At 42.2% G+C, this 144,179-nt stretch overlaps 2 protein-coding genes across 3 annotated transcripts in view; one reads left to right on the top strand and one right to left on the bottom strand.

Moving 5' to 3' along the window:
- The window catches only part of pola1 (polymerase (DNA directed), alpha 1), a 282,829-nt gene extending 269,621 nt beyond the window's left edge, over positions 1-13,208 (bottom strand). For both annotated transcript variants that reach the window (XM_043700756.2, XM_087992882.1), the window contains exons 1-2: positions 13,116-13,208; positions 432-556 (exon numbers count right to left, since the gene is read on the bottom strand). In XM_043700756.2, the coding sequence (XP_043556691.1) occupies positions 432-556; positions 13,116-13,158 (168 nt within the window). In that variant the 5' untranslated portion in view covers positions 13,159-13,208. The remainder of the gene's footprint in view (positions 1-431; positions 557-13,115) is intronic.
- A 40,808-nt stretch (positions 13,209-54,016) lies between these two features.
- pcyt1ba (phosphate cytidylyltransferase 1B, choline a) lies at positions 54,017-120,233 on the top strand. Its single transcript, XM_043700757.2, has 8 exons — positions 54,017-54,340; positions 84,935-85,034; positions 90,166-90,282; positions 91,744-91,895; positions 99,444-99,522; positions 104,457-104,599; positions 113,695-113,883; positions 119,494-120,233. The coding sequence occupies exons 1-8, from the start codon at positions 54,224-54,226 to the stop codon at positions 119,692-119,694; spliced, it is 1,098 nt and encodes a 365-aa protein (XP_043556692.1). The 5' UTR covers positions 54,017-54,223; the 3' UTR covers positions 119,695-120,233.
- Positions 120,234-144,179: the final 23,946 nt, after the last annotated feature.

Genomic DNA, 144,179 nt, shown 5'->3' with positions numbered 1-144,179 from the left:
TCAGATTACTGTCTTGCTGATTTTATTTCAGCTTGGTTGTAATTCCTTGAACTTTACTTGCATGGGATCAAATCTAGCTTTGGTAGATGACCAGTGATAACCTATTCTCCTATTTGAGAACATTTATAAAGTCCTGAGCACTGTGAAGCAATGTAATATTCAGGATTTTAGATCAAATCTACAACAGAGATGGTCAACCCTTGGCTATAGAATCTTCTACAGTCACTCTGGATAATGTTTCCCCAACAAGAAACCAGTCAATTGACATCAATCACATGAATTTGATTTCCTTATTGCCACAAATAACTAAATGTAAAATATTACTATGGAAACCTTATGGTTCAGATTCTGAGTTAAGTTACTTATCCTTCGCCAGAAACACAACTTCTCCCATCAAATTTGTCTTTAAAAATTGAAATTAACAACTTTACCTCATATTTTATCTTCTCACCAGCCTTGGCCTTCTTCAGGCGTTCCAGTGCTGCTACTCGCCCTGCTTTATCTTTGCGACTACGTTTTGAGCGTGTAACCGCCAAGCCACATGAGTCGGCATCATCTGAAAAATTAAATTTGAAATTAGACCATATTTCATTAGCTCATATATCATATCATTAACTCTCACTGACGTGGGCAGTAGATTTCTCTTTAAAAGTGCCAATATAAATTCAATGGACCAAGCAGAAATGTATGTTATGGAAGAAGGTTATAATTCCGTGAGCTTCACTTTATACTCTGCGAACAGCTGGTTCAGAGTTTGTGTGTTATACGTTTTGGTTGTTCGAGAAAAAGAGATAAATGCAATTAAAGCAAGTTTGAAGTCTATTACACTGAAATGATTGGGGGCACATTAGCTTGAAAGGTTAATAGCTAGAAAGGCAAGAGCTGTGAAACAGTGAAAGTACAAAAGATGTGATGCTTGCAATCTTTATAGGAATGGGAATCCATAGAATCACAGAATTCCTACAGTGCAGAACAAGACCACACTGACCCTCCAAACAGCATCCAATATAGACCCATCACCTAACCCCACATTTAGCATGTGTCAGTGCACCTAATCTGCACATCTTTAGTCTGTGGGAGGAAACCGGAGCATCCGGTGGAAACCCATAAGAACACAGGGAGAATGTGCAAACTCCACACAGATAGTCACCCAAGGGTGGAATTGAACCCAGGTTCCTGGCACTGTGAAGCAGCAGTGATAACCCCTGAGCCACCGTGTTGTCCAGATTTGTTTTGGATACTAGAGCAATATTAGATTAAAAGCATTTGATGTACCAGAAAAGTTGTAAAACCCATTTATTTCATCCTATCCTAAAAAAATTGTAGATGTGGGATTATTAATTTAAAGGTCAGTTTGAACAAAGCCCAGAGCAAGCTACATCATTATGGATATGAGTAGAGATTAGGAAGATTATTTAGTTTAAATTTATATGAATAATTACTGAGAGCGCTATTGTGGTTTGGACTTTGCTCATTTTGCAGCTTGCCAAGACATAGTCAAAGGAAATGTTGAGTTAGTTAGATCTGTCTTGTAAGAAAAGCAAAAATACTTCATCATTTACCATGTGGAATGCAGGCAACTCTTCATCGATACTTTACGTAAACAAAAGCTAGCAGGAGAATTAAGAAGGGTCACTGGACTCAAAATATTAACTCTGTTTTCTCTGCACAGATGCCACCAGAGCTGCTGAATTTCTCCAGCAATTTCTGTTATTGTTTCGGATCTTCAGCACCTGCTTCATTTAAAGAAGAATCTGGTGATTCCCACAGATCCTTGCGCCAAAAGGAAGCAGCAATCAGATTAGTTCGGCAGCACTGGAAATGTAACCAGAACAAGCAACTGACACATCCACTATTGAGATATAGTAAATATCAGTGTGACCTCTGAGAATTCTCTAGGGGACTGTGGTATACTTAAAGGTGATCTCTACAGAATTAAGTAACATTAAGATTGATGTAGCTGACTGTAGTTTTAAGCCACATTGTTCGTTGTTTTATTTAATTATTTTTAAGATACATAGCATAGTTAGTTTAGTTCAAAAAGTAGTAAGATCTTGCTGCATAGCTCTATATGTTAAAATGAGGTATTCTTACTTCTCTTTAAGCATTAATGATCCCCACCTAAAGCATAACAATATTTAGCAGCTATAGAATGCTTAGCTCTCAAATGAGAGCATGTTCAATGATTGAGCTGCAGACACAGGTCTCATCTGAAAATGTTGATTTAATCATGAAGAATTCAAGGAGTTGCTGTGTTGAACTGTTCTACTTTCTACATAAACTATTTAATAAAACTCTGATTTAAAAAGCTAGTCTCAGTAATGGCAATTTGCAGATTAGCATAAAAATCAGTCCAATATACAAGTGCTTTTAGAAAAGAAATCTGTTGTCATTATCTGTTCTGACTACATATTCCTTCAGACTAATAATGTGTTGACTCTTAACCATGCCCGAAAATTGTCTAGCTAGTCAATCAGTTGTATCAATCCACTAGTAGAAACAGAACTGAACTGGACAGATACCCAGTACTTACCAATGCCTATGAATTGACAGAGGCAGACTGCAGGCCATTCTACCTTGCAAAGTCCTCCACACTAACATCTGGAGACTTGTGACAGAATTAGGAGAGCATACCACAAGTCTGTCAAACAAAGACTGACATACAGTTTTGCTATTTTCATCATTCACTGACTGTAATGTCCCAAACAGCTCCAGCACGATCCCTGGATATGTCTGAACAGATCAAAGCATGATTGTAGTCTGTACACAGTGGTGAAGGAGTGCCTTGGACATTTATCCTTGACATCATGTGTCTTATGGCACTGGGTCAAACATGGACAAGGAAACGTCCGGCTGTTAGCACATACTACCAACCCTCAGCTGATGAATTTGTACTGTTATGAAGTTGGTGTGTGAAAATGGTAAAATTCTAAAAAGACCCCTCAAAGATACCATAGTATTTCCAGCTCAAAATCATCACAGACGAATCATCAGAAGAAAGGTCTTTGTGATGCGAGATCAACTTTATTGGAGATAAAGTGAAGATGACAGACTGTGTAATATTGGAGAGATTAGGTTTTAATTTATTGTTCTTATTAAATGGGTTTATATAAATGAGACTTGTGCTTATTTGAACAGCATTCATTCCAGTAGAATTTAGTTCAGTTAGTACATAAGACAAAATTGTCCCATTTCATAGTAACTGTTAAATTGTTTACTGTTAGAGTTGAATAAATAAATTCTTACTTGTTAAGTGTAAAGTGAGTGAAAGGATTTCATTTCATTTAACCATTCCTTTATAATAGTTTGGGGGTTGAGAGGTAGGTTATACCCCTTGTCATTTATCAGATTATGAGGTAAGGCAATCTTCTCTAGGTGTTTCAGGTTTAATTATCAGAGGAGTGTCAACCTCCACTTCGTAATAGTACATCTCAATATTGTGTTAAAAATCACACAACACCTGCTTATAGTCCAACAGGTTTAATTGAAAGCGCTAGTTTTCAGAGGGCCGCTCCTTCATCAGGTCGTTGTCCTGACGCAACGACCTGATGAAGGAGCGTCGCTCCGAAAGCTAGTGCTTCCAATTAAACCTGTTGGACCATAACCTGGTGTTGTGTGATTTTTAACTTTGTGCACCCCAGTTCAACACCGGCATCTCCAAATCTCAATATTGAATACTACTTGGAACAGGCACTTAGGTTAACAGGGTAGAATGCACGAGAGAGTGGGGGACTTCAATGATCTTCAGCAAAAGGGACTACAGACTAAGCTGGCCAAGATCTGAATATCAATAAGACGGAAAAACCTACTTGAGCTTGTGCTCACCAATCTAACTTGCAGAGACATCAGTGGTGTCAGTATGTTTTAGAATGACAATCACTCAGTCCTTGTAGAGACAAAGTTCCATCTTCACAAGTGCTCATGCCTCCATGTTGAGTGACACTCGCATTATGTTGAATGAGATAAGTTCAGAATAAAGTTAGGAGCTCAAAACTGAGCATTCCTGCGATGCTGTTGGCCAGCGCAGTTGCAGAATTGCATTCCATCACAATCCGTAATCTCACTGCACAGTACACCACTCAGTCCAGCATTACGATCAATGCCAGGGGAGTAACTCTACTTCTACAGGGAATTGTTGAAATGTATGCCACGTGCATACCCATATATAAAATGTGGGAAAAGGACAACACAGGATGAGATGCATGCTAAGTAGTGGAAGTAGCATCAAATAGACAAGCTGAGCAATCCGGTAGGTAAAATCAATGACTGCAGATGCTGGAAACCACATTCTGGAGTAAAGTGGTGCTGGAAAAGCACAGCAGTTCAGGCAGCATCCGAGGATCAGAAAAGTCGACCTTTCGTGCAAAAGCCCTCAACGACCTGTATTCCTGATGAAGGGCTTTTGCTGCTCCTTGGATGCTGCCTGAACTGCTTTTCTAGCACCACTCTACTCCAGAAGCTAAGCAATCCCACAATCTACAAATCTGTTGTGGTTCTGTTCGCCGAGCTGGAAGTTTTTGTTGCAAAAGTTTCGTCCCCTAGCTAGGCGACATCATCAGTGCTTGGGAGCCTCCTACGAAGCGCTTCTTTGATGTTTCCTCCAGTGTTTATAGTGGTCTGTCCCTGCCGCTTCCGGTTGTCAGTTTCAGCTGTCCCCTGTAGTGGTTGGTATATTGGGTCCAGGTCGATGTGTTTGTTGATGGAGTTTGTGGATTTTTTGTCCGGTGTGTTTTTTCTATTTCCGCGTTTTTAATGATTACGAACGTGTCATCGACATATCTGACCCAGAGTTTGGGTTGAATTTGTGGTAGGACTGTTTGTTCTAACCTTTGCATAACTGCCTCTGCTATGAGTCCCGAGATTGGTGATCCCATGGGTGTTCCGTTGATTTGTTCGTATATCTGGTTGTTGAATGTGAAGTGTGTTGTGAGGCACAAGTCCAGTAGTTTAAGTATGCCGTCTTTGTTGATAGGTTCAGCGTCCTGTTTTCAGTTCTGTATGTCCAGTAGGTTGGCTATTGTTTCTCTGGCTAGGGCTTTGTCAATCGAAGTGAACAGTGCAGTCACGTCGAATGATATCATGGTTTCTTCTTTGTCAATGTAAATATAGAAAAAACACACCGGATCATCAACGCCACACTCACAGGAATCTGATTCACGAGAGAAGAAGAAAAGGATAGCCAACTCCCATTCCTAGACGTGATGGTACAGAGAACACCAAACGGAGAATTCACCACAAGGGTATACAGGAAAGCCACACACACAGACCAAGTCCTAAACTATGAAAGTAACCACCCCAACACACAAACGAAGCTGCATCAGGACACTATTCAAAAGGGCCACAACACCCTGCAGTACACCAGAACTGCAAAAAGAAGAAGAGGAACACCTATACAAGGTATTCCCAAAAAACGGATACCCGCGCAACTTCATCAACAGATGCCTAAGAGAAAGACCACGGAACGAGGACATACCACAACCAAAAGGACTAGCCACACTACCATACATCAGGAGCATCTCGGAACTGACAGCCAGACTACTGCGACCCCTAGGACTCATAACGGCACACAAACCAACAGCCACGCTCAGACAACAACTCACCAGAACGAAGGACCCGATACCCAACATGAGCAAGACGAATGTAGTGTACAAAATACCATGCAAGGACTGCACTAATCACTATATAGGACAAACAGGAAGACAGCTAACAATCCGCATACATGAACATCAACTAGCCACGAAACGACACGACCAGCTATCCTTAGTAGCCACACACGCAGACAACAAGCAACATGAATTCAACTGGGACAACACTACTATCATAGGGCAAGCCAGACAGAGAACAGCCAGGGAATTCCTAGAGGCGTGGCATTCATCCACAAACTCCATCAACAACACATCGACCTGGACCCAATATACCAACCACTACAGCGGACAGCTGACACTGACAACCGGAAGCGGCAGGGACAGACCACTATCAACACCGGAGGAAACATCAAAGAAGCGCTTCGCAGGAGGCTCCAAGCACTGATGATGTCGCCTAGCCAGGGGACGAAACTTTTGCAACAAAAACTTCCAGCTCGGCGAACAGAACCACAACAACAAGCACCCGAGCTACAAATCTTCACACAAACTTTGAATCTACAAATCTATTCAAAGACATGACACATTCAGTCTTAAAAGATGTTCTGATGGTCAATAAATGCTGGTCCAGCCAGCAACACTTAAGAATGAATTTAAAAATGTGTTGAAGTTCATCACTTAAGTGGAAAAGATAACGCTTTAAAACCAGAAGTACTGAGTGAATGATCCACGTCAGCCTCCTCTTGAGGACTCCAACAACATATAAGAAAAAGACACCATCTTTAGCAAATACAATTCATTGCATGTTATCTCCAGAAATGTCTGACTGCATTGTCAACAGAAGAAAGCGAGGAATGCAGATGCTGGACATCAGAGTTGAAAAGCGTGGTGCTGGAAAAGCACAGCAGGTCAGACAGCATCTGAGGAAGAGCAGAACTGATGTTTCAGGCATAAACCCTTCATCAGGAATATGGGTGTATGTGGTGAGTGTGAGTGTGTGAGCGGCTCGGTGGCAGGTAGCTGGGAAGGTGTTGGTGGATGCAGGTGGCAGGTGATGGTGACAGGTCAAAGCGTTGTCAACAGCAAAGGCTACAGGCCCTAACCACATTCCAGTTATTGTAGCCATATGCTCCAGACCTAACTGCACCTTTAACCAACCTTTTCCAACACAGTTACAATACCTAGAAAATTGTCCAGGCACAACTAGAATAAATACAGATCACTGAAACCAAAATGTTAACTTTGCTTTCTCTCCACAGATGCTGTCAGACCTGCTGAGTTTTTTCAGCACTTTCTAACTTTATTTCTGATTTCCAGCTTTGCAATTCTTTGGTTATAGTTTATTGACCAATTCAATCTATTTTCAATCATCAGCAAAGAGATAGAAGGCGTTAATGACTATGCTATCAAGCTGCATTTGCTCTGCTGTCCTGTAGGTTTGGATTCCATCACTGTCATTTGGCTCATTACAAAAATGGTCCCAAAAAAAGGTCGAAGAAGCTGAATTCCAGAGATGTGGTGAGAATGACTGTCCATAACATCCAGGCAGCATTCGGCAGAGTGTTGAATCAAGGAGCCCTAGGAAAATTGAACTCCCTATTGGTTGGGGTCACACCCAACAGAAAGGAGGATGGTCACAGATTCTCAGCAGTGGTTGAGCACATGGCATTTTCCATCAATAGGATACCATCATTAGAGATTATACATATCACAGTACAGCAAAGTCATGTTTGAGTTTTAGTGCTAACATTAGGGAGTTTGGATAATTAAATGAAAAGTGCATGTTCCTCAGTTGTTGGTATTAGGTAAACTATAGGTCGAACTGAACCAGCTCAAACTTCCAAACCCCACAATGTCCACTGTTTAGTGTGATCCAGCAATTGGACAGCACTTGCTGAACAATCCTGAGAAAGTAATTAGCTCCACTAACAATTCAAAATAATCGTTAACTTCCTAAAGTAAATGCAAAATACTGCAGATGCTGGAGATCTGAAATAAAAGCAGACAACGCAAGAGAAACTCAGTTGGTCTGGCAGCATATTTGGAGAGAGGAACAGAGGTAAGGTTGAGTCCAAAGATACTTCTTCAGAACTGATTGTTGGACTCAAAAGATTAACTGCTTCTCTCCCCACAGATGCTGCCACACCTGAGTTTCTCTAATTTTCTGTTGTTCTTTCATACCTCCCAAAGTAACCAATTTCAGTTGCTAGAACTGGCATACATTCAAACATTCACTCCAAATCTGTAAATGAGGAGAACAAGTTAGAACATAGAACAGAGAACAATACAGTGCAGAACAAGCCCTTCGGCCCTCGATGTTGCGCCGACCTGTGAACTATTCTCAGCTCGCCCCCTACACTATCCCATCCTCATCCATGTGCTTATCCAAGGATTGTTTAAATCTCCCTAATGTGGCTGAATTAACTACATCAGCAGGTAGGGCATTCCACGCCCTTACCACTCTCTGTCTTAAATCTATCGCCCCTCAATTTGTAGTTATGCCCCCTCGTACAAGCTAACGTCGTCATCCCAGGAAAAAGACTTTCACTGTCTACCCTATCTAATCCTCTGATCATCTTGTATGTCTCTATCAAATCCCCTCTTAGCCTTCTTCTTTCCAATGAGAACAGACCCAAGTCTCTCAGCTTTTCCTCATAAGACCTTCCCTCCAGACTAGGCAACATCCTGGGAAATCTCCTCTGCACCTTTTCCAATGCTTTCACATCCTTCCTGAAATATGGTGACCAGAACTGTACACAATATTCCAAATGCGGCTGCACGAGCGTTTTGTATAGTTGCAGCATGTTATTATGGCTCCGGAGCTCAATCCCTCTACCAATGGAACCTAACACACCGTATGCCTTCTTAACAGCACTATCAACCTGGGTGGCAACATTCAGGGATCTATGTACATCGACTCCAAGATCCCTTTGCATATCCACACTACCAAGAATCTTTCCATTGAACCAGTACTCTGCCTTCCTGTTATTCTTCACAAAGTGCATCACCTCACAGTTAGCTGCATTGAACTCCATTTGCCACCTCTCAGCCCAATTCTGCAGTCTATCCAAGACCCCTGCAACCTGCAACATTCTTCCACACTGTCCACTACTCCACCAACTTGAGTGTCATCTACAAATTTACTAATCGTCTAAGTCTTTTATAAAAATGACAAACAGCAGTGGTCCCAAAAAGATCTTTGTGGCACACCACTAGTAACCGGACTCTAGGCTGAATATTTTCCATCAACCACCACTCGATGCCTTCTTTCAGAAAGCCAGTTTCTAATCTAAACTGCTAAATCACCCTTAATCCCATGCATCTGCATTTTCTCCAACAGCCTACCATGTGGAACCTTATCAGAGGCTTTACTGAAGTCCAAGTATACCACGTCAACTGCCCTACATTCATCTACATGCTTGGTCACCTTCTTCAAAGTAATTCAATAAAATTTGTGAGGCACGACCTGCCCTTGACGAAACCATGCTGACTATCTGAAATCAAATTATTGCTTGCTAGATGATTATAAATCTTATCTCTTATAATCCTTTCCAAAACCTTTCCTACAACAGAAGTGAGGCTCACTGCTCTATAATTACCTGGGTCATCTCTACTGCCCTTCTTGAACAAGGGCACATTTGCAATCCTCCAGTCCTCTGGTACTAAACCTGTAGACAATGATGGCGCAAACATCAAAGCCAAAGGCTCTGCTATCTCCTCCCTAGCTTCCCAGAGAATCCTCGGATAAATCCCATCTAGCCCAGGGAACTTGTCCACTTTTGCTCCTTCTAGAATTGATAACACCTGTTCGTAACTAACCTCAAACCTTTCTAGTCTAATATCTCATTCTTCTCCTCTACAATATTCTCCTTTTCCTGAGTGAAAACTGATGAGAAATGTTCATTTAGCACCTCTCCGATCTCCACAGGGTCCACATTCAACTTCCCACTTCTGTCTTTGACTGGCCCTATTCCTACCCTAGTCATCCTTTTATTCTTCACATACCTATAGAAAACTTTAGGCTTCTCCTTTATTGTATTTGCTAAAGACTGCTCATGTCCTCTCTTTGCTCTTCTTAACTCTCTCTTTAAATCCTTCCTAGCTGATCTCTAACTCTCCATTGCCTCATCTGAACCATCTTGCCTCATCAACACATAAGTGACCTTCTTCTGCTTAACGAGAGATACAATTTCTGCAGTAAACCATCGTTCCCTTGCCTTATCACTTCCTCCCTGTCTGACAGGGACATACCTATTAAGGACACACAATATCTGTTCCTTAAACCAGCTCCACATTTCCATTGTCTGCATCCCCTGCATTTTGCTACCCCATTCTATGCATCCTAATTCTTGCCTAATCGCATTATAATTGCCCTTGCCCCATCGACAACTCTTGACCTGTGGCATGTACCTATCCCTTTCCATCGCTAAATTATGGTCACTCTCTCCAAAGTGCTCACCTACAACTGAATCAAACATCTGGCCTGGTCATTACCAAGCACCAGATCCAGTGTGGCCTCCCGTCTTGTCAGCCACGTCTGCACAATACTTCGACATACTGTGTCAGGAAACCCTCCTGCACACATTGGACAAATACTGATCCATCTGAGGTATTAGAGTTATAGCATTTCTACCCTGTTCCTTTCACTCCTATCCAGAATAATTTTGCCAATCCTCTCTTCCACCTCCCTGGAACTCTGCGGAGGCCTATAACAAACTCCAAGCAGTGTGACCTCTCCTCTCCTGTTTCTAACCTTGGTGCACATTATCTCAATAGATGAGTCCTTGTCAAAAATTCTTTCAGCCACTGTTACACTATCCTTGACTAACAAGGCCACGCCTCCCCCTCTTTTACTGCCTTGCCTGTTCTTAATGAAAGATCTAAACCCTGGAACCTGCAACATCCATTCCTCACCCTGCTCTATCCATGTCTCCGAAATGGCCACAACATCAAAGTCCCAGGTACCTATCCATGCTGCAAGCTCACCTACCCTATTTCGGATACTTCTGGCATTGAAGTAGACACACTTCAAACCAGTTTGCTGTCTGCCAGCACATTTCTGTGACCCTGAAATCCTGTCCCTGTCCTCCCTATTCTCATCCTCCTGTGAACTGCAACTACACCTCAGGTTCCCATCCCCCTGCTGAGCTAGTTAAACTCACCCGAATAGCACCAGCAAATTTCCCACCCAGGATATTAGTACCCCTCTGGTTCAAGTGAAGACCGTCCTGTTTGTACAGGTCCCACCTTCCCCAGAATGAGCCCCAATTATCCAAGTATTTGAAACCCTCCATCCTGCACCATCCTTGCAGCCACGTGTTCAGCTGATATCTCTCCCTATTCCTTGCCTCGCTATCACGTGGCACGGGTAACAAACCAGAGATAACAACTCAGTTTGTTCTAGCTCTCAGCTTCCACCCTAGCTCCCTGAAATCCTACCTTACACCCCTATCCCTCTTTCAACCTATGTCGTTGGTACCTACATGGACCACGATTTGAGGCTGATCACCCTCTCCCAAAGATACGATTCGCGATATCACGGACCCTGGCACCTGGGAGGCAACACACCAACCGTGAGTCTCATTCGTTCCCAACAAACTTTTCATCTGACCCTCTAACTATTGAGTCCCAATGACTTGCACTCTCCTTTCCCTCTTTCCCTTCTGTGCAACAGGGACAGGCTCTGTGCCAGAGACCTGGGCCCCACTGCATATCCCTTATGCTGTTTTAGCCTTAAGCTTGGGCAGCCTGATGTTCCACATTGCTTTACTCAGGGCAATGCCTTGGCTACAGTTGGCTTGCCAACATTCAGCACCTTTTTCTCTGAGAGTATAAATTTTTGTGATAGTTTGAAATTTGGTTTTCTTGCATTTTTCCTGATGAGAGCAAGGTGTAAAACTTCAGCAACATGCAAAAGAACTGATGACAAAGAATCAGACTTGTCTGTCACTCATTATATTGAGGCCTGATAAAATAATATTGTCCTTAGAAACAGAGAGCTGGTTATTAATGGAGAGAGTATTTGCAGTCTATACTGAGGAACTCAAAGTCAAGCACAGAGTTAAAGTGTGCAGTACTGTACTTTACTACTGAATCAGGTCACCTCTCATCATTGAAATCAATCAGAATCAATCTGGGGACAGCACGGTGGCTCAGTGGTTAGCACTCCTGCCTCACAGCGCCAGAGACCCGAGTTCAATTCCCCCCTCAGGCAACTGTCTGTGTGGAGTTTGCACATTCTCCCCGTGTCTGCGTGGGTTTCCTCTGGGTGCTCTGGTTTCCTCCCACAACCCAAAGATGTGCAGGTCAGGTGAATTAGCCATGTTAAATTGTCAGGGTGAATGTAGGGGAATGGGTCGGGGTGGGTTCCTCTTCGGAGGGTCGGTGTGGACTTGTTTCTACACTATAGGGAATCTAATCTAATACAATAGCTCATTTTACCAAGACTGACAACTTATTTAAATTAGAACAGTACAGCACAGGAACAGGTTCTTCAGCCCATTTGTGTCTGCACCAACACGATGCCAATCTAAACACATCTTGTCTCAGTGCATGTGGTCCATATCCCTCTATCCCTTGCCTGTTCCCATGTCCATCTAAATGTTTCTGAAACTTTAGTACAATATCTGCTTTTACCATCTCTCCTGACAATGCACTCCAGATAACTACCATGCTCTGTGTAAAAAATACTTGCCTCACACATCTCCTTTGAACTTTCCCCCCTCTCACCTTAAACCTATGCCCCCTAGTATTTGACATTTCCACCTAGGAACGTGGTTACTCTGAACTTCACCACCATGTTGTCAGTCCAGGATTATAGGAAAATTCCTGGATGCAGGTTTCCTAACAAATAATCATTTAAACGTACAATTGGAAAATACTTGCATAAGTTCATCAGATATATGGAATAGATTTTTAAGCATCTCTTTGAGGGGCTCCTTTTAAAATGGTGAAGACAAACACAAGTATTCTTAAATATGAAATAATGTCATTTCACAGTTCAGCTGTGATGCCAGGAGTTTCACCATCAGCAACACAACTGTCATTGCATTGCAAACCTCCAAATCATGTGCTAACTCAAAATTCCTGTTAATGTACGGTGTTAGCAAAAGTGCACTCCAGTTCAAAAACACCATCCAAGAAGCGAATCAAAGATTTTTTTTTGAAAATAGGATAAAGTGCAGGTATTTCCTACCACACTAGCTGTATATCCAGCAGTCAGGGCCCAGCCCTCGATCTGCACCACCTGGATATGCAACACAAGGAAGCAGAACAGAGTGCTGGCAGTAATACCAGAGACGTGCCTGGCTTTTGTACATCAGCTGTATCTGTAATCCCTGCCTGAGTAGCTGCAAACCGGAATACAAACCCTGTCATCTCTGCAATGCGCTCATCAGCCCCTATAAACTAAATGGATCAGCAATAAGCAGCAAGTGCACCTTGTACATACACTGTTTCTGTTCGACCTGCAATCAAACCCCAAACTCCCCAGCTCGTATCCCCCGCCTGTCCACGCTGCACCGCATTCATTACCTTGCTGTTCGGGCTCACTTCCAGCCTCCCTATCCGGACCCATTCTCTCCCGCTCCGGCCCACTATTGATTCACAGCAAAATCTGGCGCCAAATCCTCCGGAACTGAAATGAATGTAATTGATCGTTCGGAAGGACGTCATTCGGCACGGCGCGGGAGTGTGGGAGAGTGCAGAATAGAGCGCAGCCATCTTTCATCAAGGCACTCTGCAGTAGTTGTGGTTTTATGATTTGGAGATGCCAGTTTTGGACTGGGGTGGACAAAGTTAAAAATCACACTACACCAGATTATAGTCCAACAGATTTATTTGGAAGCACTAGCTTTCAGCGTGCTGTTCCTTCAACATGTTCATTCTAAAAGATGAGAGACTTAAACAATCCAGGACTTTTTCAATATATTATTTCAGTTACATTACAGGGTAAACTTTTGCTGTAAATTCTGTATCTTACGACCTTATACTCCACAACCAGATGAAGGAGCGGCGTCCTGAAAGCTAGTGCTTCCAAATAAACCTGTTGGACAATAACCTGGTGTTATGTGATTTTTAGCTGAAAATGTGTTGCTGGAAAGGCGCAGCAGGTCAGGCAGCATCCAAGGAGCAGGAGAATTGACGTTTCGGGCATGAGCCATTCTTCAGGAATGAGGAAAGTGTGTCCAGCAGGCTAAGATAAAAGGTAGGGAGGAGGGACTTGGGGGAGGGGCGTTGGAAATGCGATAGGTGGAAGGAGGTTACGTTGAGGGTGCTAGGCGGAGTGGTCAGGAAGAGGATTGCAGGTTAGGAAGGTGGTGCTGAGTTCGAGGGTTGGGACTGAGACAAGGTGGGGGAAGGGGAAATGAGGAAACTGGAGAAATTTGAGTTCATCCCTTGTGGTTGAAAGGTTCCTAGGTGGAAGATGAGGCGTTCTTCCTCCAACCGTCGCGTTGCTATGGTCTGGCAATGGAGGAGTCCAGGGACCTGCATGTCCTTGGTGGAGTGGGAGGGGGAGTTGAAGTGTTGAGCCAATGGGTGGTTGGGTTGGTTGGTCTGGGTGTCCCAGAGGTGTTCTCTGAAAAGTTCCACAATAGCCGGCCTGTCTCCCCAATGTAGAGGAGGCCACATCGGGTGCAGCGGATGCAATAAATGATGTGTGTGGAGGTGCAGGTGAATTTGTGGCGGATATGGAAGGATCCCTTGGGGCCTTGGAGGGAAGTAAGGGGGGAGGTGTGGGCGCAAGTTTTGCATTTCTTGTGGTTGCAGGGGAAGGTGCCGGGAGTGGAAGTTGGGTTGGTGGGGGGTGTGGACCTGACGAGGGAGTCACGGAGGGAGTGGTCTTTTCGGAACGCTGATAGGGGAGGGGAGGGAAATATATCCCTGGTGGTGGGGTCCGTTTGGAGGTGGCGGAAATGACGGCGGATGATATGGAGGTTGATGAGGTGGTAGGTGAGGACCAGTGGGGTTCTGTCCTGGTGGCGGTTGGAGGGGCGGGGCTCAAGGGCAGAGGAGCGGGAAGTGGAGGAGATGCGGTAGAGGGCATCGTCGATCACGTCTGGGGGGAAATTGCGGTCTTTGAAAAAGGAGGCCATCTGGGTTGTACGGTATTGGAACTGGTCCTCCTGGGAGCAGATGAGGCGGAGACAAAGGAATTGGGAATATGGGATAGCGTTTTTACAGGGGGGAGGGTGGGAGAAGGTGTAGTCTAGGTAGCTGTGGGAGTCGGTCGGTTTGTAGTAAATGTCCGTGTTGATTCGGTCGCCTGAGATAGAAATGGAAAGGTCTAGGAAGGGGAGGGAGGAGTCTGAGACGGTCCAGGTGAATTTGAGGTTGGGGTGGAAGGTGTTGGTAAAGTGGATGAACTGTTCAACCTCTTCGTGGGAGCACGAGGCAGCACCAATACAGTCATCAATGTAGCGGAGGAAAAGGTGGGGGATGGTGCCAGTGTAGCTGCGGACGATGGACTGTTCCACATATCCTACGAAGAGGCAGGCATAGCTGGGGCCCATGCGAGCCCATGGCTACTCCTTTGGTTTGGAGGAAGTGGGAGGATTGGAAAGAGAGGTTGTTCAGGGTGAGGACCAGTTCAGTCAGTCGGAGGAGGGTGTCAGTGGAAGGGTACTGGTTGGTACGGTGGGAAAGAAGAAGCGGAGGTCTTTGAGTCCTTCGTGATGGGGGATGGAGGTGTACAGGGACTGGATGTCCATGGTGAAGATAAGGCGTTGGGGACCGGGGAAGCGAAAATCATGGAGGAGGTGGAGGGTGTGGGTGGTGTCCCAAACGTAGGTGGGGAGTTCTTGGACTAAGGGGGACAGGACGGTGTCGAGGTATGCAAAGATGAGTTCGGTGGGGCAGGAGCAGACTGAGACAATGGGTCGGCTGGGGCAGTCAGGTTTGTGGATTTTGGGCAGGAGGTAGAAACGGGCGGTGCGGGTTTGTGGGACTATGAGGTTGGAAGCGGTGGATGGGAGATCCCCTGAGGTGATGAGGTTATGGATGGTCTGGGAGATGATGGTTTGGTGGTGGGAGGTGGGGTCTTGGTCAAGAGGGCAGTAGGAGGAGGTGTCCGCGAGCTGTGCTATGGTCTGGCGATGGAGGAGTCCAAGGACCTGCATGATTTCTCCAGTTTCCTCATTTCCCCTCCCCCCACCTTGTCTCAGTCCCAACCCTCGAACTCAGCACCGCCTTCCTAACCTGCAATCTTCTTCCTGACCTCTCCGCCCCCACCCCTACTCTGGCCTATCACCCTCACCTTGACCTCCTTCCACCTATCGCATTTCCAATGCCCCTCCCCCAAGTCCCTCCTCCCTACCTTTTATCTTAGCCTGCTGGACACACTTTCCTCATTCCTGAAGAAGGGTTCATGCCCAAAATGTCGATTCTCCTTTTCCTTGGATGCTGCCTGACCTGCTGCGCTTTTCAAGCGACACATTTTCAGCTCTGATCTCCAACATCTGCAGTCCTCACTTTCTCCTTATGTGATTTTTAACTTTGTCTTTTCATGAATCGGAAGGCAAGTGACTGGTGTAATGGCAATAGCATTAGCTATGCAACAATCTTTGACTCTAACACATTTAGATTAGATTAGATTAGATTAGATTACATTACAGTGTAGAAACAGGCCCTTCGGCCCAACAAGTCCACACCGACCCGCCGAAGCGAAACCCACCCATACCCCTACATTTACCCCTTACCTAACACTACGGGCAATTTAGCATGGCCAATTCACTTGACCCTGCACATCTTTTGGACTGTGGGAGGAAACCGGAGCACCCGGAGGAAACCCACGCAGACACGGGGAGAACGTGCAAACTCCACACAGTCAGTCGCCTGAGGCGGGAATTGAACCCGGGTCTCAGGCGCTGTGAGGCAGCAGTGCTAACCACTGTGCCACCGTGCCGCCCACTAAAGTATATTCTCATATTATTAAGAGCTTTACACATTATTGCAAATCTCCAAATTCTTCAAAATCTTAAATTGTAATGTGAGCCTGCACTTTAATGCAACATGTTGGCCTATTGTCCATTGATGCTTCATCCAGAACTGTTTTCTTGCAGTTTTTTGTTTGTCAATGCTTGTTGCCATTGCCATTTTCAAGAGCAGCGTGAGGAAGCAGATTTTGCAGCTCCCTTTGTTGGATTACATGCTCAGTCTTGGAATTTACGGTTCCTTTAAATCAACCTGCAAAATGTTTATTTACTCACATCAAGGACCTTTTCTATCTACCTATACTGAGGAAAGAAGTCAACACTTTGAGCCTGACTAAAAACTGGTGTAAAATAAAACAATGAATGGCAGATGCTAGAGATCTGAAACAGAGAAACATGAACTCTGCTTTATTCCCACAGATGCAACCAGACCAGCTGAGTTTTTCCAGCAATTTCTGTTGTTGTTAAAGACTGCTGTAATGCTTTTGAACACTTAATTCTCACTGAAGCCAGCAGCTTCACATTCTGTATTAATCTACACCTTGGAGGTCGTAGTTGTACGTATGTTCGCCGAGCTGGGAAGTAGATTTGCAGATGTTTCATCACCTGTCCAGGTAACATCTTCAGTGCTTTGGAGCCTCCTGTGAAGCGCTGCTGTACTGTGTCTGGAATTTATTTTATTCTGTTCCTGTTGCATCTGGTTACCAGTTCCGGTTGTTTGTTGTAGTGGCCGGTATATTGGGCATAGGTCTATCAGCTTGTAGATGGAGTCTGTGGATGAGTGCCATGCTTCTAGAAATTTTCTGGCTGTCTTCTGTTTGGCTTTTCCTATCATTGTTGTGTTCACCCAGTCAAATATGTGGTCCTTGTCATGTGTGTGTGTGTGGCTATTAGGGATAGCTGGTCATGGCATTTAGTGGCTGGTTGGTGTCCGTGGATGTGGATTGCTAGTTGTCTACCTGGTTGCCCTCTATAGTGTTTTGTACAGGCTTTACATGGAATCCTGTAAATTTATTTGTCTTGCACATGATGGGTATACGGTCTTTTGTCAAAAGGCTCCAAAGCACTGAAGATGTTACCCAGGCAGGGACGAAATGTCTGCAAATCAACTTCCCAGCTCGGTGAACATACCCACAATTATGATCTCCAAGGTGTGGATTAATCCAGAATGTGAAGCTGCTGGCCTCAGTGAGAATTAAGTATTCGAAAGCATTACATCAGTCTTTAACAACAACAGAAATTGCTGGAGAAACTCAGCTAGTCTGGCTGCATCTGTGAGAATAAATACTGCAGAGTCCACGTTTCTCTGTTTCAGATCTCTGTTTCAGATTTGTTGTTTTATTTTATGCCAATCTTTAGTCAGGCTCAATGTTTTGACTTCTTTCCTCAGTACAGGTAGATGGGAAGGGTCCTTGATGTGAGTGAGCAAACATTTTGCAGGTTGACTTGAAAGAACTGTAAAGGCTCAAGTCCAAAAGACACAGTACAGCAGCACTTCACAGGCTTCAAAGCACTGAAGATGTCACCTAGTTAGGGGACAAAAAATCTACAAATCAACTTCCCAGCTCGGCGAACATACCCAAAACCACAACATCTAGCACATGGGCTACAAATCTTTGTACAAACCTTGAACACCTTGGAGGTGGCATAGCCATCATCTATTTGCCTGATTTAGGTGACTTGCTGCCAGCCTCCATTTAAAATGGTTGCCAACTGCCTAAAAGTAATGTTGTAATTGACTATTAATATTGTGAATATGTAATTTGAAGCAACATGTCAAATCCCAGAAAAACCCTTATGTTCATACAGGTTAGATTCTAGAACATAATGACTCCCCTGCAGTATTCTCTATTTAAGACCATAAGTATAGGAGCAGAATCAGGCTATTTGGCCCATTGAAGTTGTTCCACCATTCAGTCATTGCTGGTACATTTCTCAATCCCATTCTCTTGCTGTCTCGAACATAACCCTTGATTCCCCCTCCTTCCCTTCTTAGGAGCCCTGGTCTACACTGCCAAACTATTCCAATGATTTCTTAGGACTGCAACACTCAAAGTAAACAATTGTCTACCTCTGTAAGTTATAGCTGTTCCCCTTCAGCCAAAGAGAAACAAGGTTCAGTTGTCTCAAACAAACTTTAAGGCTTTATTATTTACCTTACTGGATCGCAAAACAATCTGAAATAAGCAAAAACATTCATGATGGTCAGACAGAAAACCTGGAGGCACAGTGCACTGCAAGCTCCCTTATAGTCTGGTAGATAAAAGGGCTGTCCAGTTGAGCAGCTTAATGGTCTGAGCTTTGATTCCCTGCCATTACTGGGCAAGTTGAAAGTACATTTGCAGCTGATGAGCTATGAAGACCCATCTCTGCACACTTTGCTGGGGAAAAGAAATAATATCTGGAGTCCCTAATCCTAAATGCTATCCAGTAACATCTGGACAGATGGGAAAGAATGTGCACCTCATCCCAATACTTTCCTAAGCACTGACAACCTGCAATAATTTCAACAAATCAGCTTATTTTTCCTTACAAATTTAGTTTGAGGTTTTCTCATGTTCACAGTTTACAAAAGCGTCAGCATTCATATCAACCAGGGAAACAAAGAAAATGTGCAATAATACTGTACAAGAAAGGTTAACCTGGATTCTGTAACAATTAGCTCCATGTTGGACATTTTTTTGTGTCATAGTAATTTTGCCATCATTTTAAAAGTTAATTAGCTAACAAAGTATGAGGACAGTGTTTCAAAGTATTTTACTTTAATCAGGACAGCAGTTCCTCAAGAACAACCTTTTTTAAAAACAATTTGTTCATTTAAGTGGAAGTCTTCTGCAATCCTATTCAATCTGATGTAAGCAAATGATTTTTCATTTCCCATGTCACCTACATCGCTAAACAAATTTTTAAGTTAGTGAAAGAATTTCCTTCACTATTACCCATCCCACCCATTGAAATGTACCTTTCATTTTCTTTTGTTTCCTATTTTCTAATTTATTTCACCAATTTTCATCAGACTAGGTCCACAGGTAGGATGAGATAAGACAATCCAATTTTTCCTTCATCCCACAGCTAACTTGTTTTTCTTTCATTTCTTTATTTTATCCAATTAATGTCTCCCTTAACCTTGCAAAATCCTCCCTTTCCATCATTTCCCTTGCCTTCTAGCCTCTCACAGACTTTAATAGAAATGCAAAGTACTGTGCATGCTGGAAATATGAAATAAAAGCAAAAACTTTTAAATATACACATCAGGTCAAGGCAGCATTTGTGGACAGGCAAACAGGCAAACTTTCTGATCTAATGAAAGATTGTCAGCATGTATTCTGACCGAGATTTTCACAATAATGTGGAGAGCTTGTATCTTTGAAATATGGTGGAGTTGCCAAAATCTGGAAGTTGAGCCACTAAACACAGCACCTATCAATTTTGTTGGTGCAGCAATGGGGACACAATGTATTTAACACGTGACATTTACACAGGCAGCTGCCCACATAAATCAGCAGCCTCTCCACTTGTACTTAATTCTGGTTATCTAGGTGTGTGAAAATGAACATGCATAAAATAAATCTGGTAAAAACATGTCTAAATGTCACAGAATCATTTGGGAGGTGGGGGTGAGAGTGAGGAATCTTGCTGGAGAAATAGGTAACCTTTTGTATATGTTCTTGAGATTCCAATTACGAGAGGTCAAATGTTCTTTGGAAAGATAAGATGTCCTTTGGCGATGTCAAATGTAGACATGAATGTGCATTAAAAAGTGCATAAACCCATTAACTGTCAAGCTCATTGGAAATATCAACCGAGCAGTCAAAAGTGTTGAAGGGAACTCCCATAATCAACTGTCAAGCTGTAAAGTTGTTTTAAACTCCTGACCTTTAAATAATTGAAAGATCTCTCTAGATTAAACAAAAAAAAATTGTTTGCTCTTTTAGTCTGTCTTCAGACATGCAGCTGAAGCCTAGATGAGTGCAGCTTGACTGATTTCTTAATCTTCTATTTCATGGTAAAGAGCCATGGGTTGATATGTTTTGTTTCTATTTGGTTCAGGCGCTGGAAAGGGCCATTGGTGGTTAATCAAGGGGTAAAGTTTGGCATGGAGGTATTGGGTGCAGGGACATAGATGGCTGTGGACTGTATGATGGATCATGGGTTTGGCTGGGCATGATTTAGCATGGGTTGGCATGTATGCAGCATGGAGATGTAAGGGGTGCTATTTCATATTTCAATTTTAAAAATTCAACAGAGCACTGGAACCCCAGGGAAGGCTTTCTGGCCAACCTGCTTCTGTACTGTGCAGCTTCTGTACTTATTCTAAGGTCAGCCAGCTTGTCTTCCAGAAAACCCCTCCCAGATGACTGGACTCCTGGGACCACCTTCACATGGGTTATGTTTACAGACCTGGGAAATGTTCCAGCCCTGCGCTCTCAGTCTGGGAGCAAATATTCAAGCCTTGTTTTCGCCATTCAGGGATGCTGCCAGACCTGCTGAATATTTCCAGCATTTTTGATTGTTGTAAATTTGAAGTTGGTGGAGGTCAGAAAATTATATTTTCTTTTCCCTCCATTGTACTTTGCATTTTGTTAATTCATTTGTTAATTAACTATTCAATTCAAATCCTGACAAAAACCTAAAATAATTCCAGTATATGACAATTCCAGACACAACCAAATTGATTGTTGGAAACAGCAATAAGGCAAATCCTGGAACCCAGCAGTTGGGATTGTACCTAAATACTTGCCAGCTGAGCTGTGTTGATTTAAACTACATGAACTGAGTTACCATCATTTTGTCTCCTGGACACTTTAATTTAATACTTTAATAATTAAAAGGGAGAGTTTGTGTATAACATAATATCTATGGAGAAAACAATATTAGCACAAAAATCCCAATATCACTGAATAAAATCAAATGTATCTGTCTTCATAATGTGACTGATGATAAGGAATCAGCTGTGTCCTGAAGTAGCTCCATTTTTCAAATAAACCATGAAACTTTAAGGATGCCTAGAAGCCAGATTTACCATATAATCAGATGGAAGCATGTGTTGCAGATCAGCTTCTACACGAACTTGAAGCTGCTGTCCCTGTGCATGTTTTTACCTGATTAACTCGGGGAAAAAAATTAAAATGAAATGGCACTAAATTTCATTTAGTTTTTTTTAAAGGGAAAAACTACTTCTGTGATTATGTTTCTTTCCCATAAAAAAAGGGACCAAGTACTTTGAACTGAAGTTTACTGTGGAAAAGGATATGGAAGATATAGACTGGAGGGAAATAGATGGTGACATCTTGCAAAATGTCCAGATTATAGAGGAGGAAGTGCTGGATGTCTTGAAATGGTTAAAGGTGGATAAATCCCAGGACCTGGTCAGGTGTACCCGAGAACTCTGTGAGAAGCTAGAGAAGAGATTGCTGGGCCTCTTGCTGAGATATTTGTATCATTGATAGTCACAGGTGAGGTGCCGGAAGACTGGAGGTTGGCAAACATGGTGCCACTGTTTGAGAAAGGTGGTAAGGACAAGCCAGGGAACTATAGTCCAGTGAGCCTGACCTCGGTGGTGGGCAATTTGCTGGAGGAAATCCTGAGGGACAGGATGTACATTTATTTGGAAAGGCAAGGACTGATTCAGGATAGTCAACATGGCTTTGTGCGTGGGAAATCATGTCTCACAAACTTGATTGAGTTTTTTGAATAACTAACAAAGACGATTGATGAGGACAGAGCAGTAGATGTGATCTATATGGACTTCAGTAAGGCGTTCGACAAGGTTCCCCATGGGAGATTGATTAGCAAGGTTAGATCTCATGAAATACAGGGAGAACTAGCCATTTGGATGCAGAACTGGCTCAAAGGTAGAAGACAGAGGATGGTGGTGGAGGGTTGTTTTTCAGACTGGAGGCCTGTGACCAGTGGAGTGCCATAAGGATCGGTGCTGGGCCTTCTACTTTTTGTCAATTACATAAATGATTTTGATGTGAGCATAAGAGGTACAGTTGGTAAGTTTGCAGATGACACCAAAATTGGAGGTGTAGTGGACAGCAAAGAGGGTTACCTCAGATTAGAACAGGATCTGGACCAGATGGGCCAATGGGCTGAGGAGTGGCAGATGGAGTTTAATTCAGATAAATGTGAGGTGCTGCATTTTGGGAAAGCAAATCTTAACAGGATTTATACACTTAATGGTAAGGTCCTAGGGAGTGTTGCTGAACAAAGAGACCTTGGAGTGCAGGTTCATAGCTCCTTGAAAGTGGAGTCGCAGGTAGATAGGATAGTGAAGAAGGCGTTTGGTATGCTTTCCTTTATTGGTCAAAGTATTGAGTACAGGTGTTGGGAGGTCATGTTGTGGCTGTACAGGACATTGGTTAGGCCATTGTTGGAATATTGTGTGCAATTCTGGTCTCCTTCCTATCGGAAAGATGTTGTGAAACTTGAAAGGGTTCAGAAAAGATTTACAAGCATGTTGCCAGGGTTAGAGGATCTGTGCTACAGGGAGAGGCTGAACAGGTTGGGGCTGTTTTCTCTCGAGCGTCGGAGGCTGAGGGGTGACCTTATAGAGGTTTACAAAATTATGAGAGGCATGGATAGGATAAATAGACAAAGTCTTTTCCATGGGGTCAGGGAGTCCAGAACTAGAGGGCATAGGTTTAGGGTGAGGGGAGAAAGATATAAAAGAGACCTAAGGGGCAACCTTTTCACACAGAGGGTGGTATGTGTATGGAATGAGCTGCCAGAGGATGTGGTGGAGGCTGGTACAATTGCAACATTTAAGAGGCATTTGGATGGTTATATGAATAGGAAGGCTTTGGAGGGATATGGGCCGGTGGCTGGCAGGTGGGACCAGATTGGGTTGGGATAGCTGGTCGGCATGGACGGGTCGGACCGAAGGGTTTGTTTCCATGCTGTTCATTTCTATGACTCTATGACTCTACTCCTCTTGAGTGCACTCTTCCATTGTTAATGCGAGTCACATGCAAGCTTCAGAAACTAATGGCTTGCTTTAACATTTCAGTAATAGTAATTGCACATGGAATTTCTACAAACTATTTCTTCAAACTACTCCTAAATTGTCCCTTCCTAAACTCTGTGCCACTAAATCCTTCTCCAGTGAAGTTATTAACGAAAAATATCCCATTTTAATCTGTTAATTTTTCTAATTACAACATTTGTTCAATTAATCTATCAGTTATTAAATTATTCAATAGTTCCTTTTTATTATGATATTTAGACAGTGGGAAACAGTTGTTTTTATATTTTCTCATCTTCATAGCCGTTCAACCGAATGGCTTCATTGGTAAGCTCTGTTACTTTGCCAATGATTTCCATTCTCATTATCAAGTAAGATTAGTTATGGTAAGAACAAACTAGTATCATTGGTTCTTGTGGGAAAAGGTCTGCCCCCCTGCCTATCCATAGTAGACCCACACAGAACATAGGAACACAAACTTGAGGAGAAAGTGAGGACTGTAAATGCTGGAGATCAGAGCTGAAAATGTGATACTGGAAAAGCGCAGCAGGTCAGGCAGCATCCAAGGAGCAGGAGAATCGACGTTTCGGGCATGAGCCCTTCTTCAGGAATGAGGGAAGTGTGTCCAGCAGGCTAAGATAAAAGGTAGGGAGGAGGGACTTGGGGGAGGGGCGTTGGAAATGCGAGGGGCAGGGGTGGGAGGAGGTGTAACCCTAACCCTAACCCTACACCTTCTGCCACCCTGTCCCCTGTAAAAACGCCATCCCATATTCCCAATTCCTTCGTCTCCGCTGCATCTGCTCCCAGGAGGACCAGATGGCCTCCTTCTTCAAAGACCGCAATTTCCCCCCAGACGTAATCGACGATGCCCTCCACCACATCTCCTCCGCCCTTGAGCCCTGCCCCTCCAATCGCCACCAGGACAGAACCCCACTGGTCCTCACCTACCATCCCACCAACCACCATACACTTCATATCATCCGTCGTCATTTCGGCCACCTCCAAACGGACCCTGCCACCAGGCATATATTTCCCTCCCCTCCCCTATCAGTGTTCCAAAAAGACCACTCCCTCTGTGACTCCCTCGTCAGGTCCCCCCCCCCACCAACCCAACCTCCACTCCCCGCACCTTCCCCTGCAACCGCAAGAAATGTAAAACTTGCGCCCACACCTCCCCCCTTACTTCCCTCCAAGGCCCCAAGGGATCCTTCCATATCCGCCACAAATTCACCTGCACCTCCACACACATCATGTATTGCATCCGCTGCACCCGATGTGGCCTCCTCTATATTGGGGAGACAGGCCGCCTACTTGGGGAACGTTTCAGAGAACACCTCTGGGATACCCGGACCAACCAACCCAACCACCCATTGGCTCAACACTTTAACTCCCCCTCCCACTCCACCAAGTACATGCAGGTCCTTGGACTCCTCTATCGCCAGACCATAGCAACATGACGGCTGGAGGAAGAGTGCCTCATCTTCCGCCTAGGAACCCTCCAACCACAAGGGATGAACTCAGATTTCTCCAGTTTCCTCATTTCCCCTCCCCCCACCTTGTCTCAGTCCCAACCTTCGAACTCAGCACTGCCTTCCTAACCTGCAATCTTCTTCCTGACCTCTCCGCCCCCATCCCCACTCTGGCCTATTACCCTCACCTTGACCTCCTTCCACCTATCGCATTTCCAACGCCCCTTCCCCAAGTCCCTCCTCCCTACCTTTTATCTTAGCCTGCTGGACACACTTCCCTCATTCCTGAAGAAGGGCTCATGCCTGAAATGTCAATTCTCCTGCTCCTTGGATGCTGCCTGACCTGCTGCGCTTTTCCAGCATCACATTTTCAGAACACAAACTTGACCAAACTACACCAAAAACACCCAGAATGCCTCAGCAGGGACCAAGCAGGCTGACAAGTGAAACCAGACAACACTTGCAGGCAAGGGAATACTCTTCTCAAAACCCACTAACAATACCAGATCGACACAGCTGTCCCAAAGCCCCGAAGGCAGTCTCATGACACAGCAATACCAAAGCCACACAAAAGAAAGGTCAGACAGAGAGGCACCAAAGGACCCTGCTCCCAGGACAGGAACAATGGAAGCACCTTACCCACCTACCTGTGAAGAAGACTGGAATCTCTGGACTCATTGATAATGTCAGGATGTTGCATTGTATCGAAAATCAGGACATTCATCTGATAACTGTTTTCAATTATCATCATTGTAACTAGATTACTCCATTTCTAAATACATAGTATCTTTCCTCATTTTTAATTAACCTTATTTACAAGCTTCTTATAAAACTTGGCTTCATCTTCAGCTCAAGGAAGAGAACCCTTGATCTACCTGCATCGACTGTCAGTCTTGTGTCAGCCTGGTCAATTTCTCTTCCAGCGATATTGCTTGTAATAAACAAAGAGACCTTGGAGTGCATGTCCATTGCTCCTTGAAAGTGGAGTCACAGGTAGATAGGAAAGTGAAGAAGGCATTTGGTATGCTTTCCTTTATTGGTCAGAGTATTGAATACAGTAGTTGGGAGGTTATGTTGCAGCTGTACAGGACAATGGTTAGGCCACTGTTGGAATATTTTGTGCAATTCTGATCTCCTTCCTATCAGAAAGATATTGTGAAACTTGAAAGGGTTCAGAAAAGATTTACAAGAATGTTGCCAGGGTTGGAGGATTTGAGCTATAGGGAGAGGTTGAACAGGTTGGGGCTGTTTTCCCTGGAGCATCGGAGGCTAAGTGGTGACCATATAGAGGTTTATAAAATTATAAGGGGCATGGATAGAATAAGTAGACAAAGTCTTTTCCCTGGGGTGGGGGAGTCCAGAACTAGAGGTCATAGGTTTAGGTGAGAGGGAAAAGGTATAAAAGAGACCTAAGGGGCAACTTTTTCATACAGAGGGTGGTACATATAAGGAATGAGCTGCCAGAAAAACTGGAGGAGGCTGATACAATTGCAACATCTAAAAGGCATTTGGATGAGTACATGAATAGGAAGAGTTTGGAGGGAGAAGGGCTGGGTGCTGGCAGGTGGGACTAGGTTGGGTTGGGATACTGGTCGACATGGACAGATTGGACCGAAAGATCTGTTTACATGCTATACATCTCTATGATTCTATGGTTTGTGTGGACTCCGCTTTATTGGGCTAATTTCTCCAACAGTCCTGAAAGAAGATTGCAATGTAAAAATAAATTGGAGCAAAAGAGCCATCTAATCCCAACATCAGCTCAGAGCAGAGAGGAATAATACTTTGCGTGACTCAGCACATTTGCATGGTACGAGGATCAAACTTGGTATGACCTTTGCCTGATGAGTTGTTACAGAGGAAAGTACATGTGCTGTCTGCAGGGTTTGTATTTGTTGAAACAGCAAGACAGAGGAGAAGCCTTCAACACCATGAAAGAAGTGATGTCTGTAAGAAAGTGCAAACAACACAGCAAAGAGGCAGTGAGGGATAAGCCTGCAAACAAGACTCAATGGAAGGTAGGAAAGGATTTTATGTGGGATGATGCTGATAACTTCTAGTAACCTGGTCAAAATATCTACTCGTACAATTGTTAATGGTATGTAAATAGTTATTTAGAAATGTAAAAGAGTAATATAAAGACATGTAAGCATCATGTTTCATGATAATAAAAGCAGGAAATTCTGGAACTGTACAGGCAGTCATTTCCTTAAAGAGGAAGACAGAGGCTGATGTAGAAGTTGAGAGTTTTCTGGAAATCACTCTTCGTCAAATGAGAACTGATTTGTTACGTAACGCGTGCACTGTCAGTTTGTATTTAAGAATTTCATAAGTTAAGAGATTGTGTTTAGCTCCAATGTTATTCATTGCTTAAAGTTTTAACCAGGAGGGTGTTTCTCTGTGTGTATAAATTGAAATGACATTTCAGCAGTCAGTTTTATAGGTGGTGCTTTATCCAAAAATCCAGCTGATGTCATCAGCAACAAGAGCAAAGATCAGTGTGGACTTTTGAAAACTGAGAGAGCGGCATTCAATGACTTTTATTACTTTAATTGCATCAATACCAAAATTAGAAGATTAATAGTTTAGAAATAGATCAGCATATTGTTATGACTCAGTGACAAGGGGTAATTCAGCTCCCTAATTTTGATCCATCTCTCCATTGGTTGCAACAAACGCATTTTCAGCTTGCAGCTATTACACCTCCATTAAAATCGAGGTCACTAGAAAATGACAAAACAAATAAACCAGGTTTCTTTGAGTGAATGGAGAGAAATGTTATTACATACTAATTATCAAAAGGCAAAATATGCAGGTGTGACCAAATCTCCCCTGAAAAGTGACCAAATCGTGCCAGAAAATAGACCATAGACCATCAGATCATAAGCTATAGAAGCAGAATTAGACCATTTGGCCCATCAAGGCTATTCCACTTTTAAATCATGACTGATATGTTTCTCAGTGGAAAAAGCACAGCAGGTCAGGCAGCATTTGAGGAGCAACAAAGTTGACATTTCAGGCGTAAGCCTTCAAACATTCCTAATGAAGGGCTCATGCCCAAAACATCAACTCTCCTGCTCCTCAGATGCTACCTGACCAGCTGCGCTTTTCCAGCGCCACATCTTTCGACTGACTCTCCAACATCTGCAGTCCTCACTTTCTCCTGATATGTTTCTCAACCACATTCTCCTGCCTTCTTTCTGTAACCCTTAATCCTCTTGCTATTCAAGAACCTCTCTATCATTGTCTTAAATACCCTCAATTACTTGACCCTTCAAGGTCTTTCATGGTAATGAGTTCCACAGATTCAACACCCCCTGGCTGAAGTAATTCCTCCTCATCTCAGTTCTAAAGGTTTGTCCCTTTACCCTGGGGCTGTGTTCTTGGATCCTCGTCTCTCATATAAATGGAAACATCTTCTCTATTGTCCACTCTATACAGGCATCTCACTATTCTGGAAGTTTTAATCAGAATCCCCACATCCACCTTGGTCACAAAAACAGGAAGGCAGATTATTATCTGCATGGTGGCAGTTTAGGGAAAGGTGAGGTGCAACAAACCGAGGTGTCATGGCGGACCAGTAGCTGAAGATTGGTATGCAGATGCAGCAGGTGGTGAGAGGTATAATTACAGCATTTAAAAAGCATCTGGATGGGTAAATGAATAGGAAGGATTTAGAGGGATATGGGCCAAGTGCTGGCAAATGGGACTAGATTGGGTTAGGATATCTGGTCAGCATGGACAAATTGGACTGAAGGGTCTGCTTCTGTACTGTACATTTCTATGACTCTAAGAGCTAATGGCATGCTGGCCTTCATAGCGAAAGGATTTGAATATCAGAGTAAAGCTGTCTTGCTACATTTTTACAGGGCCTTAGTGAGGCCAGACCTTCAATATTGTGTGCAGATTTGATCTCCTAGCCTGAGGAAATTGCTATTGAATTGAATTGAATTGAATTGAATTGAATTGAATTGAATTGAATTTATTTTCATGTGTACCAAGCAACTGTGAAAAGCTTTGTCTTGTGAGCAATACAGGCAGATTACATAGTTAAATAGGGAGTCCAGCAAAGTTTCACCAGACTGATTCCTGGGATGGCAGGACTGACACATGAGGAAAGACTGAATCTTCTGGGCTTCTACTTGGAGGAATTTAGAAGAATGACAGGGATCTCTTGGGAACATATAAAATCCTGATGGAAATCGAGCTGTGGGAAGAATGTTCCCTATGTTGGGGAAGTCCAGAACTAGGGGTCACAGTCTAAGAATAATGGGTAAGCAATTCAGGACTGAGATGAGGAAGAATTTTTTCACTCAGAGAGTTGTGAACCTGTGAAACTCTCTCCCTCAGGAAGCTGCTGGGACCAGTTCATTAGACATATTCAGGAGGGAAGTGGATGTGGGCCTCACACTAAGGGGATCAAAGAGTGTGGAGAGAAAGTAAGAATGGGATACTGAGATTGCATGTTCGAATGTTGGTGCAGGCTCAAAGCGCTGAATGGCCTATTTCTGCACCTATGTTTTATGTTTCTATATTCCTATCCATTGCGTATAAACCCAGAGTCCTCAACCACTCTTCATATGACCAATCCTTCAACCCCAGAATCATTCTTGAAACCTCCTCTGGATCCCTTAAAAGGCCATCACATGCTTCCTTAGATACAGGGCCCAAAACTGCTCACAATATTGACCAGTTTCAGCATGACATCCGTGCTCTTGTATTCTAGCTGATATGAAATTAACGCTAATATTGCATTCACCTTTCTATTTGCCAATGGAACCTGCATGTTAACCTTAAGAGAAACCTGAACCAGGGCACCCAAATCATTTTGTGTTTCAGATTTCCAAAGCCTTTTCACATTTAGAAAATAGTTCATAGCACATTTCTTCCTACCAAAGTGCATAACCTCACATTTACCCACACTGTATTCCATCTGCCACTTCTTTGCCCACTCTGCTAGCCTGTCCAAGTCCTTCTGCAGTCTCCTTGCTTCCTCAACACCACCCATCATTCCATCTATCTTTGTGTCCTCTGTGAAGTTCACAACAATGCCCTTCCTTCAGCCAGATTGTTAATGTATAATGTGAATAGTTGTGTTCTCAAATGTAGTGATTGTACTGAAAAACAGAAAGAACTATGGATGCCAGAAATCAAAATAAAAACAGAAATTGTTGGAAAAATTCAGCAGGTCTGGCAGCATCTGTGGAGAGAAATCATAGTTAACGTTTTAAGTCCAGTGACCTTTCTTCAGAAAAAAGGTCAAAAGAAGGGTCACTGGATTGGAAATTTTAACTCTGCTTTCTCTCCACAGATGTTGCTACTTTGCTGAGATTTCTCAACAAACTCTGTGATTGCAATGAGGCCAGCCAGCTGGACATCATATAATATGTGTTACCTCATTGTGGCTATTAGTCTGGTTCAATCAGGGAGCCTTGTCTGACATAAAAAGCTTGAGTGTCAGTGATACTGACATTCTGGTGCCTGACTCTTTATGGGGCAGTACTGTGGTCAAGGACTGTTCATTCGCATAAAAAAGGATGAGTTGGTGATGAGATACCAGCCTCTATAGAGTTATTTCACTAACACTGACCACTGTAGAACTCTATAAGTCACCATGGATTCTCATCTTACTTATCAGCCACTGGTGTGGCACCTTGTCAAAGGCCTTCTGGAAATCCAAATAGATCATGTACACCAGCTCTGACTTTGTCTATCTTGCTTGTTAGCTCATTAAAGAATTCTAACAAATTTGTTAGTCATAACCTCCACTTATGGAGCTGGATTGACTCAGCCTTGTCTTACCATGCACTTCCAAGTACTTTGCAAGCTCATCCTTATTAATGGACTCTAAAATCTTACTAGCCGGCCTAACATTTCCCAACTTCCACCTTCCTCCCTTCTTAAACAGCGTGTTACCTGAGTCATTTTTTAGTCACCTGTGACCACCCCCACAACTTTAGTGATTCCTAAAAGGTTACCACAAATGCATTGACAATCACCTCAGCTATGTCCTTCAGATCTCTGGGGTGCAGTCCATCAGCTCTAGGTAATTTATTCACCTGCAGGTATTTCAGCTTCCCCAGCGCCTTCTCCTCAATGATGGCCATTACACTGACCGATGGCACCTGACTGTCTTGAAGTTCTGGTATGTTGCTGGTGCCTTCTACCTTAAAGATTGATGCAAAATATATATTTGGTTCCTCCACCCTTTCTTTGTTCCCCATTGTTACTTCTCCAGCCACATTTACCAGCAATCCAATATCCACTCTTACCTCTATCTTATCTTTTATATATCTAAAAATACTCTTGCAATCTTCCTTTAGATTACTTGCTAACGTCCCCACATTGCTTTTTTAGTTATCTTCTGCTGATTTTTAAAGGCTTCCCAATCTTCAAACTAATCTCATCATATGATATGCTTTTCCTTTTACCTTTCTGCAGTCCCTGATTTCCCCTATCAGCCACATTTGCCTCATCATCCCCTCATTATGTTTCTTTTTCCTTGAAATGAATTTCTGCTGTGCCTCCTGAGTTATCCCCAGAAACCCCTGCCATTGTTGTTCCACTTTCTTCCCTACTAGGCTTCCTTTTCAATCAATCAGTACTTACTGTGGAAAAGGACATGAAAGATATAGAATATAGGGAAATAAATGGTGACATCTTGAAAAATGTCCATATTACAGAGAAGGAAGTGCTGGATGTCTTGAAATGTATAAAAGTGGATAAATCCTCAGGATCTGATCAGGTATACCCTAGAACTCTGTGGGAAGCTAAGGAAGTGATTGCTGGGCCTCTTGCTGAGATATTTGTATCATCGATAGTCACAGGTGAGATGCCAGAAGACTGGTTGGCTAATGTGGTGCCATTGTTTAAGAAAGGTGGTAAGGACAAGCCAGGGAGCTATAGACTAGTGAGCCTGACATCGATGGTGGGGCAAGTTGTTGGAGGGAATCCCGAGAGACAGGATGTACATGTATTTGGAAAGGCAAGGACTGATTCGGGATAGTCAACATGGCTTGTGCCTGGGAAATCATGTCTCACAAACTTGATTGAGTTTTTGAAGAAATAACAAAGAGGATTGATGAGGGCAGAGTCGTAAATGTGATCTATATGTATTTCAGTAAGGCGTTCAACAAGGTTCCACATGGGAGACTGGTTTGCAATGTTAGATCTCATAGAATACAGGGGGAACTAGCCATTTAGATTCAGAACTGACTCAAAGGTAGAAGACAGAGGATGGTGGTGGAGGGTTGTTTTTCAGACTGGAGGCCTGAGACCAATGGAGAACCCCAATGATTGGTGCTGGGTCCATTACTTTTCTTTATTTATATAAATGATTTGGATGTGAGCATAACAGGTATAGTTAGCAAGTTTGCAGATGACACCAAAATTAGAGGTGTAGTGGACAGCAAAGAAGGTTACCACAGATTACAATGGGATCTTGATCAGATGGGCCAATGGGCTGAGAAGTGGCAGATGGAGTTTAATTCAGATAAATGCGAGGTGCTGCATTTTGGGAAAGCAAATCTTAGCAGGACTTATACACTTAATGGTAAGGTCCTAGGGAGTGTTGCTGAACAAAGAGACCTTGGAGTGCAAGTTCATAGATCCTTGAAAGTGGAGTTGCAGGTAGATAGAATAGTGAAGAAGGTGTTTGGTATGTTTTCCTTTATTGGTCAGAGTATTTACAGGAGTTGGGAGGTCATGTTGCGGCTGTACAGGACATTGGTTAGGCCACTTTTAGAATATTGTGTGCAATTCTGGTCTCCTTCCTATCGGAAAGATGTTGTGAAACTTGAAAGGGTTCAGAAAAGATTTACAAGGATGTTGCTAGGGTTGGAGAATTTGAGCTATGGGGAGAAGCTGAACAGGCTGGGGCTGTTTTAACAAAGCACCAAACTACTCAAGTTTGATGTAAAATGACTAACTATATATTTTTTTATTTCAAAAATATACTTTATTCATATATATTTAATCTATACAATTGGACATGTCATCATTCTGTAAACATTCCATTTCTTTGCGTATCGAAACAGGGTAATCATTCCTATTCACAGGTTAGTGCGATTACATTGAGCTGAGGCACCAGCGGAGCCCAAATGACTGCGTGGGCTCCCTGCTCTTCTTAGACAGGCAGATGTTAGATGTTAGACCACCCAGAGAGCGTCCTTCACCGAGTTGATGAGCCTCCAGGCACAGTTGATGTTCGTCTTGGTGTGCGTCCCGTGGAACAGGCCGTAGAGCACGGAGTCCCGCGTCACGGCGCTGCTCGGGACGAACCTCGACAAACACCACTGCATTCCTCTCCAGACTTCCTCTGCATAGGCACATTCCAGAAGGAGGTGTGTGACAGTCTCGTCCCCCCCGCAGCCGCTTCGAGGGCAGCGTGCGGTGCGGCAGAGAGTCGGGGCATGCATAAATGATCTCACAGGCAGAGCCCTTCTCACCACCAGCCAAGCCATGTCTTGGTGCTTGTTGGAAAGTTCTGGTGATGAGGCATTCTGCCAAATGGCTTTGACAGTCTGCTCAGGGAACCGCTCGATAGGATCTGCCCTCTCCTTTTCCCGAAGGGTCTCAAGGACACTACGTGCTGACCACTTCCTGATGGACTTGTGGTCAAAGGTGTTTTTCTTGATAAATTTCTCCACAAAGGACAGATGGTACGGAACAGTCCAACTACTCGGAGCGTTCCGCGGCAGCAAGGCCAGGCCCATCCTTCGCAACACCGGGGACAGGTAGAACCTCAGTACGTAGTGACACTTGGTGTTTGCGTACCGGGGATCCACGCACAGCTTGATGCAGCCACACACAAAGGTGGCCATCAGGGTGAGGGTTGCATTGGGTGTGTTTTTTCCCCCATTGCACCGGTCTTTGTACATTACATCTCTTCGGACCCGGTCCATCTTTGATCTCCACACGAAGTGGAAGATCGCCCGGGTGACTGCGGTGGCACAGGTTCTGGGGATAGGCCAGACCTGTGCCACGTATAACAATACTGAGAGCACCTCACACCTGATGACCAGGTTTTTACCCGCAATGGAGAGCGACCGTTGCTCCCATCTGCCCAGTTTCTGTCTCACCTTCCTGATCCGCTCCTCCCAGGTCTTGGCGCACGCCCCAGCCCCCCCGAACCAAATACCTAGCACCTTCAGGTGGTCAGTCCTGACGGTGAAGGGGATAGAGGATTGGTCGGCCCAGTTCCCGAAGAGCATGGCTTCGCTCTTGCCTCGGTTTACCTTGGCCCCCGAGGCCCGTTCGAACTGGTCACAGATGCACATGAGTCTGTGCACGGACAGCGGATCCGAGCAGAAAACGGCAACGTCATCCATGTACAGGGAGGCCTTAACCTGCAGACCCCCACTGCCAGTAATAGTCACCCCTCTCAGGCTCGCATCCCTCCTGATGGACTCGGCAAATGGCTCTATGCAACACACAAACAAGGCAGGAGAGTGAGGGCAGCCCTGCCTGACTCCAGATCTGACTGGGAAGCTATCTGATTCCCAACCATTGATTGAGACTGCACTGACAATGTTGGTGTAGAGCAGTCTTATCCAATTAGCGATTCCCTCCCCGAAGCCCATTTTGGAGAGAACATCCCTCATATATGTATGCGATATCCTGTCAAAGGCTTTCTCCTGGTCCAGGCTGATGAGGCAGATGTCCACCCCCCTGTCCTGCACGTAGGCAATCGTATCCCTGAGGAGTGCGAGACTCTCAGCGATCTTCCTGCCCGGTACAGCACAGGTTTGGTCAGGGTGAATCACCGATCCCAGAGCAGACCTGACCCGGTTGGCAATGACCTTTGACAAGATTTTGTAGTCTGTGTTTAACAGTGAGATCGGTCTCCAATTTCTAATTTCTTCCCTCTCCCCCTTCCGCTTGTAGATGAGGGTGATGATGCCTTTCCTCAAGGATTCACTCAGGGTACCTGCCCGAAGCATACTGACATACACCTCCAGCAGGTCCTGGCCAATCAAGTCCCAAAGAGCGGAATAGAGCTCGACCGGTAAGCCGTCGCTTCCGGGAGTTTTATTCTTTTCGAAGGACTCGAGGGCCTTGGTCAGCTCATCCAGAGATAGCGGCTGGTCCAGCCTCTCTCGTGTTCCGTTGTCTAGGACCTCCGTGATAGAGGACAGGAACGACTTGGAGGCCGCGCTGTCGGTTGGCTTTGAGTCATACAGATTGGCATAGAAGGATTTGCTGATCCTCATGATGTCAGCCTGAGATGACGTTACCGAGCCATCTTCTTCCTTCAGGCTGCTGAGCACAGAGCTCTCTTTGTGCACCTTCTGAAAGAAGAAACGTGAGCACGTCTCGTCCTGCTCCACCGAGCGGACCCTGGACCGGAAGATTATCTTGGAGGCCTCAGAGGCAAAGAGCGAGGCTTGCTGGCTCTTCACCTCCTTGAGGTCCTCCGTGACATCGACCCCCAACGTCTGCAGCAGGAGCAGGTTCTGCATACTTTCCTGGAGCTGGGACAGTTTTCCCCGTCTCTCTCTTGCCTCCTGAACACCTTTGAGGATGAAGAACCTCTTGATGTTCCCTTTTACTGTTTCCCACCAGTACGCTGGAGACTCAAAGAGGGGCTTCACGGTTCTCCAACCTGCGTAATCCCTCTTGAGCCCCTCGATGTTTCCCGGGGTCAACAGCTTGGTGTTTAGTTTCCACGTTCCCTTACCAGCCCGCTGCTCGTCCTGTAGGTGACAGTTGGCCAGCAGGAGGCAGTGGTCAGAGAAGAACATCGGCTTGATGTCGGTGGATCTGACCGAGAGCGTTCGGGACACAAACAGGTAATCTATCCTTGAGCGGATAGACCCGTCTGCCCGTGACCATGTATATCTACGCTGCGCTCCGTCTGCAGGGGTGCTGAAGACGTCGTGCAGCTTGGCGTCTTTGACCGTGTCCATCAGGGCTCTGGACGTGGCGTCCAGTTTACTGTCCCCCCCGCCGGATCGTCCGTCTGCATCGATGACACAGTTGAAATCTCCGGCCAGAATGACCGGCCTGGACGTAGCCAGCAACAGTGGAAGCTGTTGCAGGGCGGCCAACCGTTCACTCTTACCCGCTGGGGCGTACACATTGATTAGTCTCACGGGAGCGTTTCTGTAGGTAACATCAGCGACGAGGAGGCGCCCGCCCACCACCTCCTTAACCTCGGAGATGGTGAAGTTGCCTCCCCGTAACAGAATACCCAGGCCCGAGGAGCGGTTATCGTTACCCCCCAACCACACTGACAGCCCATGGGCCCACAAGCTCGACCATCTCCTGTAACTGCTGAGGTGCGGTATCCCACACTCCTGCAGAAACAGGACATTGGCTTTCACGTTGGCCAGGAAGGCCAGTGTTGAAACACATCGCGCAGCAGATTTTATGCTGCGCACATTGATAGTTGCAATTTTAAACCCATTTTGTTAACAGGTTGTAAAGTTACCCATGTCCGATTGTCGCTGGTCCTGCCCCTCTGGGGTAGCTGTCTGCATCCCCATGCAGCACGCAAACTGCTGGACCCTCACAGGGCTGAGGTAGCTGTCCAGTTCCTCACTCGGCCAATTTGCCCGCTTCGGTGTCATCGGGCCGAGACCAGGGTCCACACTGTCTGTTTCTATATCTGACAGCGGGGCTGTCAGAGGGTCGCTGCTCCCAGTGACCTGGAGCTGTGTGGCGGTGGGGCCCTCCTGGCTTTCACCTGGTAGGGGGTGGTGGTTTCCCATTTCCTCAGGAGGCTCGTCCCTTGGTTGGCAGTTGCTGCCCTCCTTTCTCCTCACAGCACTCTGCCTTTTCTTTTGGTGACGACCCTCCTTACGTTCGACCTCACCCTCCGAAGAGCTGTCCGTGTCTTCCACCTGCAGCTGCCTTTTCCCCTTTTTCTGGGAGGTCTTGGTGACTGGGTGGGTTTTCCTCTTCCTGTTTTTCACCACGGTCCATTCCTCTGCCTCCTTCTTTCCCTTCTCCGCCTCCTCCTCCTGTCCTGTCGGAGCTTCGCTCGGCAGCTGTACCTCTCCGGTAACTGTCATCTGCTCTGCTCCGGCCTGTCCTTCCTGTTGCATGCCCCCTGAAACCATTCTCTTGCCGGTTTGCGGTGCCTTGCCGTCCTTTTGTGGCCCGCCTCCGGCCATCTGCGCGTAGGTGGCGGCCCCTCGTCTTGGGCAGGCCCTGTACACGTGGCCCGCCTCCCCGCACAGATTGCAGTTCTTTTCCTCCTTGCACTCTTTGGTCGGGTGGCCCTCCTTCTTGCAATTGTGACAGATCGTGACCTTGCAGTCCGCCGCCATGTGGCCTGACCTCCCACAGGTTCGGCACACTTTCGGCTGCCCTGCATAAGTCAGGTACCCTCTGCTCCCTCCGATAGCAAAGCTGGAGGGTGGGTGGAGGATATTCCCGCTGGCATCCACCCTCAGGGTTACCTTGACCTGTCGTTTGCTGGTCCAGATCCCGAAAGGGTCAACCACATCGGTGCTTTGACCCTCGACCTGCACATATCTTCCCAGGAACGTCAGGACATCAGTTGCTGGCACGCAGGGGTTGTACATGTGGATTGTAACAACCCGGCTCCTCTGTGCAGGAAGCACACACAACGGGACCGCCGACAAGATGGAGAACAGCGGCTCCCCTTCCTTTTCTTTGAAGACCTTCAGGAGCTGCTCACATTGCTTCACGCTCCTGAAGGTGACATCGAAGTAGCCTGCCCCAGGGAAATCCTGCAGGCAGTACACGTCTGCTGCGGCGAATCCACAGCACTCGAACAACACCTTCTTGACGAACACCGTCCGATCGACTGGTGTACGCTCCTCCACCTTCTTGACAGACACCTGGACAGTGTTTCGAACCCCCTGCCCAGGGCTGCGCACAGCTGTTGAGGCCATAGCTCTGAGGTTGGCTGGTCCCTGAATTGGCGTTAGGCCGAAGCCAGCATGAAGATCCACCAATAGCAGGTCAGCACAACCAAACGATCCTCCAACGCCCAATCAGGATCCAGCGATGATCTCCACTAGCTCTGATGACTCGCAACTCGACCCCTGTCCTGATAAGAACAGATACTACACTTGATCTTAGCCAAAACTATATTGAATAAAAGTTATCTTGAGTGGTTTGGCAAGTGTGGTGGAGGTGGGCAGCCCACTTTGCCTAAGCCTTGGGCAGAGCACTACAGACTCAGACTTGCTGGGTCGCCACCATCTTGGATCTCCCCTCCATAAGTTTTAAACTGTCAGACTACTTCTCTAATACCAAAGGAGCAGAATGTTCTTCTTATTAAACCTTGGAATGATTGAAATCATTGTACTTGGTTCCTGCTCCAAACACTGTTCCTCAGTAACTGATGCCATTGGCTGGCATTTTGGGTCCTGCCAACATTAAGGGCATGAGTATATTGGGTTCAGACATGGTTAGGCCAGGAGCATGCTGGCGCCCCCACCCATGCCTATCTTAGACAATTTTGATGCTTGTCCATAGTCCTGGATGCTGCTCCTTCATGTGTGGTGGGCAGGCAGTTAAGGCCTTGTTAATCAGAGATGATTGAGATAAACTGCTATCTTCCTGGCAACTGTGGTTCCTGATGCGAAAGCAGGACATCACTCGCATTGCGTCCAAACAGTGGCAGGAGAGGTTGTCAGTACTCTGGATAGGCTTGTGGGGCTCCATCAAAAAGGTCAGATTACATTTTTAACTATGTTAAATATCAATTAGGTGGTACGGATTTTGTCGACTGTATGGATCTCACCAGAAGAGAGCACAACAAGGATAAATCGGTGGCTTCACATGCAAGAAAGATCAAATCAGACATGAAAAATAACTAACTGCAGACCTATCTGACATCAACACTAAGAAAAAGAAAGTTGGAATTATTAGAGGAATTGTAGTTGGTATCTTTAGGACAGAGAAGGTTAACGCTAAATATAACAAAGATGTTGAAAATGATGTGAGTACTTCATTGAGTAAATAAGACGAAAATGTGCCTTTGCTGTGTGGGTTGCTAATCAACTAACAGAGATTTAAGATAATAATAAAGGAATGATAAGATGTTTTTTTAAATATAGCAACTTCTTATGACTTGTAGCACACTGTCTAAAAGGCTGGTAAGATCAATGTCAATAGTAATATTGAAAGCTAACCGAATACAGGAGAACGTTTGGAAAGAGTAGGGGAGCAGGAAAACCAGACACCTCTCTGTAAGATTTGATACAGGAATGATGGACCAAATGGCCTTCTTCTACGATGTAAAAATTTCTCAGATTGATGTACAATCCCTTGAGTAAAGATGGACTTCATACACCTACTGGTATTAGCAGTGCAAGAACCAGGAGGTGCTGGAAATGGCATCTGACCTACGTCTAGCCAGTTGCATGCGACCCACTTCCTAACCTGATTTTTTTGCAACAGAACCTGACTGCAACTTGACCCTCTGGGAATATGGCACCCCTATTGTTTTATCCCCCAGGTTTTGGCTGCAGTGCACATATGTCTGTAGATAATTCACCACAAGCTGATCCTATCCCTGAGCCAGTGGCTGAGAGTAGATTTAAGTGACAGTGTTACTTCATTAGATGCCCTTCATGCTTAGATTGGACAACTGTCCAGCAGGTGGTGGTTCTTGGGTAGATGTAAACAGGAAAATGGAAAGAAAAGGTTGGGTAAGGGAAGATGAGTTAGTAGCAAAGCAAGAGGTTTAAAGTCACATTATTTGCCTGTATTTCATACCAGATATGAGCATAATGGTGACAGTGATTTTGGGAAGCTACACAAGATGGGAAGATACCTTCATACTGAAAGTTTACAGCAATGCTAGTTGCAATGAACTAGTCATAGAGTCATAGAGATGTACAGCATGGAAACAGACCCTTTGGTCCAACCTGTCCACGCTGACCAGATATCCCAACCCAATCTACTCCCACCTGCCAGCACCTGGCCCATATCCCTCCAAAGCCTTCCTATTCATATACCCATCCAAATGCCTCTTAAATGTTGCAATTGTACCAGCTTCCACCACATCCTCTGGCAGCTCATTCCATACATGTACCATCCACTGCGTGAAAAAGTTGCCCCTTAGGTCTCTTTTATATCTTTCCCCTCTCAGCACATTGATCTGGACCCAATATACCGGCCACTGCAGCGGACAGCTGGAACTGACAACCGGAAGCGGCAGATTCAAACCACTACAAATGCCGGAGGAAACATCACAGAAGCACTTCACAGGAGGCTCCCAAGCACTGAGGATGTCACCTAGACAGGGGACGAAACGTCTGCAACATAAATTCCCAGCTCGGCGAACAGAACCACAACAATGAGCACCCGAGCTACGAATCTTCTCATAAACTTTAATTTATTAGTCCTACCTTGTTCCCTGCCTGCCCTGACTGTTTGACTCACTTCTGTTCTCAACTGTACCAGTCTCAGATTGATCTTTTTCCTCACTACCTCCCTGCCCCGCCCCCCCGCAACTTACTAGTTTAAATCCTCCCAAGTAGTTCTAGAAAATTTATCTGCCAGTTTATTAGTCCCCTTCCAATTAAGGTGCAATCCATCTTTCTCGTACAGGTCACTTCTATCCCAAAAGAGATTCCAATGATCCAAAAATGTGAATCCTTCTCCCATACACCAGTTCTCAGCCATGCATTCGTCTGCTCTATCCTCCTATTCCTGCCCTCACTAGCTCATAGCACTGGGAGTAATCCAGATATTACTACCCTTGAGGACCTCCTTTTTAAATTTGTGCCTAACTCTCTGTAATCTCCCTTCAGAATCTCAACCTTTTCCCTTCCTATATCATTGGTTCCAATGTGGACAATGACCTCTTGCTGGCCCCTCTGCCCTGTGAGAACATTCTGCACCCTCTCTGCGACATCCTTGATCTTGGCATCAGGGAAACAACACACCATTCTGCCATTATACACTAGAAGATAACTGGATTTAAACTTTTAAGGAGAGCTTTATTTCGGTTCACCACACTCAATCAAACTCATACCCAACTGATTACTAGTTTTCCAACTCAATGAAAAAACAAACAAACTGCAGATACTGAAAATCATAAAGAAAGGCAGAAAATACTGGAAAATCACAGCAGGTCTGGCAGCACCTGTGGAGAGAATTCAGAGTCAATGTTTCAGGTCCAGTAACCCTTCCCTTCCAAATAAGGATCAATAGACCCAAAGCATGAACTCTGATTTCTCTCCAAAGATGTTGCCAGACCTGCTGAGATTTTACAGCAATTTCTGTTTTTGTTACAACCAACTCTCACCCAATTAACCCTTCATTATATAGGCATGAGTCCAGCCTGCCAGTGATCACTGTTGGCTGAGTGATGGTGTGTTGAGCAGTGTATATCTTTGTTAGTATGGATTGGTGTGCAGGAGGTGCCTTCACTGATCTTGATCACTGGTGCAAGATCTCTGAAATTTGACAGCACTGCAGCCAGGTCCTTGGGTCACAGCCTTTTCATTGGTCTCCCAGTGCTACCCTGTCCAATTCATTTTGCAGAGTTCACCTCGGAGGTGTTTTGGCCTCTTACCAGAACATGATGTCTCTCCTCTTTTCCACCCCTGGACTCCAGCACAATATCAGACAAACTCTATCGACATCCCTGCTATGCCATGTGGGTGCACAGTTATGCAGCAGTCTGCAAGATAGTATACAAGCTTTGCTCTGTGATACAAAACATGACTGTTCAAAAAAAAATTGACTGTTGAAAAATAAAGGCCACACATAACTAAATTTTAAAAGGAACATGTCTGGGTGCCTTTGCTTTGCTCTATTGGTATTTTTTATTGGTTGTCAGAAATAATTTTGGTGCCAGTTCCACTGTTGGCTGCAGATGGAATGTTTTTAATCATGTTCGATGGTTTCTGAGCATGTAGCTATCAGCAGTGCACAGTGTTGGGTTGTATGTTGCAATCAAAGTGCTGAACAAGCAGCCCAAATTTTGCAGATTTGTATCACCTCAATCGAGCGCAGGGTTCGAGTTTGTCTGAAGCAGCAGATTTGAAAAGTAGCCCTACCCAATGTTTAGCTCCATCCTGCTAATTTTTAAACCCAGAACTATCTTTCATTGGGAGGAATTTTCCTGTCCATAGAATCCCAACAGTCTGGAAACAGGTTATTTGGCCCAACAAGTCCACTCTGACCCTCTGACCCTCAGATTCACCTCCTCCCTACCAATCCCTGTCACCCTGCATTTTCCCCATCACTAATGCACCTAAGCCCAAGCATCCGTGGACACTATCAGCAATTTTAGCATGGCTAATGCCCCTAACCCGCACATCTTTGGATTATTGAGACCCATTCAGAGACAGAGAGAACATGCAAACTCCATAGAAAGTCGCTCAAGGGTGGAATTGAATCCAGGTTCCTGGCACTGTGCCATTGAGTTACTGTGCCACCTGTCAATTCTCCTTCTCGCACAAGCTCGGTAAATCTTCCAGCTCATTTCAAATCCTCAAGAATTTGGACTTTTAATTCAAGGGTACGTTCCCACCTGCATTCCTGGATAGTCACCCAGAGGGACTGTCAGCTTCTAGCTGCTTCCTCTGTTCCAAATCCTAGCAGAATTTTGACTGAGTTTCAGAGATATTTTGGAAATCTTTCCCCTCTCAAAGCCTGTTTCCAAGGGAATGTGAATTATATGTGTCTTGCAAGCAGGTAGAAATATTGATTATCTATTCTTGACACCACAAGTCTTATTTATCTTGAAAGTTGATGAGTGGCTTAAACCATAACTGTTTGCGACGCTGATGTTCTTAACCTCTTCCTGGAACTTTGGATTTAATCACTGTAAAACACAGATGTTGTTGACATTTTCTCCAAATGTGAACATCTTACACCTTCTTTGTAGTGAAAGGCCTTTAACAGCCAGGCTTGTTGTAAGGCAGATTTCAGAATAGATCACATGACCCCCTTCATTTTGCCATGCATTAAAGATACAGTCCTAAATAAAAACATATAAACTTCATAGTTGTGGTCCATATACAACTTATTCCATCATACAGTATATCCAACTCATTTAATCTTCCATACAAAGTTTCTCTCAACCCTCAACATGGAATCGGGACAATCCAGAAAATTTTAAGTTTTACAATATTTTTCTTTGTCTTACCATTAACAAATGCAAACTTACACACAAGCGTTCCATCATTAATACAGATCTTTGGTGAAATGGACTGTTGTGTTTAATATTTTGGGGAAAAAGTGACAAAAATAAATCAAATATATTAATGTCTTGCTCAATGTAGCAGTTCTTCAACCTTTTACCTGTATTATTAACATGTGAACAACTGGTATGCTTCAACTCGCCGTAACACCTCTGGATTTCTCAGGAATTTCAAAGAGGTTTCCCACTGCTGAAAAATGTGTTTATATGGTCCTTGTCGTGACCAGGTGTGAACAGAAACAACTCACCTAATTCTCCCATTCTTCATTTGATTGTAGCAGACTTTTGCGTTAGAAATTAGAGAAGGTATACTTTGCCAAATTTTATAAATATCCCACAATTTACATTGTAAACCTGTGAAAAATTTACTCACAGGTTTCCTCATAGATTAAACAACAAACAAGACAAATTAATTGAAACCATTTTTCCCAGGCTAAGTAATGCGACATCATCTATACAGCCACACACATTTGTCTGGGCCAGTACATACATAAATACAATTGGCAGGGTAAGAGGGCCAGCTGCAAGAATTCTTTTAGTTCTTGAAAGTTTAAACAAAGGAATATAAGGTTAGATGTCTCTTGATTTGCCTCGATGCAGTGAGTTCAATCTCATGGCCATTATTCCAGCTGTTCTCCTGCATGCAGTTGTATAAAGCAGATTTCCATATTTTAAAATATCATGGTGCGTAGTTGGCTTTCTCTTAGGGATGATTGCTTTTGCAAAGCTAGACATATCATTTCCAAAGAAAGAGAGAGACATCCTCAGTGCAGCATTGTTTTAACCTCTTCTCCTGCTTGATAAAGCCCTTGAAGTACTCTACTTACTTGTATACTCCAGAGAGATTCCACTAGTCCATTTCTATGGCAGTTATTGTTTCAAAATTGGTCATTGCATTTAATCTCAGCCAGGAAAAGAAAAAATAGAAAATGTAACTTTAAAAAAATGACTTCATAACAACTTTGAGTGAGAAAGGATCAGGATTGTTTCTGATTCACTCCTTGTCCAAATAGCCAACTGAGACTCTCTATCTAAACTCATATGAGCTTGCAATTTCCTTCACATTACCACTGCTCCACTGCTGCAGATTCTCAGCAAGAATTTGGTTATTAATGAAAAGAAAATACTGATAATGGAGGAAAAAAGAGTATTGATGGCCAAGAATGGTCTTTCAGGTAATGAAGAGTCTGCCTGCTTTCTGATCATGTGACCCCTGAGCCAATGTTTGCTTGCAAAATATTAACAAATTGCTTCATGCATGTGCTTTCTTAATATCGTCTAACATGCAGTGATTGCTTTTAGACAATATCAACATAGTCTACTTCAACTCTGCGCAGACTAAGTATGATCTTATTTGCACATTACAGCTTGGTCAGACAATTTCAATTCTTAACTAAATTATTTACCTTGCAAATGCTGACCTGTCAATTATTTTCTCAATTTGCAAATTTGATCTGAAATGTTGCAATTTTAAGCTTCATACAACATTTTCACAAAATTAACTTAATACACAATTTCAAAAACTTAACTTCTGCAAATGAATAATCACATATCAAACTGTGTGTAAATGAAACTATCAGGCTGTTCATTCTCTTATTGAATTATCAGAAACCTTCAAATAATTCTCCATTTAGTAGCTTCCAGATTTAGAACAGTGCCATAGTTTGATGTATCAGTTATTAAAAAATGAGGCCAGAAACAAATTGATGGTAAAAAAATGTAGACGATTTCCATGACATGTTAGGTAATGGCCCAGATATTCAATATGGTCAAATTTAGAAAGAGAAAATGCAGGAAACATTAAGATCAGGCAGCATCTGTGGGGAGAGAAACAGTTAGAATTACAGCTCAGTGACTTTTCCGAGTGAATGCTTATGCAATATGTTATTTACAGAGCAGTTTTGCTTGACAATACACAAGTGACATAATATAAGTTCACTCACTTGTATTTTTGAATCGCTGATTTCAATCTCTGGGATGATGTTGAGCATCTTTGAAAGGAGGTGAGGAAAAATTGAAGCAAGAGCCATCCTGGGCCATTACTGTATATTTTCTATTCGTCAACTCAAACAAGCAGTGGTATGCGTATTGGAAATTGTCTTCTGTGTGCATATAAGTAGTTTTCAGATAATACAGAGTTACCAGATCATGAAACTTTATAATTGTCTACCAGTGTGGACCACAATCAACCACCACCAGTAGAATAGTCTGCAATTGCTCTGTGACCTCCTTAATCTTGGCACCAGGGTTGCAACATACCATCCTGGAGTGGAGGAACATCTGTCTGTTTCCCTCAATAATAAATCTAATAGATTAAGATCAGGACTTGCAGTTCAAAACTGTGTACCTGTGCAGTAGTCAGCTACAGCAGAATTATATTCTGCCATAATTTAAAACCACATGAAAAGCATATTCTCAATTATCATCAAGCCAATTGATCAACGTGCATAATTGCCAATAAAGACTCCATAAATCAGCATGCCCATTCTCAACAATGGCTGAATCTAATTCATGGCTGCAAAAGACACGACTAACGTATTTGCAAATGTCCTCAGCTTAAAGTGTCAAATGGCTAATCTTTAGTAGCCTCCACCTTCTAAAGTTCTCTTCATCACATATGAGGGGAAGTAGGTGATAGAGTGGTAATGTCACTGGATTAAAATCCAAAGCCTCAGGGTAATGCTTTGGTGACATGGGTTTGAATCCCATCATTGTCGATGATGGAATTTGAATACAACTTATAAAAGCCTGAGATTTTTAAAAAAGAAATGTGATTTAATGATGCTGTGAAACCATTGTTGATTGGCCTACATGTGACTCTGGATTCACAGCAATGCGATCAATGCTGAAATAGTCTGATAAGCCACTTAGTTGTATCTGATCACTACAGTCTGAACAAAGCAATGAAATTAAACAGATCACTTTGTACTGATTAAATCATTGAAATGACAATGGCAAACACAGCCCTTCCAACTCTTCATTCTCCTTTACCAACATCTGGGAATTATGCCAAAATTGGTAGAGCTATCCCACAGACTACTGAAACAAGAGCCTGGCATAGACATTCACACAGAGTCAATCTCCCAAAAACCACCATCACTTTCCCCAGGTATGACCTGTCCCACAGTGGTATATAATCAGGATGGTGTTGCCCTGGGAATCCTCATCATTGATCCATACCCCAAGTCAACTCAGGTTAAACATGAGCAAAGGGGATCTCTTGTTGATTACCATGTACACCCCACATCGTGCACCTCCCCCTCCCCCCACCCCGCCGTCCCAAATGATGAATCACTGTTCTTCCATATTGAATGACAGATGGTGGATGGCAAAGGCACAGAATGGATGAGAAATTTAAATGTCCAATAATAAAAATAGCTCAGCAGTACCACTACTGGTTGAGTCCTGAAGGACATGGCTGCTAGACTGGGTCTGTGTCAATCAAAAGGGAATGAGGGAATTAACAAGAGGGAAAAACATACTTGATCTCATTCTCATTAATCTGCCTGCTGTAAATGCCTCAGTCCATGCTAGTAACAGTGCCCACTAAACAATCTTTGAAGTGCCAAAGTATCACATCCACACTAAGTATGCTCTCTGTCATGTCATTTAACAATACCATTGTAACGAATGGGATAGATTTTGAACAGATCTCACACTTAAACACTGACCATCTATGATGCGTTGTTGGGTATCATCAGCAGGAGAACTGTATTCAACCACAATCTGTAGCCTCATGATCAGTCATTTTCCTCCTCTAAAAATTACCACCAGGCCAGGAGATCAAATCTGCTTCAATGAAGAGTGCAAGAGGGTATTCCAGGAGTAGCATCAGATGTACCTAAAAACACAGTGCCAACCTGGTGAAGGCAGAACACAGAACTAGTGTGCCAAATAATGGAAACAGCATCAAATCGACAGGATTAAATGACCCCAAGTACACTGGATCAGATCTAAGCCCTGCATTCCTGCACATCCAGTCATGAATGTTGTTGAACAATTGAACAACTCACAAGAGGAGGTGGTTTAAAAAGTGTATATATCAGCAACACTGGGAAAGGCCAGCACATCAACGGAAAAGACAAGGTTGAAGTATTTGCATTCACTTTCAACGAGAAGTGCCGGGTGAAAGATCTATCTCTGCCTCCTCCTTGGGTCGTCAGCATCACAGATGATAGTCTACAACCAGTTTAATTCACTTCACAGGATATTAAGGGCCAGAGGCACTGCGAACTGCAAACACTGTGGATCCTGACAATATTCCAGCAATAAGACTGAAGACCTGTATTCCTGAACTACCTGTATCCCTAGCAAAGTTGTTCTAGTGCAGTGACAACACTGGTATCTAACCAACAATGTGGAAAATTGTTGAAGTTTGTCATTTACATAAAAGGCAAGACAAATTCAACCGGCCAATTCCCACTGCATCCGTCTCCTTTGATCATCAACAAAGTATTGGAAGATGTTACCAAGTGGCATTTACTAACTTAAACTTGCTCACAGATGCTCAGTTTGGATTCTACTGACATGCTCAGCTCTTGACCCATTACAGCCTTGGTATAAATATGGACAAAAGAGCCATAACCAAGAGGGAAAATGAAGGTTACTGTACTTGACTGAGAATAGCTTCAAATAGTCCCAGCAAAATTGAAGTCAGTGATTTCCAGTGGAAAACTCTTTGCTGGTTGGAGTCATACCTGACATGCTTGTTGGAGGTTATATCACCTCGGTTCGAGGTCATCACTGCAGTAGTTCCTCAGGGTAGTGTCCGAGGTGCAATCATCTTCAGCTGTTTCATCAATGCCCTTCCTGCCATCATATGGTCAGAAGTCGGAGTTTTCACTAATGATTCAGCAGTTTTTACCACTCCTCAGATGCTGAAGCAGTTCTTACTCAAATGCAAACAGATCTGGACAACATTCAGGCTTGAGCTAATAAATTTTCAACACAAAACTGTCAGGCAACTCATCTCCAATGAGAGAGAATCCAACCATTTCCTTTGACATTCAGTGAGTCCTGAATCCCCACTTGCAATATCCTGAGGGTTATCATTGGCTGGAGAAAGAGCTGGACAAGTCATATCAGTTCAGTGATTGGAAGAGCAGGGCAGAAGCTGGGGATTCTGCCAGATCTGTGAGATTTGCTGCTATTCCAAATTTGCTGCAAGTACAAGGACGAATTGTCAGTACACATAGATTTCCCTGAGCTCAACCAGCAGCTTTCATTAACAGAAAAGTTTTTCGCTGTCTGGACCTGCAGTTGGTCTGTGGTCACAAAGTAAATATCCTCAGGTATGTGTGAATTATTTCCACAAATATTTGCTCCACCTCATCAACTACAATAATGGTTCATTCAAGACAGAGGATACTCACAGAAGATCTAGCTAATAACACCAGTGTGGTTCCCACAAGGTGTTCCTTGGAGAGGTATCAGGTCATATGTCTCAAGAAAGACAACAATCAAGCGGACAGTAGGACAACTAGAGATGAGTCTAGATAGCTCAAGCCTAAATACTCTCCAGAATGAGAGTCCAGAAATATTGTAGCCATTATTGTGCATTGAATGCACATAACCATTATATACAACTGGTGTACTTTAAGTGGAACTAAACACGTACTTACAATTTTTTTTCTTCTGTACAATGTTTAATCATCGCGCCACATTTGTGTCTTTACAAATTGGTAATCTTTCTTTCCCTACAACTATACCTAAGTGTAGCTCCAAGATGCACAGCTGATGTGGAAGCAACCTGCTGCCTGCTATGCTCTGTTCCCTGAGATACCTGGTGACCATTTTCTGATGGTCTCAGGTCTATAGGGCTCCAACCTGCTAAGGATCTCCTGCATTGTTGGAGTTACACCCACTTCTGCCTGACTTACTGGATGGGATGGAGTCACTGACAGAGCAGAGTTGGAGAGGTTGGGAGCCACTGATGTTTCTTTGGATGAATTCTCCGCGGTGCCTTGATGATGTTCTGATCCTAGATTGATGACACTTCCCTGAGTCCTTTAGTGGAGGAGCTCCAGGAAGGAAGTCAAAGTGTCTCATCCTTCACTTACCTAGTCATTGCAGCACAACAACAATGGCTAGAGTGATAAAGTGCAGGCTCGGGCACTTATTTGGTATCCACACTGTGTTCAACTGGACTGAGTCTCTGATCTTCCCATCATCAGAAAATCAGAAGCAGAGATATTAATTGGCCAATCACAATTTGAGACTCCTCAGATACTGAAGCAGCCTGTGTCCATAAACAGCCTGACCTGGACAATAGCCAGGCTTAGACTGACAATTGACAAGTAAACATTGTTCTGCACAATTGCCAGGCAATGACCATCTTCCACAAGAAAAATTCAGTGGCATTGCCATTATCATCACTGAGGTCCCCCATTATCAATTTCCTGGGAGTCACTTGCTGAGAAACTAAACTATCCTGCCCACTGTTGAGCACAAGAGCAGGTCAGAGAGTCATAGAGATGTACAGAACGGAAACAGGTCCTTCAGTCCAACTCGTCCATGCCGACCAGATATCCTAATCTAATCTAGTCCCATTTGCCAGCACTTGGCCCATATACCTCTAAATCCCTCTTATTCATATACCCATCCAGATGCCTTTTAAATGCCTACACCACTTCCTTTGACAGCTCATTCCATACATGCACCATCTTTTGTGTGAAAATGTTGCCCATTATGTCCCTTTTATATCTTTCCCCTCACACTCTAAACCTATGCCCTCTCGTTCTGGACTTGCCCACCCAAGGAAAAGACTTTGTCTATTTATCCTATCCATGCCCCTTAATTTTATAAACCTCTATCAGATCACCCCTCAGTCTCTGACCTTCCAGAGAAAACAGTCCCAACCTATTCAGTGTCGGCGTATAGCTCAAATCCTCCAACCCTGGCAACATCGTTGCAAATTTTTTCTAAGCCCTTTCAGGTATCACAACATCTTTCGGATAGGAAGGTGACCACAATTGCATGTAATATTCCAACAGTGGCCTAACCAATGTTCTGTACAACTGCAACATGACCTCCCAACTCCAATACTCAATACTCTGACCAATAAAGGAAAGCATACCAAACACCTACTTCACTGTCTTATCTACCTGCAACTCTACTTAAAAGGAGCTATGAACCTGCACTCCAAGGTCTCTTTGTTCAGCAACACTCCAAGGACTTTACCATCAAGTGTACATGTCCTGGTCTGATTTATTTTCCCAAAATGCAGCACCTTGCATTTATCTAACGTAAACTTCATCTGCCACTTCTCAGTCCATTGGTCCATCTGATCAAGATCCTGTTGTAATCTGAGGTAACCTTCTTCGCTGTCCACTACACCTCCAGTTTTGTGTCATCTGCAAACTTACTAACTATACCTCCTATGTTCACATCCAATAACGTATATAAATGTCAGAAAGCACTGGACCCAGCACTGATCCTTGTGGCACTCCACTGATCACAGGCCTTCTGACTGAAAAGTAATCCTCCACCACCACCCTCTGTCTTCTATCTTCGAGCCAGTTCCATATCCAAATGGCCAGATCTCCCTGTATTCCATGAGATTCAACCTTGCTAACAAGTCTCCCAAGGGGAACCTTGTCGAACACCTTACTGAAGTACATATAGATCACGTTGACTGTTCTGCCCTCATCGATCTTCTTTGTTACTTCTTCAAAAAACTCAATCAAGTTTGTGAGATATGATTTCCCACGCACAAAGCCATGTTGATTATTCCTAATCAGTCCTTGCCTTTCTAAATTCATGTACATCCTGTCCCTCAGGATTTCCTCCAACAACTTGCCACCACCGACATCAGGCTCACTGGCCTATAGTTCCCTGGCTTGTCCTTACAATCTTTCTTAAACAGTGGCACCACATTAGCCAACCTCCAGTCTTCGGGCACCTCAGCTGTGACTATTGATGATACAAATATTTCAGCAAAGCTCCCAGCAATCACTTCCCACAGAGCTTTAGGGTACAGCTGATCAGGTGCTGGGGGTTTATCCACTTCTATGCGTTTCAAGACATCCAGCACGTCCTCCTCTGTAATATGGACATTTTTCAAGATGTCACCACCTAGTTCCCCACATTCTATATCTTCCATTCTACACCTTCTGTACAGTAAATACTGATGCAAAATACTCATTTAGTACCTTCCTCATCTCCGGCGGCTCCACACAATGGCTGCCTTGCTGATCTTTGAGGGGTCCTACACTCTCCGTGGATACCCTTTTCACCTTAATGTATTTATAAAACCCTTTGGATTCTCCTTAACCCTATCTGCCAAAGCTATCTCATCTCCATTTTTTGCTCTCCTGATTTTCTTCCTAAGTATTCTCCTCCTACTTTTATACTCTTCTATTGATTCTCTTGATCTCTCCTGTCTATACCTGACATATGCCTCCTTCTTTCTCTTAACCAAAACCTCAATTTCTCTCATCATCAAGCATTCTCTACGCCCACCAGCAAGTTTAGAATTCTGTAGCGAGTAAGCCAATTCTAAAGATTAAGTGAACCCCAAAGATTGTCCATCAGCTACAGACACAAGTTAAGAGTCTTATGTAACAGCCTTCACTTGCCTGGAAGCATGTAGCTCCATCAAACTGAAGGAGCTCCATACCACCAAGGATAAATCAGTCCTCTTGAATAGCATCCCATATATCACCTTCAGCATTCACTCCCTCACACAAACTGCAAAATTCATTACAATAACTCACCAACGCTCCATCAACAGCACCTTCCACACCTGCAACCTCTCACATTGAGAAAACGCATTGGAACAGGATTATCTACAAGTTCCATTGGCTCAGTGGTTAGCACTGCTGCCTCACAGCGCCAGGGACCTGCGTTCAATTCCAGCCTCGGGCAACTGTCTGCGTGGAGTTTGCACGTTCTCCCTGTGTCTGTGTGGGTTTCCTCCGAGTGCTCCGATTTCCTCCCAGTCCAAAGATGTGCAATTCAGGTAAATTGCCCATAGTGATAGGTGCATTAGAAGTAAGTAGGGAACTGGGTCTGGGTATGACCCTCTTTGGAGGGTTGGTGTGGACTGAAGGCCCTGTTTCCACACTGTACAGAATCTAATCACTCTCTGAAATAATGCTGGAAGACAGAAACTGAATGCTCTCTTCTGCTTTTTGCTCTGGTCTGCAAATGGCCTCTGATATCTCTGTCAGAGGCTTGGGGCTCAGTACGGGGCTGGATTCCAGCAGTCTTCTGAGTGTCAGAGACCTTGAGTTGTCATAACATCCATCACCTATGAGCCCATGACTGTGATGTGCTCATCAGATTAAGAGACAGCTTAATTTTGAATGTGTGCTCACTAAGATGAATGTATATGCACTTACTGAATGGTGGAATGGGGAATCCTGTGGGAATCCTGAGACATTATCTACAAAGCTGGTGTGGAGTTAGAGCTGTGGGAAGGCTGACTCCTCCCAGATTAAAAAAAACACAGTAGAACTTGGAAATGACATGGACTGCTCTGACTTGTCTTGTATAACTAAAAATGAATCACCAGTACAACCCGTACATTCATTTCCCATTTTAATAGGTTTTATTTACTGTTTTTAGTTTTGGACTTGCTGTGAGGACCTTCATTGCACATTCCCTTTTCTAAACAATGTTTTTGACCATAGTCTTGTACATATAGTTTTCAACAACAGTCTGACTGCATTCTCATGAGATTGCTGTGCGACTCCAGTCTCCCAATCCAGACACAATTGATGCTGGTCCTCCCCAGCAAGTTTGGTGGACTCATTCTTACAAGCAGTGAGGTTTCAAATGTCAAATCATACTGTAGTCCCGTTTATTGGGACTGACTTTCTCTTGTAAACATACAGAAGGATTGACCATCACCCCGATGTTACGTGAGTAGTTTGCGCATGCATGCTAATGAGCTCTCCCCAGTAAATGCTTACCAAAAACACTATCCTGCAACTGATTGAACATTCACAGCTGTAAAGTGGCTGCCACACATTTCCTTATGCTGCTGAGGTCTGCTTATTATCCTCCTGTCTGTCATCCCTATGCACCTGAATGCTTTTGCCACCTAATGCTGTCATGAGTGTCATTTATGACTGCCAGTTATTCTTGTGGAGTGTTGTTGATCATTCATGTCTGGTCCTTGTGTGGGCCCCAATGCAGCTAGCTGAGTCAAGGCTGCCTTGGTTTGACAGGAGGGTTGCATGCTGCCTTTCCTGGGAAACAGGATCTCTTTCCTTTCCCAGGTGGCCTGCAGGCGAACCTGCAATGCCACGTTGCTGAATTGTGGGGCCACTTATCTTCTCTGAGACAGTCTGAATCCCAAGTTAGGTTTTTGGCATGTATGGAACAAATATCTGTCCAGTTCCTCTTTAAATATAGCACCCAGACCTTTGAGCCCATGAGGTAATGGTGGGGCGATGATGTCCTCTTGCCCCTGCCACATAATTCGCCTCAACCATGCTCATTTGGCCACTGTGTGATCACACAGTTCTGTCTCTGAGTGAAAGAGTCATTCACCTAGGTCCTGCTGCCGACACCTTTGCTGCTCCTGCAAGACAATGCCCAGTCAGTTATTTTCTTTAATAAAATCAGCTAATATTGTTAGACAATATTGTTGCCTGCAGCTACGACTACTATTAAAGATTCAAACATTTGATTCAGCGCAGTACAGCCACTGTGACAACGCTGACAATCACATGGAAGACACTCTATTAGTGATTTCCACTTTACTTGCTGTTCTCAATTTTCTGATTTGGTATAGGAATTTGAAGTCGGCTTCTGTGCAATTGTATTTTGACTGACTCCCTCCCACCCACCCCACCCTTGCCAACTTCTTGGCCCAGGCTGTAGTCATCATTGTCACCAGTACAGCACCAGAATTATGCGCCTAGCATTTACTCTCATCCCATGGTGAAAACAGCCAACCAGTGCACAATATGTAAATTATTGTGCTTAGTGAGGTAGTAACAAACCTACTGAATGGTTGTTATAGCGACAGCTGAAGGCCCTGCCTTGGAGCTTATATGAGAGAATAATGTTCACGTTTCCCTGGGGGTGTGAAAACTAAAACTGAAACAGCACGGGAAGAAAGGAACTGACGGACAACAAAGTGATCGGTGAAATTAGATTGTGGAGACAGCAGCTTTTCCTCGGTCATGCCAGTTCTTAAATTTGATGCTGAGTCACTAGAAGGTATCCCAAAATCCTCCTGTTATAAGCTTCCATCAAAGACGATGGAGGAAATAGAACATACCTGCCCTCAGCCTCGTACGGTAAGTCAAATAATAGATATCAGTGATACGTATGTATGGCAGTTAAATACCAAGATGGCAAATAGTTTAATCGGGGTAAAGGATCAACAATACTGGATCCTCTGTGTAGGTTTAAAACAGTGCTTCTGTTTGCTGTGCCTTATTGTGTGTTCACTGTGGCCAGTGAATTAGACAGCTTCATTGTTTTCATGCCAATTATTCTGGGAGACAGCATTCACAGCTGCTCCTACATTAATACATAACTGTGAAAGAAAAAAAAACATGACCTCCAAGGGGATGCTTAGAGGTTTAAAAAATCCAAACGTTTCCAATATAATCAGTGTTTCCCTTAACCACTTCAGTAATTAATGCTCCTTTGAAGCTAACATTATAAATTGCTGTGGCTATTGTATTTTAGGGAAATGCACAACAAATGTACAATAGATCAATATTACCCTGATCTCCAATTTTCATGCAAAATTGAAATGGTGTCATGGATTAAAAGTCCTGCCAGCAGATTCAAAATGTTCATAAAAATCAGCTGTAAGCATTCAGTCATTTATGTAAGCTTACATTATTAAGAAGCCAACAAATCAGACACAAAATTAGTCATTTGTAACATAAAGAAGCAGGAATAACAAATGGCAGAATTCTTTTTTTTGTTTGAGCTTTGATGATTAAACAAAATTGTGGGAGTTCACTAAGACAAGAAAAAGTATCTGTTGATTTAGAGTAATAAATTGGAATGGTCAATGTTATAACCTGGTGAGGAGGAATGAAACAATGCACCTCCTTTCAACTTCCTTGGTTAGCGAAAACAAAGGTTTGTACTTTTTTTCAGCAAGTACCTATATTTTACTTCACTGAAAATCTATTTGGCAGTTCAAAAACATAAAGTCACATCTCAGTTTTTTCTTGAATGAAAGAAAACAAAATTTAATTACTTAATGAACCTGAAAATACTAAAATTGTGCACAGATAATAGAGGGAAGGGTGTTTATTATAAAAAGGAGCATCAAGAATATGTACCTTAAAAAGTCTTTAGAGCTTCTGAGGTGTTCTGTTTAACCTGAGGATATGGTTATTTAATTGATTACATTTCTCCTCAGCAGTGGTGAAATTAGGTTGTATCATTCAGTTCTTGGTGAATAGATGTTTCTCCAATTTGTTTTATCTTTTTGTAAGACTTAAAGACACAGCAAGTAGGAGAGCGAGAGATGGAAAGAGAGAATGTAAATAGAGAGAAAGAGAAAGCAAGACTTTCAGTTCAGCTATTATGAATCCATCTTTCTCCTGTCTGGCTTGCCCATGAGCCAAATTATGAAATGCAGTTCATTTGTGCATTCGGTGTCTGGTTTCATTCCTTTTCAAGCTGGATACTCTATTGGTAACTTCTATTGTATTGGAGTAAAATTCCAGAAAGATGCAAATCACACAGGAGACATTTTTAAGTGATTAGTTCAGTCATGTTGAGGATAGCTTCATTTCAGTTAAGGCTGGATCTTCTTTATTGATGGTTTTATGAGCTGGCTCAATTGGTGCTCAGGTAATCACTGTGACCATCTTAAGTCAATTGTCTTTGTTTTAAGAACCATTTCAGTCTGTGAGAAGTCCACGTTATAAAAACTAGGTAATGGAAGTCAAAACGTGATTGTCTAATTTTATAACCATTACAATTCTGTCACCTGTAACCAAATGATTACAACTCAGAGATGCAAAAATTCAATAAAGCCCCAAAACAGAGGTTAAAATCATGGTGCAGGTTTAACCTGTATCCTATGCACAACGTCAAGTTGCCCAATTATTTAAATGTGCTGTATGCCTGATAAGGATGTGCAAAACTATGAGAAATGCATACAAGTTCAAACTAGTCTGCATTAAAGGAGTCATGCATTGAGGCTTTGGCAGATGCTGGAAATCATGCCACAACTGATAGTGACTTGGAAAAGACAAGAATGGTACAACATGGCAGAATGTGGACTTCAAGATTTTCTGATACTGCAAACTTTGGTGCAGGAAATGGAGAACAGGAGGGATGTCTTCTACCTCAGGGCCTCAGAAGGTTTTTCAGACCAACTTCTCAAAAGGAATGTGGTCAGTTAGCTGTGGAGACCAATGGCTAGGAGTTCATCCCTCAGTATCTGGATGCAATATCTCAAAACATTTAATACCTCAAGTATATTCAAGACCAGCAAATCTTCAAATGCCACATCCCATCCACTGCACAACTGGCCTGGCACACTGCTTGATGCACAATACCCCGACTAACATCACAGACGTATCAATAAACTCTAATAATCATAATTATACCTGACATTCATGTGTCTCATCACACTGAGACTTTTACAAGCCTTGCATGGACATCTCACATTTGATACAATTCACACATGCCAATCACATCACCCAAATTCCTGGAGCTACACTCATTGTCACAAGTTCCTTTCACTTGCAGGACAGTAAAGCACATCCAGAGTCAACTGGGTCTAACTGGCAACAGACAGGCACAGTTGCGTGTCCCTGTCCCTGCGGAAAAAACGGTGGTCAAAATCAATGTAACAGCCATGAATGAGACCTTGGGCAGTGGTAAAACAAAAGCCACAGAAGATGACTGTGTTGTCATGTCCCACTTCCATTCAGTTTACAATCTCCTCTGGTTCACAAGGAGTAAATTGTGTGAGCATATACAATGTGGTTTCTCACCACTCTCTTCACCGCAACCCTACCCTTATACCTTTCTCCTTTCAGGTTTTCAAGAACTGCAACCTGACCAGGCAGTGGTAAAACAACAGGAAGAATGTCATGATGAAGATCCTCCATCACTTGCTCTCATTTCCTTGGACCATCTTAGATTTTGAAACTGTGTGCATTTTAGTGGATAGCTTAGCAGCTGGACTGTGTGTGGTGAGAGTAGTCTGCAGCTGGGCCAGGAGCTAAGGTAGCATTAGTTACACCTCACTGCAAGTTGGGGTCACGATGAGATCGACTGAAGAAGACTCAGATGAGAATGTAAATTGGGTGGCCAACAGAAGAGGACCGTTAGAAATGTACACCGAAATGCTTCATGCATTTGCAGACGTGCCAGAAAGCATATTGTCACTATCAAGAAACTCGGAGAAGTCTGGCACTCATTCATTTAGCAACTTACAGATCCATGATGGTTGATGTCTCAGCAACCTTTGCAGCACAAACAGAAGCCAGATAATGTCTGGATGCTGTATTGGAAGTACAGACTGGCAAAGTACAAGGTTAGTAGGAAACACAGATGGCTGGCACCATGGTTATGGATTCTTTTGTGCAAAGGAGCTTGTCCCAGCACTCCAACAATTTGTTCTCAACCAGATTTCTAGAATTGCTGAAGCATTGATCCAGGAGAGTGGCAGTGATTCCATGGTGCATGAAATGGTTCTCTCTCAGGATTCATCCTCCTACTCTGTCGATCTACCAGTGCTCTTGCTATTATCATTCAATGAGCCAGCTCACACTAATGTTTTCCATACCAAGGTAGAGGAGTCCAAAACTAGGATTGCAACATCTCATCCACTGAAAGTGAGCAGGCTTCTCTGAAATGTAGGGCAGCCAAGTGGGGTAGTACTGTAAAGGATCACCAGTGCAGGGAAAAACATCCACAAGGTATGCACAAAGCGACTGTGGAAGGGTGATGACTTGTTCAATTTATGAATTTAGTTTGGAATATATATTTCTGGACACATCAGATCCCAGACTGAAACCTGTCTTTATAGATCATTTGTTTTGGTTTTGATGAAGTGATCTCTCACTGAAATATAAGCATGCAATGCTGCAGGTTTGGATTTAACAATAAAAGATGTTTATTATGAAAAATAGATTAATATAGAAAATATTAAACTATGTACATTTTTAAAAAAATATATTGAATGTGGTCATCATTGAGTGACCAACGTTTATTGCCCACCCCTAATTGCCCAGGCATCATTTAAGAGTCTGGAGACATGTATAGGCCAGACCAGGTAAAGAAAGCTGTTTCTTTCCTTAAAGGGTATTTAAAGATCAATTTTTTTCCAATAATGGTCATCATTAGACTCTTAATTGCAGATACTTATTGAATTCAAATTTCACCGTCACCCATGCATGATTCAAACCTAGGTCCCAAGAATATTACCTGCACCTCTGGGTTAATAGTCTTGTGACAATACCAGGAGGCCATCACCTCCATCTAGCAAATGTTGAAATATTTCAAAATTCATGATAAAAATAAATTCCTATTAATCCCAACAGTATTTCATTTCAGTATTCCAACAGTAAGGTGAATGCCCTTCTTTATCTCATATAGGACTTGACTTATCTGTGGTTTTAATTCCCCATGGGGCGAAACTGATAGCCCAATCTTAATTTGTCATGTAACCGAGACTTTGTCAGCTCCAGAACCAAACGCTTCTGATCTGGAACTTTTAAACGAATCTCCTGCACTAAGGTAATATAGTTTTAACTATTCTAAATTGTATTGTCCCTTTCTCAGCAATTGCTTTACAGATCAAACTTCATCCAAGTATACAACAGAACTACCCAAACTGAAAATAAAAAAGACAGTTTCTTTCTGAGCTATGGGTGTTTCACCTAAGCCCCACAAAAATTCCAGAATCCTCTATCTGAATTCTTAATGCACAATACTGTTTATGTTGTTCACTTCTAAACATTCACAAGTTCACTTTAGCCTCCAAAATTATATCTTTCAGATTGTTTTTAAAAGAAATCACCATGGCTATAGACATGTTTATAATTAATCATCAAATCCTTTCAGACACACAGTAAATCCATATGTCACTGGTTCACATTCAAAAATTCAAGTTCAAAACAAATAATGTGATATATAAATCACACACCTTACATCTCAATATTATTTGTTTATTTTAGCATTGTGGCCACATAAATACTATGACAGTGAGTAGCAAATGGAAAGTTAAGTGTGGGACTGCTGGTGAATGAGGAATTGGGGTTGTAGTTACTGCTATGGTAATTGATTGAGTTGATTTGGTTGGTACCTCCAGGGAGGATATACTGTTTGCTGCCTTCCTTCTCCTTTCATCTTTCTTTTTCTTTTTTCTCCATCTTCTCCACCTCCTTCCTCCTCAACTGATCAAGGTGGTGAAGCTGTGCAGCATGCAGCATACCACCACAAATCTTGACAGTCGCACAGGTCAGTGCTTTTCCAGGCAGCAGGAGGGTACTATAAACCCCCCAATTGTGGTAGCACCGGCACATGTTGTTCATGTGCACATGGGGCTCTGTACAAATTCATGAGCCACAACGTCACAGATAACTCTTGTCAAGCTATGGCCACCTTCTGGTTTGTTCTCATGGCCCAGCAAAATGTCATAGAATGAAGGCATCATAACTAAATTTTTCTATATTCCTTCTAGGAAGGCGGGCTCTCTGGCAAGGCTAGCATTTGTTAACAATCTATAATTGCCCTTAAACTCAGTGGCTCGCTAGGACATTTCATAGGCCAGTTAAGAGTCAACTACATTGCTGTGGGTCTGGAGTCACACACAAGCCTGACCAGGTAAAGATGGCAGACTTCCTTCACTAAAAAGCATTTGTGAACCAAATGGATTTTCACAACAATATATTACTGAGACTAGCTTTGAATACCAGATTTTTAAAAATTGAGTGGTAAGCAAAAGCCAGAGAACTACAGACCAGTGAGCCTGACATCAGTGTTGGGCAACTTGTTAAAGGGGATCCTGAGGAACAGAATTTACATGTATTTGTAAAGGCAAGGACTGATTAGGGATAGTCAGTATGGCTTTGTGTATGGGAAATTGTGTCTCACTAATGTGATTGAGGTTTTTGAAGAAGTAACAAGGAGGACTGATAAAGATAGAGGGTGCACATGATCTAGATGGACTTCACAAAAGCATTCAACAAGGTTCCTCATGGCAGACTGGTTGGCAAGGTTAGTTCACATGGAATATTTGCAGAACTAGCCATTTGGATACAGAATTGCTCGAAAGTAGAAGACAGAGGGTGGTGGTGGTGGAGGGTTGCGTTTTGAACTGGAGGCCTGTGATCAGCGGTAAGGATGCCATAAGGATTGGTGCTGGGTCCACTGCTTTTCATCATTTATATAAATGATTTGGATGTGAATATAGGAGGTATAGTTAATAAGATTGCAGATGATACCTAATTTAGATGTATAGTGAATGGCGAAGAAGGTTACCTCAGAGTACAACATAACCTTGATCGGATGAGCCAATAGGCTGAGGAGTAGCAGATGGAGTTTAATTTAGATAAATGTGAGGTACTGCATTTTGGAAAGGCAAATCAGGATAGGACTTATACAATTAATGCGAAGATCCTGGGGAGCGTTGCTGAACAATGAGACCTTAGAGTGCAGGTTCATAGCTCCTTGAAAGTGGAGTCACAGGTGGACAGGATAGGGAAGAAGACATTTGGTATGCTTCCCTTTATTGGTCAGTGCATTGTGTACAGGAATTGGGAGGTCAAGTTGAGGCTGTACAGGACATTGGTTAGGCCACTTTGGAATACTGCATACAATTCTGGCCTCCTTGCTATAGGAAGGATGTTGTGAATCTTGAGAGAGTTCAGAAAAGATGTACAAGGGTGTTGCCAGGGTTGGAGGATTTGAGCTATCCGAAGAGGCTGAATATGCTGAGGCTGTTTTCCCTGGAGCATCGGAGGCAGAGGGATGACCTTATAGAGGTTTATAAAATCATGAGGGGCATAGATAGGGTGAATAGCCAAGGATTTTTTCCTGGGGTGGAGGACCCCAAAATTGGAGGGCATAGGTTTAAGGTGAGAGGGGAAAGATTTAAAAGGGACCGAAGGGACAACTTTTTTTTACACAGAGGGTAGTGCATGTGTAAAATGAGCTGCCAGAGGAAGTGGTGGAAGCTGGTACAATTACAACATTTTAAAAGACATTTGGATGGGTATTTGAATAGGGAAGGTTTAGAGGGATATGAGCCAAATGCTGGCAGATGGGACTCGATTGATTTGGGATATCTGGTCAGCATGGATGAGTTTCTGTGCTGTACAGCTGTATGACTCTATGACTCTAAGTGAATTTAAATTTCACTGAACACCAAACTGAGATTTGAACTTGAGTCCCCCAAGCATTAACTCTTTATATTATTGAAAAAATAAATTGCGAAGAACTGTGGATACTGGAAATCTGAGACAAAAACAGAAATAGCTGGTGAAACTATAGCAGGTCTGGCAGCACAGTCGAGAGAAAGCAGAATCTCTGTTCAGTGATATTGTTACTACACCAGCATCTTCCCTGAGTGCTATAAGGCCACTGGGTAATCACTTGCACGATAAATTATTCTTAATCAACTTATGCAGGCATGCTATAACACACATGGGGGCAAATGAGACTTGAACTTGAACTTCACCCTTCTGGTCCAGAGTTGGGAACAATGCCACCATAAGGCAAGAATCCCTTGCCCTTGCTGATATACAAACCAGCTAGAATCCTTTGAGTTTTGGTACATGTCAGAGTTACCATGTGATATTCCCAAAATGACATGAAGACAGTCAATGTCACACAGCACCATTGGTGAAGCCAGCAACCATTGTGAAGCTATGTGCTCACTGCTACTGTTACTCTCTGGGAAGAAAAGAAATATACTCCGCTCTCTTAGAATACAGAACCTCAATGGTTTTACCTAGTGAAATGAATGGCAAATTGTGAGACATTGTAAATATCTAGAAGGAGACAAACACTTAAACATTCATTACCATGGTTGCTTTCACAGCCACTGGCAATGTCATCCTCACTCAGCTCTGACATTGCAGTTAGGACTGTAGAAATGGACATATTTCTGTAAGGACATCCTTAGTAGAGTAGCAACATGTGACAGACTGGTTACATCTGAGGTTCAAGAAAGTATCTGGATGGGTATATGATTAGGAAGGGTTGAGAGGGATTTGGGCCAAATGTAGGCAAATTGAACTAGATTAATTTAAGGACACCTGGTCAGCATGGATGAGTTGGACTGAAGGGTCTGTTTATGTGCTGTCTGACTCAATGACTAAGGAGAATTGTTTCTTGAAAGGTCTGACAATAGGCCATCAACCTGAAACATTGGGCCAGGATTTATCAGCCCGCTAGGAACTGGCTGGAAGATCCATAAAATAGTGAGGGAAGTTGGATGGCAGAATGTCTGTCATCTTCCATCTATGTTACCCTCCCTCCCCGAAGCCAATTGAACCAATTAATTCCTATTAAGACCCTTTCCATCTGCCATTGGCATTGCTACAATGGTGAATGGGCCTTGTATATGGGAATGCCGCCATGTAGCCTTGCAGTGAATCGTAGTGGGGCCACCTATTTGCTGAACTGAGGGAGCCGCACCCACTCATGCCAGTGGTTCTTACAGCACAGTGGCTCAGTGGTTAGTACTGCTGCCTCGCAGCGGCAGGACTCGGGTATGATTCCAGCCTCAGGCAACTGTCTGCGTGGATTAGATTAGATTTAGATTAGATTCCCTACAGTGTGGAAACAGGCCCTTCAACCCAACAAGTCCACACCGACCCTCCAAAGAGCAACTCTGACTAATGCACTGAACACTTTGGGCAATTTAACATGGCCAATTCACCTAACCTGCACGTCTTTGGATTGTGGGAGGAAACCGGAGGAAACCCACGCAGACACGGGAGAATGTGCAAACTCCACACAGACAGTTGCCTGGGGGAGAATTGAACTCGGTTCTCTGGCGCTGTGAGGCAGCAGTGCTAACCACTGAGCCACCGTGCCGTCCCATTCTCCCTGTATCTGCGTGGGTTTCCTCTAGGTGCTCTGGTTTCCTCCCACAGTCCAAAGATGTGCGGGTCAGATGAATTGGCCAGGCTAAATTGCCCATAGTAATAGTGCATTAGTAGGGAGAAGGTAAGTGGTTCTGGGTGGGTTACTCTTCAGAGGGTCGGTGTGGACTTGTTGGGCCGAAGGGCCTGTTTCCACACTGCATGGAATCTAATCTAGCAATATTACTCTGTGCCTTCACCAATGCATCCCTGTCTTGCTGGAACCTTCATGACTAGCTCACCCTGATTCCTGCCAAATTCCACTTACAGTACTCGGTTGGGAGGGCAGCTTCCTTCCATGATGTGGCCCTCTTCTAGCTGCTGTTCCAGCAATGGCCACAATCTCTCCTGGCACTACTGGGATTGTTGACCTGCTGGCCCACCAAATCGTCATCAGCTCTGGGGATGTTTGGGGGGGGGGGGGAGGTGGGGGACAACCCTGATTAAGAAAGGCTACCCCAATGGCAAGTAATGTGTTGCCTGACCCCTGTAAATTGCAGTGCTGCATCCCACAGAGCACTGAAGAAAGGTACACCCTCCTCCCCACTCCTCCTCCTCACTTTCTGGTTTGTCACGAAGAAAGGAACAAAATTTCAATCGTCAACATGTTTCTCTACACAGATGTTGCCAGACCAGCCGAGTATTTTCCGTTTTAATTTCAGGATTCCTGCATCTGCAGTATTTTACTTTTGTATTGAACATCATACAGCCCCATTCCTCTTCCATTTCTCCATTCCTCTCCTTCCTCCCCATAGCAGCTTGCTCTTTCAGTGTTGTCTCTGCTCATTTCCCTGTTATGGTCTCATCCACGTAGGTACAAACTGTGAGCAAATAGTTTGTATTGAATCATCAAAATCATGACAAATTCATTCACACAACTACTTTAAACAACTCTGGAAACTGGTGACCACTTCTCCAAATATTGCAAGTGTTTAGATATCAGATTCGATTCCCTACAGTGTGGAAACACCCAATAAGTCCACACCAACCCTCCAAAGAGTAACCCACCCAGAGCCATTCCCCTCTGACTAATGCACCTAACACTATGGGCAATTTAGAATGGCCAATTAACCTGACCTGCACATCTTTGGACTGTAGGAGGAAACCCATGCAGACACTGGGAGAACGTGCAAACTCCCCACAGTCGCCCAAGGCTGGAATCGAACCTGGGTTCCTGACACTGTGAGGCAGCAGTGCTAACCACTGAGCCACTGTGCCACTTGTTAACAAATCTGAAAGAAGCTGAAGATCCCTTTAACTAGTACAGTGGGATCCTCTTTCCTGCTGCTAAGGTTATGGAAAGGTGTTCACCGGAGCTTTGAGCTGTAAAATGGTCGTGTAGGCATCAAACCAACATTACAAAATCCCAGCATGGATGCTAACACCCTCATCCAAAAGGTGTCCAATATTGCTGGCTCAATTTGAAGGTCAAACAGCACTCCCTGCTGAAAGATCAGGAGCTGAATTTCACAGATAGAATTTTTACTTGAGGACGATTCTCAGTCTTATTTTACTTGTTGTACTATATTGGGAATTAAATAAGATTTTATAAAAAGTGATTGCAACAGGTGTCAGACTATCTCAAATTAACCATACCCCTGAAAACCGTCGGTGGCCACACCAGCAGAAATTACCCTTGTACACCTAAAGGTATGTGTCAGCCTTGGCAGCAGACTAGAGTGTAAATATATTCCTGTAGACAGGATAAGCGAAAGACTTGGTATGGAAGAACATTGTTTATGTTTCATTCTCCTACAGTAAACAATGTATACGTATAAAGGTGGATTATTTTCTGTACATATTAAACGAGTGTGGGACTGAGCCAGGACAGCGTATCAGACAGCATTCTGTTCAGCTAGTCTTCTAAGACTGAGGTTGTTGAAAGAAACCCAAAGTTAACTTGCATATCTAAGTCCTCCTTTTAAGAGAATGACTGCAACAGTAATTAGGAAGCAAGAAGCTGCAGTTTCCTACTCCTGCAGAGAGGAGTTTGGATGGGTGGGGTAACCAATGAAAATTCACTTAACTTGTTCCAGTACATGTTCCCATTATCATACACCTTGGCATCCCATGATGACAGCTATCTGCCTGATAGCAATGGCCAGACTTCCCTTGCAAAATTTTGCTTTACCCTCTTGAGGGCATTGACTTAAACTGGATTAAGACATCTCAGATACTTTATATGCTGTGAATTAATTTACTGAGAATGTTTACATAGGCAAAAGAAGAAGCAATTTAGGAAGATCCTAAGAGATTCCTTTCCCCAGTGTTATTGATGGAAGGTTTCTAGCAAGAATCAACAAGTATTTCTGAGGAGCTTGGCTGATTGCACTGAAGCACTTGAACAGCCTTCATTCTCGCAATTGAACATCACCTCGGGACTAACATTACTTGGAGAATAAAATAAAATTCTTCTGATTAAAGGATGACGGTTTATTCATAGATTTATTAAGAAACACATGTCTCATGTTGGAGGAGTGTTTGTACTCTCATGTGACTGCTCCTCTGAAGCACACAGCACACTTAAACAATCCATAATGGACTAGTTGGACTGCTGTATTGTTACTAAGATTAAATTTGGTGTTGATGTCCACCCAGACATGATTTATAACACCATGTTTCTTCCTGCCTTCATACTCTATATCTCCTGGATATTTCAAACCAGGACAATTCAATGCCTAATTCTAACATCATCTAGCACCCTCTCTGATAAGGCAATGTACAGTCATAACATGAATTTTAAGATGAAAATGCAGAAAGGCATGAAACAGTTGATTCAAAGGGGAAGCATAAATTGCAGAATAATGACATGGAAATGTAGTCTGGGTAAACTGAATGGAAACACTACCTACTATAAAAGAGAAGCAATAGAAGGATATATTCAAATAGGCCAGGGGTACTCTAATGGTTCACGGAGAAACAGACAGATATTTCTGAAAATCAATTCAATTCACATTACAAAGCTAAAATTAGTGATAAATGAGGGGCCTGAGAAATACATTGGGTCATATACAGAGGAAAAAAGAATGTTAAAAGAATGTTAAGAGAAGGATCCAAGATGGCAGCGATCTAGGAGGATTGCATTACAGAGCTCTGCACCACAGCACAAGCAGGACAAACTTCTAACCCGCCCAACCTGGACCATTGCCATATCCTGGGACTCTGGAAAGGTCGTGAAGTCCCAGGAAACTGTGAAAAATCAACTTACCTGCGTTTTTGCCGTTCAGAGATACTGAAGAAGGGAGGAGGAGCATCTGAGGCCAGGTCCGCGGCCCAGCCTGCAGGATCCTTGGACTCAAATACTACCAGGCCCTGGTGAATGAGCTTGCGAAGTCTCGCAAGATGTTGGGTAAGCAGATTGAGGAGAAGCTGGTCCCGATCTCTATCATGCTGCAGAAGCATGAACAACAGCTGGGAGACCTGGAGAAGACTGATGAGGTTGAATACAGAGTCACAGTGGTGGAAGCTGATACCAGTTCCTCCAAGAATAGGATCCAAGCTCTGGAGATGCAGGTCCATAATTTGCATGAACAAGTGGATGATCAGGAGAAAAAATACTTGGAATGTCGGTCTGCCAGAAGGTAAGGAAGGTGAGTGATCAGTGGAAGTTATTGTGGACTGGTTGCCGAAATTCTTTAACTGGGAGACTGCAATGAGAGGCTTGAAGATCGAGAGGGCACACTGGGTCATAGTGTGGCGATCGGGTCTGGGTCAACACCCTTGTCCTCTCTTGGTGCAGTTTCATCATTATAGAGATAAGGAGAGAATTGTGGAAGCTTCCAGAATCCAGGGCAAGGATCTGAAGGCCCTAATTTATGAGGGCTCTAAAATCATGTTCTTCCAGGACTTCTTAGCAGGAAAGAAAATCCTATGACGGTGTCAAGAGAAGACTGAGGGAGCTTGGGATCCAGTATTCCCTGAGGTATCCAGTGGTACTTCGAGTCACTGGATCTGTACATCTCTTTGACAAGTTGGAGAAGGCAAGAGACTTTGTGGACGAATTAACTTATTCTGAACAGTATAATATGTATAAGTAGTAGTGTTGTTTGGCTATGTCTTTGTTTAGTTTTCTTTAAAAAACAGAGGAAGTCCAGTTGGGGCTTTCTTTTCCTTTTTTTTATCAGCAATAATCTGGTTTAAACTATGTTTGGTGGCGATTGAGATGTGTACTTTTAATTTCTAAGTTAAGTTATACCAAAGGATGGGTGGGGTATTTACCGCTTTGTTCTTTAAAAAAACTTCTTTGTTCACATTGCTGTTTCATGGTATATTTTCTTTCTTTGCTGCTTTTGTTTACTGTGCGGCTCTAGCTCAGAAGAGGGAAAATGGTTGGGATGGCTAGATGCCTACATACAGGCACTTTATACCCAGTTCAGGTATTTAAATGCCCTGGCTGCAGTCTTGGCAGTGGGATGGGAAATTGGGTTTTGGGATGGGTAGTTGCCCCCTTTGGGCAGGGGGTGAGTTCCCCTATTTAGCAACGTTTGCGCTTTATATGTTGGTTTGTTTTTGGTTTTTGTTGTATATAATCTTTGATATCTTTGTCGGTTTGTTAAATGTAGTGGTTTTAGTTTATGTAGTTTTTATGTTCGATGGATCTTGGGACACTAAAACTTGGGGATATGTAATTTGAGCGCCTCCTCTGTGGAATTTAAAATGTTACTACAGAAGGTTATGGCTAATGACTTGATTAAATGGTGTACCTGGAATATCAAGGAGAGTCACTCACGAATTAAAACGAAGAAGGTACTTTTGAGTCTTAGAAAGGAGAAGGTGGACATTGTTTTGTTACAGGAAACACACTTGGATGATAGGGAGCATTTGCAACTATGACAGAATGGCTTTGATCAGATTTACTCTTCATCTTTTAACACCAGAAGTAAGGGAATGGCTATATTGGTTAGGAGGAATCTCCCATTTAAATTACTAAAGTGTGTTAAAGGTTGGTAATTCTCAAAGCCCTGATAAACAGGGAAGAACTTGGTGTTTTAAATGTTTTATTGCTCTCTGGCCCATCCCTTCAAGTTTTTGGTAGATGCGTTCTCTAAATCTATCAGTCTCTAGTCCTGTCTTATCAGTATGGGGGAGATTTTAACTATGTTATGGATCCCACGGTAGACAGGGTTGCCCAAAGGCCCCCCAATATCCTCTGTACAAACTAAACAATTAGTGGATCTGTATATGGCATTAGGGTTGATAGATGTCTGGAGGCGTCTCGGCCCTGCAGGCAGGGATTTTACATTTTTTTTTCTAACCACACAGATGTCATACCAGGATTGATTTTTTTTATTTCTGACCCCCATGGCAACCCTGGATTTGGTGGCATCTTGTACAATTGGTAATATTACCATCTCTGATCATGCTCCAGTGTACTTCTTAGTCAAGATTAAGGATGTTACAGTGGGTTCAAGGCATTGGTGAATGGATCCCTTTATCCTCAAGGATAATAAGTTTGTGGAGTACTTCTCTAGGGAATTTAGAGTGTTCCTAGACATTAATTCAGGCTCGGCTAGTAACCCGTCTGTCCTTTGGGAAACTGCCAAAGCCTATGCCAGAAGGTTAGTTATTTCCTACTCTTCCAGTAGGAAGCGGCAGAAGGGTCAGCAGCAACATCTCCTTGAAGCACGGTTGAAGGCAGCAAAGAAGGCTTAGTTTGACAGGCCCTCATTGGTCAAGCTACAGAGGATTATGGTACTGCAGTCTACATTGAATTCCATGCTCTCGCAGACAGCAAAAAAGGAGCTTACTTTTGCAAAGCAAAGGTTATATGAGCATGATGACAGGCCAGGCAAATACTTAGCATATTTTGACAGGAAAAGGAGTGCCCCTCAAGCCATTATGGCAATTAGGGAAGGGTCTGGGAACCTAACGTGATTCCAAAAAGATTAATGTGGCATTCCAGAGATTTTACTCCAAGTTATACTAGTCTGAGGGTTGTGGGGAGGGCCGGGCCAAGATGGAGTTTTTTTTTAAGGAGCTGGAGTTCCTGGGCATGATCCCCTGAACAAGAGTCTTTTCTCAATGCCGCCTTATCAAAGCAAAAGGGGAAGGAGGCTATGAAGCAGCTTCAGAGAGGAAAGGCACCCAGTCCTGATGGACTTCCCAAATTTTATAAGGAATTTATAAGCATATTGTCAGGCCTCATGCTTAACATGTTCAATGACTCATACAGTCATGATTGTCTCCAACAATCTCTGAGAGACGCCAATGTTTAGCTTATTCCCGGAGGACTGTGCTTCGTACAGGACCGTTTCACTCTTAGGATTTTAAAGTCCACATTTAAGAGTCTTGTGTTAAGGCTGGAGACTGTGTGTTTCCTTCTATTGTTAAAGAGGACCAGACGGGCTTCATAAAGGGCCGCAGATCCTCCAATTATGTTAGGCTGCTTAATGTAATTCAAGCATGTCAGCAACAGTCAATACAGGGATTGGTTGTTTCTCTAGATGCAGAGAAGGCATTTGACCGAGCTGAGTGGCCATACCTTTTCTATACTCTGGAGCAGTTTGGCTTGGGCGAAGTCTTTATTAGATGGGTAAAGGTTCTCTCCAATGACCCTCTCACTGCAGTCATTACCAATGGGGTATGATCAAGCAATTTTAACATTTTCCCTTTCACCATTGGTGATTGAACGATTGGCAGAGGCCATTCATAGGGATCCCAATATATCAACTTCAGGAGTGGGGTCAAAATTACATAAGATTTTGTTGTACGCAGACAATGTCCTAATTTTTTTGTCAAATCAAACAGTTTTGGTGCCTCACCTGATACAATACATCAGTGCGCTTAGTGTCTTTTCGGGATACAAGATTATTCTTGCAAAATCAGAGGCCATGCCTATGGGTGGTCTTATGAAGATGCTAGGTCTTGAGGGTGAATCTTGATTTCAATTTAAGTGGACATGGTGGGGGGTTTGTGCATCTGGGTATATTCATTATTCCAGTTCTGGATCAGCTATTCAAAACTAATTTTGTTCAATTATTTGACAAAATCAAACAAGACCTTCAAAGATGGGAAGGTGCTTCCGGTATCATGGTTAGGTCGGATAGCATTTATTAAGATGAATATGCTCCCCCCGTTTGTTATACCCTATACGTCTGCTCCCCCAATTTTCAATAAGCAAACATTCAGGAGACTGGTTCAGCTCTTTTATTTGTCGTCATAAGTGGCCCCTTATTGAATTAGCTAAACTGCAATTGCCTCACAGACTTGGGGGGAATGGATCTCCTGGACATTAAAAACTACCAATTAAGCTCGCTTTTATCCTATGTGAGTGATTGAGCTTGTCGGGGCCCTCTTTAAATATGATTAGATATCGAAACCTCCCAGGGAAGGTGCCCCCTTATCTGCTTGCTGATTTTGGACAAAATGAGGACAGTTAAGGAATATTGCCATAACCCAATAGTTACTAATATTGTTAAAACATGGAGTGCAATTCAGCAGAGGGAAGGCAATACTGGCAAAACATCTTCTCTTACACCTGTCGTGGGTATGCCAGCTTTTCAAACAGGGATGATAGATTCAGGGTTCAAACATTGGGCAACTGGGAGTGTGCCTTGCATGGGCTATTTATTTGAGGGAGATACAATGATGTCCTTTGATCAGTTAGTACGGAAATACGAGCTATCTAATAGGGACCTCTTTTGTTTTATTTAAATTAGGGATTTTATTCAAAAAAAAGACTACACTTTTGACTGATCCCTACAAATCTGACAGAGAGAGTAGGGTGCTCAGCGCTAAGAGTACACTTTCTGACAGCACTTGAAATAATCAATTGGGGGGTGCCCCCTCAGATGAGTTTGATCGACTCTGCAGGGTGTGGGAGAGAGAGCTAGGCATTGAGGTCTCCTCAGAAGCATGGGAAGATATTTGGGAAAATGCAAGGAAGATATCAGTTTGCAATAGGACCCATGCTTTACAGTTGAAGATTCTCCACAGGGTCCACTTGGCTCCAGACCGTTTGTCAAAATTTAAACCATGGGCATCTTCACCATGTCCCAAGTGCAAGGTTGGCATGGGGACCCTTACCTACTGTCTCTGGTTTTGTGGTAGGCTTCAGACATACTGGAGTGCTGCGGCGAGTGCAATGGAGAGGATTTTGGGTGTAAGGGTGGAGAAGGACCCAATCTCTCCTCTTCTGGGCCTGCCCAGTGTGTTCCCTGCAGATGCGCATAAGAAAAAAAACTTTTCAACATCCTCACTTTATGCGCAAGAATATCTTGCTAACGTGGGTATCCGGAACCCCCCCCCCCGCAAGCCTGTCAAGTTGGCGGAAGATTGTTATGGAGCATATCACCTTGGATTTTCTTTCAAGTATGGTACATCACAAAACTGAGAATTTTTATAAGACACGACAGCCCTTTTTGGAATACCTGGACACAGATTTATCTGCCACACTAATAAGAGCTTTCATATAACTGTAACGATTGTGTTTTATGACTCCAATATCCAGTGACGAGTAACTGCGAACATATGAGTGTCTTGCTTGGCTGAGTTGAGTTATTACTATTATTAGTTTGTTGTTGGTTATTATTTATTTAGTTAAATACTTAGTTGGGTTTTTTTGTTATGTATTTTTCTTTTTTATTTATACATTTGTACATGACGGCGGGTTGGTTTTTTTTTACTTTTGTGAGTTTTTCCTTTGTATTGCTTTGAATTGCATTGTTTTGTATTTGTTGTAATCATTTTTAAAAATCTATTTTTTCAATAAAAATATATTTTTAAAAGATGCTAAGAGACTTATCAACATGATTTATTAAAACATTGTTACATAAATTGAATCAGTCCTCTAAAATATTATGACCAGTCCCCAAATCCAATTTGTTTCTTCAACACTCACACCTTCCTGAAAAGGTCATTATGCTCCCCATTTGAATTGCACATGGCAGGCAAAGGAACTTTGCCTCACTTTGCAGAGCAGGAACCTGGAGGTTCCTCTCTCCTCCAGGACCGGTAATGTAGATGATGACATAAGACCATGCCAGCCTGATTTGAGTGTGCCACCCTGGTCAATGCAGTGGGAGGAATACTTAGCACTGTAGGAAGAAGATCAATGACCTTCTCCAATCTGCTAAGCAAAGTGCCACCACGTACTCACTCTATTTCTGCCATCATACACACCTCCCACTAAGGCCCATGCTCTATCACTCTCGCAATGGCCTCAAACATCTTCCCTCACTCACTCCCACCCAGCTAAATCTCCCAACCCTACTATAACTCTGCACTGCCTACACACTCACTTGAGATACCTGCCTAGCTGCACCAACAGTAACAGCTGTGCCACCAACTTTCATCTCTCTAAATAATTGCCTCTCTCTTATTCTAGGTGAGAAACAGCGGACAGTAGGGGAGAAAGTTGGATGGTATGTTGCCCAACATTTTGTTAATGAGGCAGTTACTGAGGGGACAATATGATTCTGACCACCCCAAGCAGCTGACTCTGTGTCCAAGCCTTTGAATTATTGTCAGAGGCAGCCCTTGATGTATTGTATCGAGTCCCCCTGACTGTAGGCTATCCACTTTGATTTATCTGAGGCCTGTTGGTCATTGTGGCAAGCTTCTAAGCTTTGTGCCTGTACTAAATGGCATGACAAACATAGCAGTATTGTAATGCTGATATCTCTGGCTGAGGTGGCAAAGTATAAAAAGGCAATGCAAGGCAAGGTTGCAGTGAGCATTCAGGTAGTCTCTGAGTGATGAGCATGATGACAGCAAGTGAACAGGCTGGAGATGTGGCCTGATCCTGTCCATGATGTGGGATCATATCCCTGAGTGTGCAGTATCCTTGCTATAGCATTACAATAATAGTTGTTGGTGCAGTCCAAGGTGCAGCATTGAAGAGCAGAAGGGTGCTGTGAGTAGATCAAACTTGTACCATGAGCATTATTAGAATCTAGCATATACCAGATACTGGAAGTTGAGTGCATGTGACCGGCGCCCAGGAATGTTAGTGTCTGGTGTCCAACATGGAGGTCCTCCAGAACAAGTAGTGAGCTAAATTGACCAGAAGTCTCAGATTTCCATGGTGAGAATTCATGATGTCTGGCTTGTTTGGTGCATTTGTTAAGTTAGGAAGCTGAATCAGCAATAATACCCCCTCCTCCTCCCTCCTCCTCCCCTCACCCCCCCCCACCCCCTCACCTCCCCATCCCACTCAACTGGCAACTCACTATGTAGCAAGTAATGTGTCTGATACATGAAGTGAGTCGTGCCCACGTTAATATCAACCTCGGATTTCCTGTCCAGTTCTGCAGTAGATCTTGCCATAGCTCACCGTGCTGAGACTTCTATCAGATTCTTTCCATTGATTGGCTCCTGTTGGTGCTACAATAGAAGCTGAGAGATTGGCCAGAAGCTGCTGCTCATGTTTGATTCCATGGGTGTTCTGAGAGAATTGGCCACCTGCCCCACGCTGGAATGGATGGCCTCCAAGTACTGTGTGAAATTCTGTGCCAGTTGTATTCGGACTGTTCCCTGTTCCTTCACAGTAACAACAGACTCTCAGGCCTGCTAATGCATTCAACCTCTTGGTGCCCATGTCCCTTCCCCCATCACATGTAACGTTACACGGTGAGGATGATATTGTCCTCCCTCCGGAGGATCCAGTTCCTGCTAGTGAGCAGGGTGCAGATGAGGTGGAATTTCAGAAGGGGTATGAATGAGTAGTATACTGAATGTTCTCAGTAATGTTCTCGTTGGGCGGCACAATGGCTCAATGGTTAGCACTGCTGCCTCACAGCACCAGGGTCCCACGTTGGATTCCAGCCTCAGGCGACTGTCTGTGTGGAGTTTGCACATTCTCCTTGTATCTGCATGGGTTTCATCTGGGTGCTCCAGTTTCCTCCCACAGTCCAAAGATGTGCAGGTCAGGTGAATTAGCCATGCTAAATTGCCCATAGTGTTAGGTGCATTATTTAGAGGGTAATGAGTCTGGGTGGGTTACTGTTCGGAGGGTTGGTGTGGACGTTGGGCCGAAGGGCCTGCTTCCACACAGTAGGGAATCTAATATCAAGAGAAATGAATTCAGTAACAGTGGCTCCATGAGGAGAACTTAGTTGATGCCATCATACTCCAACCTCAACAATTGTCTGATGCTCTGAGTATATATGCAGCACATTGTTCTTCAAGAGAGTCAGAAGAATGGCATTGAGTGTCTTCCAATATATTTGAGTAATCTGCCTAGCTGGAGATATGTCGCAGCATCGAAGTATGGATGTGAGACTGGCTGTACTGGTGCATATGTGAGGCAAAGTTGAAATTTCTGAATGTTAGGTCAAAGTGTTGATAGCTGATGGCTAAGTGCTGGAGATATGGTACTTTGAGCAACATTTGATGTTAATAGTCTGACAATACTTTAGATAGTGTATTTTATCTTTTGAAGAGAGGTTTGAAGACAGAGATAATCTGTCTTTGATTCCAATAATGTAAACAGCTTGTGAAGCCTTGGGATTTTTAAAAAAATTTGAAACAATAGAAACAGCCTGAATGGGTGAGGTCAACTCCCCCAGAACCAGGATTTTTAGTTTTAGTTTTCTCAGTAGCAGCTGTTGGTGTCTTGTAGCTGGGTGGAAGTTGCAGTATACCACTCCCTGGTACACACACACTCTCTCTGAGTTTTGTCTTGATATTTTTCCTTCTTGACTAGAGAATTGCCCATGAGACAATCTATTTTACTTAATTTGTCTTTGCCAAGGGTATGTTTCTGGGATATTACTGCATTGGAACAGTTACTGTTTAGCACTTAAATATTCTATTATTCTATCACGTTTTCCAATCGTATTAAGTGTTCCAATTTCTTCTTTCTTTTGCTATATTTTAACCACAGTGCATGAATAAAGTGTTTTTTGCTTAACATCAAGTAGTTTGACCAATCAAATCGCATCTGAATGCAATCCCTGTCACTAGCCTTTAAAATAAGAAAAAGTTCGGGTCTGGGCTATCTTCTTCATACATTTTAAGAGATTTGGTCTGGTCCCATAACAGTGGAACACTGAACAGGAATAATCGACTGAAGTGGACTTATTTGGAAAGGCAAAGACTGATTATGGATTGTCAATGTGGCTTTGTGCATGGGAAATCGTGTCTCACTACATTGAGGTTTTTGGAGAAGCGTTGAAGAGGATTGATGAGGGCAGAGTGGTGGACGTGATCTATATAAACATGATCTGTATGGACATCAGTAAGGCATTCAGTAAGATTCCTCATGGTAGACTAGTTAGCAAGGTTGGATCACACGCAACAGAGAGAGAACTAGGTATTTGGATACAGAACTGGCTTGAAGATAGAAGTTAGAAGGGGGTGGTGGATAGCTGCTTTTCAGACTGGATGCCTGTGACCAGTGGTGGTGAAATCAGCCTTACCAATTCAGCAGAAAGATTATATTATTATCAATGGAAATTGAAGAACTTGGTGATACAAATGAATCTGAATATCCTGGGACATAATCACCTACAGTCAGTGTCTGGTTAGCAAGTGGTTGAGAAGGCAAATGGAATGTTGGTATTTATTGTAAGGGAAATGAAATACAAAAATAGGAAACTTTTACTTCAGCTGTACAGGATCTTATGAGACCTCCTCTGGCATGCTGCGTACAGTTCAGCTGCCTTTTTTCAAAAGGATACAATTACATTAGACACAGTTCAGGAATGAGTTGAGAATTCTGATGAAGGAGTAGCACTCCGAAAGCTAGTACTTCCAAATAAACTTATTGTCCAACTTAGTGTTGTGTGATTTTTAACTTTGTCTACCCCAGTCCAATACCAGCACCTCCACAACATTCCTGTGATGAAAGATTTATGATTAAAAAGGTTGAACAGGGTTTATGCCCTTTGGAGTTGAGAAGAATGAAACCTTAAGATCTTGAGGGGTTCAGTTAAAATTCAGTCATGAAATGTGGGCGTCACTGGCTAGGCCAGCATTTATTGCTGTTCTCAAATTGCCAAGAGGGCAGTTAGGGCTTGACCACATTGCTGTGGGCTAGAGTCCCATGTATCCTAGACCAGGTAAGGATAGCAGATTTCCTTCCCTGAAGGATATAAGTGAACCAGATGGGTGCATATTGAAAAGGTGTTTCTTTTCCTGGGCAAGATGAGAAGTAGGGAATACAGTTTAACAAGAAGTGATCTCCCTTTTAAGATGAAGATAATGAGGTTTTTTGCACTCGGATATCTCTTCCCCAGAAAGTGAAGTCTAGGTCACTAATTTCTATTTCAAGGGCATGTTTGTTAGATCTTTGATAGAGAAGGATGTCAGGGTTATGGAGTAACAGAGGAAAGTGCAGATGCGATCACAATCAGATCAGCCAGAAACTTATCAAACAGTGCAGTAGGCTTGAAGGACCAAACTCTTGTTCCTGGGTGCCATGTTCTTATGTTTGTAGAAAATCCAAATATCAGCTGCAAATATATGACATAAATACAAGTCGTTGTTAAATGCAGTGAAGAATACCAGATAAATTAGTTTTCTCTGGGAATGCTGGAATATGAAATTTGCTACCGCATGAAGAAGCTGAGGCACATAGCAAGATGTATTTAAGGAAAAACTAGATTAGTGCATGAGTGAGAAAGAAATCAAAGAATGTGTTGATACAGTAACTTGTAAAAAAGAAACTCATATGGAGCACAAACACCAAAATAGACTTGTGTTGAATACTGGACATAAATACTGCGTAAAGAGTCTTGTAAGTTTCCCAAATTAGAAAAGGTTGATTCTTTCCTGATGCAAAAGGATGGCTCTTTGTTCAGCCTAAATTCTCCTCAATGGAAGCAATCCGATCCAAATCTCCAATCCTGGACAGGTTAATTAACTGAAGCTGAACAGAAATTTAAACTGGCTTTGCAATTTGAAAGGAATTATCAAGGACCTCAAAGTCCAGATTTGTAGACTTTGTGGTGTGGTGATAGTGCACCTTACCTCTGAGCCGGGTAGCCTCCGTCTAAATCTCACCTGCTCCACAGGTGAGCAGTAACATCTCTGAACAGATCAATGAGATGTACTTTAGCTTTCTTGGGGCACAGAGGTAGGGTTCCTACCCTGAGAAGCCTGGGTTTAAGTCCTTCCTGGTCCAGAGGTGTCTGAACAGATGATTAGACAAATAGGTTACATTTTTAAAAAGCCCAGTTATGTGAAACTTGGAGCTAAATCCCAGTCCCACTCACTTTGGTGACACAAGATTTTACTAATAAAATACTTTGGATTTTTTTTATAGTTTGAATTAAAAGCAAAAGCAGCTAAAGTAAAATATAAATAGTACATTTTTTTCTGTAAATCAGCATTAGCATTATTGGTTTGTTTTAATGATAAACCCAATTTCTGGAGTCTCAGGGATGATTTCTGGCAGAACCTAGAGTTCACCATTGAGTTACTGCCTTTTGCTGATTAGCAAAGAGGAGCACAAAGGTCAAAAGGATTGTTTATTGAGGACCTTTCCTGGCTTCCTGACAGCCAACTGCTGCCCTATGGTGAAAGACTGGATTTTATGTACCCACTCATTGGATTTGAAAATGGGGGTGGGTGTGGGGGACGGTGGGGGGGAAGTTGTCACGGGGGGAGGGGCATGTTGGTCACTTTTAAAATGCAGCACGTGGCCTTCCTGCCCATCTGTCTCCCATTTCACAAGGCTAGTGGAGGCACCAAGCAGTCTGTCCACTGTTTGGTCTATTAAAACCCATAAGGGGACAATCAATGTCCATTAAGTAATTAATTCTCCCACCCATCACAGCTGATGTATAACCAAATCAAGGGTTTACCCAGCCTTTTCCACAAAAATAGGGGCGCTACCAGTGGTAATTATCCTTCTTGGCACTCTGGGCAGTGCCTCACCAATGTGGCCATGTCTGCATCCAATCCTGGTCATCAGACATAACTTCTTGCCAACATTTTCATTTTGGAAACCCATGGATGCACATGGTAGAATTCATCTAGTATCTGGCAGCGACCTTTACTCAGGACAATCACTCTCGCTTCCCGTAGTAATATACCGTCCTCGATGGTGACTGGTCTCGCCAGGTCCAGAAAGGTTTCCATCCTGGTTGTGATGGCTCTTCAGAAACTCCCCTACCCCCTTGCCACTACCACCAGATGTTTTAGTTTTGCCAGGATAGCTACTTCTTGTTTCCACAGTCAGATATTGCTAGTGGTGTCCAGGAAGTTTAAAACATATTGTTCCAGGGGAGGCACCACCGGTGGTTTATCTGCCAGTGGGAAGTGGCTCAAGGCATCCACATTTGCCACTTGGCTTCCTGGATAGTATTCCAACTTGTATGCACAGTGAATAAGGGTCCACCACTGAATTCAACCAGAAGCCATGGGTAACACAGCCTTGTCTTCTTTAAGTAATCCTAGCAGAGGTTTGTGGTCTGTTACTATGACAAATTTACATCTGTAAAAATATTGGTGGAACTTCGTCACACCAAAGATGACCGCCAAATCTTCCTTGTCTATCTGGGTGTATTAATATTCGACATCAGCCAAAGTCTGGGAAGCATACGCTATCAGGTGTTTCTGTATGTTAGGTGAGACAACACTACCCTCATACCACACAGGGAGGTATCAAATATCAGCACACCTCTTGCTTAGGATCATAGTGAGCCATTGATGATAGTTGCCTTTTCATTTCCCTAAAGGCTACTTTTTGTCTATGTGACCATTTTCAAGGCTGACCCTTTTTTCAATAGCTGGTGTAAGGGTGCCAAGATGGGAGGCCAGATTACATATGACTTTTTCATAATAATTCATCAACCCAATGGATGAACTAAGCTTTGGTACAACCAATGGAAGACCTAAGATCCTTTGATCACCCTCACTTTATCTTCCAACTTAGTTTTGTTGACTCTGTAACCCAAGTAGGTCATTTGGGGCACACACAACACATATTTTTCCCTTCTAAGGCATACGCCTGCCTGGGAGAAATGCTTAAGCACTATGTCCATGTTGTCCAAGTGCTGATTATTGGTCTTCTCTGTTATTGGTTCGTCATCCAGATAAATGGCAACCTGGGCTGGCCCTTGTAAAATGTTCTCCATTGTCCCCTGGAAAAGGGCACAGGCTAATGATACCCCAATGGCAGCCATGTGTGTTGGTATAAACCCTTATTGGTATTAATTATAGCGTACTTCTGGGACTCCTCATTCAGTTACAATTGCAGGCTCATGTCAAGCTTCGTTAAGGATAGTCTCACCCTCAGTTTTGTTTATTAGTCCTCTATGTGGGGGATTGGGTTTTATCCAGCTGGGAGTTGTGGTTTACTGCTTGTAAAAAAAACCTACAAAGGCAAACAGGTATCAAGCTTCACAATCGGTACGACCAGTGCTGCCCATTGTGCAAACTGCACTGGTTTGATGATTCCTTCTCTCTCAAGCCTCCTGATTTCTGCCTCTACTGCCTCTACAAATGGCATTGGGTGGGCCTTACAAAGTAGCTGAATTGTTTCCTGGTCATCATGCAAGGTGGCCTTGGCCCCTTTGATAGACCCTCGCCCTTCCTGAAAACCTTCTGGGTATTTGATTAGGATTTCACTCAGGCAGGCATTTTCTAGTCAAAAAATGTTGATCCAATCATGTGAATCGTTCTTCACAATTCCACCCAATCAAGCTTGGGCCCAAGTCTTTCAGTACAATCAGTGGAAACCACACCAACTGTTTCTCATGGAGACAGGATCCAAAGTCATACCCATAATCTGTTCCCCGCTGTATGTTTTCAGTCTGGCCAAGGTCTTGCACAAACCTAAAGATTGGAGTCCAGAACAAATCTTGTTAAAGACTGATTCTGCAACCACTGATATAGCTGCACCAATATCGACTTCCATGAGAACTGTGTGACCAGTTAACCAGACATTTAATTTACTTACTTCTGATTTGAATGTTGTTAAGCAAATTAAATGTTCCAAGCCACATGTCAGTGGACTTTTTAGGGTGTGCACTCTTATGGATATCGGCTCAAGTCAGGTCTTGTAGGACCGGTTTGTTATCTTGAGTCCACACACTGGCAGCAACTACAATTGCTTGCCGGCGTGGATCCTGAAGAACATTTTGAGCCATTTATTAGAGGATCAGCTTTGTTCTGAGGTTGTGCTCTGAGCTTGCCTAGGCTCCTTCTGCTCAGGACACGCTCTGCATGAGGTTCTGCAATTGTCTACGCTGAAGTGATGTTCGCCAAATTCAGTTGAACAGGTGAGAATGTCCACTTCCATTGGGATTCCCTGAAGCTCCCATGCTCCATTTGCTGAATTTTCTAATGACCATGCCTGTTGTAATGTCTGTTTGAAATTCAGTTGGGCGTCAGCTAGTAGGCATTTTTGTATGGTTACATCATTAATCCCACATACCAAATGGTCTCTCAGCATCTCATTCAGTGTTAACCCAAAATCACATACCTCTGCCAGTCATCTCAATCTTGTCAAAAATCCTGATAAAGATTCACCTGGTTCTTGAACAGCCAACTAAAACTGATAGCGTCTCAAAATTACAAGGAGGTTTGGGGTCATTATATTCTTTAAGTAAATCTGCCAGCTCTTGAAAGGTTTTAGAATCTGGTACCTCAGGGAAAGTTAAGTTCCCAGTAACTGAAAATGCTGCAGGTCCATTAAACAGACAGAAGAATTATTCATTGCTTTGCATCTGCCCCAATGTCATTTGCCTGGAGAAAAATAATGCATTCTTTCCACATACTGGACCCAGTCTTTGACAGCAGGATTGAACAAGTCAAGATTCCCCCATAAAGGCATGATGTCAGAAATGCTTACCCCAACTCGAAGACAACTGTTGCAAGAGAGTTTTCTTCAGCTACATACCATTTTCTCTCATTGCCACTGAAATAACCGCACAGAGACTGGTGTCCCATCATTAAGTCAGCCTTTATTTACATGTGCACAGTACATGGGTTCTGACCAGCCAGCTCAAAGCTAGTCCCTGAATGTCCTGTTTAGATCTGTCAGCCTGGACTCCCTGTTTGGCCCAGGGTAACAACCCCAAGCAAGGATCTCGCAGTTAATGAAATCTAACTGGTCTTGGTTCCAATCCCTATACAAACAATGATAATCAATGGGACACAGGCCTCCCTTGGGAGAATTAGGTATGGGTGAGGAGATGAAGATAGGGGACGAGGCTATTTTGCTGAGTAGCTTGTCAATCTGACATGTAGATAATTGTGAATGGCAGGCTACTCAGCCAATGATTTCTGTTTCTCTGAACAGTTGCATTCATTTGCCAAAAAGTGTGGTGCTGGAAAAGCACAGCAGGTTTGACAGCATCCGAGGAGCAGGAGAGTCAGCATTCCAGGCATAGCCTTTTTTCATTACATGTCCCTGTAAGTCGGCTAATCAACAATCTGCTCGAGAAAGCCATCACTAAGATCCTTCACAAACATGTCTTCCACAATTTTAGTGCTCAATTGGTTTACCCAGTCTATATGCAGGAGGAAGTCACCCTGATTGGTGTGTTATGCATGCTACGAGCTTCTCTCATCTCCTGATTGATACCACTACTATTTGACCTGTAAATAACTCCAGCCAATGTCTGCTGATCCTTGCTTTTCTGAGTAGTGTAAGAAGATGCTAGTGGTGAAAGGAAGGTGAGGCTAATGTCGCAGAGTGCAGTTTTGAAAAATTTTGGAAGTATATGCTGTTGGACAAATGCTACTCAAGTGTGGACAGCAAACTTCCAGGAGCAATGATGTGATGATGACCCGGCAATGTTTTCTTAACTGTGGTGATTGAGGAATGTATATTGGCATGAAAACGAGGGTAACTCCTCTGCCACTTTTTGCAATGGTGATAATAGATATTTTACATTGACAGGAAGATAAAACCTTGATTTAACATTTTATCTGAGACTTAGAGAGTGCAATAATGCACTCAGGTTTGGGAGTATGTCTTGAACTTGGAACCTTGTGACTCAGGGGTGAGAAGGAAAATACAGTCTCAAAGTAATTGTTGCAATGATTGGACTTAGCAATGTGCATCACGTATGTGCTTAACTTTGAACCATGAGCATTTCGGAAAATACTTTGATGTTTTTGGCACTATGCAGAAATCGTGGAGTGTTTTGTTATGCATTAATTAAATTTGCTTAACTTGAACTACTGAAATACAAGCTGAAGAAAAGCTTTGAAAAATAGGAGTCGACTGTATGAATTCCTGTGTTCGTTATAGACAATATCAGAAAAAGTGACAATTGTAAACAAGCTTGGTTTGCAGCTACATGCAAGTTTGCACTTTACAGATGTCTCCCTGAGATGCTTTTGAAAATTACAGTACACTTACAGTGAACATTATAGATATAGCAGATCGAGCATTGATGAGAACAATACAAGTGTTCTTGTAAAACAAAACTATTATATCATTTCTACAAATCTGCATTTTATTAAAAGTCTTAATTGGAAATGCATTTTCTACTTACAAGCTCTATTTGCTTTGTAATAAAGATGAGCAACTTTATTTTGGAGCAGATTTTCCTTTTAACACCAAGACACATGAACTCTGGGAACAAAAGGAAAAATCAAGAGCAAATTTCTTATATATTCCAGTAAAAGAACAATGCCATTATCTAAAAGTACAGCAACAATCGAAGCCATTAAACAGGACTACAGCATTTGGAGTTTTCTGAGAAAGGGCAGAGTACAGTAGCAAAATTGTTTTTCAAGGAGTGGTTAACACAAAATTGAATTCTGTTTGTGATCACTCATTTTGAAAGAATGTTAGATCCAAATAAAAAAATGAGAATGTAATTATTATATTTAGGCTATTGAGTATTTCCTTGGATCAATTACACTGAAAGGAAATTTAATTGAAAATCGTACAATTATCAAGCGATTTGAGGGTTTAGGAGTCAGACATGAGGAAGGTTATCAATTTAAAATTTTACTTCATAACCAGAGTTGTTAAAGTGTGAAAATTTCTGTCACATTGAATTGTGGGTGAAACCATTTGCATTCTTTGAGGAAAGATTAAACAACCATTTGAAGAAGTGGATGATAGAGAACTACAGAGGAAATGAAAAGGGACAGTTTTCCTAATTAACAAATCAGTATTAAAAATTAATTCAGTTTAAATTAGATTGATCATTAAAAGTATGCTGTAGCTTTGTGGAGCTCTTCATTTACTAAATCCGTTGCCGTCAACCTCAGCTCTCAGATTACAGCAGAAAGGTCTCGGTATAAACTAAACATAAACTGAAGTATGTGTTGAGTTTAGAATTTTATTGTAGATTGAATGTCATCTCATCATCTACTGGGGAAAATCTACTCGCAATTCCGAATCACAGGAGACCATTCATTTTGTAATAAATAAAAAATGGTAACGTTTCAAATGGAGTCATGTGAATCGCAGTTACACAGTTACAGAGTCAATGATACTCTGGTAACAACTTACATTTGTATAACCTTTTCAGTATTGAAAAAGCAGCTAATGATCAGAAACCATATTTGTGAGAAATATAACATTGTAAATATAATATTTCAAAAGTGTAATCCATTTGTGAATTTGAATTCCTTTTATAAACTGCTGTTTTATGTCATTTTAGCATACAAGAAGGCTGCAGCTTGTAGTTCAGCAGATTATGGTGCAGCATGGCAAAATTTCAATCACAAAGTCAAGTGATATAATTCTTTTTGTAGCTTTTTCTAGCATCAAATCAGTCTATTTATTGACAGTCATGAATGTATTAGACAGATATGAGCATTCTATATTTATTTTTATTTAACTGTGGTATTTTCTGCAACATATTGTCAAATAATTTAGGGAATTTGTTTTTAAACATGGGGAAAGATGATTTATTCATTGCTGTATTAGCAGCTTGGATGCCCCTATCACCTGATACCGCTGATGTTCTGAGGAGTTTTGAATGGTGTGGCTCGTCCTGAAGGATCAGCCTTGAATAAGGCGCAACATAGGCCCATTGGAAACCAGTGCTTGCAGAGATAAAATGAGGGGCTGGGTTATACTAATTTGGCTGTGTTCCATTGATTTTAGGTAATTTTGGGTTGATCTGATTTGATGTGTTTGAACTGGTTTAAAAGTTTGAAAGTGTAGATCTAGCAAAACTACTTCCTCTGGTAAGGGAATCAGGAAGAAGAGGACATAATTCTAAAAGTAGAGGTGCCTATTCAGGACTTAGAAATTAGGAAGCACTGTGTGTGAAAAATATATGTAAAAAATAGAAACTTTCTCTTCTAAAGGTATTCAGTGACAATTGAAGCCATTAAGATTGTGATAGCTACAGCATTATTAGCTTACAATATCAAAGTCTATGGAGGAAAAGACAGGAAAATTAGTCATGCCATGATCTTGGTGGAGCAGACCCAAGTAATTGAATAGTCTACACCTTTCTCAAATGTTCCTATATTCTTACTTGATTCCTATTTATGTCTTTACCTTGACATTTATCTTGTAGCAATGAGGAATTTAATTGCAACCCAGTGTAAATTGCTACATTTGAAAGGTTGTTGCGATAAGACCAGCTAAAATACACATCACTATATTAATAAAAGTAAGTCTCAATTTACTTGTGATCCTTTGTCATCATTAAAGGTATTTCATCTTGGTATTATTGTACAATAGTCTGCATTAAGTAGAGTTTCAAGTTTATCTCGTAATAATATTGGATTTACAAAGGAGATGATTTTTGTGGATATTAAGTGATTTGATACAAAGATGTTATGTAAGTGCTGAAGAGTCTCAAACCAATTGAACAATCACTCAGTAAATATTGTACAGCTTTCTTCTAGCTGTCAGAAATAATTCATGCTGTAAGCCATACAAAAGCACTGAAGAGTATGCCTTAATTCTTATTTTCTTTCCCTTGTTTTTCTCTTCAGACATTCACTGAACCTGCTGCATTTGCAGATGAAACAAGCTGTCAGTGCAAGGCACCCCACGAAAGACTGACTATTACTCAGGCCCGTTTTGGAACACCAAGTTAGTCTCTGATTTCCTAACATATAATAATAAGAAGTGTATGCTTTGCAGTATTTTCAAGGCATTGAGCCAATTCAAATTAGGTCCGAGAATTAAGATCTGAAAAATATTTTATTGACTTTACCAGATGCAGCCAAAGCTATTTGTCAGTGAAGTTAACAAACATCTTTTTATTTCTCTCCTGGCATTTTCCAAAGGACACATTATGGCCTCCTTACAAACAACAATCTCATTGCATTAGCCACTATATTGCCAGCTTATCCATTCTGAAGAATAAAGATACCATAGACTTTTTAATTTCTCTCTCAATATTCTCCTTAAATCATCCTTTGCACCATTTCTTCACACTCCCAATCAAAAACAGTGTGTGGACTTCAAGTGCTCCTTTATCTCTAAGGTTATGGACATTAATTTTCTCCTCAAAGACACATGGGCCTGAATGTTCCAATGGAAAACCGCAATATCATTAACACTCTGGCAACAGAGAGTCTGCTGGTCAGCTGCCCATTTGATAAAATCTGTCCCTGTGATTAAACTTCCAATCTGGGTTTGCTCACTCCCAAAGTACAGAAAGCGATCTAATCCAAATCAAATCTGACATTGTGAATTAAAAACAGAAAGTCCTGGAGAAATTCAGCAGGTCTGGTAAGATCTGTGAAGACAGATACTGAGCTGATATTTTCAATCAGTCTTCGGTCTTCCAAAGAAGAATCGGATTGATCTCAAAATGTTAACTTTATTTCTTTCTCTACAGATACTTCCAGATGTGTTAAAGCTCTCCAGCACTTTTTGTTACTTATTTTTCTGTATCTCAGGCATCTGCAGTACATTGATTTTACAAGAATTACATTTCTTTGATTGTGACCATTTTCTGATCGCCTCCTTCTTGGCAATCTCTGACCATACCATGATCTTCAAAAACCTTGTCTCCACAGTCTAGTTCATTAGATTTGCTTGCAGTTTTCACTTATCTACCTGATCAGACCTATAGCATCACCAGCATATTGCCCTGTCCCACGTTGTCAACCATGTCAAAGTGAAGAATCACTTTTCTCCCTCACCTCATGCTGCCCTTTGACATTACTTAAAGTCATGGGTCAGCATCCAAATGTATACTGGTGACATTCAGTTCTCCCTCTTCATCAACCATCTTGCTCTTGTAGGTCTTGTCTATGGTCCAGTTTTCTACAGGATGATAATTGTGGAGATTCTATGGTGAGTAAGTAGTCTGCTTGTGACTGGAGTTAGAATTTCTGGGCCATGGTAAATCAGTTTTTGAAAAACCAAGTAAATGATATCATTGGTTAGGGATCCCTGGTGTAAAAAACTGTATATGTGGATTTTGGATGAGCATAGGTTTAGATCTGTCCATGGTGTAATATGCAATTGAATAACTTGTTGGTATTGATTGTCAAACTTTACTTGGTGAGATCCTTGAAGTTAGCTGGAAACAGCAATTGTACCTCAGTAAATAGTGTTTGTAGGTTTGGGATCACAATGTGTGATCATCTTATGCTTGGTTGCGATGATGTAGATAGCATCTTGTGCTGCTTGTTCAGTACAATGATATGGGGTGGTGTCCAGTGCAAAATGTTAGGATGCATGTTGAATAGGTGGCCTGGGTATGTGCATGGAGAGCATGAATTACAGCTTGACTGTGCTTCTTAAAGGCAGCCTGCAACAAAGGCAGAAGCAACCAATGTTTGAGCGGAGTTAAGAGTTTCAATAGGGTAGCAGACCAGAGAGCAAATCAATGATCTGAAAGAGCTGGAAAGTGGGCAAAAAAATGCAGTTTCCTCAGGGCATAAACTGTACTGCAAAATAAATAGGAGTGATTATCAATGGTGAGCAGTGCAATGAGTCTGGCTTCAAGGTTTTGGAGATGTAGTTTTGGAAAAAAATCCAATGGTCTCACCCAAGTGGTCAAGATCATTCTTGGATGCCTTTTTGAACAACTATATCAGGAACCTTTCGCACTGCTCAGTACAACAAACAACACCCATTACTCACCTATCAGTAATTCCTGAGCAATCAGGTTTCATGTCTAATGTCAGATGCTTCATTGCACCTTCATACACTTTACAAAGCTGCAAGCCTCACCTGCCTCTCAAAACGTTCACAAACTGCCAACTATTCATCAATGAAAAATTTATCAACCAAACATTGAGGTTTAATTCCTGTCCGGCTGTCATCTACAATTGAATGACTTGTTGGCGTTTGCTACCTAACTTAATTGAAACACACTCACTGACTCTCTTTCTACTCTTTTGCAGCACAAGGTCACATAATATGAGGTGGTAGGCAGTGACAACTGCTTTTCCTGAGCCCTTTAGAGGAGACACAACTGCAAATGATAGGACTGGCAGTGACTGAGGCCAAATTTGCAAATGGGACACACCCACACCCCCCCACACACCACATGCCCCCCACACAGCACACCCCCCCCACACCACACACCACACCCCCCACCCCCCCCCCCCCCCCCCACACCACACACCCCCACACCACCCCCCCCACACCCCCCCACACCCCCATGTGACCTGAAACTTGCAAGTGCCATCGTGCACAGAGGCCAGGTCTGTAAATGATGATTCATGAGATATTCGTAGCCAGACCAGGAGAAAGGATATCTCATGTGACAGCTTTTTGGATTGTGAAGCCACAAATTAATTCTGTTGCAGAGGACTCAGATGAGGATTTTAATTAGATGGCATTCTAAAGAATGTTAAACTAAAAAAGAGAAAATGTTGGAAAATCTCAGCAATTCTGGCAGCATCTGTAAGGAGAGAAAAGAGCTGACGTTTTGAGTCTAACTGACATTGTGTCGATGTTAATGGGCATGCACACGGAGATACCCAGTGCATTGGCAGGCCTGTCAGAAAGCCTGCAGTCACTGGCATGGCAGAGTCTGGCTCTAACCTGGGACAGAGTGTCATGTAGAGCTAGAATCCTCTCCGATCCAAAATGGAAGTGATGGCCAACTCCAACAGCACCTGTGAACCCAACCTGATGCAACATCCTAAGCAGTACAATGCCTGCACTGGAAGCACAGACTGAGGGCCTGAATTCTATGTATGGTGCTTTGCAAGACCATCTTGATGACAAGTTTTAATCCATTGATAGTTTTCAATATATTAGCCCATATAACATTTGCCATAGACAAGTCAGGTTCTTGCTGAGATAGAGGTCTTGAAGTTTATTAACACATTATCTGTTTACACAAATACAATATCACATTTCCACACAGTCTGGATTCTGTGCTTACCACAAATTACATACACATAGCTCAATAGTTCAACATTGTTTGCATTATTGGAGGTATTGTTGGATAAAGTTGTTATGGAGTTTTTTTTGTGTCATGTCCGTTATTTATTACTTTGGCAAAGAAGAACAAGCAAAGAAGTGGAATATGTAGAAAATGTAGTGCTAAATTATGTATCTTCAATGTTTGGGGAAGAGAGGTCTGATTAGTCATTCTCACATAGACTGATGGGGTCCTGAATGCTTTTGTCCCTCCTTCATCTAAAATTTTGTCGGCAGAGATTACACTCTCCTGAAATGCATGTAGAGTAATAGGCTGAAGCTCACCATGCAATTTGCAACACACAGTCCAGGAGGGCTGTAGGCATCCCACTAAGCAATTTGGGCTGTAGAATTGTTTTTGAATGCTAGGCATTTCCTCTATCAGAATGCAAGTGATATAGGGGGGAAATCATAAGCCACATGTCGAGTGAGAAGCCATTTGTCACCTAGCAACCCAGTCTCTGAATTGTCATAATGGTTGGAATGTAATCGGTGAAGTGCCACCATGTGTGGGCTATGTCTCCAGCAGGATATTCATACCTGATGCAGCAATACATTTGTTAACTTCCTTAGCACAAGAACCAGACGTGAATAACGAGATACTGAAAGATTCAACAGACATTTATTTCACCTCCTGATGTACACACGTTACATTTATAGGAACTTCAGTGTCAGGGCTCTTGCTTAGTTATATGGTTACAAAGAGCAGTACGTTTCCATCATGTCATATCTCATGTGGCTCATTTAAAATGGAGACGAATACTTTTATAACCTCTGGTCACATTCTATGATCTGGTGATAGTATCATGAAGATGACTTTTTGTGTCATTGCGAATCTCTCCACCCTGACAAAGCCTTGAGCCCATTTCTCCTGCTTCTCTCAGGAGGTTACAATATCTTTGTCCTTGGGTAAGGTTCTCCAATTCATTATGGTTCCAAATGGAATATCTGAATTTGTCAAATTCCCAGAGAGAGGCATCTAACTGGCTTCCTTGCTTTATATACTGGCCTCCTCAGTAGTCACTTCAAGATTAGTTTAAGAAAAGAATTCTTCCCTTGTGATACATTCCTATCAGATCAAGTTAATTTATATTTTTAAACAGCCAATTTAACCACACTTACTTAAGTTAACAATAGAGTGAATTTATTTGTTATAAAGAAAGAAGAAATAATAAAATAATATACAAACACACATATTAGATTTGAGAGGTGAGTCCAAAATAATTTAACAATGTATAATGATCAGTCTCTGGTACTGTGAAGACTAGATGATGGGACATTGTTTTCTTTATGTTGAGTGATGTTAGTAGATGATTTTGAGATATTTGGCCTTGTAGGTCAGCTGCAAGGGGTTTGAACTCTTTCTGTGCAATTGTGGTTTTGCTTGTTTTCTGGTTTCTAGTAAAAGCAGAAAGACTTCCTTTCTTTTTAGTTGAAGCACAGGAATGACTAAGAATTTCCTCAGCTGTGACTCACAGCACATACCTTTACTAACAGTACACCCAGACAAGGGCTGAAAACTGGCTTTTAACCCTTGTACCAGTGTATTGTGTATCCTTGAAAGAGTCTCTTGCCTGGACTGTTCTTTGTCATACCATTATGTTCACAGTCTGAGATAGCTCACAGAAGATTTCAGTGACAACAATTCCAGCAATGTCACGGAGTTAATTATTGCAATCAATATCCTATATGATAACATCATAACAAAACTTAAAGATTTTATCTGATGTATATACTGTTTTTATGTTTGATGTTCATCGTACAATACTTTTAATAGCTCCTGACCCCATGCTCATATGTAATCCTGTGTTGGTTTATCCTTTTATAGTTGACAGACCAGTGAGAGTTTATGCAGATGGAATATTTGATCTCTTTCATTCGGGTCATGCTCGGGCTCTCATGCAGGCCAAAAATCTTTTTCCAAATACCTACTTACTTGTTGGAGGTAAGAATTTGTAACAAAATGTGCCAACTTAAAAGAAACAAACTTTTTTGTGGATGACTCAAAGACTAATTGAGAAATTATGATGACTACTCACATCAAAAAAATGTGATGAATATTTCTTCAATGTATTTTTGACCCCATTGGACCAGTGGTTCTGCCATTGCTGGGGTGTTTCTTTTAGAAGAGAAGTGCATTTGGCTCCTACAGATTGTTCCCCATATTTTCAATGGAAAATAGTCATCCTGGATGAAAACTGTTGCCCTGGTTCAATTGAGAGCTAACGTTGACTTGGTCTCCATTCTTGTGTACCATCAGTCACTGTGCCCTGATGTTCCAAATGTGAATAGTACATCAGTTCAAAAGTGCTAAATAAAAGTGGCTGCTTTACCTAATGACTCCTATACATTTTTATGTTTTCTAGATTTTTCCATCACACACACTCATGCTTGCCAAGTGTCACTCAATTTTTGGTTTAAAAATATAACCACTTTTGATGATATCACTCTGAAATATAAGCACTGTTTCAAACCCTTAAATGGATCTGCAATCTGTATCATTCTTGCTTTTCTCAAATGTCACTTCTATTATTCCCTCAGTGTTGACAGTTCTGCTCATATCCTCCTACAGCTCCTTTGCTCAGTAATCAAAATGTTCTTGCAACAAGCAATTTTTTTCTTTGATGCAAGTATTAAGGGATACATTAGTGTTAATGACAAGATAAAGTACTGTCAGGTATATTAATAGTTTGATCACAAGAGAAAGTTATAAATTTTCATTGCAAGTGATGGTTAAATAACAGCACACACAATCAATCTTGTACCCAACATATTCGACATGAAAGCAAAGGATAGTCATGAAGAAAGAGAGATGTAGATTATTTGTGATTTAGCTTACATTTAAGATATGTACTGACAAACGGTATGACTTAGACTATCTTTAAAACCTGAGCTGCTCAACTGAATAGTGTGTAAATATTTGCTGTATTAGTTACCCTCTTCCTTGATGCCACTGACCACATTGTGTTCCATTTATACACTACTTTCACCTACTCTATACTGCTGCTTTTTAAACAACAGCTAGACATTGTAAGTGACTTGTCTTTTAGCATTCCCTTCTGATATGCAAATGACAGAGTTTTGCTTGACACTTTTGCTTGCTATTACCCTATAAAACTACATTTGAGAAGAGAAATGGAAAATAATGGATATAAAGTAATTATAAATTGTGCAGTAGCACATTGTTCTTACCAATAAAATGGAATGCTCTGTGTTATAATGTAAAATATTCTACAAATTCATATACTTTTATAAGATCATACTTGTCAAAGTTGAATGTACAGACATTAAAGTGAAATGGTGACAGCCATTCAAAAAGATTTGCTGACAGGACCAGTACTGATGTCTATAGGAAATGCTTGTGCAATGGATTTCTTATAAGGAGTGCTTGTGTGTTTGACCTCAGTGTGTAGTGATGATCTAACACATCAATACAAAGGATTCACTGTCATGAATGAGATCGAGCGGTATGATGCCCTGAGACATTGTCGCTATGTTGATGAGGTTATCAGGGATGCACCATGGACACTATCTCCGGAATTTCTTGAAAAACATAAGGTATGTTTCTTAACGACCCTTCCCCTCCTATCAAGTGTCTATATACCTTTCGCAAACATTTGCATGCATTAACTGTTACTGCTGTATGCTAATTTTATAATTTGAGAAAATTAGTTGTATATTACTCCATGTACAGATTATACCGTGAGGGGACATTCTTGTTCAATGACACAGCATTTCAAAGCTCATTTAAACTCTCAACAAGAGGAGAAAGCACCCTCTACTGACAAATCGTTGAAATGTAGCATATGATCCAAAGTGAATTTGTTCTCAATTCCTATACACTATCTGTATTCATAATTGTACAATTAATTTGTATGAGAACATTTATACTGAATATTCAGTGTTAGCATTTAATGGGAAAAAGCTTCCCAAATTTAAGGAATTTTAAATGTTTAAAGTTAAAGTCTGTTCTCACTACTTCTCTCCTATCAACTGCTGGTTCAGACAATTAGTAGGGGGACTCAGTAGGATGCTCCCACTCTTGGTGCCAGTGGAGCCAACAACCAAGTGCTTCCTGAAACTTCCAACTACAGTGCCCACTCTTCAATAGAGGGCCACTCCCCAAGGATCTTGCTATTAGAGAATGATTCTTGAGTTAGGGCAGGACAGCAGCAAACAACCACCATTGCAGCCCAATACCTTTCAAATGTACAGAAATCGAAGGCAGACTGCCATTCACCTACTCTTCAATTATACCTCTGTTGTTTCCTGCCACTATCTTCCTATGGGTCTATTTCTTACACTGGGTGCATATAGCAACTAACAAACTGCTAAAATCCAATATAGGTCTGATTTGCAGTTCAGGCTAGATATTAACATGCAGTAGAAGAACACAAATCAAGTTAATGAAAAGATATGAACAAGAGTATGAATATAATATGTTACCTATTAGATTAGATTCCCTACTGAGTGGAATCAGGCCCTTTGGCCCAACCAGCCATACCGACCCTCCAAAGAGTAACCTACCCAGACCCATTTCCCTCTGACTAATGCACCTAACACTATGGGCAATTTAGCATGGCCAATTCACCTGATCTGCACATCTTTGGATTGTGGGAGGAAATCAGAGCATCTGGATGAAACCCACACAGACAAACTCCACACAGATAGTCACCCAAGGCTGGAATTGAACCTGGGCCTCAGGTGCTGTGAGGCAGCAGTGCTAACCACTGAGCCACTGTGCCACCCCCTATGTGTCTATTTAATAATGAAGTAGAATCATAGAATGGATGTTGTCCCTAAATTGCACACCAATTCATTTCAGTTTGGATAATCTCTGTCTGTAAAGCTCCATGGACTGTAGTTTAGATATTAATACCATTCTACCATGGAGAAAGTGAGGACTGCAGATGCTGGAGATCAGAATTGAGAGTGTGTTGCTGGAAAAGCAAAGCAGGTCAGGCAGCATCCGAGGAGCAGAAGAATCAACGTTTCAGGCATAAGCCCTTGGTTTGCCTGGATTATTGAGAATACACTCGTCTATTTATTTGTTCATTATATCTCCTCTTGCCTTTCTTACATGCTAATTTAAACAAGCACTAACAGACAAATAAAAGTCAAAGTTACTGCTGCAAATCTATCGGAACCACTGCCAGTACTAAAGGCAAAAAAAGTACTTCCTTCATATTTTCAACTTTTACCAAATTCCCAATATTTGTGCTCTATTGACATTGCACTCTTTTTTTAATTATTACTAGTAGTACTAGTAATAATTACTACTAGTAATCATCATGAGCAGTAAAAATGACTACCCACACTTCCAAATAATCAAAATGTCATACTTGGACTCACAATGAAAAACACCCAAAGAAACCAGGGGATATTATTAGAAGTCTTGCATTTTGCATGCATTCTTATCTTCATTAAGCTTGGTTCATGTGTCATGATCTTTGAGTAACAATGTAAAGCTATTAGCTGAATATATCAATATTTTGGAGTAGAAGAAATAGCTTATTGGAATATCACAAGTGGCATATTTCTTGCTTTTTTTAAACACTGTAAGCTGAGGTTTTTCCACCACTAGGTGACGCTGTGGTGCGACACTTTGTGATCCAGACATCTGTTTCACTCCGGGCAAAGTTAAATTTCAAAGTTTGCTTATAGCCTGTTTCTCCAAGTAAGTACTTAATTAACATATATTGGCAAGTATTTTTAATTTTAGTCACTCTCCCCATCAGACATAATTTAAAAATAATAACATTCCTCCAAGTTCATTAAGTGGAAGTTTCCTGTGCGGTCCTCTGAATAGGAAATAATTTTTCACCTGAAATAGGAAAATCCAGTCCGGTTTATGCAATTATGTTTTTCAATTATTGCAGGTTCAGCCACTCAGCTCCTTTACTATTGATTTATTTCATTGACGCCAGCCTTCATGTCAGCGTGCAAAGGTTTAATTAATTACTTTGGGAAAATGCCATTTTTGTAACACTTTCTTGTTATCTATTTCGTTTGAATTAATCACATTCCAACATCAAAAGAGGCTTTGGAATTCGTAAAGGATATTTCTTCCCCCATAACTTTTTTTTGCCCTGCCCTTCCTTTTTTTTCTAGACTATTTAATTTGGTTTCTGCATCTTTCTTATCATTTTAGCCTATCTTCTCTATGTTCTTCCATGCAGTTGTTGACTCCATGCTCACAGTGCCTTACTGCACAACTCTCTTCTCTCTTTGCTCTGCTGTATTCATTCATGCATCCAACTTCTGTTTATTTAGGTAAGAACATAAGAAATAGGAGCAGGGGTACGCTGTTCAGTCCTTCAAGTCAGACCTGCCTTTGATCCACTGAACTATGTCTCCTCATCACCTCTACTCCACACTCTGCAATTGGTGACAGAACCTTCTGTCATCTCTACTTCACTCCAAGATTCTCTACCCAAAACTCTGTACAACTCTACTTTCTTTTGAACATGCTTTTAATCTCTTAATTCTTCCATTGCTGCTTGAAAGGTAATTTTCGTTGATGAAACAATTTGGGACACTTACTAAATTTAAAGCACTATATAAAAGCAAATTGTTGTGTTTCTGGTATCATTAAGAATATGACAGAATTGGTATTGAGCTTGTTCTAATGAACTATCCTACTGAAATTCTACATAGAAACATCAGTAGGTTATACAGTCATAGAGATGTACAGCACAGAAACAGACTTTTCAGTCCAACTCGTCCATGTTGACCAGAAATCCTAACCTAATCTACTTCCATTTGCCAGCATATACCCATCCCGATGCTTTTTAAATGCTGTAATTGTACCAGCCTCCACCACTTCCTCTGGCAGCTCATTTCATACATGCACCACCTTCTGTGTGGAAAACGTTGCCCCTTTTATATCTTTCCCCTCTCACTCTAAACCTATTCCCTCAAGATCTGGACTCTCCCACCATGGAAAAGACCTTGTCAATTTATCCTATGCATGCCCCTCATGATTTTATAAACCTCTGTTAAGTCACTCCTCAGCCTCCGGTGCTCCAGGGAAAACAGCCCCATCCTATTCAGGCTCTCCCTATAGCTCAGATCCTCCAACACCGGCAACAAACTTGTAAATCTTTTCTGAACTATTCATGTTTCACAACATCCTTCTGATAGGAAGGACACCAGAGCTGCATGCAATATTCCAACAGTGGTCTAACCAATGACCCATACTGCTGCAACATGACCTCTCAACTCCTGTACTCAATACTCTGACCAATAAAGGAAAGCATACCAAATGCTTTCTTCACTATCCTATTGACGTGCAGTTCTACTTTCAAGGAACTATGAACTTGCACTTCAAGGTCTCTTTGTTCAGCAACACTCCATAGGACCTTACTATTAAGTAATAAATCCTGCTAAGATTTGCTTTCCCAAAATGCAGCACCTCACATTTAACTGAATTAAACTCCATCTGCCACTCCTCAGCCCATTGGCCCATTTGGTCAAGATCCTGTTGTACACTGAGGTAACCTTCTTCATTGTCCACTACACCTCCAATTTTGGTGTCATCTGCAAACCGACTAACCATACCTCCTATGCTCACATCCAATCATTTATATAAATGATGAAAAGCAGAGGACCCAGCATTGATCCTTGTGGCACACCACAGGTCACAGATCTCCAGTCTGAAAAGTAATCCTCCACCACCACCCTCTGTCTTCTACCTTTGAGCCAGTTCTATATCCAAATGGCTGATTCTCCCTGTATTCCATGAGATCTAACCTTGCTATCCAGTCTCCCATGGGGAACCTTGTCAAGTGCCTTACTGCGGTCCAGATAGATCACATCGACTGTTCTGCCCCCATCAATCCTCTTTGCTACTTCTTCAAAAAACTCAATCAGGTTTCTGAGACATGATTTCCCATGCGCAATGCGATGTTGACTATCCCTAATCAGTCCTTGCCTTTCCAAATACATGTACATCCTGTCATTCAGGATTCCCTCCAACAACTTGCCCACCACTGATGTCAGTCTCACCAGTCTATAGTTCTCTGGCTTTTCCTGACCACCTTTCTTAAATAGTGTCACCACATTACCCAACCTCCAGTCTTACAAAAGCTCACCTGTGACTATCGATGATACAAATATCTCAGCAAGAGGCCCAGCAATCACTTCCCTAGCTTCCCATAGAGTTCTCTGATCAGGTCCTGAGGCACCACATTACCCAACCTCCAGTCTTACAAAAGCTCACCTGTGACTATCGATGATACAAATATCTCAGCAAGAGGCCCAGCAATCACTTCCCTAGCTTCCCATAGAGTTCTCTGATCAGGTCCTGAGGCACCACATTACCCAACCTCCAGTCTTACAAAAGCTCACCTGTGACTATCGATGATACAAATATCTCAGCAAGAGGCCCAGCAATCACTTCCCTAGCTTCCCATAGAGTTCTCTGATCAGGTCCTGAGGATTTATCCACTTTTGAGTTTCAAGACATCCAGCACCACCTCCTCTGTAATATGGACATTTTTTTCAAGATGTCAACATCTGTTTCCTTACACTGTATATCTTCTATGTCCTTCTCCACAGTAAACACTGATGCAAAATACCCGTTTTGTATCTCTCCATTTCCTGCGGCTTCACACATATGCTGCTTTGCTGATCTTTGAGGGGGCCAATCTCTCCCTAGTTACCCTCTTGCCCTTAATATATTTATAAAAACCTTTTGGATTCTCCTTAACTCTATTTGCCAAATGTATCTCATGTCCCCCTTTTGGCCTCCTGATTTCCCTCTTAGGTATACTCCTACTGCCTTTATACTCTCCTGTTCATTCATTCGATCTCTCCTGTCTATATCTGATGTATACTTCCTTCTTTTTCTTAACCAAAACCTCAATTTCTCTCATCATCCAGTTTTCTCTAGACCTACCAATCTTTCCTTTCACCCTAACAGGAATATACTATCTCTGGACTCTCGTAATCTCATTTCTGAAGGCTTCCCATTTTCCAGCCGTCCTTTACCTGTGAACATCTGCTCCCAATCAGCCTTTGAAAGTTCTTCCTTAAAACGACAAAATTAGCTTTCCTCCAGTTTAGAACTTCAACTTTCAGATCTGGTCTATCCTTTTCCATCACTATTTTAAAACTAATAGAATTATGGTCACTGCCCCAAAGTGCTCCCCTACTGACACTCAGTCACCTGTCTGGCTTTATTTCCCAAGAGTAGGTCAAGACGTACCTTCTCTAGTAGGTACATCCACATACTGACCCAGGAAATTCTCTTGTACACACTTAACAAATTACTCTCCATTTAAACCCTTAACACTATGGCAGTCCACTATGGTACTATGTTTGGAAAGTTAAAATTCTCTACCATAATCACCCTATCATTCTTACAGATAACTGGAATCTCCTTACAAATTTGTTTCTCAATTTCCTGCTGACCTTTGGGGTGTCTATAATACAATCCCAATAAGGTTGTCATCCCTTTGTTATTTCTCAGTTCCACCCAAATAACTTCCCTGGATATATTTCCGGAAATATCCTCCCTAAGTAAAGCAGTAATACTCTCCTTTATCAAAAACACCACTACCTCTCCTCCACTTCCTCCCTTTCTATCCTTCCTGTAGCATTTGTATCCTGGGTCATTAAGCTGCCAGTCTTGTCCATACCTGAGCCATATTTCTGTAATTGCTATGATATCCCAGTTCCATGTTCCTAACCATGCCCTGAGTTTGTCTGCCTTTTCTGGTAGGCTTCTTGCATTGAAGTAAATGCAGTTTAATTTATCAGTCCGATCTTGATCTTTGCTTAGTTTCTTCCTGCCTTGACTGTTTGATTTGCTCCCTTTCCCATCTGTACCAATCTCAGATTGATCTCTTTCTTCACTGTTTCCCTGGTCCCACCCTCTCCACCTTACTAATTTAAATCCTCCTGAACAGTTCTAGCAACCTGCCATTATATTTGTCCCCTGCCAATTCAGGCGCAATCAATTCTTTTTATACAGGTCACTTCTACCCCATAAGAGATTCCAATGAACCAAAAATGTGAACCCTTCTCCCCTGCACCAACTCCTCAGCCATGCATTCATCTGCCCTCTCCTCCTATTCCTACCCTCACTAGCTCATAGCACCAAGAGTAATCCAGATATTATTACCCTCAAAGACCTTTATAAATTCCTGCCTAACTTCCTACATTGTCCCTTCAGAATCTCATCCTTTTCCCTTCCTATGTATTAGTTCCTATGTGTATAATGATCTAAAGCTGGTCCCTCTCCCCTTTGAGAACATTCTACACCCTCTCTGAGTTATCCTTGATCCTGGCACCAGGGCAGCAACACACCCTTCTGTTTTTTGCTGTGGGATGCAGAACATCTGTCTGTGTCTCTGACTAGAGAGTCCTCTGTCACAATTGATCACTTGGAACCCGGTGTACCCCTCAATACAGGTCATTCAATTCTTCCAGCCTATTTTGGCGTGGGTCATCCATATCTTAACTTCATTTGCATATCATTGTTCCATAGCACATATACGCTTCCTGTCAAAAATCTATCAATCTCTATCTTTTCAGTGATAACATGTCTGATACCAATGGACCTGGTTCACATTTCAAGTTTTTTAGTTTTATTCTAGACTTGCTGCACCATTAATGTAGCCAGAGGTCCAGGATGATTTGAATCCCAATGTACCTCTCTCCTTATGTATTAACAGCTGATACCAGTCCCAAATCTACTCTTTTGAAATCTTCATTATCTTAGCATTGAAAACATAAAATCTTTTGGTTACAAATTGGGGAATTTTGACTTTGGCCAGTTGTCTGGCCGTGTGGGTTGCCTGTTGATGGTCATACACATCCAGTTTTCATCCAATTGATTCCTAGAAGTTGAAAATCAGGAGAATTCTCATAATGAAGGACAATCATTCTGTCAGGTCACTGCCAAGCTCATGAGGGTGCCAACTGCACCCACTGAACCTCTGCAACGCAGAATGCCTCATTTTGACATCCTTTGCATTCACTTCTCTGGTAAGGTTACAGAAAATAAAATAAAATCCAGCTGTATCACAATTGAATCTTACTTGAGTAACTGGTTGAAAATGCTTCATATTGTAAATTATTTCTAATGACACTTTCTCTTAGATTGATTTTGTGGCACACGATGATATTCCATACTCCTCTGCTGGATCAGATGATGTCTATAAACACATTAAGGAAGCTGGTATGTTCTTGTCAATCTAACCATCATTAGTTTGCTGTATTTGATAATGCATAAAATGTTCATAAACACATATATTTAAAATGTATGGTTGGAGACCCAATTCTTCCAGTATTTGTATTGGTCAGGCTGTTCATTGCATATAGAACAAAAATAACCTACTTCTCTGTGAACCTTTAATATAGAAAAATGTCCCAAGATATTTCAGAGAACCACAAGAAAAAAGGACTTTGTCAAAGTAGAGTACAAGGACAACCAAAGATTTTATAAGAGAGTTGAGTTCCAAAAAGCATCTTAGATGAGAGAGAGAGATGGATACAGTTGGGACACAATTCGACTGAAAGCATGGTTGTCAGTGTTAGTGTGAAGGTATACAAAACCAACTAGTGTCAGATGAATAGAATGTTTTGTTAATGGAGGTTAGATAAATAGGGAAGTGTGAGACCACATAGGACTTTAAACAAGAGGATACAAATCTAAAGCATAAGGCATTGGGTGATTAGAGCTAATCCAAATCAGTGAAAATAGATTTGAGGAATAAGAAGGAATTGACACACAATAAGATATATGCAGCAGGAAATTGGGTGAGCTGAGTTATACAAAGGTTAAAGATCAGGAAGTTAGCCAGGGGAATACTGGAATATTCAAGGCCAACGACAAAAGAGGCATATTAGCAGCAGCAAAATGTATTCACCCCCACAGCCTGCTCTGCTTTAATAAGATTATGGCTGATCTGATCATGGCCTCAAATCCACATTCCCACCTATCACTAATAATGTTTCACTCCCTTATTCATCAAGAATCTATCTATCATTACCTTGAAAATTTTCAATGACCTTACCTTCATTCTCTGGGAAAGAGAGTTTCAAAGACTGGAAACCCTCAGAGAGCGAGAAAAAAATCCTTTACATGGAGCCATAGAGTCACAGAGATGTAGAGCACAAAACAGACCCTTCGGCTCAACTCGTCCATGCCGACCAGATATCCCAACCCATTCTAGTCCCACCTGCCAGCATCCAGCCCATACCTCTCCAAACATTTCCTATTCATATACCCATCCAGATGCCTTTTAAACGTTGCAATTGTACTAGCCTTCACTGCTTCCCCTGGCAGCTCATTCCATAAACGTACCACCCTCTGCATGACAATGTTGCCCCTAAGGTCTCTTTTATATCTTTCCCCTCTCACTTTAAACCTATGCCCTCTCGTTCGGGACTCCCGACCCCAGAGAAGAGACTTTGTCTATTTATCCTAACCATGCCCCTCATGATTTTCTTAAGTTCTATGAGGTCACACCTAGCCTCTGATGCTCCAGGTAAAACAGCCCTAGCCTATTCAACCAGTCGCTATAGCTCAAATCCTCCAACCTTAACAACATCCTTGTAAATCTTTTCTGAACCCTTTCAAATTTCACAACATCCTTCCCATAGGAAGGAGACCAGAAATACACACAATATTCCAACAATGGCCTAACCGATGTTCTGTATAGCCGCAACATGACCACCCAACTCCTGTACTCTATACTCTGACCAATAAAGAAAAGCATACCAAACACCTTCTTCACTATCCTATCTACCTACAACCCTACTTTCAAGAAGCTATAATCTGCACTTTGTTCTGCAACACTCCGTAGGAACTTACCATTAAGTGCATGCGTCCTGCTAAGATTTGCTTTCCCAAAATGCAGCATCTCGAATTTATCTAAATTAAACACCATCTGCCACTCCACAGCCCATTGACCCATCTGATCAAGATCCCGTTGTAATCTGAGGTAACCTTCTTCACTGTACATTACACCTCCAATTTTGATGTCATCTGAAACTTACTGACTATACCTCTGATACATCCAAATCATTTAAGTAAATGACAAAAAGTAGTGGACCCAGCACCGATCCTTGTGGCACTCCACTTGTCACAGGCCTCCAGTCTGAAAAACAACCTTGCGCCACCACCCTCTGTCTTCTACCTTTGAGCCAGTTCTGTATCCAAATGGCTAGATCTCCCTGTACTCCATGAGATCTAACCTTGCTCACCAGTCTCCCATGTGGAATCTTGATGAATGCCTTACTGAAGTCCATATAGATCACATCCACCATTCTGCCCTCATCAATCCTCATTGTTATGTCTTCAAAAAACTCAATCAAGTTTGTGAGACATGATTTCCCACACACAAAGCCATGTTGGCTATCCCTAATCGGTTCTTGCCTTTCCAAATACATGTACATCCTGTCCCTCAGGATTCACTCCAACAACTTGCCCACCACCGACGTCAAGCTCACTGGTCTATAGTTCCCTGGCTTGTCCTTACTACCTTTCTTAAACAGTGGCACCATGTTAGCCAATCTCCATCTTCTGGCACCTCACCTGTGGCTATCGATGATACAAATATCTCAGCAAGAGGCCTAGCAATCACTTCTCTAGCTTCTCACAGAATTCTAGGGTACACCTGATCACGTCCTGAGGATTTAACAACTTTTATGTGTTTCAAGACATCCAGCACTTCCTCCTCTGTAATATGGACATTTTCAAGATGTCACCATCTATTTCCCGACATTGTATATCTTCTATGTCCTTCTCCACAGTAAACACTGATGCAAAATACTTGTTTAATATCTCCCCATCTCCTGCGGCTCCACACAAAGGCCGCCTTGCTGATCTTTGAGGGTCCCTATTTTCTCCCTAGTTAGCCTTTTGTCCTTAATGTATTTGTAAAAACCCTTTGGATTCTTCTTAACCATATTTGCCAAAGTTATCTCATGTCCCCTTTTTGCCTCCTGATTTCCCTCTTAAGTATACTCCGTCTGCCTTTATACTCTTCTAAGGATTCATTCAATATCTCCTGTCTACATCTGACATATGCTTCCTTCTTTTTCTTAACCAAACCCTCAATTTCTTTAGTCATCCAGCATTTCCTACATCTACCCCAGCCTTTCCTTTCACCCTAACAAGAATATACTGTCTCTGCACTCTCGTTATCTCATTTCTGAAGGCTTCCCATTTTCCAGCCATCCCTTTACCTGCGAACATCTGCGCCCAATTAGCTTTTGAAAATTCTTGCCTAATACCGTCAAAATTAGCTTTTCTCCAATTTAGAACTTCAACTTTTACATCTGGTCTATCCTTTTCCATCACTACTTTAAAAATAATAGAATTATGGTCGCTGGTCTCAAAATGCTCCCCGCTGACACCTCAGTCACGTGCCCTGCCTTATTTCCCAAGGGTAGGTCAAGTTTTGCACCTTCTCTAGTAGGCACATCCACATATTGAATCAGAAAATTTTCTTGTACACATTTAACAAATTCTTCTCAATCTAAACCCTTAACACTATAGCAGTCCCAGTCCATGTTTGGAAAGTTAAAATCCCCTACCATAAACTCCCTATTATTCTTATAGACAACTGAGATCTCCTTACAAGTTTGTTTCTCAATTTCCCACTATTAATTGCTCTATAATACAATCCCAATGGGGTGATCATCTCTTTGTTATTTCTCTATTCAACCCAAAAACTTCCCTGGATGTCTTTCTGGGAATATCCTCCCTCAGTACAGTTGCATTGCTATCCCTTATCAAAAATGCCACTCCCCCTCCTTTCTTGCCTCCCTTTTTGTCCGTCCTGTAGCATTTGTATCCTGAAACATTAAGCTGCCACCTCCATCTTAAATGGGTGAAGGAGAAACATCCTTTCAGCATCTGTTCTGTCAAGTCATCTCAGGATCTTAATCTTCAATAACATTACCACTCACTCACTCAAACTCTGTTGGACACAATGATTATCCTGGTCAACCTTTCCTGATAATCACCCACTCCTGATCTTAGGTTCAGGTGACTAAACATTTTCTGGACTGCTTCTAATGCATTTACAGCCTTTCTTAAATAAGAAGACCAAAACTGCGGAGGGGGAGGGAGCCCATAAGTATATGGAGGGAAGGAATTTGTGCTGGGGAAAGGGATTGTGGGATGGTGATAGGTGGATGCAGGTATCAGTTATTGTGATCACTCAGTGAGAAGGGTGGAGTGGACAGGTGAGTAGGAAGATGGAGAGATTAGGACAGGTCAGGGAGGTGAGGAGGAGAAGTGGGACTGTACATGGGACAAGGCTGGTGGAGGAGTGGTTTTGAATCTGGTGATGACGATATTGAGGCCATTGGGCTGTAAGCTTCTCAGGTGAAATATCAGGCGTTGTTCCTCCAGTTTCCATTTGGCCTCACTCTGATAGTGGAGGAGGGCAAGGATGGACATGTTGCCATGGGAGTGGGAGGGGAAATTAAAATGGTTGGCAACCAAAAGGTCCAGAACACAGATGCTACATGAACTAGTCCCCGAGTCTGTGTATACTGGAGAAATTCAAACTCTGATGAGGCAAAATGTAAACTCGATATATCTGCCCATTTTCACAATGATGGATTTTTGGAGTTACTGTGCTTTCTCAAATATTCCTGGGTACATATTTTTTCCACAAAACTGGCTAAGTGGTTTAAACCTTTGCCTGATCTGAGTATCTGTCAGTGCAGCTTTATGTTCAGCCAGCAGCTGGCACACTGACACTGTATAAGAAGACAAAACTCTTGAGCGTTTTTCCTGGGTGAGCAAACCTACCCGTAGGCAGCAGACGGATTTTACTTTAGAGCAAAAAGCTGCCAAGTTGAACTTCTTACACCACCATAACCGAAACAGGCTTGACAGACCCAAAATTGGGAAGTAAAATGTTCACTCACTTCATTATTACTCAGTTTCAAGAAGGAATTAATCACTCTTTAAAAGAATATTTGCATCTATATAACACTTTCCATTATCAGCGAACATCCTAATTATAGTCAATAATTTACTTTTGAAGTGTAGTCACTGTTGTAATGGAGCATCTTAGAAATTACAGCCAATATGTAATGATTTTAAATAATGAGTTGAAGTGCCTTAATGCAATTTTTTTTAACTTTTAGGCATGTTTGTCCCAACTCAACGAACAGAGGGCATCTCTACATCTGACCTTATTACCAGAATTGTAAGAGATTATGATGTTTATGCCCGACGTAATCTTCAGAGAGGTTACACAGCCAAAGAGCTTAACGTTAGTTTCATAAATGTGAGTCTCCTCTTATGGTGCGGCCTTTCCGACTGTGAATATGTTATTGTACAGTGTCCAAACTAAATGCTGGCTTTGTCTAGCTTAGACTTGAAAGGATTGCTTACAATGCACATTTCTCTACAGCAAAGATTCTGGGCTGCTGGGAAAGAAAGTCTCTATTAACAATAACAAAAGCTGCCCTACTGTTTAGAGTCCAACTGATGTACACGCTGCATAACCTTCATGCCAGTAGTATGAAAAGAATAAATTAAGCTTAGTGCTGTTGAATTGTACTATTAATTTAATTCAGTTTGATTAGCAGACTGTATCTTTATTCCAATAGTTTGTCGTTTTAGTTTGATTTCTCCCTGTTCTTTTTGGCAGTACTGCTGACACATTTCCTATTCCCAGCAGGGTTTGAGTCACTGATTTCTTTGTGGTTAACCGTCAATACCATTCCAAATACTGACCAGTTTTTATTTTTCTTCTTCTAATCCCTGAGTTACTTTTTCCCAGATGTCCATCCAACTAAGAAGCAACAAACATGGCTGTGACACACAGACAAATTCAAATTCTCAGCAGCTATGATTTACCACTGAGGCAAAATGCTCACACTGCTGGCAGTTTAAAGTAAAGCTTTATCTCCATTGTAGCCATTTTGGTACAACTTTCCATTATTACATCCTCTGTTATTGCAGGAAATTTCTAATTTTATAATGAATCCTCATGTTCACTCATTGTGTATTGTGGGTTTAGTAAGTAAAGACGGCATAATCCCAGATAATCATAGGACTGCTCTCTCATTAGCGAGAGGTGACTGGTGGTGGTTTAACCTCAAGCAAGGGGAGAAATTAAAAATCAGCATCTTTCAAGTTAATTGCAGCTTGCACTGGAATTGAACCCACACTGTTGGCATTCCTCTGTACTACAGACCAGCTGTCCAGCTAATTGAGCTAACAGACCACCTGAGTATGCCAAGAGACATTGCTCCAAACTGACCATCAATCTGTGTTGTTTTCTTTTTGTTAACTGCATACCGACTTGAATCAGATATTTTCAGACGAGCTAATGGTTTCAGAGATTTACAAAAGTTACATGTCAGCAAGTTGCTATAATTAATTTCCTGGAATAAACCATTCTGGAAATAATCATGCCCAAAGTTGTCATCTTCAAGATTAATCAAGTGTTCATGAAACATGATACCATTCCTTACGTGAATAAATCAACTGGTTACACTAGATTTTTCCACACACATGCAGAATTGAGAGACAGTAGTGTTGGAATAGTGATGAATGTTACTTGATTTAAAGAATAATGTTAAGATTTCCAACTTTAAAATTCTATTGCATTGTTGTACTATGTTGTTATTTATGTATAATTGGCCTGTTTCTGATGGTATAATGTTAAGCTCATTTAAAAAGTGCCAAAAGAATGTCTAAAATATAGGCTTCTGCGAGGTGAATTTCTCTATTTATACCTCAGGGTCCTATGGAGCTAGAGGGAATTACAATTGTGATAGTAAGTTGATTTTGTATTGTGCATGTGGATTCCACAGCTGATTGAGATTATCATAGACTTGCCGTGTAAAAGATCTCTACCCAAAAATTAGTGAGATGTATCTAAGGTCTTAAAGCCCCAAATACCATTTTGTGTGCCTGTGACTTGGAGGAAATTATTCTTTGTCATGTCTCTCAACCTGTCTGCAGACTTTAATAAAGTTGTCCACACCATCCTCATTCTATATCTCCCCAATGCAATTCATTCTTATCTAATTGCCAAAACTCTGCAGCATGTCCTAATTTTTGTCATTTTCCCTTTACACTTCACCCCTGTGTTCACTGATCTTTTAATTTCCAGAAAGCCAATTTGAAGACATTTAAGGTCTTGGCCTCCACTGTGCTCCGTGGCAATGAATTGCACAGGCCCACCACTCTCTGGCTGAAGAAATGTCTCCTCATTTCCATTCAAAATTGACCCCCTCTAATTCTAAGGTTGTGCCCATGGGCCCTAGTATCCCTGCCTAACAGATACAAATTCCCAGCATCCACCCTTTCTAAGCCATCCATTATTTTGTAAGTTTCTATTAGATCTCCCCTCAACCTTCTTAACTCTAATGAATCCTCAGCTGTTCATTGTATGTTAGGCCTACCATTCCAGGGATCATCCGTGAGAATCTCTGCTGGACACACTCCAGTGTCAGTATGTCCTTCCTGAGGTGTGGGGCCCAGAACTGGATACTGTATTCAAATGGGGCCTAACCAGAGCATTATAAAGTCTGGAGTACATCACCGCTTTTACATTTCAACCCTCTTGAGATAAATGACAACATTACATTTGATTTCTTAACCACAGACTTAACCTGCAAGTCAACCTTTAGAGAATCCTGGACTAGCACTCCCAGATCCCTTTGTACTTTGGCTTTATGAATTTTCTCACTGTTTAGAAAATATTCCATGCCTGTATTCTTTTTTTCCAAAGTGCAAGACCTTGCATTTGCTCACATTGAATTTCATCAGCCATTTCTTGGACCCCTCTCCTAAACTGTCTAAATCTTTCTGCAGCCTCCCCACCTCCTCAGGACTACCTGCCTGTCCGCCTAATGTATCATCGGTGAACTTTGCCAGAATACCCCCAGTCCGCTCATCCAAATCATTAATATATGAAGTGAACAGCTGCGACCCCAACACTGAACCCTGTGGTACATGACTTGTTACTAACTTTTTATCCCTACTCTCTGCCTTCTGTCAGACAGCCAATCTTCAATCCATGCCAGTAGCTCACCTTGAACACCATGGGCCCCCACCTTACTCAGCAGCCTCCCGTAAGGCACCTTATCAAAGGCCTTTTGGAAATCTAGGTGAATAACATCCACTGGGTTTTCCTGGTATAACCTACTTGTTACCTCGTCAAAGAATTCTAACAGGTTTGTCAGGCATGACCTCCCCTTACTAAATTCACCCTGACTTGTTCTAATCCGACCCTGCAATTCCAAGAATTTATAAATCTCATCCTTCACAATGAATTCTAGAATTTTACCAAAAACTGAGAGGCTAATTGGCCTATAATTTTCCATCTTTTGTCTTGATCCTTTCTTGAACAAGGCAGTTACAACAGCAATTTTCCAATCATCTGGGACTTTCCCTGACTCCAGTGATTTTTGCTGAAAATGTGTTGCTGGAAAAGCGCAGCAGGTCAGGCAGCATCCAGGGAACAGGAGAATCGACGTTTCGAGCATAAGCCCTTCTTCAGGAATGAGGAAAGTTTGTCCAGCAGGCTAAGATAAAAGGTAGGGAGGAGGGACTTGGGGGAGGGGCGTCAGAAATGTGATAGGTGGAAAGAGGTCAAGGTGAGGGTGATAGGTCAGACTGGGGTGGGGGCGGAGAGGTCAGGAAGAAGATTGCAGGTTAGGAAGGCGGTGCTGAATTCGATAGATTTGACTGAGACAAGGTGGGGGGAGGGGAAATGAGGAAACTGGTGAAATCCGAGTTCATCCCTTGTGGTTGGAGGGTTCCTAGGCGGAAGATGAGGCGCTCTTCCTCCAACCGTCGTGTTGTTGTGGTCTGGCGATGGAGGAGTCCAAAGACCTGCATATCCTTGGTGGAGTGGGAGGGGGAGTTGAAGTGTTGAGCCACAGGGTGGTTGGGTTGGTTGGTCCGGGTGTCCCAGAGGTGTTCTCTGAAATGCTCCGCAAGTAGGCGGCCTGTCTCCCCAATATAGAGGTGGCCACATCGGGTGCAGAGGATGCAATAGATGATGTGTGTGGAGGTGCAGGTCAATCTGTGGCGGATATGGAAGTTTCCTTTGGGGCCTTGGAGGGAGGTGAGGGGGGAGGTGTGGGCGCAAGTCTTGCACCTCCTGCGGTTGCAGGGAAAGGTGCCGGGAGTGGAGGTTGGGTTGGTGGGGGGTGTGGATCTGACGAGGGAGTCACGGAGGGAGTGGTCTTTACGGAATGCTGATAGGGGAGGGGAGGGGAGGGAAATATATCCTTGGTGGTGGGGTCCGTTTGGAGGTGGCGGAAATGACGGCGGATGATGCGCTGTACATGGAGATTGGTGGGGTGGTAGGTGAGGACCAGTGGGGTTCTGTCCTGGTGGCGGTTGGAGGGGCGGGGCTCAAGGGCAGAGGAGCGGGAAGTGGAAGAGATGCGGTGGAGGGCATCGTCGACCACATCGGGGGGGATATTGCGGTCCTTGAAGAAGGAGGCCATCTGGGTTGTATGTTTTTGGAACTGGTCCTCCTGGGAGCAGATGCGGCGGAGACGAAGGAATTGGGAGAATGGGATGGCATTTTTACAGGGGGCAGGGTGGGAGGAGGTGTAGTCCAGGTAGCTGTGGGAGTCGGTCAGTTTGTAGTAGATGTAACATCTCTTCCACTTCCTGCTCCTCTGCCCTTGAGCCCTGCATCTCCAACCGCCACCAGGACAGAACCCCACTGGTCCTCACCTACCACCTCACCAATCTCCATGTACAGCGCATCATCCGCCGTCATTTCCGCCACCTCCAAACGGACCCCACCACCAAGGATATATTTCCCTCCCCTCCCCTCCCCTATCAGCATTCCGGAAAGACCACTCCCTCCGTGACTCCCTCGTCAGATCCACACCCCCCACCAACCCAACCTCCACTCCCGGCACCTTCCCCTGCAACCGCAGGGGGTGCAAGACTTGCGCCCACACCTCCCCCCTCACCTCCCTCCAAGGCCCCAAAGGAAACTTCCATATTCTCCACAGATTGACCTGCACCTCCACACACATCATCTATTGCATCCTCTGCACCTGATGTGGCCTCCTCTATATTGGGAAAACAGGCCGCCTACTTGCGGAGCGTTTCAGAGAACACCTCTGGGACACCCGGACCAACCAACCCAACCACCCTGTGGCTCAACACTTCAACTCCCCCTCCCACTCCACCAAGGATATGCAGGTCTTTGGACTCCTCCATCACCAGACCACAACAACACGACGGTTGGAGGAAGAGCGCCTCATCTTCCGCCTAGGAACCCTCCAACCACAAGGGATGAACTCTGATTTCACAAGTTTCCTCATTTCCCCTTCCCCCACCTTGTCTCAGTCAAATCCATCGAATTCAGCACCGCCTTCCTAACCTGCAATCTTCTTCCTGACCTCTCCGCCCCACCCCAGTCTGACCTATCACCCTCACCTTGACCTCTTTCCACCCATCACATTTCCGACGCCCCTCCCCCAAGTCCCTCCTCCCTACCTTTTATCTTAGCCTGCTGGACAAACTTTCCTCATTCCTGAAGAAGGGCTTATGCCCGAAACGTCGATTCTCCTGTTCCCTGGATGCTGCCTGACCTGCTGCGCTTTTCCAGCAACACATTTTCAGCTCTGATCTCCAGCATCTGCAGACCTCAGTTTCTCCTCCAGTGATTTTTGAAAGATTACAACCAACGCCTCCGCTATTTCTTCAGCCGCCTCCCTTAGAACTCTAGGATGTAGCCCATCTGGGCCAGGAGATTTATCGATTTTTAGACCTTTTAGCTTTTCTAGCACTTCCTCTTTTATAATAGCTACCATACTCCACTCTGCCCCTTGACTCTCCTTAATTGTTGGGATATTACTCATGTTTTCCACTGTGAAGATTGACACAAAGTACTTATTAACTTCTTCAGCTATTTCTTTATCTCCCATCACGAGCTTTCCTGCATCAATTTGAAGTGGAAACTGTGATGCTGGAAAAACACAGCAGGCCAGGCAGCATCCGAGGAGCAGGAGAATCGACTGAAGAAGGGCTTATGCCCGAAATGTCGATTCTCCTGCTCCTTGGATGCTGCCTGGCCTGCTGTGTTTTCCAGCATCACATTTTTCAACTCTGGTCTCCAGCATCTGCAGTCCTCACTTTCTCCTCCTCAATTTCGAGTGGCCCAATTTCTACTTTTGTCTCTCATTTGTTTCTTATGTATTGAAAGAAACTTTTACTATCATTTCTAATATTACTGACTAGCTTACCTTCATATTTGATCCTCTCCTTCCTTATTTCTCTCTTTGTTATCTGTTTGTTTTTGTAGTCTTTCCAATCTTCTGATTTCCCAGTGCTCTTGGCCACTTTATAGGCTCTTTCTTTTTCTACGATACATTTCCTGACTTCCTTTGTCAGCCATGGCAGTCTAATCCCCCCACCCTGGATAATCTTACTTTTCTTTGGGATGAACCTTTGTACTGTTCTCTCCCCACTACGCTCTGCTTCCAGTCGATTTTTGTCAGTTCCTCTCTCATGCCCATGTAATTACCTTTATTTAACTGTAACACCATTACATACGATTTTGCCTTCTCTCTTTCAAACTGCAGACTGAACTCTAGCATATTATGATCGCTGCCTCCTAAGTGTTCCCTGACTTTAAGATCTTTTGTAAAGTATGGCTCGTTACATAGCACTAGGTCCAGAATTGCCTGCTCCCTTGTGGGCTCCATCACAAGATGTTCCAAAAAGCCATCTTGTAAGCATTCCATGAATTCCCGTTCTTTGGATCCACTGGCCACATTATTCACCCAGTCCATTTGCATATTGAAGTCCCCCATGATTACCATGACCTTGCCTTTCTGACATGCCCTATCTATTTCCTGGTACATCCTCCGTCCCTGGTCCTGACCACTGTTAGGAGATCTGCACATAACTCCCATTATGTTTTTTTTTGCCTTTGTGATTCCTCAACCCCACCCTCACAGACTCCGCATCATCTGTCCCTGTGTCATTCAGTGCCATAGATTTGATTTCATTCTTAACTAACAAGGCAATCCCACCCCCTCTGCCTACCTCCCTGTCTTTTCCATAAGTTGTAAATCCTTGGATGTGTAACTGCCAGTCCTGAACTCCCTGCAACCACATCTCTGTGATGTCTTCCACATCATAATCATTCATGATAATTTGTGTTGTTAATTTATCTACTTTGTTAAGAATACTACAAGCATTCAGGTAAAGCACCTTAATGCTAATGATTTCCATTATCTCCAGTAATATGTCCTAAGTTATCCTTCCTTTTTGCTTCATTCCTAATCTGCCTTGAATTTAAACCCTCCAGTACAGTTACAACACTGGCATCTATACCCAACAATGTGGAAAATTGCCCAAGTCTGTCTTGGACATAAAAAAATAGGGTAAATCCAACCCAACCAATTACTGCCTGATCAATATACTCTTGATCATCACTAAAGTGATGGAAGATGTCATCAACAGCGCTATCAAGCAGCAACTGATCAGCAATAACCTGCTCAGTGACATCCAGTTTGGGTTCTGCTAGGTCCACTCAGCTCATGACTTCATTACTGTCTTGATTCAAAACTGCTAAATTGCAGAGGTGAGGCGAGAGTGACAGCTCTTGACATCAACGTTGCATTCAACCAACTGTGACATCAAGGAGCCATAGCAAAACTGGAATCAATGGGTAACAGGTGGAAAACTCTCTGCTGGTTGCATTCGTGACACATTGGAAGATTGTTGTAGGTCATTCATCTCAGCTTCATGACATTTCTGCAGGAGTTCCTCAGGTTAGCACTCTAGGCCCAACCATCTTCAGCTGCTTTATCAATGACCTTCCCTCCATCATAAAGTCAGAAGTGGGCATGTTTGATGATGATTGCACAATGCTGAGCACCATTTGTGACTCCTTGGATACTGAAGCAATCCATGTTCAAATGCAACAAGATTTGGACCTAGCCAGGCTTGGGCTGACAAGTGGCAAGTAACATTAATGCCACACAATGCCAGGCTATGACCATCACCAATGAGAGATAGTTTAATCACCTTGACATTCAGTGGTATCATCATCATTAAATCCCCACTATCAACATCTTCGGGGTTACCATTGACCAGAACTTCAACTGGATTTTCAACATAAACGCAGTATCTATAAGAGCAGGTCAAAGGCTAGATATACTGCAGCAAATATCTCACTTCCTGATGTCCCCCCTCCCCGCATAGCCTGTTCACCATCTGTAAGGCACAAGTCTGGAGTATAATGGAATACTTCCCAATTGTCTAGATGCGTGCAGCTGCCAACGACACTCAAGAAGCTTGACACCATTCAGGGCAAAGCAGCTGGTTTGATTGGCGCCACATTCGCAAACATCTACTCTCTCCACCACCAACGCTCAGCAGTAGCAGTGTGTACTACCTCCAAAACACTCTAGAAATTTACCCAAGATCCTCAGACAGCACCTTCCAAACCTACAATCACTTCCATCTAGAAGGACAAGGACTGCAAATACATGGGACCACCAACACTTTCAAGTTCCCCTCCAAGCCACTCACCATCCTGACTTGGAAATATATTAATTTTCCTTCACTGTCGCTGGTCAAAATCCCGGAATTCCCTCCCTAGTGGCATTGTGGGTCAACCCACAGCAGCTGGACTGCACTCAAATTTCCCTTCAGTGAGATCTGAGATCTAAATTTACCATTTTATGATGTGCACTTCTATTTACTTCAGTTTTAATGCACTACTGAATCTGAGGCAATTTGCAAGAGAGAAACAAAAGTCAGCGCCTTGCTGAGTCTACATGTGTCCTTATGGAATTTCTTGCTCCCATATTCATAAATTGATCTTCTAATTTAGTCTCACCAATTTTGAAAATAAAAACAGGTTTTAATTATTTTATTCTGGCCATTTTGTATATGGTGAAAATCTGGTACTGCAATATTTAATACATTCTTTTCATGTGACATAAGGCCTATCTTTTGGGCTATTAATATCTACAGTTTATTGGACTGCTTTACCTTTTCTCAGTACTATTACCAATTTTTGCTAGTGTCGTATTAATGTGATCTGATAGATGGCTTAGCCCCTCACAATGTGTTCTGCATTTCAACTGAGCAAAACACAAAACAGTTCTTAGAGGGATTAGAGAGCTAAAAATCTACATGACACTGCTTTCTTATTCCACCTTGTGAGTAGCTTATTCCAGTATTGGAAAAGGCCAGAGACAAATTATCCACCTTTTTGATGAGTATATATTTATGGAACAATGAAAGGAGGCAGTCAGAGAAGTTAAGAATGGATGAAGGTAGTTTTGAAATGGAATAGTATTAGACTGCAATGTACTCAATTTCATATATTTTGCTTTCAGTCACTGAGCTGAATGTTTCATTCTTTTTCAGGAAAAGAAGTATCGCTTCCAAAATCATGTTGACAAAATGAAAGAAAAAGTAAAGAACGTAGAAGAAAAATCAAAAGAATTTGTTTACAAAGTGGAGGAAAAAAGCCATGATCTTATACAAAAATGGGAAGAAAAATCACGAGAATTTATTGGAAACTTTTTAGAGCTGTTTGGTCCAGATGGAACTTGGGTGTGTATCACAGATTAACTTCCAAGATGTTAGTGGAAAGGTTTGACTAGTATGTCAGTTATCTGTTATTAATATGGCATTAGAAAAGTCCATTGTATGTACAGTTCTTAGACTGAATTCCTTGTGGTTCCTGATAATCAACCCTGGTTTCTCAAGACATGCTTAAGTTGCCACAAACAGCTGGAAAGGGAACAGTATATCAGTAGGCATCTGTGACAACTAAGCATCACACTGCACCAACTCCAGGATAGTGGGCTTGCACTTTCTGCAGGTGAATTGCATTTACTGGGACTTGGACAGTGTTAGATTTTAGGCTTAGTCAAAGTCGTGGAATTTCTCTTGTTTATTCTGTTGGTGATGTGAACTATGGAGCACTCAGTTTTTGAAGCACATAGTCAACGCAAAAGTGTCTCTGTTTAGTTGTCACTAACTGAAATGGAATTTTGTGTGATAATATCTGTAGCTTTGTTCTTTTTCCTCTGTCAGTGCTAAACAGTCAGCATTGCTAGCCTCACTGCCAGATTTCTTTTGGTTCCCAGTCTGAAATAAGTTCTGAATAGTTCCCATACAAGACCAGCTGAGGATCACAGGTTTGCTGTGAAGCAAAGGAATGAAAACTGTTTTAAATAAATAGGTGCAATCAAAAACAAAACTTGCAGCCCTGTGTTTCACAACACAAAAATTCAAGCTTCTGGGAGAGGGACGCACAGTGAAATGTAGCACAACTTATTAAGGGTGTAATAACTGTGCATTTGGAAAGTGGTGACACAATCTGTCCCAGTCAGCATGGATTCACTCAAGGGAAATCGTGCTTGATAGATCTTCTGGTATTGTTTGAGCATGTGACCAGTCGAGTGGACAAAGGTGAATCAGTAGATGTTGTGTAGCTGGACTTGCAAAAGGTTTTTAACAAGGCCCCACAAAATAGATTAGTAAGGAAACTTAAAGCTCATGGTATCAGTGGTGATGTATTTACCCGGATGGAGAACTAGGTGGCAGGCAGGAAGCAGAGAATTGGAATAAATGGATCCTTTTCAGAATGGCAGGAAGTGACGAGTGGGGTACTATGGGGTTTAGTGCTGGCACCCCAGCCATCCAGAATATACATGAGTGATTTGGACAAAAGATTTGAATGACATGTCTCCAAATTTGCTAATTAACACTAAACTGGGTGGCGGTTGTGAGGAGGATGCCAAGAAGCTGCTAGATGTGACTTGGACAGACTGGCTGAGTGAGCAAATACTTGTGGATAAATGTGAGGTTATCCACTTTGGTCACAAAAATGGGAAGGCAGGTTATTATCTGAATGGCAGCAGTTTAAGAAAAAGTGAGGTGCAACGAGACATGGGGGTTATGGTGGAACAATTGCTGAAGGTTGGTATGCAGGTGCAGCAGGTGGTGAAGAAAGCTAATGGAATGCTGGATTTCATAGTGACAGGATTTGAGTATCAGAGTAAAGATGTCTTGCTGATGTTACACAGGGCCTTGATGAGGCCACACCTGGAGTATTGTATTCAGTTTTGGTCTCCTAGTCTGAGGAAGGACGTTCTTGCTATTAAGGGAGTCCAGCGAAGATTCACCAGACTGACTCCCGGAGTGTTAGGACTGACATATGAGGAAAGACTGGGGCAATTGTTCTTGTACTTGCTGGAATTTAGAAGAATGGGGGGAGGGGGGTGTTGGAATCTCATAGAAACATATAAAATCCTAATGGAACTAGATGGGCTAGATGTGGGAAGCATGTTCCCAATGGTGGGGAGGTCCAGAACAAGCAGTCACAGTCTAAGAATAAGGGTAAGCTGTTAAAGACTGAGATGAGGAGGAATTTCTTCACCTAAGAGTTGTGACGTGTGGAACTCTCTCCCACAGGAATCTGTTGGGGCCAGTTTGTTGGATATGTTCAAGAGGGAACTGGGCATGGCCCTTGTGGCTAAAGGGATCAAAGGGTATGGCGAGAAAGTTAGAATGGGATACTGAAGTTGCATGATCAGCCCTGATCATATTGAATGGTGGCGCAGGCTCACCTGCACTTATTTGCTACATTTTTATGATATGGAAGATCCGGTATTGGACTGGGGTGGACAAATTTAAAAATCACATGACACTAGCTTATAGTCCAACAGGTTTATTTGGAAGCACTAGCTTTTGGAGTGCGGCTCCTTCATCAGGTAGTTGCCCTGATGAAGGAGCAGCGCTCTGAAAGCTATTGCTTCCAAATAAACCTGTTGGACTATAACCATGAGTTGTGTGATTTTTAACTATGTTTTTACATTAGCTGCAATGATTATTAAAGAATTGCTTGCCACCTACAACTGGAAAGCAGAAAAGGCAAAATCCTGGCTGTGTTTGTCATTATACATTGGGATAGATGGAAGTGGGGATTTGGATTATAGTGAGAGCAAGGAACCTCTTCTAAATATTCAACAAAACACACATTAAATGGCAGAGACCATAAACATTCCATATTCAATGGCCAATTTATATTGAACTGACGATCTGCGCAAAGGTGGCACAATAACTCGAAGAGCTGGTCTTGGCATTCTATGCTTAGTTAGGGGAGAATTGGCCAAGGTTCCCATCCTGATTAATATCCAGCAGTGCCTCTTGTAAATGTATATGCTGATGGTGTGGTTAACCATGGTTCATCAGGACAGGGTGAGGGTTGGCTGGGATATCTGCAAATAATCTACTGGATGTTTCAGTTAAGACTGAGACACTAAACAATGATGATCCTCCACCTGAGGAACCAGTCAATTGCTTCAGGAAACAGTGAAGTGAGACAAATTTGCACATAACAAGAAAAGAACAAAATGTATCTTCAATGAAAAATACAATTGCACCAGTTATAATACTATTATCAAAAGTACCTATCCAATATTACTCTGATGAAATTTGATTTGAAAAATTGCCATGAGCATGATTTGTAGCTGAATCAGCCGGAGGTCCAGCAAGCTCTATCCTGATATTGGTAAAGAAATGTAGTGAAATTAGATTAGATTACTTACAGATTAGAAACAGGCCCTTCGGCCCTACAAGTCCACACCGACCGCAACCCACCCAGACCCATCCTCTTACATTTACCCCTTCACCTAACACTACAGGCAATTTAGCATAGCCAATTCACCTAGCCTGCCCATTTTTGGACTGTGGGAGGAAACCGGAGCACCCGGAGGAAATCCACGCAGACACAGGGAGAATGTGCAAACTCCACACAGACAGTCGCCTGAGGCAGGAATTGAACCCGGGTCTCTGGCGCTGTGAGGCAGCAGTGCTAACCACTGTGCCACTATGCCACCCAACGTTTTGGGTGTCAAGGTAAAATTCTCATCAGGCAATAGTAAGTTGCCTGTTAACTATAGCTATTGGAGTGGCATGGTGGCTCAGTGGCTTCAATTCCAGCCTCTGGCGACTGTGTGTAGTTTGCACATTTGCCCCATGTTTGCATGGATTTCTCTGGGTCTCTGTAAGGTTTGTGAAGATTTGTAGCTCAGGTTGAGGTTTAGGGTGTAGGTTTGCTCGCTGAGCTGCAGGTTTGATATCCAGACGTTTCATTACCTGGCTTGGTAACATCATCAGTGGCGACCTCCAAGTGAAGCGAAGCAGTGGCGACCTCCTGCTTTCTATTTATATCTTTCTCCTGGATGGGGTTCCTGGAGTTTATAGTGATGTCATTTCCTGTTCGCTTTCTGAGGGGTTGATAGATGGCATCTAGATCTATGTGCTTGTTTATGGCATTGTGGTTCTTATCATCATCAACAACACTCTCACCGGCATAAAATTCACCAAGGAGGAAGAAACTGACAACAAACTCGCATTTCTGGATATCACAGTAGAAAGAAAGGACAAGGGAGAATTACAAACCTGCGTATACAGAAAACCGACAAACGCTGACCAAATACTCAACTACACCAGCAACCATCCCAACATACACAAACGAAGCTGTATCAGAACACTATTCCAACGAGCCTGCAGCACAGACAAACTTCAAAAAAAGAGAACCACCTATACAATGTATTCAAGAAGAACGGATACTCAAAAGGCACAGTGCGCAGATTCCTCAAGAACAAACCATGACAAGCAGACAAAACACAGCCAGAAACCCTAACCACCTTACCATATATCAAAGAAGTTTCAGAAATGACAGCCAGACTACTGAGACCCCTCGGAATCCTAGTAGCACACAAACCCACCAACACTCTCAAACAAAAACTAACAAACTTACAAGACCCAGTACAACCCATGGACAAAATCAACGTCATCTATAAAATTCCATGCAAGGACTGCCACAAACACTACGTAGGACAAACAGGAAGAAAGTTAGCCACCATGATACATGAACACCAGCTATCAGGTTCAGGGGAAATATCAGGAACCAGGCAGTGTAGCTGTCTAATAGTCCTTACCTGGGTACACAATGTCTTTTCAAAGATGGTGCAGGTTCCACGTACAGCACACTATTTCAAAATATCCAGGTAGTGGTGAAGTATTCTGGGTACAGTGAGTGGTTGAATGGGGCTAGTATTGGACCAGAAGAGTGCCTTTGGGATAAGGTAAGAAGTTAATGAGTCTGGCTTGATGAGAAAACATGCTGGGAAACTTGACACAACTGACACCACCAGAAAAAAAGTAAGATTCAACTCCATAAAACAGTTTATTCATCCAGAACTTTACAATAACAACCACTTAACAAAAGACTTTGTGTATGTAAAAAACACGGTTGACCTAGTTTAATTAGCTGCATTCATTTACTTAGTATTAATATCTTTCGAGTTTGCAATTGTTAGATGTTATTCTGTTATAGAGTCATAGGGATGTACTATGCTGAAACACACCCATCAGTTCAACCCGTCCATGCTGACTAGATATCCCAACCCAATCTAGTCCCACCTGGCAGCACCTGGCCCAAATCCCTCCAAACTCTCCCTATTCAGATACCCATCCAGATGCCTTTTAAATGTTGCAATTGTACCAGCTCCACTTCCATGCCAGAGTTGGAGGAGTTGAGCTAGAGGGAGAGGTTGAATACGCTGTGGCTGTTTCCCCTGGAGTGTCAGAGGCTGAGAGGTGACCTTATAGAGGTTTATAAAATCACGAGGGGCATGGATAGGATAAATAGACAAAGCCTTTTCCCTGGGGTGGGTGAGTCATGAACCAGAGGGCATAGGTTTAGGGTGAGAGAGGAAAGATGTAAAAGAGACCTAAGGGGCAACTTTTTTACACCGAGGGTGGTACGTGTATGGAATGAGCTGCTAGAGGAATTCATCACTTACTCTGGCAGCTCATCCTGAACTCTTATTGTGATGTCTTGTAAACTTTCACTGTATTCATGTGAGTACATGTGACAATAAAACTAATTCTAATTGGTGTAGTAGCAAGTTGGGCTTATTATCAAGGCATTTACTATTGTTGCTCCCCATAGCTCCCGGTCCAGGAAATATGGTAGTGTCCGATGATTTCCACATTTAACTTAATATCTCTGCTGGACCACTCTACTATTCACTGGATCAAAGGGAATTTTTCATTCACGTTTACGAAATTCAGGTAATCTAGTATGCTTGCTCATGGAATGCTTGCAGGTTTACTTATTTTGTTTGTTTCCGTGCCTTACAGAAACAAGTTTTCCAGGAGAGAGGCGGTCGGATGCTGCAAGCTCTGTCTCCAAGGCAAAGTCCCTCAAGTAGCCCAACAAGAGAACGGTCCCAGTCCCCAACATTCCAGTGGCCATTTACCAAAACGTCACCCCCATCTTCCCCGAAAGTTGCTTCTGCCTCCATCAGTAGCATCAGTGATGGAGAAGAGGATGAAAATTGAATGATTGGGAACCTGCAGCACGTGAGCAGATGCATATGATCAGCAATGATGTAATCTCAGGCAAACCTTAGCCTTTTAGTTTTCCTTTCCATCATTCTCAGGCCCTTAACAGAGTCTGACTAATCCTATTATTACAACATGTTTATAGTGCACACATCACAAATATCAGCTTCTAAATTGTCCCCCTCTACAAGAATCTGTGCTATAGTTAATGCTAGCATCACAATGTTCATGGCTCCTGTGTTGACATAAGTCACATGAGACATCCCTCAATGTAAAACCAAAAACATCTCAGATGCCATCTATAAACGGAATGTGTAGGTAAACTATTTGTGACTGATACAATGAAAATGTTTATAATTTTGCCTCATCAAGTACCATAAACAAAATGGGTTGGAAAATACACAAAGCAATAGAGGCAAATTTTAAGACTTTCCCTTTCTTGAGTTGAATCATATGAGAGGTTTTACAAGACAGACTTTTAAAAAAATAAATAACCTTTATCCAGGCTGTATGATAAACATCGGATAGATAAAATCATGATAACACATCTGTTTGTTATTTTCTAAATTAGTGAGCTGTGGGAAAAATAACAATTCAAAAATAGAAGGTCATCTTCAAATGCAGAATCCACTTCAACATTGATTGGCTATCTCATTGTGACCTCTTGCATGATTGCCATCACAGGAATAAGCAAACCAATTTAACCTACTTTTAAATCCAGGAGTAGAAACATTTGCCCAGAACTTGGTGGGAAAATAACGGTGAATTTAATGTACACACCATTATTAGTGTGTAAATAACTTAGCAATTAGTGGCAAGGAAAAGATACCTTGTGAGATGTGAATCACCACAAATTGCTAAAAAATTTGTACTGTTCTGCAGTTAGTCACATGAAAATAGGCATCTTCTGTCAACCTCCCCATTAATTTTCAAGAAATTGCTGCATATGTGCTCTTAAAATGAAACCAACATTGCCATACAAAGTTAGGGCTGGTTCCTAATGACATAAAGGTCCTTTTTATAGTATTTATGTTCCTGAAATACCATCTCATCCCTCTCTGGCACAGAAGGGGAAAAATTGAAATTCAGCTGTTTCTTCCCATTGATAATATACTGTTCTATGAGGATTTTACAATTAAAATAGCTTATTTATTTTTTCTGTATTTAACCTTTCTTTTAATCCAAACATTCTATTTATTGTTCTTTTTTAATTTGACTCTGATGCAATCTATTATCTTTTTGTTCTACTGTTTCTCCATCCTTCAGTTTCATTATTTAATGAAATATACCATTAATTCCTTTTGCTAATTAAGGTCAAATATACCCCATTGATCTTGCCATGTGGTTATTTATTTGTATTTTTCATAATTTGCTGAAAACTATTTGGGGTGAGAGGAACAGGAAAAGAAAACTAACAATGGGGTAAACTGGAGAATGCTATGCCAGAGCAAATTCTGTATCTGAGATCAGAGAGAGCACATGATGAATTGTGTGCAGAATGCTGAATTTATACTGTGGGACATGCAATACACTGAGCTGCGCAAAACACATCCAACATGGTAACTTTGGAATGTTTTGACAGGCAGAAATGCTCACTTGCACAAAACACTTTTTAAACATTTGTGGCTTTGCTTTATAAAAGAATCTTTTTGTCACTTTTCAAAACAGGTATAACATTATGCAAGCGTAATACTTGATGGTGTTCCATGTCCACATAGTCCTATGGCCTTAGAGCGGTGGATCTCAATCGTTCACAAGTCAAGGCAGGAAATGACTCCAGAATTAAACTGTAATTTTGGCAGGATGTAAAGTGGAAACTATTTCTCAGTAAGAGAAGCATCAATATAAATGCATCATCCGTCCCATCACTTCCACTTGCATTGCTTTACTGGTCCATCTTCTGTGCTTTGCACGCAGGAGTCGAGGAACAATATTCTTCAGCTGAAGCAGAGCTGGAGGTCAGGCAGGGATAATTGAAGCATTGTGCACACATGTAATTCATTCCCTATATTAAAATTTGGTCAACCTTCAAGTGGTATTCTATTTAACACAGTACTAAAATAATTTAGTACTAGCGTTAGTTGAAGCATGGTAACTTTTCACAGTATGTTCAGAGGAGTTGAGAAATTTAAAACAAATGTTCCAGCAATATAATTGCATTGTGACAAGTTTGCATTGCAGCTTATTTATATGCATGACTATTAGAATTCACCATGGAAAATATTGCAGAAAGTTCACACAGACAATAGGACATTTTATATCTTATTTATAAATATCGAAACGTAAATGTTTTACAATTTGTAAGTGGCCACTGGATTATAACAAATGCTGGATGTTCCATCTTTGGCAAAAGAGGTCAGAGAAAATAAATGAAAAACATTTTTACCCTGTGCAGATAACACCTGCAACTTAGCTCTGTATCCAAGACATTTACCTAACACCATCTTTGTTTCATGAAAAAGCAGGTTTTATACATAAGTCAGCAATAGGCATTGAAACAGGGGGTCAAGCTGTAAACAAAAATCTCAAGTTTTATTATTCCCCAATGGCTGGGCATTGGAAATATCCCACTTGAGCATTATAATGAGAATACCCAATGATAGAACTGTTTATGTTACAACATCATACTGTAATGGAAACTAAAATTGAATCTAAATTACAGCTAATGCAGAGTTTTGTTTGTGGTGAAAAAAGTCTCATAGCTTTAAAGTTCCAGAATTCTTCAGTGTCTTCAGAGTTGACCAGTAGCAATTAATTTTTTTTTGAGAATTTAAAGTCAGGCATTTTTAAATTTCAATCTGATCAGTAAGTTTCCCAATAGAACACCAGATATTGTTATCCTTGTTCAATGAACTTCTTAATAGTTGACAACAGACCCATAAAAATCTGTTGTGAAAAGTTACTGATCGTTCCACAATAGAGATCAGTAATTATAACATCTTCTGTGAAAATCACTGCTGGCACTAAAAGGACTAAAGACCCAAAGCAAATAAAACCAATGACTATATGGATGTCACTTTTTCTATGTCTTTTCACAATAGCATTTAGTTCTAATCTCAAAAGTTCAGAGGATATTACAAACTTTGCACACCTTAAGTTGTAATCTGAGTGAATTATTGGATCCTTGTCAAACAGGAAGCTTTCACAAGTATAAGTGTACAAGCTTACCTGGCAGACAATTCAAAATGTTTTCCATATAATAAAAAATGCTGTCAAAATGAAGAAAATAACAAATTTACTTTTGACTTCTACTGAAACTTTATACACACAACCCAAAAACCAAAAGGCTGTGGATTAGTAGCTGTCCGGATATGTATGTAATGTGTTAAGATTAAAATTAGTTGTATGTTGTAGACAAAATCAAAAGCTGTTTCACAGGAGTTTTCAAACTATCTCTGACACAACTGATGTCAAATTATCTGACCTTTGACATTCATGGCATTATTATTGGTGAATCCTCAACTACCAACATTGTTGGGTTACCATTGATTAGAAAATGAACTAGACCTACTGTATTAATACTGTTATTACAAGCGCAATTAGCAGTAAGTAGCTTGACGCTGACCCTGAAAAATCTGTCCATCATCTGTAAGGCATAGGGCAAGAGTGGGATGGGAATACTCTCCATTTGCCTGAAGAAGTGTAGCTTTGACAAAGTTAAAGAAGCTCAACATCATCCAGGGCAATTGACTCCCTTCCTGCTAGCACACGGTGGTAGCAGTGCATCTTCATTAATGCTTTTTCAATTACATCTTCCAAACTGAGAATGTCTTCCATCTGGATGGATAAGGGCAGGACGGATGGGAAAAGCACTGCCTGCAAGTCCCCCTGCAAGCCACAGACTATCACAGTTTCTTCAGTGTCACTGGGTCGAATTCCTGATATCCCGTTCCTCACAGCACTTTGGGTGTCCCTACCTCATATAGACTGTGACAGTTCTTGAGAATGGCTCACCACTACCTTCTAAAGGGAAGTTCGAGATTGGCTAGGTGGCATTTATTGCCTATGATGCTTGTACCAAATGAGCAAATGAATTTTTAAAAAATACTGAACCACATGAGTTGAGTTCTTCTGACTAAAGTCCTGGTCAAAGAGGTTGGTTTTCATGAGCATCTTAAAAGAAGGAAATGAGGCAAAAGGGTACAGAAAGAGCTGAGGGTCAAGGCAATTGAAGATGTACAAACCGATGATGGATTGATGAAGATCAGGGATGCTAAATAGGCCAGGATTAGAGCAGATATCTCAGAGGACTATGGCAGGAGCTGAAGGAATTATGAGTGGGGTAATGCCATAGAGGAACTCGAAAACAAGGATGATAACTTTAGAATAAGGATATTGTTTTACTGTGGGCCAATGTAATATAATGAGCACAGAGGTAACAGGCAATTAGAACTTGCTGCGAGTTAAGACACAGGCTTTCAATTAATGCATGAAAAGAGAGTTTCAGCAGATGAACTGAGGCAGGGTGAAGTCAGGTGATGTTACAGAGCTGGAAATGACTTGGTGATAATGCCAATATGAGGTTGAAAAATCATCTCAGCATAAAATGTGACACCACAGTTGTGAACAGGTTGTTTTAATCTCAGATTGTTGCTACGGAGATGGATAGAACTAGTAGCTAGATAATGGAGTTTTGAACCTTGATTGAAAATAATGACTTCAATCTTCCCAATATTTAATTGAAAGAAATGTCAGCTCATTCAGTTCTGGATGTTAAATGAGCAGTCTGATAATTTAAGATCTGTGGTGGAATTTAAGTGAAATGTTGGTGAAGTATGACTGGGTGTCATCAATATACATGTGAAATCTATGCTTTCCAATAGTGTGGGTAAGGGGCAGATTGTAGATGAGAAATGGAAGGCAGCAAATGTGGGACCAGAAGTTATAATGGGAGAGTGCCAAGGGAAGAAATCAAAAGTGATACTCTCGCAATAATTAGCTAGATAAGAATGAAATCACACGAGAGTGTTCCCATCCAAATGGAAGACAGTGGAAAATGATTGGAGTAGGATGGTGTAGTTAACTGCATCAAAGATTGCAGATAGATCAAGAATGATGAGAAGGTGACATTTACTTTTGTCACAATCCCATAGGATATTGTTTATAACTTTTGGCAAAACCTTCTGTATTATGGCAGGGATAGCAGATGATGAAAGAAACATCCAGTTGTACGTGGAGGACAATCCTGATTTTCTAATCTTGACACCAGTTACATTGTAGTTCAAGCAAACAAACCATATCATCCAAGAGGATTTTACATTGCTTCTGCAGGTACACAGGTTGATTGCTTTCTGTGTGTGATGACTAAGCAGCCTTTCATACTGAGCTGCATCTTCTGGTATTTTTCATAATTTTTAATCTATGAGCAAGGAAGCTAACTACTATTATTTTAATGAAGAATTTTGTTTGACAATGCCAGAAATAAAAAAAATTTTGGATGTCAGTAGGTCACAGATCTTGTTTAAAGCTTCTGCTTGGCTCAGCTGGACAGCCCTTTAATGAAACAAATTGTGAAATTACAAATTCATTAGAAACTACTTTCAACCATTCAGCTACAGCCATAAGTCACAATACTGGTGGGCATTAGAATACTAATGTTCCAAACTTCTTAATTTATTCATTGTTTCCAGTGAGAACACAATTAATCAAATAATCAGGAATCTCCCTGTTAGGAGACTTAGAGTGGAGATCTCAAGCTACTTTGCAATTATGGGTAAAAATGGCTACAAACTATGCACAACTAGGTGAATGTCTCTGAAATAAATTCCAAGCTTTCACCATATAGCATACTTCTTAATTAAAAATTCCTGTGGTAGTTGGTTACAGAATCTGGCTATACTTAAAGCTCTTATCCAATGTTAATAGAGCCTCTGCGAGTACCAGGGAAGACATTTTCTAATGGGAACTAATTAGAGATTATTAGTTGAAGCAAATAAAAAGACAGTAAAGTAGAACAGAACTAATTTTACATTTCCAGCTTCTAGCTGTAAAAAAAGTCCTGAATGCTATGCTTTTATTTCCATGATTTTCCATCTATAATTTTGAGAATGTGCACAAAGACACTGTACTCAACATATAAAGAACTCTGGAAGAATTCCATAGTTAGACAAAGTTGATGAACTGCAGTTACCTATCCTAATTTAAATTTTTATAGCATTAATCAGAGAAAATGAATCTTACCAAGGAACAATTTACACCACAAACAAAAACAGAAATTGCTGGTGAAACTCAGCAGTTTCACAAGAAACTTGCTTTTGTTACAGATCTCTCACATTTTCAATTCTTGGTCTTATAATTTACACGTTTTTGTTGACAAGTAATTAGTTAAGTAGATAGACAAGCTCTAATAGGCTAAAAGCACGAAGAGCAGCACAACGCTCAAAATGCAGGAGAACTTCGTGAATTGATGGCAAAAGCAGAATTTCTATGGTTTTCAGATCACATTTTGAAAATTGATGAATGGAGGGTTGTCAATTATGGTTTGTATCAGGGTCTTTTAACATCACAAATTGACCAAAAGTTCTCATACATTCTGATATCTTCTGGGGTGTTTTGCGCAAGTAATACCATGACATATTTTATTCAAAGCTTTTGTATAACATTCTGTTCATGTATTCAGTACTCTAAAATGTTGATTTACACTATTGCCATACAATTTATATGGAGAAAGTACATTGTTCCTGAGGCCATTTTGTTGATTTTTTTTCAAATGATAAGGTCCGTCATGTATAATTTACTGTGTTTTTTATTTATTAAGATGCACTGGCCAGAAATACAAACAGGAAAATGATAATAAAGATGAAGTTTAAAGCAACTAATATCCAGCTTACTCTTGTGTGCCGAGTCATTTCCATTGCAGTCTATTTCTTCTGAAATCCATCAGTACAAAGATACTTCCACATATATTGCTGAGACGTGGAGGTGCTGGTGTTGGGCTGGGGTGGTCAAAGTCAGAAATCACATGATACCAGGTTATACTCCAGCAGGTTTATTTGAAATCAAGTTTTCTAAGTGCTGCTCCTTCATCAGATGAAGTGAAGGGAAGCACACAAGTACAGAATTTATAGGGCAAAGAGATCATTGCAAGATAATTCCAGGTAATTAACAGTGTAAAAAGATAGTGCAAATGGTGTGAGTGCAAAGTCGACAGGCCGAATAAAAATCTTTGCAGGTGATCAGAACTGTCAAATAGTGTGAGTAAAGTGTTAACAGCTGAATAGCAAGTGAAGGAATGGCCTATGATCTGATCAAAATAACATGATAGTAGAGTTGTATGATGAGGGTCTAACCAAAGTAACAAGTAATCCAAAATTGTACAAACTAAAAAAGGTAGAGAGATCATAAGTTACTAAGTTGATGATGTCAAAACAGGACAGTAAGGAAGATTTTACAAACACAGAACAGTATGGTGGGGTTACATGTAACATGACATGAACCCAAAGTCATGGTTGAGGCGGTCTTCATGGGTACGGAAATTGGCTATCAGTTTCTGCTCAGCGATTCTGCGTTATTGTTTACCTTGAAGGCTGCCTTGAAGGAAGCTTACCTAAAGATTGGAGGCTGAATGCCCTTGACCACTGAAGTATTCCCCAACTGGGAGGAAACATTCCTGTCTGGCAACAGTCGTGTGGTGCCCATTCATCGATTGCCGTAACATCTGCATGGTCTCACCAATATACCATACCTTGGGGCATCCCTTCCTATAGCATATGAGGTGGACAACATTGGCCAAGTCACAGGAGTGCCTATTGTGTTTGATGGTGTTGCCATGTGCGATTGTTGTATCCATATCGATGACCTGTCTTGTCTTGCCAAGGCAAGGTTGTGTGGTGTTGTTATCATTGTCCTCCTGAAGGCTAGGTAGTTTGCTGCAAACAATGGCCTGTTTGAGGACGTTGTTGCAGTTTCTTTTGCTGTGGCATGTTGGAACTGACACTCGATGAGCATTGGGTTCCATATTTATGAAGGTACCTTTCAGTGTAAGTGTCCACTGCATTCCTCCTCATCTGAGCAGATTCTATGTACGTACAGGGTTTGTCTGTCAAGGATAGCTCCTTTAACGTGTTTAGGATGGAAGTTGGAGAAGTGAAATATCATGAGGTTATCCATGGGCTTGCGGTAGAGTGAAGCACTGAGGTGTCCATCCTGGATTGAGATGCATATGCCCAAGAATGAGACTGATTCTGAAGAGTAGTCCATGGTAAGTCTGATGGTGAGATGAAAGTTGTCATGTAGTCATTTCAGTGATTCCTTGCCATAAGCCCAAGGAAGAAAATTTTGTGGATGCATCTGGATTATTGGAGGTCTTGTGCAGCAAAGAAGTTTTGCCTAAGCTTGTGCATGAAAATGAGTGGGATATTGGGGTACAAATTTGGTCCCCATAACTGCGCTGTGCATCTGGATGAAGAGCTGTTTGGTGAAGGTGAAGACGTTGTGGTCAAGAATGAATGGATGAGTTGCAGGATGGCATTTGGAAATTGACAGTTATTGGTGTTGAATCATGAGGCTGTTCCAGCAATGCGGTCATGGGGGATGCTGGTGTAGAGTGTTGCTGAAATGTCCATTGTGATAAGGAATGCTCCTGGTTCAACTGGTCAGTTGTTGTTGAGTTTCTGAAAAAAATGCGTTGTGTATTGACAGAGGCTGGGGGTTCCCTGTACAAATCAAGCTGCCCTCAATATAGATAGAGAAGTTCTCACACAGGGTCCTATTGTCTGATACGATGGGACTTTCAGATGTGTTGGCTTTGTAAGGAAGGCAATAGAAGTCTCCTATGTAAGATGTACAGATGAGAGTGCACAGGATAATCTGAAGGTCTGGATCAAAGATTTGATCAGTCTGTTGAGTTTTGGTCAGATCAGCAGGTAGTTTTCTGCAATGTTCCAGGTTTTTCAGTTGTCAGTATGTTTCTTTGCAGTATTCTATATGGCTCCTAGTTTTTCTGCTGATTTGATGACAATGCTGCAGTTGTTTTTTTTAAATGTGGATGAAGACATCACTGGCTGGGCCAGCAGTTACTGCTCATCCCTAATAGCCCAGAGGGCAGTTAAGAGTTAACCAGATTGCTGTGGGTCTGGAGTCACATGTAGGCCAGACCGGCTAAGGATGGCAGATTCCTTCCCTAAAGAACGTTAGTGAACCAGGTGAGTTTTTCCAATTATTGACAATGGATGCAAAGTCATATTAGACTCTTACTTTCAGATTTTACAGAGTTCAAATTACACCATCTGCAGTGGTGGGATTCGAACCAGAGTCCTCAGAACATTACCTGGGTTTCTAGATTAACAGTCTAGTGATAATACCATGAGGTCATTGCCTTCCCTATGGAGGTCTTGAGAGCATGGATGGCATTGCATTGTGCTTGGTTGACATTCTGCACTATCTTGTGAGTGCAGTTGATGAATCTGGTATTGACACATCTCCTGATGTCTTGAGCATGGATGATAAAACTAGGGCAGTGGCCTTCCAGAGGGGTCCACTTTGACTCTTTCCTCTTTGTTCACTGCACTGCAGATCTCTCTGTTGACTGTTCCGGTTTGTTATTTGTCTCATTGGGCTCGCTACTGATAACTTGGGGTTTGTGGAAGATTAGTCTGATGAATCTGGCTTTGACTCATCAAGATTTTTTTAGAAAACATATTTTAATTGAAAAATAGATTTAAATATTACAACAAATACAAAACATTTCAAAACAATACGAAGAAAGAACACAAAAAATTTAAAACCCAAACGCCCTCGTACAAATGTATAAATATGTATAAAAATATACAAAAATCCCCAACTAACTGCTTAATGAAATAAATAACTAACAACCAACTAACAAATAATAATATAGCTCAGCGAAACAGAACACTAACTCTCGAATATAGAGAGCATTAATTTTCACATATTCATACGTTTATAATTCCCCCTTTCTGGATATTGGACCCATAAAGCACAATTGTTACGGATGTATAAAAGCCCTTATTAATGTGGCAGACAAATCTGCGTCCAGGTAGTCCAAAAAGGGCCACCATGTCTTAAAGAGATTCTCAGTTTGTAAGAAAATCCAAGGGGATATGCTCCATAACAATTTTATTGCAACTCGACAAGCCCGGGGGATTTTTGGAGACCTAACCGAACAAGATATTCTTTCTTGTGGAGAAAGTGAGGATGTTGAAAAGTTTTTCTTACGCGCATCTACAGGCAATACACTGGGCAACCCAAGAGGAGAAATCCGGTCCTTCTCCATCCTTACACCCAAAGTCCGCTTCATTACCTGCCACAGCGCTCCAGTATGTTTGAAGCCTGCTACAGAACCAGAGACAATGGGTAAGAGTGCCCATACTAACTTTATATTTGGGGCATGTTGAAGATATTCCTGGTTTAAATTTTGACAAACGATTCGGAACCAAGTGGGCCCTGTTGAGAATCTTCAACTGTAAAGCATGGGTCCTATTGCAAATTGATATCTTTCTTCTGTGATCCCAAGTATTCCCATTGCCTCTGAGGAGACCTCAATGCCTGGCTCTCTCTCCCACAACCTGTAAAGCCAATCGAACTCATCTGAGGGCCCCCCCACGTCCATTCCCAATTGATGATATCAAGTGCTGACAGAAAGTGTACTTTTAGCACTGAGCACCCTACTCTCTTGTAGGGAGATTTGTAGGGATCAGTCAAAAGTGTAGTCCTTTTTTGAATAAAATCCCTAACTTGAGAAAAACGAAAGAGGTCCCTGCTAGATAGCTTGTATTCCTGCGCTAACTGATCAAAGGACATCATTGTGTCTCCCTCAAATAAATCACCCAAGCAAGGCACACCCCTAGCTGCCCAATGTTGGAATCCTGAATCCATCATCCCAAGTTGAAAACTCAGCATACCCACTACTGCTGTAAGAAAAGATGTTTTGCCAACGTTGCCTTCCATACTTTAACAGTATTGATAACTATTAGGTTATGGCAATATTCCTTAACTGCCCTCATTTTGTCCAAAAACAGCAAGCTAGTAAGGAGCCACCTTGCATGAGAGGCTTTGATATCTAACCATTTTGAAAGAGGGTCTCCACAAACCCAATCACTCACATGAGATGAAAGTGAGCTTAGCTGATAGTCTTTAAATGTCTGGGAGATCCACTCCCCCCAGTCTGTGAGGCAATTGCAGTTTAGTTAATTTAATGAGGGGCCGCTTACAATACCAAATAAAAGGGATGAACCAGCCGTTCAGTCTGCTGAACATTTGTTTATTGAAAATCAGGGGAAGCATCCGTATAGGGTACAACAAATGGGGGAGAATATTGCTATCTGACCTAACCATGAGACCGAAAGCGCCTCCCATCTTTGAAGATCTTGTTTGATTTTGTCAAATAATTGAATAAAGTTAGCTTTAAACAATCGATCAAGAACTGGAGTGATGAATATGCCCAAATACATGAAACCCCCCTGTGACCACTTAAATGGGGAGCAAGATTTGCACTCAAGACCCAGCACCTTCGTAAGACCACCCATAGGCATAGCTTCTGATTTTGAAATATTAATCTTGTACCCCAAAAAGGTGCTAAACGATCTGATGCATTGTATCAGGCGAGGTACCAAAACTGCTGGAATTGACAAAAAAAAAGGAGGACTTAATCTTACATATGTTTGACCCCACTTCTGGATTGTATATATTGGGATCCCTACAAATGGCCTCTGCCAACGGTTCAATCACCAATGTGAAAAGAAGTTACGAAAGGGGACAGCCCTGTCGGCTGCCCCTAAAAATATTAAAATTGCTTGATCACACCCCACTGGTGATGACCGCAGTGAGAGGGTCACTGTAGAGAATCTTTACCCATCTTATAAAGGCTTCGCCCAAGCCAAACAGCTGGAAGTCCTGGAAGAATGTAATTTTAGAGCACTCGTAAACTAGGGCCTTCAGACCCTTCCCCTGGATTCTGGAAGCTTCCACGATTTTCTCCTTATTTCTACAGTGACGAAACCACACCAAAATACGACGAGGATGTTGGTCCAGACCTGACCTCCACACCGTTACCCAGTAAGTCCTCTCAATCTTCAAGCTTCCCATTCCAGTCTCCAAGTTGAGGAATTTCAGCAACCAGTCCTCAATAAACTACACTGGTCGCTCACCTTCCTTACCCTTAGCAGACCAACGATCCAAATATTTTTTCTCCTATCTCTGTTCTCGAGATCATCAACCTGATCAAGCAAATTACAGACCTGCGGCTTCAGGGCCTGGATCCTGTCTTTGGAGGAACCAGTACCAGCTTCCACCACCATGACTCTGCGTTCTATCTCATCTGTCCTTTTCTTGGAGGACTCTCAGCTGCTGTTCATGCTTCTGCAGCACAATAGAGTTCGAGGCCAGCTTCTCCTCTATCCGTTTCGCCAACATCTCACGAGATTTTGCAAGCTCCTTTACCATAACCTGGTAGGAATTACAGTCCGAGAAGCCTGGCCTCGTATGTACATCCTTCCTTTGTCATCATACCTGGATGGTGAAAACTGAGGTAAGCTGTTCTCTAACAGTTTTCTGAGACCCCATGAACTTTCCAGAGTCCCAGGAGATGGCGGTGGTCCGGGTAGGGCGGGTTAGAACTTTGTTCCACTTGCAATGTGGTGCGGAGCTCTGCAACGAGATCTTTCTAGATCGCTGCCATCTTGGATCTCCCCAATCAAGATCTTTGATTTGCATTTATCTATATTTTCACTATAGTGCTGAATAAAGTGTGTTTTGCTTCAAGCCTAATAGTTTGATCAATCAAATTGCATCCGCCATACAACGCCTAGCACTTGCTTTAATATAAGCCTAGGATATCTCCTTGACATGCGTTGAGAGGGTTCAATCTGATTCATAATGAAGTCCCACCAATAACTTTGAATCTATGATCCCTTGCTGTTGACCTCTATATTAATAGAAATAGGTCATTATTATTCATATGCCCCTCAATATTTTACACAGATCAATTAAAAGTCCCCATAGCTTTCTTTCTTCTCACAGTGTATCCAACCTTCCTTCATGACTACAATTCACTATTTTTGGAAGTAATCTCAGAAATCTCTGTATTTTCTCTAGTGCAACTGAATAAATTCTGTGAGGTGATGACCAATAGCAACTTGTAGTCTAACTGGTCATAAAGCTCTAGTAAAAGCTCCTGCTAAATGAAAGTGTTTTTAAAACATATTTTACCCATCTTATCCACCAGTCTTTCTTTCTTTGGGAAGCTGTGAACATGAACTCTAAGATCCTTCTATTCCTCACAATTTCTCATTATTCTACAATTTATTGCTTTGCCCTTTTTTCCTTTTCAATAATACCTTGCACTTTTCTGATTGAATTCCATTTTCCACCACCTTCCACCTGACTATTCCATCAGCATCTTCTCATAGTCAACACAATCAACAACACAGCTAATTTTTATATAAATCTGTAAACTTCTTGATTCACTCCCTCTAAATTCAAGTCTACATTGTAGAATCATGGAGTACAGAAACAGTACGAAATCAGACCCTTCATTCCAACTCATCCATGCCAAACAAGTTTCCCCAAACTAAACGAGGCCGACTGGTCTGTGTTTGGCCCATATCGCTCTAAACCTTTCCAATTCATGTGCCTATCTGAATGTCTTTTAAATGTTGTAACTGTACCAGCATCTACCACATTCTCTAGCAGCTCATTCCACACACAAACCATCCTCTGTGAAAATGATGCCCCTCCAGTCCTTCTTAAATCTTTCTCCTCTCACCTGGATGGCATGGTGGCTCAGTGATTAGCGCTGCTGCCTCACAGCACCAGAGTCCCAGGTTCAATTCCAGCCTCAGGCGACCATCTGTGTGGAGTTTGCACATTCTCCCTGTGTCAGCGTGGGTTTCCTCCAGATGCTCCGGTTTCCTCCCACAGTCCAAAGATGTGCAGGTCAGGTGAACTGGCCATGCTAAATTGCCCGTAGTGTTAGGTGCATCATTCAGAGGGAAATGGGTCTGGGTGGGTTACTCTTTGGAGGGTCAGTGTGGACTTGTTGGGCCGAAGGGCCTGTTTCCACACTGCAGGGAATCTAATCTAATCGCCTTAAAAATATGCTCCCTAGTCTGAACTCCCCCTTCCTTGGAAAAGACCTTTGCCACTGACGTTATCTATGCCCCTCATGATTTTATAAACCTCTAAGATTATTCCTCAACCAAAGAAGTCCCAGTCTATCTAGCCTCTCCTTATAACTCAAACCCTCCAGTCCCAGCAACATCCTGGTAAATAATTTCTGAGCCTTCTCCAATTTAATAATATCCTTTCTATAATAGGGCGACCAGAATGGTACATAGTATTCCAAACATGGCCTCACTGACATCCTGTACAACCTCAACATGATGTCCCAACTCCTATACACCATGGTTTGAGTAATGAAGGCAAATATGCTAAATTCCTTCTTAACCATCCTATCCACATGTGACGAAAATTTAAAATATCTATGTACCTTTACCCAGGGTCTGTTTGACAATATTACTCCGAACCCTACCATTAACTGTATAAACTCTGCCCATTTTTGTTTTATCAAAATGCAATCACTTGCAATTGTCCAAATTAAACTACATTTGCAACTCCTCAGCCCATTGGCCCAATTGATCAAGATTCCTTTGTAATCTTAAATAACTTTGTTCATTGTCAACTTTACCACCAATGTTGTGCCAATTGCAAATTTAATAACCATGCCTCCTAAATTCTCGTTCAAATCATTTATGTAAGTGACAAACAAAACATTAGTTGACATATAACATGAACCACAAAACGACTCCCTATGGACCCCAGTGGAAACAACTACAATGTACTGAAAACATCAGTTGACTAATTTCATTACTTCTGCCAAGTAAATTTTGCATTTAACTGTCAAGCTCAACAAACATCAACTCTCACTGAACCCCACAAAATGATTGCAAGAACAAACAGACACCATGTTTGGCAGTCATTATTTTAGCTAAAAATCACACAACACCAGGTTATAGCCCAACAGGTTTAACTGGAAGCACATTAGCTTTCAGAGTGTCGCTCCTTCATCAAGTGGTAGTGGAGGGCTCAATCCTAACACACAGAATTTATAGCAAAAATTTACCGTGTGATGTAACTGAAATTATACATTGAAAAATTGATTGTCTGTTAAGCCTTTCATCTGTTAGAATACCATGATAGTTTCACTTCTTTCATGTGTAAATAACAGACAATCAATTTTTCAATGTATAATTTCAGTTACATCACACTGTAAATTTTTGCTATAAATTGTGTGTTAGGATTGAGCCCTCCACTACCACCTGATGAAGGAGCGACACTCCGAAAGCTAGTGTGCTTCCAATTAAACCTATTGGACTATAACCTGGCGTTGTGTGACTTTTAACTTTGTACACCCCAGTCCAACACCAGCATCTCCAAATTATTTTAGCTGTATTACTGGGAAGGTTCTGTGCATGGGACTCTGTAAGGGACTCACTGAGAAGCCCAAAAAGCAGTTGGAATGTGTGTTGTTTTGGAACTCATCTGCCTACCAACTCCTAAAATTCTTTCCTGAATGTTGGGGTCAGGCATCTGGAAATGTTTTGGGAGATTTGAGGGCTTAGGCAAAGCAGTGTACCATTAGTAGTTCAGCAGAGTGGGAGTTGAAAAACCTATAAGTGGTATTTTCTTGATGCAACTGAGAAATGTAGATCTCACGGAAACAGAGATAGTTTTGATTGATGAAGTTAGCTGTGAGTAAAAAGCCAGAGTAGTGCCTATATGTATGAGTGCAGCTGCTGACAGTCCATGACAACTCTTGAGAGAGAGTATCAATGCCAAACCTTTATCCTAATTCTTTATCTAGTTTAGTGAGATTTGATGATCTACTGTGTCACTAAGTCCTGGGGAAATTGCTGAGAAATAAATGGGATCTGGACTGGTTCCATTTACTATTTGATACATGCTATGGGGTGGTCAATTGTAGTCTATTGCCCATATTAACCATACTTTAATTCTGGGAGTTAGAATACAAGTTGTACATGTATTATAGATTATGTTACTGTTCTGATATTGTATAGCAAATGTTGTAGTTTGTTCAAAATCATGAAAACTTCCAGTTTTAGTCTTTTAGAATGTCCCTTGAATCTCTTTCTTTGTCCGACTTAAACAAAAAAATGCTACAGGCTGAGAATCAGACTGGAATTTTGTGCTCTCGTCCAGGAACATCATAACTTGCAAAATCAAAAACGTACATAAAGCAGTTCACATGAGGCAAGATAATCATTTCAATATCCCTCATCTAACTTCCATATATTTTCAAATAGAAATAATCCTTTACAGTAAAGATCCTGTAGCTTCTTCAAAGATCAATGTTACATAAATCAGCATTCAAATCTGGAAACCCAGATTAGATTCCCTACAGTATGGAAACAGGCCATACTGAACCTCCAAACAGTAATCCACCTAGGCTCATTCCTCTCCCCCATATTTACCCCTGACTAATGCACCTATCACTATGGGCAATTTAGCATGGCCAATTCACCTGAACTGCACATCTTTGGATTGTAGGTGGAAACCCACACATATGGGGAGAATGTGCAAACTCCATACAGACAGTCGCCAGAAGCAGGAATCGAACCTAGGTCCCTGGCGCTGTGAGGCAGTAGTGATAACCACTGAGCCACCATGCCGCCTACATGTCCCATAGATGTTAAATCTACAAATTTCAGAAAGCCGTGGATTGCTTCCTTTAAGATTACCACAACTATAGTAGTGCGTGGAAATCCATCAAAAATAAGCACTTTTTTATTCCTGACATCTTTGATAATTTACTGGGAAATTTAAAGAGACAGCATTCACCTTACTCTCAGTCTGGAAAATTAATTTGGATGTATTGTATCACCCCTTCTACAAAGTCAAACTAGATTAGTAAATACAAATATAATTATCTTACAAAGCTATGGTTGATTCTGGTTAGTAACTGATAAAAAAAATAATCATCTTTGGGTCAGAAATTCAGTTTCTATTTAGATACTTTTCATTTTCATTCCTATATCTCAGTGGGCAGTATGGTGGCTCAGTGGATAGCACTGCTGCCTCAGTGACAGGGACCTGGGTTCAATTCCAGCCTCAGGTGACTGTCTGTGTGGAGTTTGCACATTCTTCCCATGTCTTTGTGGTTTTCCTCTGGGTGCTCTGGTTTCCTCCCACAGTCCAAAAATGTGCAGGTCAGATGGATTGGTCATGCTAAATTGCTCATAGTGTTAGGTACGTTAGTCATAGGGAAATGGGGCTGGGTGGCTTACTGTTTGGAGGATGAGAGTGGACGTGGTAGGCCGAAGGGCCTGTTTCCACACTGTAGAAAATCTAATCTTAATCTAATCTAGAGAAGTTGGTGACTGTTCTCAACATCCATGGTCAGCAGACCAGTCAGTGAATGATGAATGTGGACTTGTACTTGCATACCATTGCTCTGGCCATCTGTTTTAAACAGTCACTTTAAGAGAGGGGGAATGAAGTACTTGGATTTCCTTCCAGTGCCCTTCTTCATCAGGAAGTGCCATCATGCATAACGATGGAGGAGTACTAATCATGCAGTCCAAGGCTTCTTGGCAGTCTACTCTGCCAGTGACCTTAATGCCTGGCACTTGTGCAAAGGCCCCTTAAATTTCTGTGACTCAAGAACCAGAAGTCAGTGCCCATGTGCATCTCAGATAATGGTTTAACACACTTGGCTGCCTGCCTTCACTTCACTTATCATTGTGATCATAATTTTAAAATCTTGCACTGGTCCAAAGATGGTACAGTTATTCCAACATTAGATTACAGAACGTTCAATTTATTCATGTATGGTGGGTGGTTTGGTGGATTGCCTTGCCAACCAGGTTCAATCTCTTGCACGGGAAATAGCAATCCTTTAAGGTGAATGGAAAATGAGCACCACAGCGATTGAGGTGGCAAAGATAGAGGGGGCTAAGATGGCTGTTGGTGATTTGATATTGGGTGGATATGTCATGGTCACTTAGGCCTAAGGCCCAGAGTGGGGTTTCAGCAACAATGGCATAAAGCTTACTGGAACTGGTCTCCAATGAGCAACTCGAGGATGTCCCTCAATCATCTTTCCAGAGCCCTGATATTTGATGGTAAAACACACTGTTGCACAGCATCCTCTCTATTATCCTTATGTGATGAGAAATGTGGCTATTCTGTTCCCCTCTACAATGGAGGCTGTGTGAAACACTACAAACTCTATCATTTTCAAGACCTTTTGAGATATATTCAAAAGGTTCAGCAAGTGGTGAGGTGTGAGTGGCTGATATTCAACAATCTAATGTTCAGCTTTATTGTAGCCTTTGTGGATCAGGGATGCTTAGTAGTGCTAAATAATTGGCATTCAAGGTTTTCTGACTGGTGCCATCACCAAGTTGCGAGTGGAAGACCTGTCACCTAGAATTTGACCTACCAGGTGCATAGAGGTATAAACATCTATGAAGAACACATTGACTGGAAGATTTCCCTGGGAACTGAGTGCAAACCTGGGAGATGCATTTCCTGTGGTCACAGACTAATTGCACATCTGTTTATGAAGATTGTTGGCTAGTCTCAGAGCTGTGATCACTATGTTCGTGCAGTTGCTAATACCCTACAAGTGTGGGAAATATGCAATGACCTTGCAATCTGGCTCCCTAGATCTATACTATTGCGTACAAACTTTTTGTCCCTTTTAAACACTATTTATGAGCTAATTCAGCCAAGTGTGGCCACCTGCACAAATGGCAGACAAATTCCCAATGGAGCCCTGAAATAAGCCATGGCATTAGGTTCCCTGCAGTCTAAGGGACCAGAGGCAGTCCTGGATTAAAGCACAGAGAATAGTGACATAGCTTCAGCAGTCAAGATTTTTATTGAATAAATATTTCACATCTGCCCTGATGGGATTTGAACCTATGCCCTCAGTGATATTAATGTTACTCCAGTGATATTACCATGCTACTGCACTCCGTTCCTGCCTCAGCAGTCACTGACATTGCCTCGATTGTTTGTAGGTGATTGAGGTGGGAGAGATAGACCTTTGGACAATCATTACTTGTTGAAGATATCCTGAGGGATCATTACATCATCTTGACTGGACACAGAGTTTGGTCTCATTCTTTGGTCTTCCAGTTGCTATTGTATAGTACCTAATTCTTCCTCTGTGACTTGCCTCTGCCGCAAAGTTCCAGGAACTTGTTCAATTTCTGAGGCAAAAATCATGAAGATTGCCTATTCTTCCCTTTTTATGAATGCTGAGAGCAGATGAGCATAAAAGAACTGGTGGCCTGAAATGCATCTACTTTAATGCAAGTAGTGTGTAAAGCAGATGAACTTAGGGCTTGGATTGGTGCCTGGGAATATGACGTTATTGCAATCACAGAGACTTGGTTGAAGGAAAGGCATGATGATTGGCAACTAAATGTTCGAGGATACAGATGCTTCAGAAAGGACAAGGAGGGAAGTAAAAGGGGGGGTTGAGTTGCATTGCTGGTCAGGGACGATATCACGGCTGTGCTAAAAGAGGACACTATGGAAGTCTTGGGTAGTGAGGCATTTTGGTGGAGCTGAGAAATAAGAAGGGTGCAGTTACATTGTTGGGGCTATATTACAGGCCTCCAAACAGTGAGCGAGAGGTAGAAGAACAAATAGGAAAACAGATTATGGAAAGATGTAAAGGCAATAGTGTAGTGGTGATGGGAGATTTTAATTTTCCCAACATTGACTGGGATACACTTAGTGTCAGAGGTCTGGATGGGGTAGCATTTGTAAGAAGCGTCCGGGAGAGTTTTCTAGAGCAGTATGTCAATAGTCCAAACAGGAAGGGGCCATATTGGACTTGGTACTGGGCAACGAGCCAGGACAGGTGGAATAAGTTGCGGTGGGGGATTTCTTTGGGAACAGTGACCACAATTCTGTAAGTTTTTTAGAATACTCGTAGATAAAGAAGAGTGTAGTCCTAAACTGGGCCCAGGCCAATTATATCAAAATTAGGCAGGAGCTCGGAAATGTGGATTGGACATAGCTATTTGAAGGGAAGTCCACATTTGAGATGTGGGAGGCTTTCAAGATTGATTAAAGATAGTGCAGGATAGGCATGTCCCATTGAAGACAAAGGATAGGAAGGGTAAGATTCGTGAACCGTGGATGACAGGAGAAATTGTACGACTAGCCAAGAGGAAAAAGGGAAGCGTACATAATGTCTATACAGCTAAGAACATAGCGGGCCCTGGAGAACTATCAGAAGAGTAGGAAAAGTCTTAAATGAGGAGTCAAGCGGGCTAAAATGGGTCATGAAATAGCTTTAGCCAGCAGAATTAAGGAGAATCCCAAAGCATTTTATTCTTATAAGAAGCAAGTGGGTAACTAGAGAAAGGATTGATCCACTAAAGGATTATGAAGGAAGGCTGTGTGTCGAACCTGAGAGAATGGGTGAGATTCTGAATGATTACTTTGCATCTGTGTTCACTGAGGAGAGGAACATGATGAATCTTGAGATTAGACATAGAAGTTTGATTAGTCTGGATCATGTTGACATAAGTAGGGAAGATGTGTTGGGTAGGCTAGAGGTTATTAATGTGGACAAATCCCCAGGACTGGATGTGATCTATCCCAGGTTGCTGAGGGAGGTGAGAGAGGAAATAGCTGGAGCCCTGACAGATCTTTGTGGCGTCCTTAAATACAGGTGAGGTGCTGGAGGACTGGAAGGTTACTCATGTTGTTCCCCTGTACAAGAAGGATAGTACGGATATTCCGGGTAACTACAGACCAGTGAGCTTGATGTCAGTGGTAGGAAAGTTGCTGGAGAGGGTACTGAGGGATAGGATCTATTCATATTTAGAAAAGAATGGGCTTATCAGTGATAGGCAACATGGTTTTGTGCGTGGGAGATCGTGCTTTACCAACTTAAGAGAGTTCTTTGAGGAAGTGACCAAGTTGATAGATGAAGGAAGGGGTGTTGATGTCATCTGCATGGATTTTAGTAAGGCGTTTGATAAGGTTCCCCATGGTAGACTAATGGAGAAAGTGAAGTCACATGATGTGCAGGGTGTTCTAGCTAGGTGGATAAAGAACTGGTTGAGCAAAAGGAGACAGAGAGTAGTAGTTGAAGGGAGTTTCTCAAAATGGAGAAAGGTGACCAGTGGTGTTCCACAGGGGCCAGTGTTGGGGCCATTGTTGTTCGTAATATATATATATATATATATATGATCTGGAAGAGGGCACTGTTGGTATGATCAGCAAGTTTGCAGATGACATGAAGATTGGTGGAGTAGCAGAAAGCATAAGGGACTGTCAGAGAATACAGGAGGATATAGATAGACTGGAGAGTTGGGCAGAAAAGTGTCAGAGGGATTTCAATCTAGACAAACGTGAGGTCTTGCCTCAATGCATCACTAATTCTAGAGCGAATTCTACAATTAACGGAAGAGCTTTGGGAAAAGTTGATGGGCAGAGAGATCTGGGAATGCAGGTCCATTGCACCTGTGCAGCAACCTTCAGGGCACAGAGAGTGGTCAAGAAGGCATATGTTTGCCTTCATTGGACGGGGTATTGTGTATAAGAGCTGGCAAGTCAGGTTAGAATTGTACAAGACATTGGTTTGGCCGCATTTAGAATACCGTGTATAGTTCTGGCCGCTACATTACCAATAGGATGCGGACGCTTTGGAGAAGGTGCAGACAAGGTTTTTCGAGAATGTTGTCTGGTATGGAAGATGCTAGCTATGAAAAGAGGTTGAGTAGGTTAGGTTTATTTTCATTAGAAAAAAAGGGGACCTGATTCAGGTTTACAAAACCATGAAGGGTATAGACAGGGTGGATAGAGACAAGCTTTTTCCCAGGGTGAAGGATTCAACGACGAGAGGTGGAAAGTTTAAGGGGAATACACGCAGCAAGTACTTCATATAGAGGGTGGTGGGTGTTTGGAATGCATTGTCAGCAGAGGTGCTAGAGGCAGGCATGGTAGATTCATTTAAGATGCGACTGATCAGGTGCATTAGTAGGCGGGGAGCAGAGGGATACAAATGCTTAGGTTTAGACAGGACATGTTCTTCCAGCACAACCATGTTTTGTTCTGTGACTCTAGACCTCCAATCAGCATCCCTTGGTCATCCTTGACATCTTCAACAATGCTCAGCTTCTTGTCCCCTCTTCCAATAAACTTTCCTAGTGATGACAAACAGTTCCAACTGACTCATGTTCAACCACGAAGACCACATTACCTGCTTTAATAAGTATTCACCGAATACAAAACCACCCAATTTGCTCGCTGCTGCATGCTATCAGCACCAACATCCTGTTTCCAACTCAATGCTTCTATCCTGACATCAAGAACTTGAAAACGTTCCATTCTGATCAAACAGACCCAAACACTCCATCTGCCTCTTTCCCCACTCACTTGGCCTGTCTAAAATTTATCTTGGTCACAATATATGCATGCTTCAACTATTTATTTTTCTGCATCGAATTTGAGGATTAAATGAGATTTAGCTGTAAAAAATTCCTGGTTTGCTGACTGAAAGAAAATTTCTGTGATTGAAAACCGAAAGAACTATTGATGCTGTAAATCAGAAACAAAAACAGAAACAGAAGTTGCTGGAAAAGCTTGGCAGACTTGGCAGCAGCTGTGAAGAGAAATCAGAGTTAACGTTTTGGGGCTGGTGACCTTTCCTCAGAACTGATAGCAGCCAGGAAATTGTTATTTTATATGCAGAAGATAGGGAGGGAGGAGGAGGTAAGGAATAAATGATAGGTACGGATAGAGGCCAAAGAAAGAGAAGAATAGTTGGACAGGCAAAGGAGTCGATAACAATCTGGCTGGGAGGGTGAATAGTTGTTAATGGAGACTGTTATTGGCTAACAATAGGTAGTGTGCAATGGCAGACTATGTGATAACAAAACCTGGTGTGTGGAGTAAGGAGCTAGGACATGGGAGAGTTTAGGCCTTAAAATTATTGAACTTGATATTGAGTCCAGACGGCTGTGGGGTCCCCAAGTGGAAAATGAGGTGCTGTTCTTCCAGCTCATGCTGAGCTTTGCTGGAGCACTGCAGCAAGCCTGAAACAGAGATACTGGCCAGGGTACGGAGTGGTGTGTTAAAATGGCAGGCAACAGGAAGCTTTGGGTCTTTTTCGCAGGTTGAATATAGATATTCTGTGAAGCGGTCACCCAGTCATTGTGCTGCTCACAATATGGTCTCCTCTACACTGGGGAAACAAAGCGCAGTCTGGGTGACTGCTCCATTAATTGCTATTCACCTTTCCAACCAGATCGTTATAGACTCCTTTATCTGTCCAACTGTTCTTCTCTCTCTTTGGGCTCTATCCCTGCCTATCAATTCATCTTTACCTGCCCCCCACTCCATCTTCTACATACAAATTGACATCTTCCTAGCTACCATCAGTTCTCAGGACGGGTCACTGGACCTGAAACATTAACTTTGATTTCTTGTCACAGATGCTGTGAGACCTGCTGAGCTTTTTCAGCAACTTCTGTTTCTGTTTCTATGTGATTTACTTGGTAATAACAAATCTGCTGCTGAACTACTGAGGATTCTTTAACTTGACTATGGAATCGAACTGACTCCAAATCCAGCCCAATATTATGAGTGTGATAATAACCACTAAGTGTTGAGTATTAGGGAGTTGTTATCAAGCATTATTAGATAAAAGTCACATTTCCATACCCTGTATTTGAAAATCTTTTACCGAAAGCTACAACTTCTAAGCATTTTCTTAAATATCTCACTGTGAAGAAATATTAAGTAGTAATTCATAGTAATACCAAAGTATAGAACATGAAATGTATGGTGGGCTAAGGTCTCAACTAAGCTTGATGAAGGGTTATCAACCACCTGAAATATCAATTTCTTTCTTCAGAGGTACTGAACAACATTTTCAGTGTGTTATTATTTAAACACCACAAAGTATTTATTGTGCTGCTCATTGTACATACAAATCACATTTCAAATGGGAAACTGGCAAACATCATTCTGGAATGTTTGGTAGTAGACAATGAACACCTCAACTAATTAAATGTTAACCTTGCAAAAAAATTCTTGAAATTATTGCTGTAAATGCATAAAACTACTTTTGTTCAGAGAAAAACAGGACCACATAACAACAATGAACTTTCATGAGATTTATTAATTAAGAAGTGGAGGGTAAGCGAGAGCTGCATCAAGGAAAGCACCTGACATTTTAAAAAGTGCCATTCTCATCTTGGACTCAAATTACAATTTTAAATGTGAGAATGCATTAGCAACCTCTGATGTTGTTAAACAAATTTAGAAGTCTTTCAACATAATTCTCCAGAAGTCAAATATTTGCATACATTCAACTAGAATACTCTGCAAATATTTAAATTCCTCAAAGTGAATGTTAAAAATGTTTCTTTTATATACAAAATACTGTCTCCTTTAAAAGTATTAGTGTAGTAGAATATGGACTCAATTGTGATTTTCATTTGAAAGATCCTTAAAAACAGAATGCTCACCTCAAA

Source organism: Chiloscyllium plagiosum, unplaced genomic scaffold, assembly GCF_037043375.1.
Source record: "Chiloscyllium plagiosum isolate Xiang-an unplaced genomic scaffold, Cpla_swu_hap1 HiC_scaffold_12, whole genome shotgun sequence".
NCBI lineage: Eukaryota > Metazoa > Chordata > Chondrichthyes > Orectolobiformes > Hemiscylliidae > Chiloscyllium > Chiloscyllium plagiosum.
The sequence above is the reverse complement of the archived record's forward strand: the minus strand, read 5'-3'. Positions and strand labels throughout refer to the sequence as shown.

Coding starts and splice junctions, on each gene's coding strand:
- pcyt1ba (XM_043700757.2), top strand. CDS start 54,224: ATGCCAGTTCTTAAATTTGATGCTGAGTCACTAGAAGGTATCCCAAAA. Junction 54,341..84,934: donor CCTGCCCTCAGCCTCGTACG/GTAAGTCAAATA, acceptor TTTTCTCTTCAG/ACATTCACTGAACCTGCTGC. Junction 113,884..119,493: donor TTGGTCCAGATGGAACTTGG/GTGTGTATCACA, acceptor CGTGCCTTACAG/AAACAAGTTTTCCAGGAGAG.